The 139,918-nt window shown below is 38.0% G+C and overlaps 2 protein-coding genes across 5 annotated transcripts; one reads left to right on the forward strand and one right to left on the reverse strand.

The window, feature by feature from the left end:
- Window positions 1-11,160: 11,160 nt before the first annotated feature.
- On the reverse strand, window positions 11,161-43,846 carry ncoa5 (nuclear receptor coactivator 5). 2 transcript variants are annotated; one of them, XM_039735851.1, is made up of 11 exons: window positions 43,679-43,846; window positions 20,365-20,461; window positions 19,595-19,658; window positions 17,664-17,870; window positions 17,216-17,440; window positions 16,868-16,977; window positions 15,869-15,998; window positions 15,536-15,735; window positions 15,111-15,315; window positions 14,910-15,001; window positions 11,161-12,183 (listed from the first exon to the last, which is right to left on the reverse strand). In XM_039735851.1, exons 2-11 carry the CDS (start codon window positions 20,393-20,395, stop codon window positions 11,543-11,545), a joined length of 1,905 nt encoding a protein of 634 aa, XP_039591785.1. In that variant the 5' UTR covers window positions 20,396-20,461; window positions 43,679-43,846; the 3' UTR covers window positions 11,161-11,542. The 2 variants fall into 2 exon arrangements, with proteins under 2 accessions (XP_039591785.1, XP_039591786.1); XM_039735852.1 differs by lacking the exon at window positions 20,365-20,461.
- Window positions 43,847-48,261: 4,415 nt separating this feature from the next.
- Window positions 48,262-117,880, forward strand: znf335 (zinc finger protein 335). Of its 3 annotated transcripts, none has more exons than XM_039734871.1 (28): window positions 48,262-48,385; window positions 53,085-53,323; window positions 56,099-56,372; window positions 56,754-56,831; window positions 57,520-58,509; window positions 65,133-65,279; window positions 67,921-68,073; window positions 68,551-68,818; window positions 73,451-73,628; window positions 73,895-74,007; window positions 74,442-74,460; window positions 76,569-76,685; window positions 80,963-81,039; window positions 82,680-82,840; window positions 89,407-89,636; window positions 90,249-90,348; window positions 93,243-93,331; window positions 101,114-101,367; window positions 101,642-101,774; window positions 105,024-105,224; window positions 105,833-105,975; window positions 107,096-107,235; window positions 108,849-108,949; window positions 110,491-110,568; window positions 115,458-115,541; window positions 116,816-116,881; window positions 116,986-117,091; window positions 117,557-117,880. In XM_039734871.1, the coding sequence occupies exons 2-28, from the start codon at window positions 53,132-53,134 to the stop codon at window positions 117,679-117,681; spliced, it is 4,617 nt and encodes a 1,538-aa protein (XP_039590805.1). In that variant the 5' UTR covers window positions 48,262-48,385; window positions 53,085-53,131; the 3' UTR covers window positions 117,682-117,880. The 3 variants fall into 3 exon arrangements, with proteins under 3 accessions (XP_039590805.1, XP_039590807.1, XP_039590806.1); XM_039734873.1 differs by having other exon boundaries at window positions 117,560-117,880; XM_039734872.1 differs by having other exon boundaries at window positions 53,090-53,323.
- Window positions 117,881-139,918: the final 22,038 nt, after the last annotated feature.

Raw genomic sequence — 139,918 nt, forward strand, 5'->3', positions numbered from 1 at the left:
ACTGGTCACGTCTAACTTATTAGGCAACACGGAAGTACAACTTCACATTTTATTTACTGATGAGTTCCTGAAGATCAGAGGGGTCGTTTTCACTCTCCACATTGTAAGATATCTATTGTAGCCAATACTTTAATATTACTTTAATATTACCACAGGAAGCTGCTGCATGTCTGGCCTGCAGGTCATGTACTGTGACTTGGCACCAGATTTTTAGCATCTGTGTTTGTTTGCCTGTTTTTCATTAAAGAAAGTACAAATGCTTGTAAATACAGTTCAAAGAAAGAAGGTTAAAATATTTAGAAGGAATATTTTGAATTAAAAAAATATGAATATTTAGACAGCAAGAAGATGGCACTGTGTCTGTTCCAATCGGTGCAGTACTTGTTAGTGTGTGTCTCAGAATTGCAATATCTAAACACAGTGACTCCAAAAAATACAAAAAAACTGTGAAGTAGCTAACTTTTGTAAGATAGTAAATTACTAGTATTATTCTTTTCTTAAATCTAATAGACACACACACACATATATATATATTATTTTTTTTTTTTTTAAATACAAGACTTTCAATGCTCAGAGAGCCCCAGACAGAAAGTTATAGGTGCAGGTGAGCAGCAGGTTGGCATTTGGTCATGTCCACTTTTAAGTCCATCACGTGGTCGTCCATCAAGTAATTTTGTTCCGTCCCTGATGGGGGATGTTTTTGTTCTGTCCGCATTGTAGGTTCTAGGGGAGGGGGGCATTAAGTGGGCTTATGTGTGCTTTTTTATTTTACTTATTTATTTTTAAGAAGAAGAAGGTATTGCACAGATTGAAGACTACCTGGGGCAGAGCAGAAATAACAGGAGAAAGTTTGAGCAAAGGGGAACAGGACCATATTTGTCTGCTACATCCATGAAGAACGTAAGCCCCTTTGACGGATGAGCCTGCTTGGGACGGTAGAACGGAAATGTTGGAGAGGCCCCAGCCACCCCAACACTGGACACAGCTGGTGAAAGACTAGCCAGCTGACAGTAGAGACATGCTACTTTGGCAAGTGCATTTTCAGATTGGTGAGCTTGGAGACAAAACTAGGCCAGTGGTTTACACTCTGGCTTCATTTTGACTTTTGAAACACAAAAAGTCTTGATTCTGTAAGTTCTGATCTTTCCTTTTATGATTACTGTTTGTTTAATTGCCATCACACGGTGATTTTTACATGATTCATACATTTCATGGTTCATTAGGTGAATGTACTGTACGTCTTTACACATATGAAGCATGTTCCACTTGATTGCAATTTTTTGATTCTCGGTTTAGTTTTAAAGAGCCCAGACTGGGATGAAATCAGTTGAATTAAACAAAGCATACCTTAGTTATTGAGGTAATGTTAGGATAAGAAAGTTTCCAAATAAATGCTGCGAACGAAAGGCGTTGACTTCAACCCATTTTAAAAGTACAGATAATAAGCAAGCAGGTGGAGGCCTTCAGTCGACGTGGGTTAAAATTCATAAGAGCAGTTGATGAAGAAGGGCTTACATTGACAAACGAGTAATTGTTGTTTTTTTGATCAGTGTTCTGTGTTCATCGTTCACCTAAATCCCACTGCTTTTTTAATAAAGCAAGAAATAAGGAAATGACGCCGGTTAAGTTCAGTATTTGTACCCTTTCCAGAAAGTCCTTTTTGTGCTATGCATGAATTGGCAGCAATAGATGATGGGAAACTGATAACAGACCTCCCATCACCTACACTAAATATGGCAAGCAGATCTAAAATGAATCTGCATCTTGAAATGTTGCACTTATGTTTCCAAAGGGTCTACTAACATGCTCCAGATCAAGGAAATGATAGTTGCTTCTGATGGTTGGTTAGAAGAGAGCATCAGCCAAAAAGATGAAAGAATGAACATGCAGCTCTCTACGGTATTGACAGCAACTGTGTAAAGCACTGTGATTTGCTGCCCCTGAGCCATGTATTTAAGCTATGAAAGCACTTTGACATCACCCTTGTGCCATTCCACTGGAAAGTTATGGATGATAGGTTCTGACATACAGTAGACAAATGTTCTGATCATACGTAGCTTGCCTGACAGTGATAGAAGACTAGGAACCAATAGTAATACACCATGTTTTTCAAGCAGTGTGCCACAGCACAGAGGTGTACCCTCAAAGCTACCCAGGTGAGCCATGGAGATTATAGTGTGTGCACCTGGGTCTAAACCTGAGAGGGTCAAGCTCCTCAGGTGCTCGAGACCTGTCTGAAGAGGATAGGACAACCTGGAGAAGCTGGCATAAAAGCAGCTCCACAATCGCCATGTTAGAGCACTTCAGACATTCCTCAGGGCTGTGTGGTCGCCTGCAAGTTGAGCCGGGCTGGTGGATAGTGGGCATATGAGAGAGTGGCGGTCAAACAGACAAAGCAGCTGGGGATGAGCCTAAAGTGCTCAGTAAGTGTTGTGTCTGCAAATGCTGATCTGGCAGCTCTTTTTTTCAACTGGCTTCTCTGCTACCCTTGCCCCTTTGGACAGTTGAGCAAGTATATGAGATATACTGTATATGTGTTTGTGGTTAGTACAATAGTGTTGTGCCTTGAGATGTTTTTGGTTTCAAAAAAGTGTGCCACTGCAGGAAAAAGGTTGGGAAGCACGAGTATAACATGATATAATGAAACCATCTAGAATCATTCCATGTCATTTGTTGGCTGACCAGGTAGCTTTGCACCAAAGAAATGAAAAAAGACATGTTTACCAAGTCTTGAACTGCTTCATTGCAACAAGTAACCCACAAATTTGGTAAAATTGAGCACTGCTGCTTCAGTGTAGGATAGGGTTCTTCTTTGCTAAACCTCCTCTCAGTGAAAGATGGAGGTATGTAAATACTGCACAAAGCTGAGATCTTCCAGTAGTGGCAAATGTTTAATGATCCTTGTGCAAGGCTTTCCCACGAATGAAGAGAGTACTGCAGGTCTCAGGTCCAAGTCTCAGACTTTACTACTGGTATGATTTACAGTACGTTTGCTGTGACAGGGAAGATATTTGGTTCCTACATATCTTTGTATGTTGAATGGAGTCTGATTCTTAAGACATCAATCTAACGTCTCATGGCTCTAGACACAGCGATGTGAACGAATTTACTGTTTTCTTGTTGTTTGCCAGTTAGAAGCTTTTCATCTTTTTGGGGCAGCAAAGCTATGGATTAAAGAAACTTTCACTGACAGATGACATGGCTGTCCCAAGTGATTTCACCGGACACTCACTAGTGGTTGTTTAAAGCCAGTGGAACCTACAGGGGTTTAGATGAGTGCACCTACCACTCAAAATTTGTATTAAACTCTAAACCGCAAAGGTATGGCAATCAGAATATGAAGGAATGTATAAGGACTAAGTTTGGTACATAAATATATATAAATGGTAATATATGAATGCATGTTGACTCAGTAGGGAGCTGCTCATTCCAGCAGCATCAGGACAAAGCGGGGACCAAACCACGCATGGCAAACAAACCAGTGCACTTAAAAGTCACGTACCGCTGAGTTCAAGTCACAAACTGATCAAACACGCATGTGGACTTGGAGGGAGATGCAGAGTTCACCCAAGCGAGGCCTTGACGTGCTGCCCCATTCAGTTTTGATCATTCAGTATTTAAAACTGAAGTGGACTGTGTAATGCCGTGCAGTTGCAGCTTATCCTAATACGTAATCTCATGGTTTTATTCATCCAACACACAATTAAGAATTGGATAACAAAAAGAAAAATATGACTAATCAAGTGAGAAATGATTTTTTAATGACTATATATGTTCCTGCACAAACATTGGGCTCAGTAGGACAGGAGTCATGCTGATGTCTACGTTGCAAGTGCAGTTTGATTCTTAGACATTAATCTAATTTCTCATGTCAAAGTTTCGTAAGCCATATAAACATTTATTTTTTTTAGACACATTGCATTAAAGTAAAACTCTACTAGGCTCAGAGTAATTTTGCCTTGAGGACAGTCCGTCAGCATGCTCAGAAAAACTGGAAACGACACAAACCTATCCTTTGATATAAAGGCGTGTGAATTCTATAATACGTTTGTATCGTACGAAGAGTGCAAAACACTCCGCTCACTGTGCCGAAGTGAATTCCAAATCGTCTGTGGCCTCCATTCTCTAATACCTGCACACTTTCCTGCTATCGGTTTGTAGCAAAGTATCAATGGGCCATGCTTTCAAAGCGATGGATCCATTTGGGGGAAACGTTCTTCAGGCTCGAAGAAGAAATCCCTTTACGTGTCAGTAACCTGTTGCCAAATAATGAAATATAAATACTCTTCTCTTTGTACAATATAAATAAGAGTTTACAAATGTATTTTAAAAACGAAAGTACTCCTTTTACTGTGTTAAGGTTTCATGTATGCTCTGTAGTTTATTATTTTGATGCATGAAAAGTACTTTTTTATTAAGGTTTGAGCCTCAAAATTTATTATAAAAGTTGTAGAGGAACTTGTGTTTGAAAGAGTAGAAATTTATTATATTGAAGATCTCATCTGCTGCCAAAAATACAAAGCAATCAAATGTAAGTAAACCAGCGCAAATTGTAGTGATCACCGATTCAGTGCAATATTCCCTTCATGCATTTCGATCAAGAGATTTAATTCTGGAAAGAGATCAGAGTGCAAGACCTGGTGGAATTTGGAGGTGTTCTCTTTGAGTCTCACTGGAGAAGTGTTCGCTTTTTTTAAGAATTATCTTCTGGATTGTGTGGTTTGGCAGTTTAAAATGAAGAGCTTTTTTTTTTCTAAAAGAAAAAATAATATTGTTTGTAGAGCAGGTAATAGATGTGTTATCTATGTTTTTAACTCTATGTAAAACAAATATTGTTGCATATGACACAAAAGAGAATTTTTAAACTTTTTGAGTTGAGAATGCTGCTAATCTATATAGATTTGTTTGTATTGTATTTTCAAATGTACTATATATATATATATAGATATATAAAAATATATACACATATAAGAAAGAGACTAAGCATACAAAAGAAAATGAGAAAAGGGACTTCTGCACTATGTATCACTTGAGGGGAATCGACTCGGACACTGCAGTCTGAAAGTGAGGGGTGTGTGTGAAGAGATGATGCCCTCAACACCTAATCGCGCAGCAATCCTCTGTTAGCATTGCTAATGGCTACCTAGCGGAAATCCCGGGCACAGCCGTCGGAGATCTGTGACTGTGCACACAGCGATCCACAACAGCTTGGGGGCTTCGCATACACAAGACTGCCATTTGTTTGGCTTTGTCATGTGGAGCGAGAGATCAATGAATCCTTCACCAAATGTACGATGATTCTGTTACACAGCGGTAGGACCCAATTATTTTCTGGGATGGGTGGTCTGTCTTGTTCTGCTTCTGCTACCCCTTAGCTTATTAATGATATCTTTGTCAATTACTCTCCCTAAAGCATTAAGTACACTGCCTGGACAAAAAAAACAAAACTTTTCTTATTGGACCATCAAGATGTGATTACAGCACACGTTTGTCATAGTTTTATTTTGACAAGCTCACCCAGATTTGTCTTCATTCTTCTGTTCAATCACTCCATAAAGTTTTCTCCATCCTATCCCAAAGACTTTCAAAAGGGTTAAGGCTCATCTTCAAAATCATTCTTCATGTTCCTTGAAACGCTCAGTTGGGTTTTGTTGTCAATGAAGATAACCTGATCAGGAGATTCAGATACTCGACTGACTTCATTTTACTGTTGAACAACTGAAGCAGCCCCTCATCAATACACCACCACTGGGGGGGCTTGTACTCAGACGGTTCCACCGCTTTGTGCGAGTCCCTCCTTACTCTGATGCACCCACCGTTCCAGAATAGGTCAAATTGGAACTCGTCACACCACAACCTTTCTCCAGTGCTCCACAGTCCAACCTTCATGCCCCCTGGTAATTGGAAGTTGTGTCATCTAATTAGCCCCAATGACAAGGGGTCTTCCTGGGGCCTCAAACAGGTTTAGTCCCCATCCTCATCACATTGTGTGTGGAAACGCTCTTCACTATTAAACATAGCTGGGAGGCTCCTGTCAGGTTTTCATGATACGACTTCCCCAAACACTTTAGTGATCTCCGCTTATGGTCATGTAAGATGACAGTTTCACCACTGCCCTTCCAGGTTTTTAATGATGTGTGGGACAGTTCCTAAGACAATTCCATTAATTTCCACAATCTCTTTAGTGGTTTTCTTTGCTTGATGCAGGCCAATAATTTGCCTCTTCTGAAACGCAGTAACATCTTTTCCATAGCCACGGGAAATGTCTGTTGACATTAACCCAGCTGAATTCTACGTAAATATGGTTAACCCCAAATTCTCCTCAGCGTTAACCAATTTTGATATTATATGGAGCATTAAGACCAAATATCATGCAGGACAGTATTCTGATGAATTTTTCTATGCATTCTGCGGTAACTCATCAATATTTTTGAGTAGGGTGGAGGCTTCGACCAAAACATAATGGTATGCAAACAAGCTGTAAAGCCGGTTTTATTACCAACTAGAACTGAACCATTAGGTGAGGCGAGCAATAGTGACAGTAATATGAACTGGTCATCAAAAGCTGACGTGACCATTGAGACGGAGGCATATGGTGTTACACAATCGAACTGGCGTGATATGCTTGGCGAGTTTAATCCTGTGAACGTTCAGCAATTAGTTTCATGGCAAAATCATTGCAGTCATATAGAAGGACCAGACAGAAGTACTGTTCTTAATACAGCAAATTCTGATTTTCACTTTAGGGGAAATGGTTGTGCTGTGGTAGCCTACAGTGGACATGTCCATCACGTTGACATTCTAGCCACTCGTGCATAAGCAACAGAAAAAACTATTAGAAGAAGAGTGCGCCACAGGAACACACATCTACTGTCCGATTACAACAGTGAACACTATGCATACCTCTCCTGCTGTATTTATAAGATATCTTAGTGCTTACATATTTCTATTACACATAATAAACTTTTTCCTTGCAGATAAAAAAAAATATATATATATCAATATACCATAAAACTAACTGGGCTATGAAATGAGAAGCTACAAACTGCACTAGTTAAAGAAATTATTGGCAGCCAAAAGGCCCGAGTGTTAATCACTGCAGTAACAGTTCAGTCATACGGATTTTTGGCCTGGCAGTGTTCACAGCTGAAGGGAAAAAGATTTGTGGGCATCTTGTGTCACTTTACAGAGGGCTTCTGTGAAGGTGATACGTGGAGTAAAAACACTAGCACTGAATTGACTGAGGTGGTAATAGGAAGCGGATATTACAAGACTCCAGGAATGTCAGGCTATTTATTCATTTATGTTTTCATTTTTTTTATTAAACTGGCGTCCCGCACAACCTTTCTTTATTCTCTGTCCAGTGTTTAACTGGAAAGCCACTGAGCAAAGTGCACCACTATGCAGCAAGAAGGCGATGAGGTTGAAAGTCACTATATATTTTATTTTGTTAAGTTTAATAAGGCACACATCATTCTCCATGCTCCGAATCGTGGTAGTTTTAAAACGCAGGCAATTTCTAATCAAGGGCTCAGAGTAGATTGCTGTGACTTGCCGATGTTCACCTACCCATCCCAGAAACAGCAGTCCTTTGAAATTTCACTTTTTGATAATCGGGATGAGTGTTTTAAAACACACAGGACTAGCAAACAAGAGAAGGTGTCAGATTCACATTTTGTACTTACTGTATATGCTGCATGATACAACAATTCATTGTAGCAAAAAGAGGGCATTTATTAGGGAGAAAAAGTGCAATATTGATGGGGTGCAGATGGCTGCCCCCATGCCTATCAGAAGACTGCATCTGCGGTGTTTGTCTATTACTCTGCATTATTAAAAAAAACAAAAAAAACCTGTAATCAAGTGGAAAGCAGCAGGATGCCCTGTTTTAGTCCACTTGCCACCGTCTCAGGCCTGCCACTGTATTGTTGTTCTCAATGCAGTATTGAGTTTGTATTTACAGCAATGCAAACGACAAAACTGCGGCCTTGAAAAGCAGCGAGTCATTGTAACAGGAAGGAAACAGAGGAAAAGCAAAACAGAACACACAAAACAAAACCAAACCAAACCCCACCATCCACCAGAGCAGAACCCAAGGCAGTTTTGAAGTGCACAATAAAAAGTACTCAACTACTTGACAACTTCAACACTCCAGTTTTTTTTTTAATTCAAACCTTCCGCCTGGAAGCTCCCATTTTAAATGCTTCAAGTCACTCTGTTTTACACGTTAAAAGATTTTGTAAGCAGCACTATTATGTGGAGTGCTAATAATCTTGATTTGCTGTTGGCTTGCAGCATACAAGAAACTGGTTCTGTGCACAACTATGCAACTTTTAACCCTCATTTTGGCCGAGGCTGCTTTTTTGGCCGTAATTTACTCCTTTGAAATGGCAGTGACAGGCGCTGCTCCCCAGACACCTCAGCATTCCTAAATGAGAGCTCCTGAGGTTTAGTGCTTCCATGGCTGGCTTTGGGTGTCAATCCCATCCAGCACCCCATTCACACTCATCACAGACCCCCCCAACAACACAGGGTCCCTCCTAGGTGTTCCCGGAGGACACTGTACACCTAACAAGCTCGGTCGAGGGGTTTCTCCCAAGTTCCAAGTTTCTTTTCTGTGGCCCTTTAACTTGCCAAAGTCGATGGAGCTTATTACTGCAAACATTTGGGAAGAAACTGAGGTGTTGTACAACTTGGCATACTGTGACCAAACCCTTTTTTTAAATGCAAGTTCACTTAGATGTATAAAAACTAAATGAAACTAGCTGTGCAGACTCTAGTGTGTATTATAAGAACCCCACCCATTTTACCTTTTAATGCCGATTTCCAAGTAGATGCGTCAATGCATCTGGGAGGAGGTGTGTGAATGTTTCAGACGAGTTCCAGAGAATATCCAACATGACTCGCAGTCCTTTCGACCCAACTGCATGCAATTTGTTGTGTTAATGTTACAAGATTATTTACTATTAACCATTTATTTGTGCTTTAGATGGCTGTAAAAATTTAATTTAGGCAGACACATTTTAGTACACCTGAGGGAGCAGACTAACACAGTGGTTGTCAAATTCTGGCTTTTGTACCAACCAAATTCGGTTTTTAATTGAACTCCTGGCCTAACTAAGCAAGCCATTGGGGTCAAGGTAGAAATTACGAAAGTGTTGGGGATTTTTATACCAAGCATTTATTTCTGTTCCATTCTAATTACACACAATTAGTGTTTTTTTTTCTTTTTTTAAACTTGATTTGTAATATTTTCATCATAATTATGCACTTTACCCACTGTTCAGTTTACTGAAGCAACTATTTCTAATCAGCATGTTAATGGGGCCAATGTTGAAGCAGTTGCAGCCCTCCACCATTCAGCCTTGTCTGGCCAGTTGTCTATTCTGCTTGTTGTTGTCACTACTAAAATTCAATGAAAACAACACAGAAAAACACATCATAGGAAAACAAAAAGGTATGGACATATAGCTATACTTCCTATAGCTTTACATGCTTATTTGTAAAAGTAAAAACCACTTTTCTGAATGCAGAATGAGAGAGGGAAAAACAAACTAATCAGGTTGCTTAAAATACAACTTATTTATGAATCTGGTTGGAGCAAAAACCAGCAGCCACAATGGGTTCCCCATGACAATTTGAGAACTGTTGGGACTACCGAATGCAGTTTGGCAGTTTACCTCAAACCACTACCATATCTGTATAAATAAATAAATACACACACAGAATTACAGGGCTTACATGAGGTGTACACAAGTTAAAGAAACATTAATTGATGGTCAAAAGTAAAACTGACTACAGGTCGTGCAATAGCCTCTGCACTTTTTTTTTTTAATATTTTGTTAAAAACAGACAATACGCAGACCCTTTCAAAAATATACCACACATTTACATAAAACGAACAGAATGAACCATTTGCTTTCCTGGTATTTATGAATGTGAAGAGAAGCAGCAGTTCTAAGCAATACTCTGCCAAAGCTGCCTCCTAGAACTCCAGTATGAATACAAGTGCTGCTCACACTCACTCTCTCTATCGCTCACTCTCTCTAGTGACTTTACAATTAGTGTCATGCTTCATGAAACGAACCCTGCCCTGCTACTCCCAGACAGACAGGGCCAGGGAAATGGGGGGGGGCGGGGGAGGCTTCTCAAAACTTAAACTACTACTTTAAAATTTGAAACTTAACACTACTTCTAGTTAACTAAGCCTTTTGTCCCCCCCATCTTAAAACAAACCACTCGGCCCTTTTGTATGACTTTCACAGTAGTCTTAAAAAATGGATCAAAATGCCTAGAAGCAGCTCTTTCAGTGGACTATTTTCTGTTATCCCAGGTAGACACAGTAACTCTGTAGAATCTGTAGTGTGTTTTTGTGTTTTCAGCTGTGTGCAATACACAGAATAGGAAGAGGTGGGAGTGGGAAACATGTAAATAAACATTTGTGCTTAGCAGTTTATTTTTGTGTGTCTGTGACTTGAATATATCACAAGAAAGCTGTATTCTCTATTGTGTTCATTGATATTAAAAGTAGTTTTATCTTTCATGTCAAAAGCTTCTATAATAATTGCTTCTGGTTTTCCTGTATCATTTTATAGATTTGTCTGCACAAAATGCAATAAAAAATCATTTTATTATAGTACAGACTATGCACTTTATTAGTGGTTATCAAGTTTGGATAAGGAGACATCACCCTGAGTGCTTATCCTCAAAAGCAGAAATGACTCAGAAGTACTGAACAATAAAAATAACGCATAAACATTGTTATATACTTTTGGCTACAAGTATTGATGAATTACAAATGGTATGAACATAATTGAGAGAAACAATACTTCCTCATCACGTTGGTGCTATGGATTCAATATACTTTAAAGCAACAGGGTAGCAGCTGTGGATACTGAACCTTGAAAACTTGCATTTTCCAATTCCCTACCATTTCCAATAACCCTAAAGCTAAAACCAAGGGCTTAAACAACTCAATTCCAGAATGCATTTCAAAAAAAGATGAGAAGGCCTAGCTGACTGTGCTGGCAAAAATGACCTAATTAGCCAACACATTTTACCAAATGGTGAGATCATAAGCAAAACAGTTTATCACGCCACTGAACCCAGCAAAACAACAAAGTATTCCAGAGACACAGTAAAGAAGGCAGGAAACCAGAATATTAAACACTAACTTTTAATGAGTTGTTAAACAACAAGATGGATCAAGTTCAAGGAGCTTAGGAATACAATGTGGATTCAAAGAACAGTATTAAACTCTAGACTGTGCATTTAAATATAAAAACAAAAACTACATAATGGAATATTCAAAGCCACTGAGAATCAAATTACCAGCAAGGATGGAAAGTATTAAAACAAAAACACCAAGACTAAAAAAAAAATATTTACAGTGTTGATAACAATGGTGTTTGCTGCCTGTCCCCACCTACTGTTAATTTCATAAAAAAAAAAAAATCAACCATCTTTCCAAAACCTAGAAGTACCAGATAATATTTTAACCAAATATGTTCCAGTTTTCAGGTGGGGCTGAATCAATGGACATTTAATAATGGCGAGGATAATGGCCCATGCCAGTTGGCTGTCCCATATTCTGCCCGGGCCTAGGTCCAGCAGTGTTACCAGGGTTGACAATGTGATTTAGTGCTGGCCCACTTTGAATTAAAGTGTCCAGGGCTTTCTGAACACTTGGGTTATCAAAATTAATCCCAGATCCTATGGCTGCAGGTCTCTGGCCACCAGCACCAACAGCTGGACCAGCCATTCGCCCTGCAGGCTGATTATATAAAGGAGGAACACCTGGAGTGATCGCAGGAGGCCTTAGTGTTGCCCTCGGGTTCATGGTTTGCCCCATCATAGTAGGAACTTGAGGAGCAGCAGTTGGCATTTTTGTTATAGTAGGTGGAGGAACACCTTGTGTAGGTACTGGATTTGGATTGGTCAAAGTAGAACCATAGCCTTGGGTTTGAGTAGGTGGAACCACAGCTACCCCAGCAGAAGTGCCAGAGCCACTATTGAAAAGACTTAATATCTTTGCCTGTAGTTCCTGCTGATGCTGATGGTTGGCAGGGTTTGGAGGGTTAGTGTTTTGGGTCGAGGGCAGATGAGAAGTATTGGTCATGTTCTGAGATGGAGGTGGTGGCTCCAATACTCCCATTGAAGTAGATGAAGGAGGAGGACGAGATACTAAAAAGGAGAAAAAAAAAAAAAGTTTAAGAACCATCAACTCTTCGAAGGAAAAACAACATCTTTTGCTAAATTATTGAAGAAACATGGCTGCCATAAATGTTAACTCTGCACACCTGCAATTCTTTCCTGATACTTACATTTCAAAAGACTGGCGATTGCAACGTGTCTCTCAACTCCTCCCTAACCAATGCCTTTTTACTCTTAAATTTTAGATATGTACATTTTTGGTTAAAATGTTGAACACTAAAATGTACAAATTGCAGTGTTAGAAATTTCTAAAAGATTTGGCAGTAGTTTAAAGGGAAAATATCACAAACCCAAACACAGAAATGTAAGGTTGCCAGTCCTACAAAAGTTATAGAACATTTGCTTTTTTAAATTTTACAGCAGAAACCTCCCTCTTGCAAATTACATTTTTACAGTTAAAAATGCCAGTAAGGGTAATATTCAAAATATTTTTCTTCAAAAGGGACAATTCAGCACTTAAAAGTAAACCGATAGTACATGACAATGGACTAATAGACATGCAGTAACCCAGATCACTACACTTTAAGAAAACCAGATTTCAGCAGGATGCGAGTGTTACAAACAGAACGTCACACTCACACGTGGGGGGAGCTTGGGAGAGGAGCCACAAAGCTAAATGAGTGCCGACAAAGACAATCAAGGTCTTTCTGCAGGTATGCATAAGCAAAGAGGCATGTGATGTAAAGGTGAATGAATGCAGGGAGTTTTAAAACACAGATAGACATTGGTTACAATTCTAAAGGGGTATAAAGTTGGTAGGAGGGGAGAGTTCTTCATGAAGATCTTAGAAGCTTGCTGTCACAAGGACAGACAAAATAAATTCTAAAATTGTTTAGTGTTCTGATTCAAACATTGCAATCTGCACATCAAGATTTTACTTAAGGTGTTTTGGAATAAATATGTTAAAAGACGCCATATTATACAGATGATGGAAGACCTCTAATTGACAGAGGAGTTATTAGGCCTTTCAAGACTGTAAGGCATTAAGTACTTATTCAGACCTATGGTGCAGAATTTAAGAACAAGATAATGGAAGACAAATGTGGTAAAATGTTTAAAATAAGCCATCTTTTGTTGCCTTCTGAATTGTAACTATTCATTTATTAAGGACTAGAGTACAAATAGAAGCGGGTAAAATTGATACATGTTTTAGACAATTTGAAGATCCAGGGTGAAAGTTACCTGGTTAATAGTACACACGAAGTCTGTTGTGTTGAGGCAACGTAAACAGAAGAGTATTTTTTCCTTTAACACTGTTACAAACTTGTATCATGAATGATCAGGATAGTCAGTTATAGTTTGTGTGTCAAATAAGCAGTCAAGACACAAACTGTGCTCTGGTTTGAGGCTGCTAAAATGATTATTGCGGACATTGAGGAGGGCTACTTTTAAAATGAGTTGCTAAACACAAAACACAGCAAAATTACATTTTATTATGATTAATGGGGAAAAAATGTTTTACCATAAATTGGCAATATGTTGGGCACTTGAGGTTCAAGATCCTTATATATCAGAGCAAGAGCAAAATAATGCCTTTTAATCTACTTCCATACTTTTCTAGATCTTTATTAAAAAATGCACGTTGGTCTTCATTTTTGACTTTAGTCCACACAAATTCTCAAAGAACGAACAAAACAATCCAGCACACCAGCAAACCCACAGTGTCGTGATACATAATACTTCTATCTGGAAAAAATGCAACACTGCACATTAATATTTCAGCAGGTATATCCCTACCCAATGAAGACAAGGAAGAAATGAAAACTCCTGATCTTGTATACACTATCTGCTTTAAGACTAGTGTTCAAGATACTATTAACGCAAACATTTTTTTATCGATATATTTCGATAGAAACCCTGTTTGATTTCATTGTACTCGAGTTATTCTCCCATATATTGGAGAAAAACACAGTCCACCATCTGAAACAGTGCGCAAGGAGTGTTTTAAACTCATCAATTTAAGAAATGTGTGATAAACTATATAAACATAAAAACTATTTTCAAATTATCTCCTAACTCTTCTGGCAAAATCTTGAGAGAGCAAAGTTCAGTCTATAAATGTGCAAGCATTTACTCTCCTCACTATTCAATTCCAATTTTGTCTTTCCTTGCTACTCTGCCTTAGTGAACAATAAAAGCTGTGTAGTTCTCCTTTATGGCATGTGTCCCTTACGTCACAATTTTCAGGTTTACCTTACATTAAAGATCTGAAACCTTACAAGAGAACCAAAAAATCATACCATATTGCCAACTGATTGAAAAACAATCAATTTAGGACATTTTTTGCTAAATGTCTTCAGGGTGAGGTTAAAGATTAAATAAACTTAAGACACACTGTAATTGATCTAATGCTACTCTGAATGTTAATTAAGGAAAAGCTTTCAATTCAAATGGTTAACATGCAAGACACCACATTGCTATAAAGTAAATGACAAATGAGCAGGGTGACAGAATAATAGACATTACAAGCTGAAAGTTCTACTCTATGCCTTCTTAAATCTCACATACTCCTTAGCTATTTAAGAGTTAGGAACCATCTCCCACTTTTAGCAAAAGAGGACAACGAAAATCCTTCCAACAATTAAAACCTCTTAACAATGCTGGTGCACAGACACAACAGGAGCAGTGTGGCTGGATTACAAACACTTTGTCAAAAAGTTCTTTGGAACTGGTGGAAAACAATTATATGTAATTACCTTGGTGAGGCTCACCACTGGTCCGCATAAGCCTCTCCCTCTTATCTCTCAGATAATCAATAAGCCGATCCAACTCCTCCAGATTAAGAAATCTACAAAAAACAAATGCTTAAAATAAAGACACTTCGATAATATCCTATCAAGACTCCCGAATAGATGGTAAATGTAAAAGGTGCAACACTTCCCACACCACAAACTAACCTGCCCTCTGAAAGTAAATTTATAATAGGCTGCACAGAAATGGGATGGCTCTCACGCTCATGCTCTCGCATCAATACATCATCGGCCATTTTCGCTGCTTTTCTGGCGATCTCATCACGTTCTTTATCACGATTCTCTGCTTTGAAAATTTCATAGTTGTGTGCCACCAACATCATGGCATCCTGCATAGGCATGTTACGATGTTCTGCAAATGACCAAAAAAAATTAATAACCCTGAGATGGTACAAGTAACATATAATAAATTCACATTTTATATAGTCGGTATTTAATAGTTTTCAAACATTGCTTATGACACAAAGCAACTTTCTAGTGCAGGTAAAACAAACTTACTGTACAACTTCAATACAAAATTTCAGTTAAAAGTTGAATATGCTTTCTTCAATTCTAGAATTAAGCAAACTCACCCTGAGGTGTCCCAAACAAAATATTTACTGTGCAAGACCGATGGACCTGATGCTGTTGCGTGATGATTATTGCAAATGGGGTGCGTGCCCGGCCAACATCCTCCAAGGCTTGAGTCAAAGAAACCTCAGTGTTGAGAAATATCAAATCAACTACCATACCCAAATCTCTTACTTTTCGACCTACGGTCTCTGCATAATCCCTGCAAAAATGTGATTAACAGGAATAAGACAACACTAACAAAGCAAAAGTTTTAGATAAATGTCTAAAAGCAAAATTAACTCAAACCCGCCCCCCCAAAAAAAACCAAAGTAAAAATTAGAAAAATGACTAACTTTTGCTGTTTGTTAACCACAATAACAGAACAGTCAACAGGACGCTCCGAATCATAGCGCCTCTGCAGTTCTTCATAATACTGTCGGTACAGCATGTCTCGTCTTCGCTCCTCTGGTCTCACTCTATCATCTAAAAAGAGACGTAGTCATCATTAAAATGATCACTAGAGATGGGGGTGCCATGCACTACAATTTGCAACTATCAAGTTGGCACAAGTTCACTAGCAAGGCACTGAGAGGCAAGTTATTAGTGGCACTCTCTCTCACCTCCAATAGACAAAAATTCAATTTTCTTAGTTTGCCAATAATTAAATTAGGATAAGTGTTTTATTCTAAGGGTTGTCTGAAACTTTGATTAGTTAAGAGTGGGTATGTGTGATTTAGTATAACGAGTGTCATATTCATTTATAAAAGATGAAGTTGTGAATATAGAAATAAATAGGCCCTAGCTCAAAAAAGTGGATTTATTATGTCTAAAACATCAAAGAGTTTGCTCTGGAGAGAAAATGACCTTTGGAGATCTAAGTGGTCAGAGAAAGGCTTCTTCCAAGTTAAAGGATAACAGACATACCAAGAGCTGCAGGTGGAAGACAGGTGTTATCTAGTACTGGTAAGAAGTATTAATCGAATATGCCAATACCTGCTGTAAACCTGTACTTTACCTACGAATATAAAAATTGCACAAAATAACCCACCACAAGTTAAGTACGAGTTACTCAAAATGAATGCATGCAACAACTGACTTTCACACTCTGCATGAACCATGAGCTAATTTTAAAATAAACTGGCCATTTCTCTGGAGAGAAAGTTACTGAACTCTATGCCTGGGAAGAAGCCACTACATATACTGGATTTAAAGTGTTAAAAAAATAAATAATTTTGAAGTGGCTTAGACCAAGAGCATATTATAAGAGTTCCACTGGTAGATCACTGCAAACACTGGTAAAACATTGTGGGAGAAGGAAAAAAGTACAAATCCAGGAATCTGGGACAAGTTACCTTCAGGTTCTCTTCTGCCATTCCAAGGATCCCTATAGCGGTCAAAAAAGGGTTCATCTTTCCTACGGTAATAGTCATCTACTCTGTAGTACCGATCATAGCCTTCATCTCTGTGGGAAGGGAATGGGGGTTGGGGTGGAGAAGAAACCAGAGTGATCAGACTGAATGGATTCATTAATCGTAAATTTTATTCTAACATGATTCCACTAGCAATTTCTGATTGCCAAATCGGTACTCAATGGACTCTTGGCCACTCAACACGTATACGAACACTGAACTAAATGCACACATTTATAAAGGAATGTGACATTCAATCACTTTGACTCAAACCACAACCCTCTAATATACCTGAATGTGGAATCTCTGGCTTCTCCTCTGTGTTCTTTATCTCTGCTGTCACCCCTAAATCGATCATAATGAGCATCGCGAGGATCACTTTCCCGAGGGTGTCCACCCCTGGGTTCACGGCCACCATCTCTGGGCTCACGGACATCCCTGGGCTCCCTGCCTCTTACAGGCGAACGCGAGCGAGGGCGCACATCCCGTTCATCTCCATACCCTGCATAAGGGTCTCTTTGGGGGGAGAGAAAAAAAAAAATAAATGAAAAAACACACAGGCAGAGTGAATACATGTTTAATAGTGTATAAACAAATCAAAATCCGAAAAAGCAGTGCTGCCTGGAGAACAGTTAAACTTTTTCAATAAATAAACCGCACTTAAACCAATGAAGATTGGAAATTCCAAATTTTAGGTTTAATGACAAACAAGTATTTAAAATGTGACAAGTTTTTATACCTGTAGGCAGGGTCCCTAGCATCTCCTCTGTGTTCTTTGTCTCTGCTGTCACCTCTGTATCTGTTATAATGAGGATCACGTGGATCACCTTCCCGCGGATGTCCAGCACGTGGCTCACGGCCAGCATCTCTAGGCTCTCTGCCTCTAACAGGTGAACGTGAGCGGGGCCTAACATCCCTCTCATCTCCAAAACCTCCATATGGGTCCCTAAAGGATGAAGCATGGAGGAACCAATAAAAAAAGGGCATTTCAGAAATTTGGTAGATGTAAATGATCAAGGTAATAAACTCTGAAGACACAAAATGAAAATCTATAAATAAGACTAGATTACTGCTTATTTGCAAATGCATATCAAAATTAAACATTGAATTCTGAAACATTAACAATAAAGTCTAGTGTATTCAAACAAGATTTAATAAACGAAAAAGTTTAACTGAATTTTCTCCCACCCACTGACGCAGTGTTAGGAACGCATCAAAACTGAAGTATCTGAGAAGCAGCTCTTCCTCATATAGTAAGGAAGAAATGGCAACTCCTATGAACACTTTCCAATGCTTTGCAACTGCAGGTGGCTAACGAAGAACAAAAAAAGTTTACATATAAAACGCTGTAAAAAACAAATGCCCACAGTCCAATATTTTGATCTTGTTTTTTAGATGAAGAATCTTAAGGTACAGCAGTGCTAGAAATGCAGACTGGTTGTGAAACGAAGAGGAAGAAAAATGTCATTGACTTAAGTCCATGTTAATTTGCTTCAAAGAAGCTGAAACTGGTGTGGCAACAAATCAGCAAGTGAAAAATGAAAGGGTGCCAGATAAACACAATGCAGTAATGCCACATGGCATAGAACTGGCAAGAAAGAAAACTAAAAATTGTGGTTTTATACAAAACCCATGCAGAGAGGAAAGAATGTCATAAAAAGGTAATTTAAAAATAAAATAACCCCAACACCAACTTTACAAAATGGACTTGCTAACCTTTGTATCTCGATAAAAAGAAGAAAAGTTGGGGGGGCTGGGGGCGGGAAATGCGCTTAAACCAGATTGGGTACATAATTCTGGACTTTTATAGGTGATTGAAAGGAAGGTGACAGCTTTTAAAAAGGGGCATTACAGCACACATTAAAATGTTAACATTTTTCTATACCCTGATGGAAATCGCAGAATTGCTGTAGGGCACACAATTTTAGACGACGCACAAAGATGTGCACAGTAAACACAATTTAAACATGTACTGAATTAGTCATGGACCATCAATTCAAATTTACCCAAATATTAAGCAGTATGTAGTTGAATTGCACAAAAAGATATGATCATTCTTTTCAGTGTTGCAGGCTGGCACACAAGGCTGGCAAGATGAAGACAATTAGGTTGTTAAGGCTCCATGTTGTTTCCATGCTGAATTTGAAGATCCAAAGATTCAGAAGATGATCATAAAGTAGGCAGAGATTGAGTTTTTGGCTAGGTAGCCATATTTTATGAACTGACCGTACACGAGGTTAGGCTTCACTTTTTTCTGTGACCGTCCATCTAAACGCATAATTACTGAAAACTTAACATTGTGAAGTGCTTCTTTAAAGTTGAACACATGGATTCATAAGCAGCAATAAGCCTTTTATTGATTTTTTTTTTATGCAACGAGAAAAGGTAATAACGCATTTAACAGACGAGTGTTCCACATAGGCTTCTCAGTTGAACACATGGTCACGCCTACTGTTTGAACAAATGTGGCTGTATACCACACCAGAGTAATTGCGCATATTCGGCGTCTTTGCCCCACCCCTTAATTAAAGCACTTTTAACAAATGTTTGAAAATGCTTCGTAAATCACAAAATGCGCGTTTACCAGAAAGACAAGGTTTTTGGTTTGTTTTTGTTTTTTTTGACTCCTCTCCACTCCCAGATTAAATGCAGCGCTTGACGTTACATTACCTTCGTGGAGGACTCTGTCGGGACTGAGCTTTATGTTGTCTTCGCTCCACTGCCATATTAATATCTGAAAATAAACCAATCCACACATTCAACATACCAATAACAACTGTTAAAAATTAGTAAACCAAGCTGGAAAGGACCAGACAAAAACAGCTGAAAAGTATTTTATTAAAAATAAATAATTGGAGAAATTCTATTTTTTCCCAAAGTGTGGATAAACATTGATAAACTGTTCACATCACAAAATAAACTAACTCAAAAGAATGGATTTCCCTCTTTGAGGGTATGGAGGAGGGAGAACACAAAAAAAAACACATCTGAGCACGAGATGTCAGTTGAAGTTGAGCAATATTAAAAAAAGTTAATGTTAAATCCCTTTTCCACTGGCTCGCCTACTGATTACAATGCATCTCGAGTTCTGTGGCAAATATCACAAAAACTATTTCTGCTTCCAATGTAAATCACGTTTAGAGATGACCTATGTATTGCAGCAATACTTTTTTTCAAATAATTCAGGCATTTTTTTTTTTTTTTGATCTTCACTTCAGAATTTAAACATTCAGTAACAAAAAAAAATCAAATCATACACAAAAAAATGAAAAATTAAGTACTTCTGTTATAACCACAGGTAGGTGATTAAGTGTCTTCTATGTTCAAATAATGCACTGATACGGAACAAATACCTAAAGACATATTTTAAGGGAGAAGTTCAACATAAGGGTTATGGGGTGGAGGGGAAAAAGGTAGTTTTGAGCCATACCACACCGTACCTGTGCCAGCAGGAGAAGCCCAGTTTTCCATGGTTGGTTGCTGTTAGTTTTGACACAGCAGGTTGGAGTAGTCAGACAGCATCTGTGGCCAGCCTTGCTGTAACCAGAATAAGGGCAGAGATTTCTTCTACATAATCAAATTGGTACAGAGAAGGGAAGTTTCTCAAAAAACACAACTGCACATGGCTTAAAAGCAGCAGAGAAGTTTTTTGGGGGATTTCGTTTTAATGATTCATGCATTCAGTGATTACAGCAAAAGCATCTTGCTCTCGCTCAACATTTACCACAAACAAACAGAGAACAGCAAGATTTGTGAACATGACACCACCAGGGTGATGTCGTTTTAAAAGCTCGTAATTATTTATGTGTTGCTCTATGTCTGAAAATTCAGTTTACAAATGTACTTTCTTGCATATTTTGGTCAAACAGGCAAGCTAAAGGAATCTTTCAAACATACAAACACCTGTTTGAGCAATTCAACACTTAACTAAATTCGCCCATTACAATCAAAGACAAATGTATCTGCTTTATGCTTAAGACTTTAAAAACAACTTATGGCCATACATCCTGGACATGACAAAGGTACTAAATTTTAAGGGAGGCCCAAAGATCTTGGATGTTTAGTTGGGAAGATAGATCACTGCAGACGAGACAACGGACTGTTGGAATAGGAAAATGTTTCAGGGATGGAAAGAAATTGATGAAATTTTCAAAGCAGCAAATTAAAATTCTAGTTCAGTATCTTTTTATGCAAGTGTCTGATTCTTTATGCAGTTTAACTACACAAGCTCAAAACTGTGCAGATTCTATACTAAAAACTGTAGAAATGAAATTGAATTGTAAACTAGTTAGACTAGTTCTAAAAGGTTATACACTTCTTTCTACCACTCAGGAACCCATTTTATAAACCTTGGCTGTAACCACTTTTAAAATTGGAAAGGTTGCAGATAGAAGATTAATTATGAGGGAAAGCCTCAAAAAAAGCAGGAAAAACAATTTTAGTTAGAGAGTGTATTTAGTCTAAGCAAGCATGCCTGTCAGGATTGATCTTCCTAACGCTACAAATTAAACCAAAAGAAAGAATTTCTTAACCCAAACTTTTTAAAAGATCGCAAGACTATACAGAAATTTTGAAACCAAGAACCCTAGACGGCCAGTGAAAAAGGGATATTCGATACATACCTTTTCAATAGGAAAGTATTTTGTACACCATTGCAATTTTATGAAAAAATTTTACACGGCTAAAGGTCAATACTCAAGGAACACACAACAGAGCAATTAAGCATTGCAAACAAGGCTAAAGACTGAAAAATCTACATAACAAATGGCAGAATATATGAACTAACAGTTTTCCGACAGGACCCTTAGTCTGCAAATGCTTCATAGCAACAAGTTGTTTATGCCCTTGAAATCTACTTTAAACGTTTTTTTATCAGGGGAAAAACTGCTGCAGTAAGCAATGAAAAGACCAAATCCGATTTTTTTTTTTTTTAAACCATGACTTGATAGAATTTTAAAATGTTTATATTTAACATTAGAATCTGCCTGGAGTAATGGAGGAAACAATAAATAGAAAGCAGACAACAAGAGCTTTAAGGAGATTTATTTAGTTGCTTAGACAATTATGCAACATTTTTTTAGTAAATGTTAACTAGTATATTGGTCTTATATACTATTCTAAACAGTTGGCATGTAGACTTAACATCATGTTTAATTTAAAGATAGTATACAAGGGTTTAAAAAAATAATCTGATGCCTAGCATATGAATGATAGACTTAAAAATTCAAATCGTCAGTACTTAACACCCATCACGTGGCCATCACACGCAATGTCTACAGAACATCACAAGGCAATATGTGTTATTCCTTTATAATTTTTATAAGCCCAATGATTTGCCCCAGTTTTTACAGTCTTGGGCTTCTTAAACTGGGGAGAGGGAAGAAAAAAAAACCAAAAAAAAAAAAAAACACAACACACACCACCACATGTGTTACTACCCCTAGAACATGTAACATTCTGAATTGGTGTATCCCTTTTGCTCATGGCCTCATTTACCCTGAAAATAGACATGTGCACATACACAAAATGTATCCATTGTAAAACTATAAAAAAGCTAAAACAAAATAAAAGGTTTGGCTTAACCTCCTTGTTTATCCTGGGAAAAAAATGAGCCAAAAACATTTGTTTATTTCAACAAGGTAAAAATGTGTGTGCAACACATACATGTAAATACTAAAATGTCAACATAAATACAGTTAAAGGTCTATCTTGTGTCCACGGCTGTACTTGCACAAATTTGGCACGTCCTTCATGCGATGGGTTTTGAAACAATCACCAGGATACAGCCCAACGTCGAAATAGAGACAGTAGAAGCGTGTTTCTTTGTCTACTTCAATTATATTTTTTCTTTGGGTATGACAGGGTAGAATATCAGTCAGTGCCTGATCCACACAATGGACATGTCCATTATGTTAATGAAGCTTACCAGAACACAGGGCTTAGATACTTTCATATTTCTCCTGGCACAAACACTGACAGGTGCTGTATTTTAAACAGTGGCTAACGTCTTTCTTGGTCTTTCCAAATAGTCACAATCATTTTGCCTTTTTGAAAGAATAAAATGAATGAATAACTGATGAGGTACCATACAGTGGCATATAGAAGGTTATAGAATACTGGCCCGAGCGTCACATAAGACTCAATGTAAAGGGTTAAGCCTAACAACTGAACCAGAGAGACACTCAGGGTTTTTACATAGAATACCGATACCAATAGACAATTTGGGTTAAAACTAAGGAGATTAATTACAATGTATAAACTGAATACAATAAAATGTTCAGATGCTTTACCAAAGAGGTACAACGCAAACAGGGTTAACACTTCCAAAACCTAGTTTGGCTCTTAAGTTGACAAGACTATTTCTTTTTAAGGAGAAAGTGCAGATTTCCTTTTTCAACAGGAGCACCTGTGCATTCGTAACAGTATCTGGTCCTCTAATTTAAATTACTGCTATACGTTAAGTAACATAAGCCTGCTCCTCAACCACATTCAAGTTAAAACGGTGTGAACTTATCAAAGCAACTGAACTTTTAGCGTCTCTGTAGCATATCATCCCGTTCCTCGAGGTACAGATGCACAAAATATTACACTAACTTTCTCTCTCTCTCCATACACAGGAATACTTCTCAGATTTGTGTCAGCATGAAAGAGACTAACCAAAAATGCACACATCCACAGCACTCCCATTAAATAAAAAAAAAATTGTGGGATCACAAATTTGACAAAAATATCTCTAGATTACATGAGGTCATTGGCATTTGTAGTGTGGATACTTTCCTCTGCAACTACTACACCTGTGGGACACTATTCCATTTCTGTAAAAGAATGGCCATCCAAACACATTAACAAGGCTACTGCTAACCATACTGTGTTTGTAAACGTATTCTTTGTTATATTTGCACCTGCTGATGTCCAGTTATTGCTCTGGATGAATGCTTGCATATTATATTGGTAACATCTTTGGAGGTCAAGATATTAAGCAATAGCCAATGTACTTGGAAAAATGTTTTTCTTTCAGAAAAAAAAGGAAAGATTAACCGTTTAATTATTTCAGTAAAGAATATTTATACAAAATAGAAGATAAAAAGCAAAATTTAAGAACTATACATACTGGTTTCCCTTTGACTTTGCAATAATCAACCAGTGGGAAATGGTTGGTGGTTTTATAAAACGACACCAACAGTGATCTGCAGCACATGCTTTTTTTTATAAAAAAAAAAAAAAAAAAACTAAGCATTAAAAGAAACTAAAGTGCCATTTGTGAATTAACAAGGAGCTTGTTCATCTAATTTCATCTGGACGAGGCATTCGAAGTTTAACCAAATGCTCCCTTGGTTAGATTTTTGGAAACCGTGCTTAGTTTTTAGGAACTTCCATGCTTTCTCAAATCAAAGAGAAGCTTCCTAGCTTCCAAGGTTTGTGCTCGATTGCAAAAGAAAAAAACATCCCTACCCCCAATATTTGCAATAAACACAACTTAAAAGGATACCTGTCTAAATCTAACTATTATCTGAATGCCTGATATAATGCAGTCATTTAGTTATTGCTTGTTCATTTACACGGTTCTGAAATTTTTATACAGTATTCTGAATAGACATACTTCTTGGAGAGAACCTGTGCAGCATGAACATTTAATCAGCACTGTCCAAAACGTGCTTAACACCACCAAAAAAAAAAAAAAATCTGAATAATTATTAATGTTCAACAAATATTAACATCTTAACATAACACCTTCGTTTTGGACTTGTGTCCAAAAGGAAAAAGGTGGTCAGTATCACATATGATGCATGTAACATACAAAAAAGTAAAGCTGAAACTACTTTTTCAGTTAACAGTGCTTAAAATTCAGCATGACTGTAGTCTTTCAAATGGGCATAACTACACACCTTTTATCTGAGCACTATGAAGCACTTTTGAACTTCCGTGGAGCTGTTAGTGTGCTCCATACTGCCCCTTTAACACTGCAGTTTAGCAAAGCCATTGCAGCTTTTGTCATGACCATCACACACGGTTGTCGACACTACAAAGGTAGCACCCCCTGCTCGTCTGAGGAAAGGCTTTGGTGAACTTTGGAGCAAGCACGTGCGATTATTTATATATATATATAAAAAAATTAAGCTCAAGGACTGCAGCTAAACTCAACTTATCCAATAAGCATTTATTTACAACTAGGCCAATGATAAAATTACTGTGTCCACCTACCAAAAATTGGTGATTCTGCAATACTTTGACAGTGTAAGATCTGGATGAAACAAGAGTAATCTTTCACCCCTTCCGATTCAGAGTTGTACAGTTGGAGACAAATCCAAGGGAAGAAGATTCAGAAACTGCAGTTACTATCCAATTACAACTAAATTTAAGGAGATTATTAAAAAAAGCCATCCGTTTAATTTTTCCAGAGCAAGCTGCACATTGGTATGACATGGTAGCCGAGGATATCAGACCACATGACTTGGGGTTACAAAATCATCCATGAGTGCCACAGCCTTGCTAGGATTATATAAGTAAAGGCTATAACAGAAAATTGCTGAAAAAGCCGAGTACTGCGTCAGAGGCTTAATGGTTTCTTTACCTCCATTTGTCCTTTATTGGTGTAACAAAATATGCCATTTCTGAAGATTCCATGTAATAAGGAATTTTAAAAGCAAAGAACGTTTTTTTTTTCCCGAAGTGCTAAAATGGATTTAAAAAAAACAACATTTTTGTGAAACCAAAAAACTCAAAAATGTAGTTTATTGAATGAAACAACCTACATTCAATAGATTTACCTATGATACAGGTCTTTTTGTACCCAGCACATTTTAGGATTGAAAGCAAGTAGAATCCTAGGTTTTCACGGTCAGTATAGTTTAGATCTTAAAAAAAATAAAAAACACGCCCCAACACCCCAAATCAGACTCGCCTAGTAACAGGGCTTATGGCAATTTAGATATATGTAGCATAGTGCCAAGCTTTTTTGTATAAACATACAGTAAGGCAGTGTGACCAATGCTGCAGCAAATGTTTGACCTTTGCAATAAAAAAAAACAAAACAACACAAAACAAAACAGGCAGACAGTCTGGACATACGCGGGTCATTCCAGGTAAAAAGTAGGTCATTTTACAATCCGCTACATTGTTATTTTCTGTATCCATATAATGTAAGAAATCCACAATACCTCAGTAATATCAGCTACATTCTATGGTTCTTATCCCAAACCTCCAAGTCATTTAAATTAAAAAGAAAGAATAAAGACCAACGTGACAAGTGTCTTCGATTACTATAATGATAGAGCTATTAATAGTTACTGATTAATTTATTTCATTAAGTGTTTAGGTCGGTAGAAATAAGGTTTAATTTCTGCACAGCAAACCGTTAGTGCTGTTTTGTTCCTCACACCAGGGAAAGGGTGTTAATATTGTAACAAAAAGAACTTGATGAGCTTTGCTTCTCTTACGAATGAGCTTGTAAAATTGAGCACATTAAACTGGTTGTGTGGAATAAGGCTTGAATATGAAAGATCAGCTGTTCAAATTCAAAAAAACTGCAGGGCTGCTGATAATTCATTAATCACATTTGTTGAATGATTAAATTTCTGCAATTAAATTTTTAAACACGATGTCTAAATGTATTAAAGTGGGTAAATTTGACTGTGTTTCACACAGTGTTAATGAAGGACCTGTAGGTGAATCCAAGTCTATTAACAGCACTGGCGACAGTGTTTCATCGTTTCCTATTGTTTCTTTATATTGATCCTCAATGATCACCAAACGAACTATCCCAAAAAGAAAATGTGAATGCAAGAACTACAATCACACTCCAAAGATGAGGCACGAAATCCTCACTCATACAGTCATGGCCGAAATTATCGGCACCACTGGAATTTTCCCAGAAAATGCACCATTTCTCCCAGAAAACTGTTGCATTTACAAATGTTTTGGTATACACGTTTATTTCTTTTATGTGCATTGGAACAACACAAAAAACAGAAAAAAAGCCAAATCTGACATGTCACACAGAACTCCAAAAATGGGCCGGCCAAAATTGGCACCTTTTCAAAATTGTGGGTAAAATCGTTTTATTTCAAGCGTATGATGCTCGTTTGAACTCACCTGTGGCAAGAAACAGGTGCTGGCAATATAGCAATGACACCTGAAGTCAGTTTAAAATAGAGAAAAGTTGACTCAACCTCTCTGTTGTGTGTCTGAGTGTGAAACACTAAGCATGGAGAACAGAAAGAGCAGCAGAGAATTGTCGGAGGACTTGAGAACAGAAATTGTGGAAAAACAACAATCTCAAGGCTACAGGTTCATCTCCAGAGATTTTCATGTTCCTTTGTCCACTGTGCGCAACAATTGATAAAAGACTGCAATGAAGGATAGTCCGAATGATGGATAAACACCCCCAATCAACCTGTTCAAGCTGTTCTGCAGACTCAGGGTGTAACAGTGTCAGCTCGAACTACCCGTCAACATCTGAACAAAACGCTATGGCAGGAGAGCCAGGAGGACCCCACTGCTGACACAGAAACATAAAAAACCAGACTGGAGTTTGCCAAAATGTACATGAGGAAGCCAAAATCCTCCTGGGCGAACGTCTTGGGAACAGATGAGAAGAAGGTAGAGCTCTTTGGTAAAGCTCATCATTCTACTGTATACGGAAAACAGAATGAGGCCTACGAAGAACACAGTACCTACAGTCAAACATGATGGAGGTTCTAAGATGTTTTGGGGATGACCCCAAACATACCTCTAAAAGCACCCAGAAATGGCTGAAGACAAAGCGCTGGAGAATTTTGAAGTGGCCAGCAATGAGTCTGGATCTAAATTCAATTTAACACTTATGGAGAGATCTCAAAATTGCTGTTGGGGGAAGGCGCCCTTCAAATCTAAGAGACCTTTTGCAAAAGGAGAGGTCAGAAATTGCAGCTGAGAGGTGTAACAAGCTTGTTGATGGTTATAGGAATCACTCGATTTCAGTTATTTTGTCCAAAGGGCATACAACCAAATATTAAGTTGAGGGTGCCAATAATTTTGTCCAGCCCAATTTGAGTATTGTGTGAAATGTCAGATTTGCCTTTTTTTCTGTTTTTTTGTGTTTTTCCAATCCACAAAGGAAATAAATGTGTATACCAAACAATTTGTAATTGCAACAATTTTCTGGGAAAATTCCAGGGGTGCCGATAATTTCAGCCATGACTGTATTCCACGAAATCAGACGTTGAGTGATACAGACCTGAGCACCAAGTGGACATTGACTTGGTCCATTACAGTGGTAGAAGTTAGATGATAAACACACAGCTCTGGTCAAGTTAGCTCAAAAATATCAAATCCGTGGCCACTACTGTCCTTAGCAGTGTTGGGGAAGTATGTGCATTAGGCAGTCATATTACATTTCAATGTAAAGAGTAAAATAATGCAATACTTACTGTATTGAAGGAAAAAAATACCAGCATGGGAGTGGGGAAATCCATTACGCAGAAGTTTACTCCCACCAGTCAAAAATCCTGCACGTGCGGAGGGGAAAATTTAATGCGCCCAGTTTAGGGTTGTAGGAAGGCAGTGATCACTGTATCAAGCACAGAAAGAAGCACACACGTTCAGAGCTCAATCCAATCAGAATAGTGTGGTCCACGAAATCCAGCAACAGGAACCTATTTAATAGTCGGTTTTGGTCAATGTAACAACATAGTACAGAAGTCTCCACTGAAAGATTTAAACATCTTCTCATTGACAGTATATACATCTTTTGCATTTCTTATTTTTCTGCTTGAAAAATTACAACCTACTCGCTGTTTTTACTCAATTGTTGGAAGTGATTTACGTTAATTTTGTTAACAGTATATTTAAAATATTTTATCAGTTTAATTTTTTTCATAACACTCAGCCCTAATCACCAGTGAACTTTACTAGGTAATGTAGAGTCACAAAGCCACAAATTATGCAACACTCACCTAAAACATACACACATGGGCCAATTTAGTGTGTCGCATTAGTCTAGAACAGCAGGTTTGGCATACTCAGAAAAAGTGTTATGATAGTTGAGGCAACATATCTTTTTTCTGCAGCAAACCTCCTGTAGTATAAACAAAATGCAGCAAGTCAAGGACTGTTTCACCAGAAAGCAAAAGCCTTTGTTTAAAAGTGGAGTAATAAATTGAAAAATGAGAATCTAAAAAAAGATGTCCTGTGTAATTAGACAATCTAAAAGAAAAGCTACTTTAATTCACACCTTTCTAATTTGTCCATTAATTAAAAAGGACACTATACGAGTTTGGACAGCGAACTTGTCTTAAGTGCAGAAACTGACATTTTTAATTGGAAAACATTAAGAATTTCAAAATTGCTGGTTAGTAAATAATATGAAAAATGTTTCTTACTTATAAATCTATTAAATATGTTAGCCTTGTGTCTTCTTGATAAACAACTCAGGAACATTTGATACATTTGCAGCCGCTTAATGATTTGTACAGAGTTTGTTTGTGCATAGTACAGTATACATTGATAAGAGACTAGAAATGGTAATCCATATTTATAACACCACCAAGAACTAGCTAGTTGAGACACTGAAGAAAACATCTGTAGGAATACAAGAAATGCAGTATTGACTATAAAAATTTCTGTAGTGCAATTAACGATTAAAACCTACAACAGCATATGTAGTTAAGTTCAAGCAATTTTAAAATCCGAATATCAATTCATTGCACAAGAATATATTTTCTGTTACAGAAATGGTGCAAACATTTCTAAATTAAGCTCTGTTTCAGGCAAGTACATTATAGAAACAAATTAAAAAATGACAGCTTGAAGAAGCATTTTGGTGTAAATTTTATTATAAAGTATGTTTTTAAAGAATTTTGTTATTTTATTGTTATTGTGGTCAATAAACAATAAGCCTACAGAATTTTATTTTGTTATTAACATTTAATACCGTGGTCTATAGATTAAATATAAAAATACCAAAGTTAAGTCTTTAATATAGGACCTAAGGCTTCAAGGAGTCTGGTTATACAGGAGCTTAGTGTAAAAAGATTTTTTAAAGGGATAAAGAAAAAGAAAATCTGAATCGTTAGCAGAATCAGATGATCCAGCAACATGAAACTGGTGATCGGTAAAATTAAGTTACAGCTAATGTCAGCAAAATCAAGACGACTTTGCCTCAGAAGTGGAAGTTAGACTGGAACAAATGCAGTGGACAGGTAAGCAACTTTAAATTGTACAGTCCCTACACATTTACAGAAACCGGGTTGCTAAAATGATATGCAAACCCTTATTCCAATTAGAAAAACAAGGCTACTGGCCTCCGAGAAACCTGGTTAACAAAGATAAGACTTCTCTGCAAATAATCCTATTATGTGGCCATGAAAAAACATTAACTGTGCTACTGTTAGGGATTGTATAGCCTGCACATGCATTTTCTTGGCAAACACTTTCACAGCAGCCATAGGTAGAAGCACTTCTACCCATAAAATTTAAATTTCCAGAGGCAAAATGTTTGGGCGAATGTATTTTTGCTTTTCTTGGCTGAAACTCTGTCTCATTATTTCAGATAAATCTAAAATATTGATGAGCTGAACATACAGTGCTAAAAACAGCAGCACACTCGAGTGCAGTAGCTTAACATGTTGAAAGTAATGCGTTACATTTATATATATATATATAAAAAAAAAAAAAAAGTAAAGTAAAGTAGCAAGAAACCTACCTCAATACTTAAAAGTAAAAATACTTGCATTATTATTCCAGCAGTATTGGGTGTAAGGCAAGAAGCACACATACTGCGTCTGTTGGCGAGGTGCAATCACATTGCCAAACAGAAGAGTGCACTGATTGAAATCCAGTAACAGAAACCTATAAAGCGTCAGACTAAACAGATTTACTAAACAAAAGAAAATGCACAGACATAATGCTTATTTTCAGATTCATGTTGGCTAACAATGATGTTTAACTTTTTTTTTTTGTGCAGTTTAACGAAGTTAAAAGCATTTTGATAAACTCCACAGGATTACTTACCCATGTAAAAGTGGAATTTTAAAACTCCCGGGACCTCATGTATAAACAGTGCTTACATACAAAAATGTTGCGTACGCCCGTTTCCATGCTCACATTGCGATATATAAAAACTAAACTTGCCGTAAAGCCGCACACACTCTCACGACAGGTCAAACGATAGCGTACGCAAATTCTTCTCTCAGTTTTGCAAACTGGCGGCACCCAGCGTCAAAGCAGTGCTACTGATCCTGGGTGGCTTCCTTTTAATTTTAGATTCATATCCCTGATGCAGCTTTATCAAATACACCGATATTAAACTCATATCGTTTTTTTAGTTTAAGGTATCGGATTGTAATCAGCCTGTAACCATATAATGGGTGCACGGAATGGCCAAACTATCCCAAAGACCATCGCTGATTTAGCAGTGTCTCTCAGTGCACCAATGACTATTTTAACCCATTGTATCGGAGTGTGGAATCACAGCTATACAGCAGCTGATCAGAAAGCTCTACCGCAGATTGTGTCAGGACCCAGAATTATCAGGGTACAGCTTCAGGTACACACTGCCTCAGCCATGCACTGAGTCTGTTTGAACGCTTCACAGCCTTTCCTGCACGAACCTCGCAGTTCAGAAAGTTTCATCCCACGAGATATAAACACAATCAATCCATCAATTGCTCCCAGTAAAATAGTTTGTACTTATAGGTGCAATTACCTCACTGTAAACTTGCATTACAGTTGAAATATTGCACAACCTGAGCCACTTGCTTTCATAGTGTACATTCTTCATTGTTTATTGTATAACTAGGCTGACCCGCATTTTAAGGCGACCGACTTTTAAGTTGACCACTTCTTAAGGCAATTCAATATGTAGATCAATTTGATAATTTTATACAAACTCATTAATTTGGTTATATTGCATTTGAGCGGTATTACTTTAACACTCGTAGTTTCTGTTATTTTTGTGATGAAATTTAAACTTTTTTTCTATATTGAGGTCGCCCTTTTGAACCTCCCTGATATTTACTACGTGGTGAGGCATTTGTACTCCATCAACATTAATTATTTCCAGAGACATAATTTTGTCTATTTCTCCAGCGCATTGCACACAAAAGCAAGGGAACGATGGGAGCACCAGAACTCTGCTCACATCATGTCGCTTCGTACCGCAAGCTGCAAGTAGTAAGTCTGTGATAAGCGGAATACCGCTATGGAAGGACAATCCCGACCGCTTTTATATAGTAAGAAAGCAGAAGAAGATAAGATAATCACACAGTCCGGAGTAGAAAATCTTTCACCTGGAAAAACGAAAACTACAAATCCCATCCTGCATCACAAAATGGACGGGGTGTGTGTGAAACTCCATGCCTGCGTAGCACTCACGGGACAGAAAGACAATCCCGACCGCTTTTATACAGAAGGATTATTATTGTTGTTGCTATTTTACAATTTTATATGAAAACAAATTTATGCAGAATCTGCATATTGATTCTTATTGTACCATACAATAAGAATAAAAGAATTCAATTCAATAGAAGAGAGCGCGTATTTATAGATGAGGACTACTGGATTATAAGTCAACTTAGATTTCCAGACACAATCTTCTTGGAGCTCTTGATATTTTTTCAGATGAAATGCATTGAAGTATACATGTGTTTGTATTATATACATACATACCACATATACATATACACACACACACACACACATTATGCAGGCAAGTACGGTGGACAGCGGTAGCGACAAGCTGGCGCACCCTGTTCAGGGATTGTTCCTGCCTCTCAATGTATGCTTGCTGGGACTGGGGAGACCCTGGATGGATAGATGTAGTACATGTTTTAATTATTCCAAAGTTATTTCAGTGTTCCTTAAAAGTTTTGAAGAATCCGCGTTCTAAGCTTACAGATGGCTTGACATTTAAGAAAGACCTGATTGTGTGGCGAATGGTTACTTGGCAAAAGAAAAGGAAGGACAGGAATTGGGGGTTATTATGTTTGAAAGAGAGAGTACTGCTGCAATAAGTTTTTTCATTGAGGGTCACGCAGAAAGCATCTTGCGTGAGGCAGGAACAATTGCCACTGTGGCCTTATGTTTAATACATGCTTTAGTTCATTGATATCATGATATCAAGTATACATCTTAGTATTTAAAAATTGTTCAGAGAGCTGTAATATCATGAATGCAATGTATTCTGTGTCCTGTCGGTGTAAGAGAAAGCTCGTTTAAGCAGCAAGTACTGATTCACACACAGAGCACACTGAAGAACACACAGAATACGTTAACTGCTAACGTGCTACTTTAATTACGATGGAATTTGAGAAACTAGTAAAAGATTTAAAGATTAAGTTTATGATGTTCTACTTTAATGAAAAAATAAACTAAGTAATAAAAGTGGAAATTACGAGATTAAAGTTGACATTTCAAGCTTTTTTTTACCCCTACTGTTTCCATATTTTTTTCTTTTCTCTGCACCCTTATATGCTTCCATATGACACTCAGACAGTGGCCTTAAACTCGCTTTTTCCCGGTGACTTTGATATCCGACTTTTTTTTTTTTTTTTTATTATTGTTATTTCGGGCACTATGACTTTCTGAACTTCAATGTTCGATCTACTTCCTTTTGTTGTTTCTACAACTGCTTAAACCAACAAAATGTTTTTTCCTTGCATCCACTTGGCATTCGCTGATAATCATTTCACAGAACACTGAAATTAAAGGAATATTTATATTGACTCGCATATTCAAAGAGTCGTAATTATGGGAAGAGTCTGGGAGGGGTGACAGGCGTGTGCATGAGTGTCACATTTCACACAGACCGGGATTTATGTAGCGGAAGTGTGTGGAAGTTGGCTTATGCAAGGTTTTCTAAAATCTGAATTTTTTTGTGCGTACACACATTTAGACTTTTGTCCATAGCCCATGTTTTAGTGTAAACACTACGCATGGCATTATGCATGAGGCCCCTGGTTTCTACCTTAACTGAGGTATTCAGCTTACTTCTGTTAGAAGCGCGCATTTACATGCATTTCACAGGCAACCTGAACTGAGCACAACACATCTCAGCCTTTATCATGGGAGTTTACCAGTTTTACTTCCTTCAAATGTTTAAGGATTACCAAGATCCCATTCATAAAAACAGACAAACATGGAGAATTGTGGAATATGGATATTTCAAAAATGTATCATTAAATATTAAAGTTTTATTTTTTACCATGCAACAATGTGGGAATTAATCTTTTACAAACAATTTTTTCAAAAATCCTATCAAACTTGTCTTTTTTTACATACACAAATATCAAAATGTGCAGGACCACCTAGCACATGATCATCAGGCAAAATGTGTGGGACAACTACAGTGTATGGGACTAATGGTGGAAGGCTAAAGGAGGAAGTGTCAAGAGGATTACAATAATTTATCCCAATACAGTGCCCTAAGAAACACAATCGATCGCAAAGCTCATGGGGCAAAATATCCCAGTGATTTGGATGAACTGGGGTGACATTCTCTACAGTGCATATGAACTGTGCCTCAAACCAGGATCCCTCACGTTCCGTGGCAGTTGCGGATTAATGGAAGACTACAATGATTTTTCTTAAAGGCTGCTGAGATAGCAATGTGCTACATATATGAAAGGAGACACTGACTCTAGTGAGGACTGTCTTGTCACAAAATATTCATCTAACTATTCACTCAATTCTCTAATCATCCCTGTTCCCCAAATTTCCACCCCATCATCCTATGTTATGCTGTACAATTTGAACAGGCCAGAGAGCAGTTGCACCACATTCTGTTGAGAAATGTTCCTCCAAATGTCAAAAAGTCTCCCCCAAAAGAGCATTTCACTAGGAAACTCAAAAAATGGATGCGGTGGGCTGGCGCACTACCTGGGGGATTGTTCTTGCCTTGTGCTGGCTAGGACTGTGTGTTAGGATATAGCGGGTTGGAAAATGACTGACAGACTAAAAAAAAAAAAAAGTTTGTTCACACACTGAAGTTGCAATTAAAACTGGCTAAAAAATGTTTATTGTTATGAACACATTTAAACAAGAGGAATAATAAAGTATGCTGTGGCCTTTCAGAATGAAGCACAAAACTGTAGCAGAACTGGAAGTTCCAAACAAAATATTACAAAACATGTATTACATGATGGCTCCAAAAACATATAGTTACTTTGGTTTTAGCTTTGTCTGTTCCCTTAAAGAGAAAGGTGTGCACCCTTTAATATACTTTCAGTTAGTGTCATGTATATTTTACAAACATTATGAATCTGCTTTATCTATACTAATAAAAGGCAAAGCCCTCACTGACTGATTGACTCATTCTAATTCTCCAGCTTCCCGTGTAGGTAGAAGGCTGAAATTTGGCAGGCTCATTCCTTACAGCTTACTTACACAAGTTAAGCAGGTTTCATTTCGAAATTCTATGTGCAACGGTCATAACTGAATCCTACTTATGTACATATATACGGCCATGGCCTGCAGATCGGTCGCCGTGTGAGGTGGAGTTGCGTCCCCCATCACCAAGCCTCCCATGTAGTTGGCTGCCTGCCTATATTGCGTCCCCATACCCACGCCTCCCACGTAATTGAGTGCCTGCCCATATAAGGCCGTCCATCAGCAGCAATCCAATAGACACACTGCCGCTAAATATTCACAGGCAAATCAAAAAGTTAACACCGGGAATGCCTGTTAAATCTTAGATTCACGAGTAGCGATTTGGGTGGTGAGATGTCTATCAAGGTGATCACTGTAATATTTATATGTCATTAAAATGTATTATCAGGTATGGTTTAGGCCAGAGGTTCTCAAACTCGGTCCCGAGGGCCCACTGTGGCTGCAGGTGTTTGTTCCAACCAGCCTCCGTTTTAAATTGGACTCCTGGGCTAATTAAGTGAACTGTTTCCCAGATTCCCTATTTTGGGAACAATATACAAATTAGAAAACTAAGTTTGTTAAAACAAAAAAAGTGTTAAAATGTACTAAGCAGTTATATGTATTTTTTTATTTTTAACAGTATTTTTATCTTGTCATTCTACTTTTCTAGGTGTTCCAATTGTTTAATTAATCTGTTATTTACTACTTTGTGGGGCTGACGCTAAAGTAGTTGCAGCCTTTCACAATTGAGTGTTTGCTTGGGTTTCTGCTCTGCTTGTTTTTAATTGACATTAAGATTCAATGAAGGGAGCAAACTGCACAGAGAAAGGGTGAAATGTAATAAAAGAGAGTTAAGCATTTAAATCCATAGTAAAAACAAAAATTTTTTAATTTCCTATAAGTGTAAAAATCATGATGCTGTGCTTTTTTGAAATGTAGAAAAAAATACTACCAGCTAATTAAATGAGATCAGTGCTATCAAATGCTGTCGCTGATTAGGAAATCTGGTTGGAACAAAAACCTGCAGCCACAGTGGGCCCCCAGGACCAAGTTTGAGGACCCCTGGTTTAGGCATCTATATCATCAGGAAGGCACCAGAAAAAGGGACCTCAAGGTTACTATTATGGAAGTTAATTTAGAGCACAGATACCGTGAATGTAAGAGCTGTAATAAAGTTCCCCTGCATACTTTAAAAGAAAGTCTCGCTATCATTTCATTTTTTACAATTTGTGAAAACAAGACATGGAGTTCCCTCGCCACGAATTAACTGGGATTCTCTTAACCTGCCGGGAGAATGGAAAAAGTTTAGACAGCACGTGGAGCTGATGTTTTCTGGCCCGCTAAACGACAAAGAAAATGAGAAATGCAGCTACCTGCTCCTGTGGACTGGGGGAAAAGGAAGAGACATTTTTAACACATGGACTCTCACCCAGGAGGAAGCCAAGGTACTGAAAACTTATTATGACCGTTCTGAGGCGTTTGTCATGCCTAAGACGAATACGATATTCGCAAGATACAAGTTTAATGAGAAGATGCAGGATATAAACGAGACTTTTGATCACTTTGTAACAGAGTTAAAATTGCTGGTGAACGACTGTGCTTATGCAAACAAAGATGAGACGGTCAGGGATAGAATAGTGTTTGGCACAAACTCAGTGAAAGTGCGACAGAAACTTTTAAGTGCCAGGTCTGAGCTAACAATAAATAAAGCCGTGGAACAAAAACGCATTACACAATTGAGAAGGCAGCAAAAGAATATGAAGCGAGTGACGCATACAAGCATATTCATAAGTGCAGCTACTGCGGAAACAAAGCACACGGTGGAAAAAGTCAATGTCCAGCTAAAGGAAGACAGTGTGAAAATGTGGTAAACTGAACCACTTTGCTAAAGTTTGCAGGACTGGGAAAGGTAAACCCGTGCATGCAGCGTGTGATGTCTCAGATAAAGAGGAATATGAGCTGTTTATTGATGCAATAAGAAAGGAACAACTGAAGCTGAACAAGCCTTTGTAGACATATCAATAGGAAAGCAAGGTGTAAAGCTTAATTTAAACTTAAGTTTATAGACATGCTGACGCTAAATATTCGCAGGCAAATAAACAACTTAATACCAGGAATGCCCGTTAAACATCTTAGATTCAAGTGCCGATTTGGGTAGTGAACACTTCGATGAATGAAACCGGTTATCTTTACAAAACGGAATGGAACTTGAACACAACACATCCTCCAAATACGAACCTGATTCAAAGAAACGATAATCAAATCCTTGATGACAGCAACACTCATAATAGTCACAAAACAATTACATTGACAATCATGTTACGTTATTTTTAAAATGTTTCCTTTTATTTTTCATAATTTCTTTAACACACTACTTCTCCACTGCGAAGCTTGGGTATGTTGCTAGTACCAAATATAAATGTAGCTGATCTAACCCTCTATTTAGTGTAAAAAAAAAATTAATAATAAAATAAAAAAAACTAAGCTATAGTTATATCTATAAATAAGCATTTATGCAATATTAATGGAATAAAAAAAACAAACAAACAAACAAAAAAAAAAAAAAAAACACCCCACTAGATTCTTGGTGTGAATAGGGATGGGTATCAAAAACCAGTATTAAAACTGTTACCGATTCCAGACTGGTCAGTACAAAAACCATCAATAAGCTTAATTAAATCTAACATTGGTGGCATTTTAAAATTCCCACCCATCCCCTTATGATGATGACACTGCATGTATACGTTATGTGACCTCCAGTCATCATGACAGACAAGTATAAACCAGCCCTTAGCCCATTGCTCAAAACACACACGCATCATGGCTTGCCACTTGTTTATTTGAAGCATCCTCAGAAATTAACGTGATGCATGCGCGAGTTGCAATACCAGCAAAAAGTTAGTAAACAGAAACTAATGTTGCGTTCCATCTGCATGTGACAGAAAGCTGCTTTGCGAATCCTACAGGATTGAAATGCGTGCTTTGATGTTTGATGAATGGTTCAATATAGTGAAGCAAAATGCCGACATACAAATGCATTTGTGGTGCTTTTACATTCAAGTGTCGGATATTCCCCCAACGTAATGACATGATACATTTTTAAATTCTCACATACCATCTTCACTTTTTTTTTTGCACTTTTACAACAGCATCAGAATGTACGGCAGTGTATTCGTGGCAGACAGAAAAAAACCAAAATTAAGGACACAGTGAAAAGTTCTATTTTCTTCCACTTTAACCTCGCAGTTATTTTATAATTAGATTAGACCGTCGCAAACATCAACTTACAACTGACCCAGTTAAATCGCTACATGCTTCTGGGGCCTCCTACTGAACCGACAGCAGCAGCAGGCTGCAATTGCCACACAGAACACATTTAATTTACGATATTCCAGCTCTTTGCAAATTTAGAATTCTTAGATTTAAACTTGATATTACTTTCATGATGACATGATGCATGTATGTTACATTTTACACACAAGTCGTTTATTAAAATAATGAACACTTAATTACACGAAGGGACGGCATGCCCGGAGTGTGCATATTTTCTGGTGAATTTCCACAGTGTGCTCCGGTTTCCTTCTAAAGACATGAAGGTTTGAGAATTTGGCAATGCTCAAAGGATGCTAGTGTACATTTGTGTTCACCTTGCGATGAGCTGTTGCAGAGTCCAGGGATTGTTTCAGTCTTGTGTTTGATGCTGGCACATCCCTGGATTGATGGATGTAATTAAACATCCTTTTCAGAGATATTGTGGCAAGGTGTACTTGGAATATAATGGATGTTTTAGGCAATACACAACACAGTGAAGTTGAACATTTTCTCACTGTTTTGATATCTCGCACTGCCACCTGGTAGAATCTTCCACATAAGTATGCATATAGTACGCACACAGATATAAACAGTAAAACACTTGCATAGCAGTAGCATCCACTGGAGTACGCATTGAGTCACGTGAATTAAGTCATAAATTAATCATCAAGACAAAATCAATTATAAAAAAGTCAGTCAGTAGTTATTCATTCAAGACGCACAAAGTGAGCATCGGTTTTAACATGTGTTCAGACAGTGTCAGTCAAGCAGCAGTCCATCGCTAGAAATCCGCGAACCAGCAAAAAATCTGTGATATATATTTAGATATGCTTACATTTAATATCCGCGATAAGAGTGAAGCTGCGAAAGTCGAAGCGCGACATAGCAAGGGAGAGTTCATTGAGAGAGTGTAGAGTATAACAAGGTCATGTTTATTATTTGAAAGGGGGGGGGGCGACAGGCATCCCTTAAAGCCCAGTCACCACCTTCAAGACATTACTACATTGACATCATCTCACCACATTATGGAGATTAGTACTGAAAAAAGTATCAAACTATCTGTATTGATAAATCGTACTGGTATGAATAAAACTGTCATCAGTCAGTCATCCCTAGGAGTGAATATGATCTTGCTCAAATAATTTTAAGTAAATAAGTAATTAAAAAATGTGTTTAAATTAAGACAAAAATACATTGAGCCTTCAAGTAAAATTATAAATATGCCAGTAACACATATCACCTTTGTGTAACAAAACGATCTAGGACTTGTCTTTTGCTTTAATACATAGATTACTCAATAAAAATTAAAGTGCAAATATTCACATGCCTACTTGAATTACCTTGATGAATTAGTTGTTGCATTAAATCAATAATAAATTAATTGCTAGTGGCAGCCCTAATCCTCACAAATGAGTCACTCAGCTAAAAACCATGTGCCCACAATCAAATAATTACTTCAATGGGGATGCGGTCAGAGATGGACAAATCAAAAGAGTACAGCTCCAAGTTAAAACATGCTGCAATGATTAAGGACAATAAAATGTAAGAACTTATTGTGTTGAATGTAGACAATATGTTGGAAATTAAACAGTTACATTAAATACACTTATCTATTCATAAATTGCATTTACAACATTGACTCCTTATTACTGATGGACACTTTTTTTTTTTCTATCGAATGTGCACAAAGTGACAATTAACAAGGATGCTAATGGCTGCTATATTCTTTATTTCCATTAACAAACACAATACCTTAAATTTGGTAAAAACCAAACTACAAAAAAAATCTGGGAAAATTAAGGAGAGGGGAATCATGGGGGGTTTCAGGTTAGAATTATTATGCCATAAAAGCAATGAAGGGTGCAGAGTTTGGTTCGTAATACAGACAAGCCAATTTAGCTTTACAGTATAAAACATTTTTTCAAAAAAGCATATTTACATTAGAATTTCCCTCCTAATTGAAAAGTGAGTGTTTATATTTGACTAATTTCAGCGTTTTAAAAAGAAAGAGATTTTTACAGCAAAATAGATTTATACAGAGACTGTAGTGATACAAAGATAACCAAGCACTTAGTTCTATGAAATTTATCAAAGGTAAAGCAAGAATCAGTTGGGTGAATGGTAGAGCCACACACACACACACACACACACACACACAATTGAGGTGTCAGAGTCTTCAATTCCAATAAGCACAAAGGCAATTTAATTAGCAGCAAAAACTGGTCACTAATTGAGAAATTGGTTAGAATGAAAACCTGCACCTAATGTGTTTAAATTGAAAATTTAAAAAAATCTGGGGAGAAAGAGTAGAACCACACACGCTGAAATGCAGCTGGGAAAAGCTCAGGTTAAGCCTAACCTCAGTAAAATGAGGACTCACAAGTTCAAAACTTAAAAGCACAAAAAATGAAGTATACGCCACATTTTAGAAAGAGCTCAATGTTTCAAACCTTAATGTGCAGTACTATTTCTAGAGCAGCGTTATGGGCAATTACTAGAAGATATGCATTGCTAGACTCTGCTTTAAAGTAATGTGTAGTGTAATGTAATGTTTATTTTACTGAAGTGAATCCACCTGCATATTATCCCAACAGCACTTACATATGGGTCCTTTGCAAGGCTCTATGGCATACTTGAGCTGAAAAGGGTATGTTGCATGCAATTCAGTAACAGAAATCTATAAATAACAGGTCACTATAGTTTTAATCTATAGCAGATAGCTGGATATATTAGTACAGCATTATCCGGTAATGCAGCAGCCAGTATTCATACCAAAAATCTTTGTGGACATGGGTTTAGAATGTAAAAGGATTGTTAATTACTTTACAGCACATAAAGAAATAAAGTATTTATAAAACACATGAAAATGTAACAAGCTTTAAGCTTTTTGCATTCACAGCGGCTGATATTAACATTTAACTCTGTTCTGTAGTTTAATGATTTTGGAGTGTTTTGCTAAAGAAGCACTCCAAACCTGAATACTTGCGCGGGGTAGGTTTTGAAGAAACCTGGCATCCACCTTATCCAGGTAACTCACCTCATCCTGACTTTGTGTGTGCATGTGAATGCACGCAATGCTTCTTTGTATTTCTAATTTACTTGCTTCAAGTACTATGCTTGTTAAAAAAAAAAAAAAAACTATGTAAAAATTTGACGTTTATTAGCTTGAAATGATATCAAAACCATCCCCTAAGCCTAAAATGGGCAAGCTGTTCACGACTTTAACAATCTGTTCTTGGACTTTTTTTTTTAACCACTCACATAAAACACATTGAATACCTTTAGGTCGACTTATTTCATTTAAAAATGAAAATAATGTATATTGTCCCTTACTGGTATAGTTGGTCAACGATGCTTGTTTGTTTATAGAACATTTCAAGTTACTGTGAAACAACTGAAAGGTATTCATTGCATAAGCCATAAAAACCGTAATATAAACTTAAAAAAAAAAAATCAGCCTAAATGTGCAAAAACGTTATGCGAAATACAGGAAACTTTCTTAAAATTACAAAACACGATTTAATGATCCGTACAAAATGACCTGATTGTGGAGGTTACAGGATGATAGGGTCAACTGGAAGACATCGTTTGTTTCTTTTCGTTACCACAGAGACACAGGAATGGCATGATGCAAAGAAGGAATAAAGCCTGGTAAAACCCACTTATGCACACACCAATTGTCACTCAATATAAAGGCATTAATTAATATTACAACCCTCGCATACCGAGGAAGGCACAAAGAACGAACGTGTAAACTTCAGTTTCAACAATCGATATTACGCACTATCAGACGGGAACAATAAAAAGACCTTACACAAGAAAAGACAACCAGGTTCCTATTAGGACGACTTATGCTTCCTTTAAGTTTAAAAGGTCACGCCCACAGAGATCCAGTGAGACGAACTTTAGTCAAGGAGGAAAGCAACCGTAAGAGTTCGTCGGGTCAGCTGGGAACTCCGTCGGCGTATAGGAGACTAGTCGAGCCTCTGACCGCGAGGATCTCTCTTTTACCACATGAGACGTGCTGTATTGTGTATAATATATATATATATATAAAAAATAAATAGAGAAATTAAGCAGTTTTTAAAGCATGAAAAAATCGGACAAAAATGATAAATGAAACCACCTTATGATTTTTTTTTAATGTTATGAATTTAGTCGCTCCTGCAAAAATGAATATGGAGAAAAGGGTAAAGCGATATTTCCATGAAGCAAAGAAAGATTTCATTTCTAAAAATGCAAGGCGCCATACACAACACCGAAAAAGACCGTGTACAACTGGATTCATTCAGAATGTAATCACGACACACCTTCACGCCAGTCTAGTAACTATGTACCTTCTGCAGCAATTTCTTGAAATATTTAGAACGGATAATTACGAAAGCCTGTAAGTGGAGAAAAAAATCCAAATAACGCGATTTACGATAATAGTGTGTATCCGGCGTAAGAGCGCCATGTCTAGGGTTCACACATGCGCATATCGCGTTGAAGGCAAGACGACATTTTACACAACGCCCTTTCAATTGAAATACGCATTTTGCCTTTTAAAGGGTTTTCAATCAAAAGTCAGGTCAGCCCAAATCAAACCGGGCATAAAAACGGCGAAGGAGTCTGACGGGATAAAGTGAAACATCAAGACACTTGCTTAAAGACAGTCCATGCCTCGTCTGCAGTGTCCACCTGCTCTTCAAACGCGCGGCTGGCGCCATTTTGTGGCTTGTGCAGACAATAGTCTCGGCTGAATCGAAACGGACATTTTGACAACAAAATAACCATTTTCTAACACAACCCCACACAATAAATCATTTGAAGAAGGAAAAAAAGAAAATGCAACACATATTGGAAATTGGTCCAACCTGCACAACTTTATTGTGTAATATTACCGTCGTAGAAGTTAAATCAGATACTTAAAACGCATAATGCGCGTAACACCGTACATTGTGAAGAATCAATGCATTTGTTTTCATCATGCACTGTAAAATCACGAACACATCGGTTTACATTTTTCATTTCAGACATATTTCACTAAAAACTGCTATTTTACGCCCGGCTTATATAGCTATATATACATAAAATTAAATTCGATGACTTCTTTCTTACCCGTACGTCCAATCTGTTGCCCCTTCTCCTTAAGATACACGGACAAAAATAACCGATGAATATGGACTCAAAAACTAAAACAGAAAATGACTATATAACAAAATAAACCACTTCAACTAAGCACCTCCGCGCAGCAAATGGCAACTGATATTTTACGGCCGCTAGAAGCACTTTACGTTGCTTCTGTTGCCAGGCGACAGTTCTTGATCACGTGTCAGAAAGGGCGTGCCAAATAAGGAAATGACGAAATTAGAGTCTCCCTGTTTTAATGGTACTACTCTCTGGATAATCTGGCGAATAGATTTTTAAAGAATGAAAAATAATCTGTGGTATCATATGTACAAGAATTACTTATGAATCCTTTGAAATCACCTATGTTTATCCCTCCAGCGCTCCTGAGTCTTCTACATTTGATTCTTTTATGTTTGTCCTAGCTCTCTAATAACTACTCCCAGAAGGCTAACAATGACAAATTTCAGATTTAAGAGCGTGGGGGTATCGTTTTACATTGCAGGGTCAGTGATTACAAATTCATAATTTTTTCTTGACTTTTTTGATTCTTCGCGCAGGGATCTAGCACTCTATGGACCTGTATCGGAGAGTAAAAATGACAAATTGTTATTAAAATGCGAGAATTTTTAGACTTAATACGAGTACATTTAAATGGAAGCACATGAATGAATGGATGGATATTTTAATATTTGATGCAATCTTCTTGTTTATTATGTACTTCTACATCATTAATAAATCATTATGTTTCTTATAAACACATCGCATTATAGCAGTTTACGCTAACTCAGAATTTTCCAAATCAGTGTTTTTTACATCGAATTATAGCGGAATACGCTAATTCAGAATTTTCCAAATCAGTTTCTTTTTTAATATAGGCGGTATATATTTCCTTCAAAAATGTGAATGATTTAAAATGACTGCGTATTAAATATTCACTAACTTAACAAGCCATACTATATTGGAAAATAATCTACAAACATAACTTCAGACCTCACAACTCCTCATTATGAAGTGCCAATACGTGAAGATTAGAAATAAATTTCTGCTTAGTAAGAATTTGTTGGAAAAGAGGATATAGTATGCGATGCACTTTCTAGATCAGAGAGGAAATTTTGTTATATGAATATTTCTGCCTGAAATTTATCACATCAATTATCATAAACAGTTCGGAAAAGTCATGAAAGTAATTCATTACCGATACCGATATGGTATAATGAGTTCCAAAATGCTTTAACTCCTACTCCCTGACTTCCTAAGATTTTCGTGGACGGGCAATACTTCACTGGCCTGAAACTTACAAATACTACAATTTGGAATATTTATATTGATAGATTAATCCCTTTTCAATCAAACTAATTCAGTGTGTCAGATTTTGGAAAAAGCTGACATGAAAAAGTAGGAACAAATTATGTTTCCAGAATTACAGAATGTGAATTAAATCGGGCGGCAGGGTGGCGCAGTGGTTAGCGTTGCTACCTCGCAGTTAGGGCCCAGGTTCGCTTCCCGGGTCCTCCCTGCGAGGAGTTTGCATGTTCTCCCCGTGTCTGCCTGGGTTTTCTCCGGGTACTCCAGTTTCCTCCCACAGTCCAAAGACATGCAGGTTAGGTGCATTGGCGATTCTAAATTGTGCTTGAGGTGTGTGTGCGCCCTGCTCGGGGTTTGTTTCCTGCCTTGCGCCCTGTGTTGGCTGGGATTGGCTCAAGCAGACCCCCGTGACCCTGTAGTTAGGATATAGCGGGTTGGATTATGGATGGGGCGGCACGGTGGCGCAGTGGTAGTGCTGCTGCCTCGCAGTTAGGAGACCCGGGTTCGCTTCCCAGGTCCTCCCTGCGTGGAGTTTGCATGTTCTCCCCGTGTCTGCGTCGGTTTCCTCCGGGCGCTCCGGTTTCCTCCCACAATCCAAAGACATGCAGGTTAGGTGGATTGGTGATTCAAGATTGGCCCTGGTGTGTGGGTGTGTTTGTGTGTGTCCTGCGGTGGGTTGGCACCCTGCCCAGGATTGGTTCCTGCCTTGTGCCCTGTGTTGGCTGGGATTGGCTCCAGCAGACCCCCGTGACCCTGTTCGGATTCAGCGGGTTAGACAATGGATGGATGGATGGATGGATTATGGATGGATGGGTGAATTAAATCAATTACAAAATTAAAAAAGATACATTCTTCCAAATAATTTTAAGACAGAGATTTAGGCTGAATATTAATGTTTGCATCTTTTGTGTTGAAGAAACTGAAACAACAAATGAATGCAAATTTGCTAAAATCTTTTGGAATGACCTATGTTATCGGAGTTTTTCAAAGATTTTTGAATTGAAAAAATTCAGTGGAGAAGATGTCATTTTAGTATTATTATGAAAGATAATAAACCTGAATTAGTCATTAATACAATCGTTATTTTAGGAACATTCTTTTGTACATAAAGTTGGAATTATGGAATTTAAGCCATCTTCATTTTCTTTCATAAGGGACAGTGCTAGTTCCAGAGATTCCTTTCTTCCCAGTGCAAAAAAAAAAAAAAAAATCATAAATGTACCATTTAGGTACAAATGCACTATTAAACTGCAAACCGCTAAGAGATAGTAAATAATCCATCCATCCATCCATTTTCTAACCCGCTCTATTTTTCAAATGATGTAAACATTTTACAGTTCTTGTGTAAGGTTTTTTATTGAAGTTCTCTTTGTTATTGGAGGCAACCAATAAGGCAAGTTTTATGCTTCTTGAGCAAACTTGACTAAATTAAAACCTTAACCCTTAAATTCATGAAGACAAAAAAGGCCAGTAAATTTCTGTTTGGTTAGTGAACCTGAACTATTAAAAAAACCTTAGTGTTGTTTTTTTCTTTCTCTCCCTCTCCTATATTATTTTTCACATTTCTGCATTTCATATTTAATACTAGGTGTTCTATTTTCTCTTTGTAAATAATCTGTGTCTTTATTTTTGTATTGTACTTTGTATTGTTATTGTATCACTTTTTTTGTTTAGCTTGAAAGGAATTTGGTGACTTCATTTTAATTAATTCTTTGTCAGTGTGCTTTTTCACATGGACTAATTTTGTTCCAGAAGCCAAAAAACATGTTTTTTTATGTAAATGCAAAATCAGCATTCAATTGTAGTAAAATCCATAATCTTGGTGGCATAATGGCACAGTGGTTGTGCTGCTGCTTCACAACGAGGCCTGGGTTCAAGTCCTGTTTGCTCCCTATGTGGAGTTTGTATGTTCCCCCCATGTCCACATGGGTTTCCTCTGGTTGCATTGGTTTCCTCCCACAGTCCAAAGATGTGCAGGTTAGTTGAACTGGTCATGTTAAATTGCCTCTTGTGTGTGTTTTCCCTGTGATGAACTGGCACGCTGTCCAGGGATTGTTCCTGTCTTGTTCCTGATGCTTGCTGGAACAGGCTCAAGCTTCCCCACAATCCTGATCAGTATAAAGCAGGTATAGGAAATGTATGGATGGATGAACATATTTCACCAATCCTTCTGTCACTTCATTGTCTCCCTATTCACCTCTGTATTGAATACAAACTTTGTTTGCTCACTCACCAGTGTATCCATGGAATTGCTCCACAATACCTTAAGGAACTTCTTTTATTACAATCTACTACAAGAACCCTTAATTTTGCAAACACCTATCACCTTTGCGATATAGATATTTCTGATATGATGCTGTTGATTAAAACACAGCAAATTACCTGCTTTAAGTTTTGATTTTTCACACATTACAACTGATTGGATATGGGATGAAAATAATGTATATGAAAGGAATTTTATTTATAATTGCATAATATCCATCTACGCTTTTCTGGAATGCTGAATTTTGCCAGATTTAATGGAACAATTCTGCAAATGTTTTGCCTTGCAAAATCGTTGCAAAATCAAGTACATTATTTCTTTAATTAGTCAAAAATATACAATAAACATGACTCTATACATTTAACCAAACAGAAATGGATTTGTGTCTTGAAAATAATAAACCAAGTATTATTTTTCGAAAAACTCATTCTCATCAGACAGATACAACTTAATCTGTAAGACGCTTAAAGCAGATATCACTTTTAACGTTAGTGATATTTTATTATTATAAAATTACTCATATTTTTTTGTTCTTGCTTTATAATAATATATTAGCATGTTTACTTATAGTACGTCTTATTTATAATAACATAGCCTTAAAACTAAACAGACAAATGTGGCCAAATTCTTCAGCATTTTCAAAAAGTGAATCTAGCGTAATTTCGGTTCATTTCACACTTTTAAAATAGTTAAACAAGATAACCTAGTACTACCTGGGGAAAAAAAAACTATAACGTTGTCATTCAATTCAGTAAGAAAAAAAAATCAATCTTCTAATTATACAAATACGCATCATATCGCTCCTTCCGCTGAAAAACATAGACCGAATTTTAACCCAATAATAAGTGTCGGATTTATAAATCACATAATAGATAATTAGCAGACGAGACAAATAAAATTAGTATACGACCTCAGAAAACATTCCACATTATATTTTTAGACGCGTACCAATTTTTAATCGAACGTCTTTAAAACGAAACACTGAAAAAATAGATCCGTCCGACGTCCTCAGAGAAGGGAAAGGCTGATGGCGTCCATGTAGAATGCCAGAGCATTTCGCAGGTTGATTTTTTTCAACAATCGGCCCAGTATCGATCGTCAGGAAAGTATCTGCTAACGACATACAGGTATTACGGAATCATTGTGTTTATTTTTTAAAACTTTTGTTGAACCAACGTTTCATGGGCTGGCCAGCCACGTTCCGAGGCCCTCGGGGGTCCCTCGGTCGTAGATAGTAGCTCGTAGATCGCCTGAATGGAAAAGGAGTGTTAGAGAAGATGGCGGTATGCAGCTGGCTCAGGCATACTGGCGGACAGCTAGCTACGAATTGGAGGCTTTAGGCATTAGATTAATGGCTTCTTAAAAGTTATTTTCATTTATATTTTGTGCTAGATCTGTCCGGTTCCTTCAATGTTGATGTTTATGTGGACAGCTTCTTTAGTCCACGGAGAGCGTTTATCTCTCCTTCAAACCAGAACCGTAATTACAGACACTGTTAAATGTGAATGCCCAGGTGTATACAAACGAATGATTTATGAAAGGGTCATATTTTTAACTTGCGTTGTCTCATTCCGAAGACATATAAAGCTTGCTGTTCGTGGTGAAAACAGATTCCGTAAGAAAACGAAGCTATTTAACCACCTTGGTGTTAACCCTGATGAGGACTTGGCCCGGAATTTAATATTAAACGATTAACTCCGAATAGTGTTATTTTTTTATTTCATATGCATCTTAAAGCATGAATAGTTCTCGTGCGAGTTTTCCCCTGTTACCTCGTGGATGAAATAATGCAAAAAAATTCATGAATTTTCTGTGTGTTGTGCCACTTTATGGTAACTCATCAATATTCATGAGAGGGCGGAACCTTAAAAGTTAAACTGGCAAATAAATGAAAAACTGTAAGGGCAATTTTTGAACAAAATGCAACTGGACCATTAGTTGAATCAAGTGATCGTGATGATACTGTGACTTTGACATCAAACATGGACATGGATCATGGAAATGAAACCTTTTAGATAGATTTGTACCTGTCTGGTCACAGTGATGCTCTCATCTGGTGTTGGGTTGATACCACTTTTGATTATCCACCACCTGTTTGTTCTAAAGGTGTCTGTTGATCATGATTATCCAGACTATTTACAACTGTTTGTTGATGATAGACTGGTGTAGAAAATGGTTGTTGAAACGAACTGCTATACTTAGCAGTATCAGAGAAGTCAAAGTAAACTGTTTGCTTGCCCTAATTGTTGGCTGCCTGTTACTGCAGAAACTGCTGAACGTAGTGGGTAAATCAGTGCAAAGATGGTACTCGTTCATAAACCGGTTGTTGTAGATACCAAGTTTTGGCTAAGTTATAAGTGAGTGTGTGGTTTTTTCACTCATGAGATACCTGCATTTCATGAACTACCACGACTTTGATAATGCTAATCACCAAGCACCAAAATTGTACACACTGTGGGATGTGTATCAGACAATTATCAAAAATATACAGTAAGTGTATGTTCCCTATAGTGAAATAATTATTGAAGAAAGTCTTGTGGTTCACAAGGGAAGCTGTCATGGCTACTGTACATCTTTTCCAAGTGGGCACAATTCAGTGTCAAGTTCTGCATACTATGTGCGTCAAGCTATGGGCACATCTGGAATTTGATACATTACCTTTTGCATGACCAAATTCACTGTATAATGATGAACAATTTCCAAATGTCACCTGAACTTCTTGAAATTTTACTACTAAGAAAAACTGATGCATATGGCACTGTACAACTGAACAGTCATGATATTCCTGGTGACTTTGATTGCATAAAGCTGCAGTGTGGTTCAGTAGGTATGTGACATAAAGGCAAAATGTTTGTGATCAAGTGAAAAGATAATAAATATGTCAGCCTCCTAAGCACTGTTCACATCATAGCAACTGTCAGTGTTCATGTCAGGGGAAATGTCAAGGTCTCTAAGCCTTGTGCAGATCTGCCACTTATCTTATACCCTCACGTGCAAACAGAAAAAATATAAGAAAATCTTGACATCTGCTTGAACAGTGCCTATGGAACACATTTGCCTTATACAACAAGAATGCCGAAAAGGCAAGTCATAAATCACGTAGACCTCACATAGAAGTTGGTTGAAAGTATTGTGAAGAAGCACCAGCATTCAACCTCGTCTGGAATGATGGGTTGTCATAGCATAACATAACGTGATTCCAGGATGCCTGATTGGTCATTATTTCATTTACCACTGCCCACTAACAGCAACAAAGCAGAATCCCACACAAACATGTGTGGTTTGTTGCTCAAAAAGTGATGAGTCAGGCAAGAAAGTGTGCAAAGAATTACATTACTCTTGTCCTGATTGCATGATCGAGCTGAAACTTGGCTTTTGCTTCAAAACGTATCACATAAAGAACATGTACTAAGTCTACATCAGTACACTAGACATACAGTAACTGTCCTACTGTAATTACATTTATTTTTTTTTGTATGGCCTTTTTTCTGTTACATGTAATGGCATTTTTTTCTCATTGTTTTTCCGTGACAAAACGTATCACTAAGGAAATTAATGATAACATTAAAAAGTGCACATTTCATAGTTTTATTGATACATCAGAACAACGAGAGTGATTGAATGGTGCCTTCATTTATTTTTTTTTTGCAAACCCATTTACTTCAATACAGGACTTATGGAAATAGAGCTTTGGTAGGATTGGATACAAGGTTGGAACAAACCCTGAATATGACACCAGTCCATCACAGGTTAATGTCACTCATTCATTCTTGTCCAGTCTAAGATCATTAAAGCTGGACATCTTTGGGATGTGAGAAATAGCCAGTGCACCTGAAGAAAACCTGTCAGGATACAAGCAGAGCTGGGGTTTGAACTCAACAAGCTGAAGCTGTCAGGTTGCAGCACTGTCCATGGTACAACCATGCTGCCCATGAAAGATGCAGTTGTTTGCATTTAAAGCAGTCGGCTCTGGTGACTGAGTATGTATGTTAGGAAAAGAGTCGTGAACCCCTGCTGTAAATAAAAAATGAAAGGTTTGCTGATTGTCCAACTGTACTCTGTGCTTTTACCCCTCTCTTGTTCTTCAGGGGATTCTGTGAAATATATAAAAAAAAAAAATAGACATAATTTAATAATATCTACAAAATCATCAGATATTTATGTTTCTGTTTCATTAAAAGTTATGTTTCTTTTTTTAAATTAAATTTTAATTGTAAAATCAAGCCATTTAATAGGCTTTAACAAGACCACTTGTTTTTTTGTGAAACTAGAAATGCTCTAGTGCTGCAGTATAATGTTACAATAAATAATATTATTGATGGTGGGCTGGCGCCCTGCCCGGGGTTTGTTTCCTGCCTTGCACCATGTGTTGGCTGGGATTGGCTCCAGCAGACCTCCATTAGGATATAGCGGGTTGGGTAATGGATGGATGGATGTTATTGATTTTATTACCATAATAAATTCCTGATGCCGACATTTGTCTCTTTTCCAGAGATTTAGCTGTCATTGCTCACATTTATCAAGGGTGCCCAATTCACTTCTTAGGTCATTATCATCCAAATGTTAAAGAGGGATGCTGAAAGATGTGGAATTTACACACTTCCTTGTTGTCTTAGTAAAATTGTTGTATATTTTATTTTTCCTAGTCATTGCATAAAGACCAGCTTCCATTAGATAATTGGCATGTACCACTTGTTTCATTGCTTCTTTGATGTGTTTTGATTTGTAGTTCTAAGTAGTAGAACAGCAGCCCTTTGAAGTAATCTAGTTATTCTCATTTGGTACCTGATGTAGCTGCAGGTTTTTATTCCATCCAGCTTCTGTTTTTTAGCTGAACTCCCAGCTTAATTTAGCAAGCTGTTATTTCTCAATTTTTATGTTTTGGGGCCAATGTACAAATTACAAAACTAGTTTGGTGAGTATTTATTAAAATGTACCAAGCATTTATGTATGATACATGGAGATAAGTTTAGTGTGTTTTGTGTTTAGGTCTGGTTCTTAAAATTTTCATTATTATTTTTATTCTACTTTTCTAGGTGCCCTGGTTATTTGATCCATTATTTTCTAATGACCACATTAGTGGGTCTGACACCAAAGTATTTCAGCATTCAGTGTCATTTGCTTGGGTGCCTGCTCTGCTCATTGTTAATGGTCATTATTATTATAAAATGAAGGAGGCAAACTACACATTTATAAGGAAAAGTATTAGGAAAACAACCAAAGAAAGTTAAGCATTTAAAGCTGTAACAACAATACAAATATTTCTAGTTGTCTTATACTGTAAATGTAAAAAACATACTTTTGTGCTTATTTCAATGCTGAATAAGAATAAAAAAAATTGTCCAGCTAATTAATTGAGATCAGTTAGAAGTACAGTAGTTCACTGATTGTAAAAATTGGTTGGAATAAAAATGTGTAGCTACTTAGGGTCCATAGGACTGAGTTTGAGGATCACTGAATTAATCTAATTTCCTGCTCTTTTATTTACAGCATGATTATTTAGATTAAATAGAAAAGTAAATTCCTGATTATTAGCTGATACAATCAATAATTTATCATCTAGGTTGGAAACATCACATTAGGGATACTGTAGTTGTTGGACAAGACAAAGTCTGGTCAGCCATGCTCATGTTTAATTAGTTTTCATAAGGACCAATATCCACAGAAACATAATGAATGTGAATGGACCTCTAGGTAATCTCATTTTCATTTTCCTCAGATATTTGTTTAAGAGTAACTGGAAATAAAGATGCTCTACTGTACTGTACTGTGAACTAGTAATCTGTTCTGTAAAAGTTTTCTTTCTCTCTTTCCTCTTTTTTTTAGAGTAGGTTACCTAGGCTTTCAATATCAGTTTGTCATCACCACCAAATATGGATTCAGAGGAGAATGAAGTTGAAAGCAGTAGTGATGCTGGACCTTTGGGTATTGAAGAGCCATCTGAGAGTGGAATTGGTATAGAGTCTTCAGAGGCCATGTCTGCTGATAGCAGTGACACAGCTACCATCACAGTTACTGCATCAGACTCTGACTCACAGGTTGGCCAGAGCTCTGAGGGGATAGTGGTAAGTAAAATGCATAATTAAAATATCTAATGGGTATTTTTGTATTTTTAATGCTGTTTTTGGAGTTGTAATATTTTTTCTTTTTTGTACCCTTGATATTATTTTACTGTTAGTTATGTATTTTTCTATTTTAATGATCAGTCAATATTTACTGCATGACTTGCTGCACAAAACTTGGAGAATGATGAAACTAAGTTAATATTTATTACTTCTGTCTCTTGAACACCCTAAAGATGTCAGTCACCTAAGTGTCAACTCTTACAGACTATCACATTTTCTTAATGTTTGCAAATATTCCCCCAAGGGAAACACAAAGGAAATGCAATGTTATGGTAGCCAAAATAATCTCTACTGTTTTTACATTGAAATATCATTGTTAATATTTATAGCAGTTTACCTATTTGTTTAAAAACAATCAAAATTAAATATGACATACAAAATCTTCTTAGTAATATACTGTGATGCTGACTTTCCAGTGATATCTGTACTTCATGTATTACTTGTAATGCAGAATTGTCTCTGTCGGTGATATTTTGAATTACTAAGAAATACAAAAAAAAGTTCTCTAGACAGGAAAAAATAAATAAAGTGGATCTGGGCAGGTAGCTTTATTTTTCAATAGAATAAGTTACTCCATCTGGGGTATTGAGTAAGTTAACCCTTGGTGAAGTTTTAACATTTGAGAACTGTTGGTAGGTTCTTCCTTTGTTAGTGGTATCAACAGAATGTTGTGAATCTGTGGTTGCTAACACATCAAGGAGGAAAATGATATATTATGTTTTAAATATATGTTTAACTTATGACAATAGGAAACAGAATAATTGATATATACGATAAAAATTCTATAGAAGATTAATTTTTGTTTACTGCTTCACTCTTTCTGGTTTCTTTAGGTAAAGTCTTAGTTTCAATAAGCATTTGTAACTAGCCATTTAAGCAATTACAAAAAAAGATCATATATGCTTAGCTTCATAAGAACAAAAGAAGTTTAACAAATGAAAGGATTTGGGTAAGCTAATTGCTAAACTGTAACATTTTCTCGTCCAGTTGATATTTAAATGTTACTAAGGCTTCCACTTCAGCTACATGAACTGGCAAATTGTTGCAGGTTCTCATGACTGTTTTTATAAAGAAGTGCTTAATTAATTTTGTCTGTAGTTTCATTGTAATTTTACACTTTGTAAGTGTCCTCAAATAAGTTATTCAATGTTTAATTTAAAAAACTTAGCTGGATCGACATTATAAATACCTTTGAAAACTTTGCTGACCTGCATTGAAGTCTCCTCTGAGTATACTTTGCTTAAGATTAAAGAGATTTATTTTCAACAAGAGTAACCCAGGGAAAACCTTACATGTTTTTCTCCACATAGCTTCTAATGCAGCTGCATTGTCTTTTTTGTAGCATGGTAACCAATAACAATATTTTGTACTTTTCATTTACTGTATAATCTTTCTAAAATGTATTTCAAAATACAAGTGTCTAATTAAACTTAAAAATTGTACAGATTGGCATAGTGATCCAGTGATTTGATTCAGCATTATTCCCTTGGGTTCAAATGCTGTCTGTGTTCAATTTAGGTTTTCATCTGTAGATTAATCTCCCCCTGTGAAAATTTAAGCTACTTAAGGTGGTGGGAAGATGCTGTTGCTATTTCAAAATGTTTTTGAATTACTATTTACATGTGCTTATTTATAAGAACATAAAAGTTTTAACAAGGTCATTCAACCCAATTTCTGTTCACCTGATGTGTCCCTAATACAAAACTTCATTTAGAATATATTCAAGTTACTACTTTCAAGTACAGTTTAATTTGTTTCATGTATCCATAGTCCTCTGTGAGAAGAAATATTTTGTGATATTTTCATTGAGTTTATATTGGTGTAAATTTCAGATGGCAGTGTGCCGTAATACGTTGCATTGGCAAGTAAAGTAACTAAGGTTTGATATTACCAATAATACAATGATGATTAAAAAAGGATTTAAAACATTTAAAATTACTGACAGTTGTTATTCGTTAAAGTGGGATGATAGGAAAATAGATGTCTTTTTAGGTAATTTGTTGAAAAACTGTGTGTATTTATTTAAATAGCATCCATTGATGACCTTTTATTGGCATCAGAGTGTGAAAACTGTTGTCTCATCAGATGGACCTACAAAAATATCTGCTGTTTAAAAAATTTCGATTTTACAAGTAATGTTATCCATCTATCCATTATCAAGCTCACATAATCCATTTATGTCTCAAAAAGTTTCCTTCATTAAAGCCCCCTTTTACAAGTGTTTACCAATTTTTTTTTTTACAAACCTGTACATAGTACAATGAATTTCCATTTCTTTAACTTTTACAGTAGATTGCACAAGGTAATCCTGGTATCTCTTCCATGCTCTTGAGACTATGCTAGGAGACACAAAAAACCCTTCTTGAGATGGCACATGTGAATGTGCCATCTTGAAGGAGCTAGATTACCTGTGCAGTCCGTATCAGCTGCAGGTACACCCTCATGCTGCCAGTAGTGACAAGGACACTAGCAAAATGGAAAACTAGGAAAAAATCAGTCAGGAAGGCTCCACAATAAAAATGATAGTGACACCATGTTCCAGTGCAGTACACAGAACTCAATATTGTATATGTTTTTAAAATCAGACACCATTCTTGATATGATTCATACTGCTTAAGCCTGATGTGTAGGAGGGTAAATTGAGTGTTTAAAACACAGCTTTCAAATAATTATTTCAATTTTAACTTTGTGTAATTCTTTTGTTTCTTTGTAAAGCAACTGATACCAGAGACCAGCTCCAGTACTGATATCATGGCAGTGATCCATCTCCCAGATTCCTCCTCAGTGGCACAGTCAACAAGTGTGTCTAGTGTCTCTACAGTCACACAGTCTGTTCTTGTCTCAGAGTCTCCTCAGGTTCTGGTACATTCCAGTGCAGTTTGTGAAGGTACCATGATAGTATCTGACTCTACAGCCTCCACATCTACAGACTTGGGTTCTGCAATTGACAAAATCATTGAATCCACTATTGGTCCTGATCTTATAAGTGGTAAGGACCATCTTTTTCTGGTGTTTCATGTAAAGCTAGGTTACTATTTTAAGTCCATTCACAATGAGATCTTTCCAGAATGCCTTCAGAATAAAATGGTTAATGAGCATGCCACAAGACAGGTAATAAAATATATGGAGATAGATATAAAATTTAAAGAGCTACTTGTAGTACCCAACCAAAAATCAGTAATGATTCTTTAAAGGTTTGCAGTTAGGCCTGCTTAGCTCTTATTGTGGAGGCCTTGCTTCAAATGTGAGTGTTTTTTGTACTGACACTTGTGTTGTCAAAGTCACCCTGCATTTTGTTAACACAGATCTCCTCAGAAAAGATGGCATGATGAAAGTATAAGACTGAAATATTATTTAAATTCATCTCTAGGGTGCATTGCTGTGACCAGTGCTGAGGATGGGTCTCCTGAAACTAACCAGTATCTAATTTTGCAGGGTCCAGATGATGGTAAGTCTTTTTTTATTCTTAATTTGATCTGGAGTCAGTTATTTTGAATGTTTACTGAATGACTAGTTGCATGATTTATTAAGTATTGATGGCAGTTTGTTAGAATTTAATACAACTTCATAATGCAAATAAATATTGTTCATATGTAGTATACCTGAGCTGTAAGGTCAATATTAATGTAAAAGAAGGATTAATGAATACTATGTCCACCTGATTATTTAATGTAAACCACAAACTTGTAGTCAAACTAATACAAAAGAGAGAGAGCCAAATCTTGAATAGTCAAATTATATATAGTGTCAAACAGACGTTCACCACTTTCTATTTATGTTCATTGCAGCTCAGTTCAAACAGAGTAAAACACAAACAACTCCATCTGTCATCAGATGAATGTCTTACAAGCAGATTTGCGAGGCAGTCCACCTTAGGTTTAAGAGAATGTTAAGAGAATAATTTCCAGTTGAAGTTTAGCCAAGCTCATCAATACAATATGAGACAATTATCAGGCTCTATATGACAATTACAAGTAAAGGAAGTCTGTAAGGTGTCTTTATTATTATTATTATTATTATTATTATTATTATTATTTTGGAACAAGTACTGCTGTTCCTTTCTTTTGAGACTGGCAAGCTTTTTGTCTGACTCTGTAAATGGTATAAGATTCATTGAACATTCATTTCACTTTCAGGTGCTCCAATTGTTTCACAGATGTCATCAGCTGGACTCTCAAGTCGTATTTCTATAGAGGCTCTGGGTGAAGGCCCTACATCTACATGCCTTGACCAGTCAGAGTTAGGTGAACATCGAGTTCATTCTTTTAGGCTTTCAGATCAAGAAGTCATACATCCAGACCAACCTGACCAACCTGAGAATTCAGGGTACCAGGAACATGAGGAGCACATGGAACACCCAGACCAGACTCAACAGTCTCACTGTGTTGAGTGCAGCGAGGTACTTCCAGACCAGCCTCAACACTCCCAGTATGTTGAGTGCAGTGAAGGACATCCAGATCAACCCCAGCATTCACAATATGTGGAGTGTAGTGGGGACCATCCAGATCAGCCTCAACATTCTCAGTATGTGGAGTGTAGTGGGGACCAACCAGATCAACCCCAGAATTCTCAGTATGTGGAGTGTAGTGGAGATCACCCTGATCAGCCTCAACACTCCCAGTACATAGAGTGCAGTGATGAACACCCAGATCAGCCCCAGCATTCATTATACATAGAGTGCAATGAAGTACATCCAGATCAACCCCAGCACTCCCGATATGTTGACTATAGTGGGCAGCACCCAGATCAGACACAGCATTCCCAATATGTTGAGTGTAGTGGGATACATCCTGATCAACCCCAGGGCTCTTGCTACTTGGGATGTTCTGAAGATGGTCCAGACCAGCCACTGCATTCCAGATATAGCAGCCAAGCAGATATGTCAGAGGATCATCCAAATTCAGATTATTTAGAGCCCGATGAGCCTCGTCAATCTAGATCCCCAGATGTTGGAGAGTCTGACCAGACCAACAACTTACAAAACAGTTCCATGGATCTGGCTAACCTGGAAGAGATGATGGAAGTGGTAGTGGTTCAGCAGTTCAAGTGCAAAATGTGCCCTTATAAGAGTGTCTCCAAGGATACGCTAATTAGACACATGAGAGATCGCCACTTCAGAAACACTGGTATGTAGCATGCGTCAGACATTGTATATTAGGGAGGTATATTCAAGGTGTCATGTTTTCTGATATGCATATTGTAAAGTTGGTAATGAAATTTAAATTTGTCTTCTAAAGTAGGCTCACTAGTGTAGGATTATGGTAAAATTTAAATGCCGTTTATTTTCAGAAAAATTTGATTGCTCCAAAAACTAAGACATATTTGCACAACAGTACAATAAGGTACAGATGTATTAAAATCCTCACAAAGGCAATTTATGAGAGAAAGCTGGAAAGAATCATTTTTGTTTATTTAGGGGTAAAAGTCATTATAAATACCTGAACTGATGGAGATTACTTGAATATCTCTATACTTGTTATGTTACCCATCTAAGATGGGTTGAAATCTAAGCGATCAAAGTAGACCTTAGCATTAATGTTTGCAGTGCACCACGTAATGCATATGTCTCTGTTATATGCCATTTGGTATGGGATTCATAAAAGCAATGTTAATGTTTGTGATGCGTCATCTTTTGGAATTACAGAGATATAGCAATTGGACAGACACATAGACACTTATTCTTTTATTAAGGTGGAACTATCTATGAGGGATAGGCAGATCGATATCACAGTAATCGATACTTAGATTCTCAAATTGTACTTATTTGGAGTTGAGTACCATTAAAAAAATATTGATTACTATTTTTTTCTGAAATATACGGTAGCAAGATTCTTGCAAATGCATAGAATATACTAATGCACTTTCCGCTCTAACTTACTGAAATGAGCAGACTTGCAGTGTGATGTAAGAATGCAATAAACCCCTGCCACTTGTTCAAGCACAGACTGTGTATGACAATTGAAGACTAAAGGCATAGAGTTCTATGCTGCTACCTTTTGCATATAGAAAATAATACAACCGCCCGATGCAATATTTGTGAGAAGAAGGAACAGTACAGTGGCAGAACAACAGCCCATTTGAATATTTACTGTAAAAAGCACACATTCTGACCATCGTTTTTAAAACATCAAAAGATGCAGATCTAAAGTATGGAGATTTAGCTACAATCAGTGCCAGTTCAGGAATGTTACAGCAAGAGAGTTGTCAAAGAGGCACGAGGCATTGTCCAGGTTACTGCTACTAGCAGGTTTACATAGATGGGGGTTTACTGAAGACTTTTTAGATAAATTTAAAATTTAGCTATTTACCACTTATTAATACTTACGAAATGTAAAGCCTGTTAGCATAATGGAGGACACATAATAGTGTAAAGCATCACAGTCAGACCATTTTGTCACAGGTTCTGTCTGTTTTGTTTTTTCTGCTAATTAAAACCAAGGGTACAGTTTAACCATTGTACATAAATAAGAATGTTAAATAGTCTTAACACTATGCCTAATTTGAAGATGAAAACCTTCACTGAAAGTAGTTTTTCTTTCCGAAAAATAAGTGCCAGAGTAAATATTAATAAAAATATCAATTATTTTACAATAATTAGTGGTTTTAAAAGTACTTTAATTGCATTAGTAACAGCATCTAGTGTAATAAAATATACTTTTTCTACTTAATTTTGTATTGTGAAAATCGTCTCCTCCCACAGTCCAAAGACATGCATTTTAGGTGGATTGGCAATGTTAAATTGACCCTTGATATGTGTGTGTGTGTTTTTTCTGCTTGTGATGGGCTCTCACCCTGTCCAGGGATTGTTCCAGCCTTGCACCTGCAGAGGCTAAGTAGGATTAGGCGTAAAAATGTTAACGTTATTTTTTCTAAATACAAATTTAAAACTTTACTAAGTGTGAAAATAATATGACAAAATTTTTCTCGATAAAACAGAAGGGCAGAATATAATAAAAAAGGAAAATGTAGGAATATTATTTTTTTGTAAATGTTAATTTTCTAAGGGCATCGGTTTAAGTTCTTTGGTGAAGTGATTTCCTGTTTTACTGTACATGTATTAAACAAATAAGCAAATCTTTATGAAAACATAAATTCATATTATCTTACATTTGTATGTTCATTCTGGGTAGCATGGTGGTACAGTGGTAATGCTGCTGCCTCACAGTAAGGTGACAGAGGTTTGTGACCCAGATCCTCCCTGATTGGAGTTTGCATGTTTTCCTTGTGTCTACATAAGTTTCTTCCTATAGTTCAAAGACATGCAGGTTAGTTGAACTGGCAAAGCTAAACTGGCCTTGGATTGTGTTTGATGTGTTCGCCCTGCAATGGATGGGCACCTTGTCCAGGGTTTGCTTCTGCCTTGTGCCCTATGGCAGCTGGGATTGACTCCGGCACCCAAAAGCAACCCTGGTCTATAGCAAGTGGGTTAGAAACTGACATGACATGTTCATTCTTTTAATATATATTTTTAATAAATTTGTTATGGTGACTTTGATACTGTGTCATGATATTAGTTTGCTTAAATACAGAGTGGCCCATTAATACTAGAAACTCTAAAACACTATCATTTAAAAACAAATTACTATGCTCTGTGAAAAAAATACTCCGTATCAGTATTGATACTTGAAATCTGACACATAAAATACTTGTATTGGTATCGATTTCAAAAATAGTGATATCTCACATCTGTCTGTCTCTCTGTCTACATTATGACATACACTATTTTGACAAGGTTACTTATATTTCTGGATGCCTGATTGGCAGAATGCTAACCACTAATGTGAAGTTCGGAATAGAATTGTGCATTATTTCACATTTTCTGAATATTGTAATTAAATTCAGCAGAAGTGTGTCAAGAAACACTATTCAGTCTCCTTTATACCTACTGCGATGTTGTCTCTTTTAATATGTCAGTGTCACTATGACTATTATTTTTATCTTTAGCCAAGTCAGAGGTTTTCTTTCATATTTCTGGTATGCATTTTAATTGGGTTATTGTTGTTGTTTGTTATAATATTTGTTTGTTTGATGTATTTATGTATTTATTTATTGAGCTTCTGTAAATAGCTACATTCCCCCATGGGGCAAATAAAGTGTGTGCTATCTCTTTACTTGAATAGAGATTTTTTACAGGTGTTTTTGAAATGCATAGGTTTATTTTCTCCAGTATCTGTGCCAGCTGAAGTTTTGTTTTCCTTTCGTCACAAGGGATTTGAGCATAGTACATATTTTCAGATTGACCATTGACTTTTGCCACTATAACCACTGAAGACTTTATCTTTCTGTTGTAATTTGTCTTCTATTATTTGCACAATAAAGAGTTCTGTATAAAAATGAGTATATAAATGTCATTGGTAAACATTGGTTATTTTTCCCTTTCTTTCCCCTGTGACCTGAGCTTAGACTAGGTTTATCACTTCCCATTGTGTCATAAAAGAAGTTGCAAATATGTTGGTGTGTTCTTTAATACCAACAAAAAAGTAACAAAACATATGGGGTAGATGAACCTATTAAACCCCTCCTGGGACAAAAATAGTTACTTAATGCTGTCAGATGTGATGCATGAGTTTTACGGCAACATAACTGAAAAAATATATTGAAGCAGATGGGATATTTTACTGTATTTTTAGACATTGAAATAATTCAGCAAATATTGTGGTTGAAGATGCAGGTAGCGTGGTGGTGCTGTACTATAGATAGGATTGTCATCAGAGAGATGCAGCATTCTAGGTGTGAGCCTCATGTCTTGTCATTGTCTATGTAGAGTTTGTACAGTCTCCCCATGTACTCTGATTTTCCAGAGTACAGGTTAGGTTAATTGGTAGGTGTGAATTGCCCACTACATTGTAACTGTGAGTGTTCATGTGCACATGTGTGGGTTATCTGATGGGCTGATGATGTTACCTGAGATAGGGTCCAGCTCCCATGATCACCAGTTTCAATTAGGCAGGTTGGAGAATGTTTTTGTATGGTTGAAGATGCTAAAAAGTGTAGATGTATACCGCATACAAAAAGTTAATAGTGTATAGTAGAAGTAGTAAAACATAAAAGATTTTCTGAAAAGGGTGCAGAGATCACTATGATTTTGCTTATGGTAGGAAAAATGAACCAAAGTTATGTATATGATACTTTGAAGATACTCAGTTTGTTCGTGATTTAAGGATTTAAACACTTTGTCTAATAGATTCATAATTTTGCATTGGTGATAAACAAAACATTTCTTTGTAATAGTGTAGGATGTCTAAGTTCTGATGTAGTAAAATTAAGTTCTTTATAAAAAGGGCAGGTTTTTTTGAAAAACTAAGAAAGTTCAGTTATTTTCGGTGATATGTAGAATATTGGTAGAGATGTACACTCAATAATATATAGATGAGCACACTTGATAGTAGTAAGATGTGCCTGGCAGAAGGTCTGCCTCCATTTCTAACTTATACACTAGTCTCTTTGTTCTTGAAGGGAAAAGATTATGCAAAATACATAAACAGTTAATGTTTCTTTTGGCCAATGAAATTGGAATTTAAAGCTGTAAAGCAGAGTATGATGGAAATGAGTTGAAAATTACCATATGAATGTTTAAAGTTACTGTACACTGTGCAACAAGAAAGTAAATGCATAGTTGAAGGAAAATGGAGTGAAAGTCTGTAGCTTTCCATCCTCTATGTAAGGCTGTTTACTGAGTTCATTACATTACTAATTTTTATTCATGCAAGATACAAATTTGTCTTGCACAATGTAATTTGAAGATAGCTTTTCATTGAGACTAATGAACTCTGTGTATGACACACATACAGTATTTGTGAACTTGTTTACAATTTTGAAACTTGGAAAATGCTAGCAAACAGAGAAACCTCTGCTGGAATAATGGCAAAAACCAAACACCACAAGTGTTGACTTATAGTCAGATATCTGTTATGTAGCAAGCCTATTTCAAAAATAATGTTTTAAAAACCATGGGAAGTATTGATTTATTTGGCAAAAAGTACTGGAATATTTGGTAAACCTATGGAATAGTAAATGCAAATGGAGATTATTTAAGACTTTATTTTGTGTGCTTTGAGCATAAAGGTATAATCAAAAATATTGATAGTATTATTATTTTCACAAGATTCAGTTAGATACAATTTATCGCTCACTCGTAAACAGTGCCAATGTAGGATTGCCAATTTAATCTAGCACACAAATCTCTGGCATGTCGATGAAAGGTAAAGTACCTGGAGAATTACCCATGCAGACATAGGAAAGAACATGGAAACTCCACACAGAGAGAAATCAGGCATGACATTCAAACCCAGGGTTCTGGCTACATGATACAAAAACCCTCACCACTGTGCCACCGTTATTGTAATTTTCCATTTACTAATAATACATTTGTTCAACATTCTCATCTATGCCAAATCTAACCTCTTGTCCTGTGCTCCCTTTATTGCCCATGTTTCAGTTCCATACACCATTGCTGGTCTTAACACTGTCTTAAAAACTTTTCCTTTACCCTTCGCCGTAATGCTTTCATCATACAATACTCCTGATACTTTCTTCCAAATGTTCCAATCACACTGTATTCTGGGGGTTATCTCTGCACTTAGTTTTCCATCTCGGGCTATCACTGATCCTAGATAATTAAATGTATCCACTGTTTTTAATAACTGTCCTTGCAGGTTAGCTTCTGAATCCTGAACATCACTAAACCTCATATTCTGACTTTTTCCTGTTTATCTTCAACCCATTATTTTCCAAATGCTTTCTCCATTCTTCCAACTTCCTCTCCGTTTCATCTTTTCTGGTGCTTCACACCATGTCGTCAGAACAAAGCAAGCACTAGGGGGATTGGTCTTTTACCCAATGACTCAATACATCCATAACCAGATCAGAGAGGTAAGGAGTTAAAGAAGATCCATGGTGCAGACCTGTTGTTACCTGGATCTTGTCTGTTATCCCAAAACTGCTTTTAATCCATGTTCTCACTCCCTCATACATATCCTAAACAATCTTCACATACTTTTCTGGCACTCTTTTCTCTCTCTCTTTCTTATATGCACATCCAGACTATTTGACATGGTACTCTATCATAAGCCTGCTCCAAATCAATAAACACCATGCATTATCTTGATGCTTTTCTAGTAGATGTCTCAATGCAAAGACTGCATCAGTTGTTCCTCTCCTTTGCGTAAAGCTGCATTGCTCCTCTCCTCTGGTGGTCTCTCCCTGCACTTTTTCTCTATAGCCCTTCCCCAAGTTTTCATTCTGTGTGACATGAACTTTATCTCTGTTTTTTCTACAATGCTGAATATAACCCTTCTCCTTATAAATGGGTACAATCACTCTGTTCCTCCACTCCTAAATTTACTAAAAACTCATTGTCTACTATAACATGGATTTAAGGGGAAAACTTACAAAGGTAAAGCTTGTAACGGGACATTTAGGTAGATAGATTGATGCTTTATTAATCCCAAGGGGAAATTTGAAATTCACATAATCCAGCAGCAGTATACTGATACAAAAAACAATACTAAATTAAAGAGTAATAATATTTATAATAATCTCTAAACAAGATTTAGTCTTTATACAAATAAAGTATGTTTGTTAGTGTCTGTTCAACAGTGCTTTAATGTGGTGAGTTGATTTTTGACCCATGAGTATATTGTTAGTTTTTCCCTGCATGACACTCCATGAGCTTTTAATGGAAAAAGGAGGTCCAATTAATCAATCGTGTATTGATAAAGTATGCTTTTTCTTTTCCTGCCTTTTGTAGGCACTCCTCCTCCAAAGAAGCGTGGCCGTGGTCGTCCCAGGAGAGAAGAATCCTCTGAGCTAACTCAAGGAGCTGTGAAAGTAGAGGAGCCGGGAGAGGAAGAAGAGGATGATATAGTTGATGCTGGTGCCATAGATGATCCTGACGGTAATCATATATCTGTTTTGACTTGACTGACATGGTGTGTTTAATTTAGTTAGACGTCTACCATTTGAGTAATAACTTTCCTTCTCTTGACACAATGAAATAGCCATGTTACTGTATATTTTGGTAAACCTGTAACATTTTCACATACATGCATAAGCCTGGTAATGACAAGTGATGATTTATTTTGTAATAAGGGCTATATGGCGCCCGACCCAGCACAGACTGACGCAGAGGCACGTGTAAAATCAATACTGTTTTTATTTTTCTCTTCAGCCATGGGGCATGCCTTCCCAGTGTTCCACAGGCCCAACACAGTCCCAAAGCACTTATCCAACTCACAAACACCTTTTTTCCTCTTCACCTTGGCACCACTACTCCTCCCAGGTAACCTCTTCCTCTTCCTCCCGATTCTGGCTAATTAGTGGTGGATGGTGGCCTTTTTTATAGCCCATCCGGAAGTGCTCCTGGTGCTTGATCACCTGTGGCTAATTGCACGTCCGGGTGGGGCTATAGAGGTGTCCATACAGGCTCCGGGATCCAAGCAGTACCCCCTGGCGGCCAGCCCAGATCCCCACAGGGTTGTGGAGAATTCCATCTCCCATGGAGCCCTGTGGGAAACTGAGGCACCCACGTCACCCAGGTAGGCTGCCACCAAGCGTCCCGGGGGAGGTATTGAGGAGTCCATGGCTACTCCCCCAGAAGATATGCAGAAGGGGCGTCCCGGCCGGACATGGGACCTGGTCGCCCGCCACAATCTTATAACCTGTTGTTTTTTGTCTGATTCCTTCCATCATTTTTGGTTGAATTAATATTATTGGACCTTGGGTAGAATTACAATTGATTTTGGATATTAACATATTGAACACAAATATTGCTGTTATTAGTTTCCTACTACAGTCCATAGACATGCAGGTAAGGTGGACTGGCAATGCTAAATTGGCCCAGGTGTATGTGTGTTCACCCTGTGATAGATTGCCTTGTCCAGGTATTGTTCCTACCTTGCTCCCAATGCTTGCTGGTATGGGCTCCAGTAGACCCGTGACCATGGTCAGGATAAAGTGGGTTTAGATGATGGATAGGTTATTGTTATTAACCCCTCTGCTGTATTGTTTTGTAAGAATATTAATAGGATCAATGATTATTAATGAAATGAAGATTTTTATTTGTACTCAAAAATTAAGCTGTCCTTCATTATCGTTGAGAAAAAGGCAGTACTTGCAATGCAAACATCACCCTTCTTTCTGACATTTTAGGCATTTTCATAGATTTTGACTTTGGCAAACTGGTTCTTGGTTCTGTTTGCGAAAGTCTACTGGAATTTAGTATGTGGCAACTTTATCCACTGTACTTGGCACTTTTTGGGACACTTTTATGCTTGTATTTGGTGTGTATTGTAGCTGAATTACAACACAAATACAAACAATGTAAAAAAACAAAAGAATATTCCTCAGAAAATCATGCCTTATTTATGGGTAAACTTGTAGGTTTCCTTAGTTTTGTGCCACAGATACAAGTGAATGATCTCTTCTGTATTCATTTTGCATTATAATGTTTTTTTTTTTAATTTTATAATTCAACTTGGATTTGTTAATATTTTTACATTAGGAATTTCATCATATTTTATTTGTAGAATCTGGTAATTCTTTATCTTTCAGCCCTCCAATCTTTTGTACTTTTATTACTTTTCCCATTTCTTGTCCTGACTATTAGTGGCTTTTTTGCAGGAAAGTATGTTGTCATATGTGGGACAATTTAGAATTTCCTGAGGTTATGGCCATTAGCCTGATAGTAGAAAATATATCATATTAAATGCAGCAAGCACTGGCTCAATTAACTCAGCAGTATAAAAGCATCTACTGTACTAAAGAATGTCTCTAGCACCATGCTCCCTAAGCGGTACTGAGGTCTCAATGTGATGTCTGGGACTGATTTAATCACATGAAATGCCGTGCATTATACACAACATTTTATGTGCTGGGGTAGTCACGCTTAGCATCTGCTTTTAGTAATTGGGGAATCTCATTTATAGCATAATAAGTGGAGGATTAACATGGAGCATTAAAAAATAGGTAAGGTAAAGAAAAAATATATATGCATACGGGTATATAACATAATTTGCTTTAAAAATTTGCATAATTACTTACAGCCTCTCACTCGCTCACAGCATGTTTTTTAAAAAAAAAAAAACAAACAGTAGACAAGAAATGAAGAGCAATGCCTTTTAAGACCGTCGATCAATCATCCAAATTTTATACCATGAATACTGCATGTGTGCAGGTGAGGCATCATCTCATTGCGCACACTGACGTTGACATTTTACTCAATGTTAATCAATCATTCTAAAATAAACATTAATAACACATATTTAAAAGAATTAAGACTGTAAATGTGATTTGAGATTGAGGTTATGTTCATATTTCGCCTACTGAAAAGTATATACACAACATCATACAGGTAAATGAAAATTCCATGATAAGTCTACCATTATAAAACATATACCAAATGCAACCATTTACCTCAAATTAAATACAGTAAAATCAAAAGAAAAATAGAAATCTAAAGGAGAAAAAAGCAAAAAAAACATTCAACCCCATTTTAATTATTTAAAATAATGTATATTTTCTTTTCCAACTCATTTTAGCTGACAGTGACTATAATCCAGCAGAGGATGAGCCACGTGGGAGACAGCCTCCTGTACCTCCTAGCATAACTACCTCTTCAATGCCAAGACCTCGCCGTCGAGTTGTGCGTCCTAGAAAATTTCCTCTTGGAGAGGAGAAGAATCAAAATGAAGGTACTTTTGCAGTATTGTTTTTCTTTAATTCAAATAATCTTTTTAATTACTGGAATCAGACCATGCCTAATGAAATAATTTGCTGCCCATATTTGATGAACAGCACTAAGTGCAACATAAAGAGTAATTTGATGAAGATAATTAAATGTAGTTATGGAAGAAGGCTTTTTATCTTTTTATCTTAACTATAACAATTCTAACAATTTTACTGTTAATTGTAGTTAAAATCAACAAAATAAAACATTCCATCTTATGCCATACTGCTGCATCTCATGATGTATTACAGTTTTTCAGGAAAAACACTGAAATTATCATTATATATTTAGTTTACTGTACCAACATTTTATTTTCAGTTTTAAAAATTGATAGCACAAACTCTGTTACTTTCACTTATTATGGTTGACTCATTTGATTTAGAATAAATAAAAATATTAAATAAAATTAAGCAGAATATATATTTTATATTTATTGAACTAGGAAATGACGGAGAAAGAATACCTGCAACTGGTGATCAAAATATGGATGTAAATATATTGGAGCAAGCCAGCTCTTCTGGGCTAGAAAGTGGGGAGTGTTCCACTGTTAATGCAAATCTCATAGAACATGGCATCAGCCAGTCAGATTCTGAGAATAAGGATCCATCAACTAATATAGAAATGGAAGAAACTGACTGCTTTACCAGAAAACGTGGCCGTCCTTCCAAGCGATTTTTGCGCAGAAAGTATAAAAAATATTTGACACGCAAGTAAGCACCATTTTATCTATTTTATGTTTGTTAGCTTGAAAGTACATTACAGTCTTGGACAGAAAACATTTTAACCCCAATTCATCATCTGTGTTTATACCTGAATTTTGTTACTGCATTATATCTTGAGGGCTGATGTGGAGAGTTTACTGTAGTAGTAGTTGTAGTAGGAGGAGGAGGAGTAAAAACTAGTAAAAGAAGAACTCTGCTTCAATCTTCCTTTGGCATATTGAAGGTTCAAGGTTAATTTTATTTGTCATTCAAAACTACACACAGCAAAACACAGTGGAATGAAATTGTATCACCTAGTCGATTAGGTGCAAGATTACACAACCAAAATTAACAAGAATAACAACTAGAGTAAGAAGATTAAACAAAAGAGAATAACCAACAAATTGTATAGGTAAGTTTTATATATTGGACTGTACAGTATTATCAGACTGATCATTGTTTATAAGCCTAATGACTTGTGCGATAAATGCTTTATAAAATCTGGGATTTCTGAACCATATACTTCAGCACCTGTGTAAATTTTCTCTGTAGACAACAGTTTGCTCCTGCAATCTCAGAGATTTGCCAGTCAGATTAATTGGTAATCCTAAATTGACCTTCTGTTAGTGAATGTATTTTGCAGTGACCTAGCACCCCATCTAAGATTGGATCCTGCCTTGTTTCTGATGCTGTTGGTATATACTCTGGCTATTCATTACATTATTTGAATAAGCAGATGTGCAAAGTAAATAAATAAAAGATGCTTGAGAAGCACATATGTGATTAATCAAGAAAATAGCTTGTATTTATGTCTTGGGACCAAAAGACCTATTAGTTATAGAGAGAGGTAGCCTTCAGTGGTCCATTGTACTCAGATCAGAGATCCCTAGTCTAGAGTACAATAATGTGCTGTGGATGAATTGTTCACAGATTTGATGACTTCTGATTCAGATAACTAGTGTTTTGTATTTAGAAGTGCATTCAGCCATTGAATTTACCTTTTTTCTGTATTTTATGATCAGAAATTAGTGAGGCAGAAAGATTTCACTGTTGAGTGCATATACCTTATAGGCTTAAGAACATACACTTAGTGCAATTTAGCTTTTGAGAAAGTAACAAAGCAGCAACTTCAAAAAATAGTTGTTCAGTGCAAATATGTTCAAAACAGCAAATGATCTTTTGAATTAGAAGTCAGAAATCTCTCATGCATCATGCAGGTCTAGAGTACTGTGACCCTCCCAGCCTTCTGTCTTTTTTATATGTAATAATTTGAAAATGTAAGTATACTACTATCTGTTCTTTGATTTTACATATTAAGACAAATGGATAATAATCTAGTCCTCCCCGAGACACAAAATTACATTAATCTAACCTCTGGTGACAACACACAATGGATTTTATGTTGTCACATTTTATTCAACAAAAAATAGTAGGATATGCAGAAATTACGTTAAAAAAGTGATTACACCCCATAATTCAACACCTTACAGATCCATTTTTTAGCAATAACATGAAGTAATCATTTATTGCGCTGTTTAGTCACTTATATTTTAATTGCAGGATTTTTGTCCCACATCCCTTTAGTGATTTAGTTCCTTTACATTTGAGGACATTTTTTGCACAGCTATTGTGTGGTTCTAAGTTCTAAGTATTTTGGGCAGGCTGAACTTTCAACTTTGACTTGGCTTATCCAAAACCTTAGCTCTTTTCCAGCCATTGAGTTGTAGTTTTTTTTTTTTGCTTGGAATCAATGTCCTAATACATGATCCAGATTCGGAATTAGCTGTTAGAAGAATGGTATCCAATTTTTGTCTAGAATACAGGTGTAAAGTTAACCATGGTTGTAAAATTGACTACAGCTTAAAAAGAACTGTCATGGATGGGAATCTTAAACGTAAATACTTGAGAGAAGATTTTTTATAATGGAGGAATGGTGTGGCATAGGGGGGAAAATGATAGTCCCACAAGTCATTATATTGCAGAAGAGAGGCATGTTGCCTTACTCACTAGCCACACACAACCTAAACCCTCTATATTTATATATAAGATTTCTACAGAGCTGCTGGACCATTTTAATGTAGGTTAGGGATTTAGAACTGCCTGGACCCCCAATGCTGCTAAGTGAATTCTAAAAAGACCACCTCTGGTGCTCTATAGCAGTGGCTTCCAAGTTCAATCCTGGCGAAAGCTCTGTGGCTACAGGATTTTATCTTAACCACATTATTCTTTTAACTTGACTCCTATCTTCATTAAGCAAGGTGCTACCCGGGTTCCTATTTTTAGCCTCTATACATTGATTACAAAACTGAATGTTCTAAAAATGTATTGGAATGTACCAATCATTTCTGTATGTAAAATAAAGATAGTTTTGTTTTATCTTTATTTTTAAGGTTTTTGTTATCATCATGATTTTCATTCCGCTTTTCCAGATATCCTGGCTTCAGCTTTGCACCATTCAGTGTTATTTGTTTTCGTTTTTGCTCTGTTCATCATTATTACTGTACAATTAAGGGCACAGAAAAAGTTTATTAATACGACAAGAATAGATAAAACAGAGGTATTGTGGCTGTGAGTGTAGTCACTTTCATGCACCTGATCCAGTAAGATAGGTATTTAATATATATCGCCTCCCAAATCATCTTATGTACAACGTGGAAAATGCAGATGTGAAGACTACAGTTTCCATCAGTCAGTGCACTGCTCCAGACCTTTTCATCCGCTCACAAAGTTTAAGTAAGAACATTGACAAATCTGGCATATTATCAAAGGTAGCAATTGCTGTGTTTACTTATTTATTTTCTCAACCACTTTGGGATAACAATTTCATTTTCTCACTGGATCATGCATTCACCTTAGAGTACTTTTCTCTGGATCATATTTAGACACATTGCTTTTACAAAAGATACTTTTCCCCTGCTTTTCTTAATCCAGACTCTTTTCTGAGAAATGTGTTGCCAAAACTAGTGTATGCAGTTTTGCCATTCCTTCAAAGAGCTATCTTCCTTTTTTTCTAAACCCTTCACCTAAAAACATAAAAACTCCTGAACCCAAATATCTGTTTATAGTAAATTGTTTTACTGCAAACTCACACATGAAACATTGTGTATTCAAAAGAAAATTCAACTGTTGTGCTTATCATTGCCTATCTACAAAGTGAGATTTGGGCAGCCGGATAGTGGTGGCATAATGCACTTGGTCATACATACCCTTTATTTTACTTTGTTTACCTTATGTGAAAATAAATCTGAGACAAACTGATTACAGTACATTTTTTATCAGTGTCCTCCTGTATATTATCGTTAGTTCCAGATAGAGGTTTAAAAGCTCATTGTTGTAATGGTATTAGCAAGCAAGAAAAGAGGCAAGAAGCAGTGCTTATTCTATAAATCCTTGTGGGTAACAGAACCAGCCATCCCACAGGATAAAGAGCATCACTTTATTATGTAAGGTAGAACTAAAGAGGCATAGGATTTCTCTGTTTTTGATATCATTATTCCTTCATTGTTTACCTACCCTAATAATTATTTTTGTAAGTAAGTCACCCTTTTTTGTCATTCTGGTCAATTTCTGGGCATCCTTATAGGTCAAATTTGGTAAAGGAGGAATTAATAAAGGACTCAATGACTATGAGGAATCTAGGTCTTGTGGCTTCAAAGTAACCGCAGGTCCTTATGCCTTCACCACCTTGGCTAACATTTAGTATGAAGATCCTGAGATGATGTGCTGTTTTTAAGTTTTGGCAAACTAAGTATTCAGCCTTTTTCTGAATGGCAGAATCAATACAGTAACTTAGCAGTTATCATGTTGATAAACACCTGTAGATCTTTGGATATGGCCTTTGGGTTTGTTATCCTTTGTCTGACTTGTGTAGGAGTTGCTAGGATGCCCACTGTTGGGGAGTTTGAAATGTTATCCAATAGAATTCATATTGTATGGAAATTGCCTTATATCCTTTAATAAATTGTTGAACAGCAACAAATGGAATAGCTGTAGCACTTGCAAACAAAAAATTAATCAAGTGCACTTGATTATCAGCACATGTACAGTATCTAATTACCTTCTTTAATCGATATGAAAAAAAAAACTAATTGCAGCCTTAACCTTTTCTCACATTATTTATTATTATGTTATAATAATATAAATTATATTATTTTTAGGTTTTTATGTATGTTTTTTTACCTTATGTTAGATTTAGCTAATAGTAGCTTCCCGGGTCCTCCCTGCATGGAGTCTGCATGTTCTCCCCATGTCTGCGTGGGTTTCCTCCGGGTACTCCGGTTTCCTCCCACTGTCCAAAGACATGCAAGTTAGGTGCATTGGTGATCCTAAATTATCCCTAGTGTGTGCTTGGTGTGTGTGTGTGCCCTGCGGTGGGCTGGCACCCTGCCCGGGCTTTGTTTCCTGCATTGCCCCCTGTGTTGGTTGGGATTGGCTCCAGCAAGCCCCCATGACCCTGTAGTTAGGATATAGCAGAATGGATGGATGGATGGATGGAGAATTTGTTTTGTACTTGTTGATTGTTACTTATGTTTTTTTCACTGTAGAAGTAAACGTGCTTATACATAATATACTTTCTTACATGACTGTTAGCAAGAAGGTTATCTCCAAGGTATCTTAATTTAATTTATTTTTTAATCATAGGTATTATTACAGATCTCAAAAAACACTTCTAAGGCCTTATAACTGTCGGATATGTGGGTCTCGGTTCTTAACTCAGGAAGACTTGTCCTTTCATGTTAACTCCCATGAGGGAAATGAACCAGAGCACTTTAAATGCCTTCAATGCAGCTACAGATGCAAGCGTTGGTCTTCCCTGAAAGTAAGTATTGCAAGCTTTTAATTTGAAATATACTCTCTTCAAGTTTTTTATTGCAAATAGCTGTTAACTTGGAGTCTTTAACGTAAATATTTGCATAAATATACTTTTCGTCATTTAAATTTTCAAGGATTATTGTAAAATCTTTTCAAACTATTATAAGCCACATTCTGAAATAAAAAAAAATAATTTTTTTTTATTGTTTTGTCCTTAAGTGTGTAAATTAAGCATTTCTCTTACAGTGCATTCTCTCCCTACCCCTATTTTAGGAGCACATGTTCAATCACGAGGGCACAAAACCATATAAGTGCGAAGAGTGTGATTACACCAGTGTGTACAAGAAAGATGTAATTCGGCATTCTGCTGTCCACAACAAGGACAAGTAAGCATGTTCAATTTCCTTGGATGAGCTGCTCTCTGTGCCTCAAGACATTTTATTAAGTAGTCCTTAAACTATAAATTATTAAATTATGTGAGGAAAAGTTTAAGGGAAAAATGTAATTACGTTTGAAAGAACTGATGACAGTATTCCAGTTCCTGTAAAATATACAATGAAAGTATGCAGAATGGAGTAAAAATGAGTTTTAGTTGAGGTCAAAAACTTGCTGCCTCCTTGATTTTTCTATGTTTTGGTAAAATTTGTAGTTCAAGACGGCATAGGTATAATTTATTTGTATTTGATATATTTGACTGGTTATCACTTAAAGGCTCGATCTCAGATCTTTTGTAGTACATTTTAAGAAAAAAAGCAAGGCAGGGTAAGTTAAAATATGTTACAAGTTTGGTGTTTCTCATTTGGTTTCATTTTTATTACAGGAAAAAGAAAACAGAAATGGTAAGAAAAAAAAGTCTGGGCCTTGGTCACATTTTAAGTTTTCATTTAAACTTTTTTTATCACTTGAAAATTGCAGTGTTCTTTTGCTTTGATTTTTTTGTCATTTTCTAAAGTTTCAGCTTTTACGACATTGTTCCTTTGCCAGTAAAATGGAGTATGTTTTTTATCCTTTGAGTTATTATATAGACAATGATGTACAGTTAAAAAAAGAAGCAGTTGGATATCACTTATTTAAATACAGTACTTATTTATTTATTGTACCCAAGGTTCAGTCTTGGAAACCTCCCTTGCCTCAGCCACACTTACTCTTTTAGAATTACAGAGGAAGACATTCTCTTTGAAAACTGCTTCCTTTGCTACAGCAGGCTTTCTGCACTGACTAGTCATGTCTCAGGTCATGTAGGTTACATCCACATTACTACATTTTCATTTAAAAATGGCGTTTTCACACCAATTATAGAAGTATCTCCATCCACACTAAAACGACCGAAAACACACATTATGTGGTAACCCTAATTTGAAATGTATAGCTCAGATTCACATAACCTTCTTTATTAGGGCAAACTGTGATTTATTTTGTTTTGTATCATGGAACAGAATGCCAATGACAAGCCTCTTAAACCTTCCAAATTCCTGTCTCCCACAAAAAAAACCCCACTATTAGTCATGTTAGATAATGCATACATCTGCAAAGGTATATTGAAAAATGAAAGAAAGAAAAGGAAAAATCTAAATAGTACAAACATATATGGATTTACCATCACCCCCACTTCTCGTATTCTAACCCCATTTAAAATATAGTTTCTTCCACATTGCTTTCTCCTATACATGCAACCATATATTTATACATAAAAATCAGCTAATAAAAAATAAACACAAAAGTAAATCAGTATTCCAGAGATCGATTGCTAATAGGTTGTCAGTGCTCGTGTAAAAGTTCTGAATAAGATGACTGTGAGAATAACAGTCCTAAAAGCAAACGGACAATTTGATCCTACTGGTTGGTCGGAGTGGCATGACAATCTTCTGGCCTGGACTCGCTTCTGAAAGTATGAAGGTAGTTTTCCTTTTTTAGGTTGGATTGCTATTTAAAACTGCAACCCCTCATTGCCAATATTTCCACCTCACTTTTTGGTACAACAAAACCAAACACTCTGGTAATTCTCCAGTTTCAAAGCACCACAATTTTTCGGGATCCTTCTACCAATCCAGGTTTACTTTGAAGCCCCCAAAGCACCGCATAGGAAACACATTTAAAGGAATCTGAGCAATTAAATGACCATTCACTAAGATTTTCTACCCCACTTTCTGACAAAATATACATAAAACCCAATACAATATAGATATTTACCTACACTAAACATGCGTGCATCAGCAGAAAAATTCTTGAAAGGATGGTAACACCGCCCACCATGGAATTTATCATTAAACTGTAGCATCCATTGAATTATTTCCCTATTGTGTGCAAACATTCAAACTGTACAAAACATAATTTTGATGCATACAGATAAGCAATAAACAAGCACCATGAAAAGCATTTCTTCTATGTCTGCTGTTTGAATATGTTTTCTTTCTGAGTAGAGCATCATTGAAGTGGTCATTGTAATGAGCAGGATCCAATTAGAAAAGGGGAACATAAAGAGCATGAACAAATCAGAGCACAATTAGAGTCTGCTTTTTAGAAAAGCTGTGTTTCCACCTGTCCACACCACAACATTGAGGCTGAATTTACAAAAGTCTTATAGGTGATGCGGTACTGTTGTTGAAAGGAAAAAACAGAGACTAATGTGTGCATGTTTTTAATAAAACATAGTAGTATGGACAGGGCTGTACACTACTTAACATGCTGGATTATGTTTATTGCTTGTCATTAGAGAGAACTCTTATTAGAAAGTAATGGAATATAGTACGTGTTCTAATCTAGTCAAGGTGATATATGGATTAATTATTTTAGAGAGAATTTCTAAGTGATCCAGCTACAAATAAAATGGATTGGAATATTTTAATGAATATTTGTGTTTATGTTTGCTTTTAGGCTGACGTGTTCTTTTGGCTCACATGATGGGGAATTTCAGCATTCTAACTAATTTTGTTTTGTCTCATGACAGCTTCCCAAGCTTACTCAGTACCCATGCCCAGTATGTGATCGTGTATACCCCATGCAGAAAAGGCTTACTCAGCACATGAAGACTCATAGTACAGAAAAACCCCATATGTGTGATAAGGTGTGTCTGCATATGCTATTTGACACTGTTAATAGAAAATGCTTTAACACATTGGAGCTATAATGATTAAAAATAATGCCTTTGACTAACATATTGTTTTTCTAGATTTGTGATTTTTTTTTTTATCTTTTATTGCATTTTTTAAAAACATATATCATTCCATACAATCAAGTCAAAACTTAACAAAACTAAATTCAAATCAACCCCCACCCATAAGAGAGAGAGGAAGACCAACAGCCAGAGTAAAACTATTGAGAGTAAGAGAGAGAAGAGAGAAAGAAGAATCTTTCACTATAAATGTTTATTCTAAAATATTATTGATTAGGTCCTGCCAGGTTTTAAAACAGTTTTGAACAGATCCTGTAAGTGAGAATTAGATTCTTCTAGTTGAGCAAGATAAGTCTATGTGCTAATAGTGAAGTAAAGGTAATTACAGTTCATTTGTCCTTCTCCACTTTAAGCCTGTCTGGGAATCCACCAAACACAGTTGTTAATGGGTTAGGAGTGATTGTGATACCTAGGCTTTCTGATAGGTATTTAAATTTTTTTGTCCAGAAAGATATTGATTTGGTACACACCAAAAACATGTAGCCCAGTGAAGTTGGAGCTCAATTGCAACGTTTGCAGGTTGGATCTTGCCCTGGAAACATTTTGAACAATTTTAAGTGAGATAGATGTGCACGATAAAAGATTTAGAGTTGAATAATTGAATGCTTTGCACATATGGAGCTACAGTGACTTCTGGGAGTGGCTGCCTTCCACTCCATTTCTGAAATGTTAAATAAGAGATCCTTTTCCCACTCTACTCTGGGATCTTTAAAAGGAAGGGAATATTTTATATTATAGAAATGCTGTCTGAGTCCCCAAGACTGATCAATATCTCTTCTGGAACAGAAATAGGTGGGAGGTGAGGAAAATTGGGCAGGTTTTGTTTAGCAAGATAGATAATGGAAATGTGGTGTTGATGGGAGACTAAATTTGGAGTGTAATTATTCATAGGTTGTGAAGACATTATTTATATACAACTAACTCCCTAAATGTTTTAGTCTCATGTGTTTTCCAAACATTAAAAACTATGTGAGTTTGAGAGGGTTGAAAAAGGTGGTTATCATATGGAGGTGCCACAGATAAAATATTCTCTGATTTAAAGTGCTTCCTACATTGATTCCATATTCTGAGTGAATGAAGGACAGTTGGTTGTTAGTATACAGTATTGACGATACATTGTATTTACTGGTGTACAAAGCAAGGAATATCAAGAAGTACTACATGATTTCATTTCTATTGTAGACTAAGCTAGTCTGTGTTCATCTATTTGTGTCAATGTCCAGGTTTTTATCGCTTGTCTGTTTGCCGCCCAGTAATATAATTGAAAATTAGGTACAGTCATGCCGGCTTGTGATTTAAGTCCTTGTGGGGTTGCCTTTTGAATGCATGGGTTTTTCGAATTCTAAGTAAATGAGGTTATGATTGAATTTTTTAAAAACAAGATTTGTTAATGTATATGGGCATGTTTTGAAATAGTCATCTTCCCCCCAGCACTTCCGCCACACCAGGGATATTCAGGCACCGGGGCACTGCCTGGCAGTGGCCACGGGGCCCTACAGGGCTGGGCTTCCAAGCCCTTTACCCGAGGCCCCCAACATAACCAGGGCGGACGCCCCCTCGCGGTCTGGAGAAGGCACAAGCCCTCCTCCAGTCCTCCTGGGTGTCCCGGCTAGGCTCCAGCCCCGGCCGGATGCCACAGTGCCCCACCGCTAGCTAAGACACGTGCGTCCGAGCGGCACTTCCCGAAAGGGCAGCACGTCCCCAGAGAGGGTCCTACTATGTCCCCAGGGTCCAACATGGCACCCTGGGACACCCTACTTCGGCACCCTCTCCGACGCCAACGCGCCCCTCTGGTCTGCGCCGCTCTCGCCTCCACCATCCCCGCCAGCTGGGGCACCATCGGCCTCCCGTCGGGGCTTCGGGCCTGTAAAAAGAGAAAAGGGAGGGCCAGAAGCACTGCCTGGACGCTCACCCCGAGCGTCCGTCGGTCTCTGTACCAGCAGTGCTCACCCCCGCGACTTGCCTGGTTGGCTCCTCCGCCGCAGGTTTCATGCCCGTCCTCTTGGTGTTACCGGGACTGCTCTCGCAGGCGACTCGTCCAGCTGCCCAGGGGTTTCCTTCTGCCTCCGCAGAGGATAGCCCTTCACTGGATGTGCACACCCAGCGACACGTCCCATCCTATCAGAGGAACCGGTATTCACCCCTCGGTTCCTCCTTCTCCTCTTGGACGCCCTGACGGTCTGGGTCTGATCATGGTGAAAGCTTAAGTCCAGCCCCGTCTTTGTCCCTGCAGAGTGATAGGAGACTGCTGCGGGCTTGGAGCGCAGGGTGCTAGGACCCAGGGCACTCAGCAGCCCCTGTCCTGCCAGCCACTGCGTACTCGCTCTCCTCGCTCCGCCGGCAGTCTGTCGACAGCCCGTGGCCCGGCATGCTTCTGCCACGGATGCGGATCCGGATCGTCCCTCCCTGTGGAAAACAAGGTAAGCGCGGCCCCTGCCTCGGTTTGGCCTTCTGTGTCGCCACGCCGGCTGGGCCGTCCTTTGTGACAGCTCGACTCTCGGAGCCCGCTGCACTCTGGTGACGCCCCACGTTAGGCGCCATTGTAGACTTGAACCCGGACACACACAGACGTACATCATTGGCTCCACCACACACTGTTTATTTACAATATATTTACAATTCATGTGCACCACAAACCCCAGTGCTTCTTGCACCATACCCCCAAAGTCCAGGCCTCACAGTCTCAATGCCTCTCTCCTGGCCGCCTCCAGTCCTCTCTCCAGCTCCGTCTCTCTTCCACCCAACTTCCGCTATCGACCCGGAGGCGGCTATAAATAGGAACCGGATGGGCTCCAGCTGCTTCCGGCACTCCTCCACAGACACGCCCCAGTGTGGCGGAAGTGCCGGCTGCGCACCCGGAAGCCGTCCGGGTGTCCCCTGTCGTCTTCCCCAGGACGTGCTGGGCTCCAGGGATATTCAGGCACCTGGGCGTCGCCTGGCGGTGGCCACGGGTCCCTACAGGGCTGGGCTTCCAAGCCCTTTACCCGAGGCCCCCAACATAACCAGGGCAGACGCCCCCTCACGGTCTGGAGGAGGCACAAGCCCTCCTCCGGTCCTCCTGGGCGTCCCGGCCGGGGCTTTAGAAAGTATCTTAACATCATTATTCAGAAGTGAGATTGGCCTGTATGATGCACATTGTAATAAGTCTTTATTTTTCTTAGGAAAAACAGTAATTAATGCTTGGCAAAAAGTTTGAGGTAGATGTTTTGTCTCTGGCTTTTATAAATGTTGCTAATAAGAGGGGAACTTAACTGACTTTTTTTTATAAAAATCAGTAGGCTAGCCATCAGGACCTGGTGCTTTCCCACTTTGAAGTGAGTTTATAGCATCTAGCAATTCTGATTATGTCAGAGGTTTATCCAATTCCTCTGCACATAGAGTATCTAGCTGTGGTATTTGTAATGTATCAAAAAAAAAACATTAAATTGTGTCTTGTGTTCTTTAAACTAAGTAGAATATAAGGACTTATAGTAGTCTCTACATGTGTGCATTATATTTTCATGGCCAATGATTCTATCTCCATCTGTGTTAGTGATTATTGAACAATTTTTGAATTTTTTTTTATATAGTAGCTTTTATGTAGTGCCATGGCATGAATTTAAGGTCAATTAACCACTCACATATGTGTATAGTTTATGTAACAGTCTTTATTGTGTACACTTTCACAGTGCATTTCAAAGTCGAACATGTACCATCCAAAGTCGTTATACAATAAAAAAAAATATTTGAGGAATCTGAACAAAGAATAGTTAGACAATACAAGCTGACAGTATGGATGATTTTGGATGAGTAACGTTAGTACATATGTTAGAAAATATAGTAATGTAAATATATAGTAGGAGAAAAAATATGAAATTTTAAGTATGCATTAAATGTAACTACATATAGCATGATTAAAGGCATTTATACATTATGCTTTAAACTTTATAACACTTTCAAATTTTATTCAAGTATTTAGTTGTATTGCTTCCTGTTATAAATTTGCATTTGAACTCTTTTTAAAATTGAACAATCCATTAACCTACAACACTGGAAGTAATTTTAACACTAAAGGTTTTGGGTCAGGAGGTCATTTGCATACATTGCTGAAAAACAAATTAATCTTATGTCCAAAAGTTATTGTTGCTGTAGATCTTTAAATTGTATTTCTAACTCCTTTTTTTGTGTAGTGTGGGAAGTCATTCAAAAAACGGTACACCTTTAAAATGCACCTTCTCACTCACATTCAGAGCTTTGGAAACAGCAGGTGAGAAAAGCAATATTTTAACATTTTTGGTAAATTAAAACAGCAAATAAACAAAATAAATGAAACTATTTTTAATTTTATTGCTTTGGAAATGTGTTCAAATTTTACAAATGCTGCTGGAGTTCAAATATTTACTCATCTTGTTTTAATATGTAATATATGTGTTGCAAAGAAGAAACCTTTTAAAGATAAGCCAACTTGTATCTTAAAAGGCTGAATAAGCTGCTCATACAAGTTTCAGTACTAGGTAATCTAGTAAATCTAAGTTGTGAGAAATAAAAGAAATTGGACCTATTGTTGCCTTTGCATTTGTCTACCTGTGTACCATTGAAGTCACTATCCCCTTTTGTTTGTTTATAAATTCAGTTTGTTTACATATTATTTTTCACACAGTAAATGTGATGGAAATGTTTGGAAATGAAGACTAAACATTATAGAGAAATCAGTGAAAATATGTTAAAAATGCTTCGGTTAGAAAAAGGATCCAAAACTATCAAAATGTTCACGTTCCCTCTGATCAATGTTGTCTCATAATTAAGAATAATAAAAGCTACTTTAAAGCACCCACACACTGTCTGTAAAATGTATCTATCAAAACTCTGCATTTAAACAAAATGAAGACTTTTGTGAGAAGCCACTGAGAGACCAGAAATTACCCTGTAAGATTTATTGAGCTCAGTGGCAAAGAGTAGAGTAATGGTTCATCAGTCTTTTCTGATGGGGTGACAAAAAGAAAAGAATTACTTAGAAAAAATGTTTCAAGGCTTATTTTGGGCTTATAAGAAAGCAAAAGAGGGAACCAAAGTTTGAGGAAAAGATCTTGTTTTCGTAAAAGATGAAGACTAACTGTACATGTGCAGGATTTTCGTGAGGGCATCATATTTTGAAAATGCCTTAGTGGGAACTGAGCAACTTGCTACACCTGTAGAAAAAAAAATTGAATCTTCAGCAATACAGTGATCACAAGCACAATTTATAAAACAAAGGGAATTTTTGAATTTTGAGTCTGGGAGGCCCTTTGCATGACTGGTCTGGTTTTGCTGTTTACCCTACTACACCATATGATGTATGATAGAAGGAGAAGGAGGAGGTTGGGAGATGTATTGATAAAGAGAAAGAAATTAATATGCAAACACATTCACACACACCTAGATCTGTAAAGGTCAACATGCACAGAAGATTTAGAGAGTCAAGGCTGGGGGGTTGTTTAAGGGAGGACCTGTTAAAGCCCATTGCGGCACTTCTTGTGTGATTTTGGGATATACAAAAAATAAATTGTATTGTATTGTAAATTGTATTTAAGCCTGTACCAATCTATCTATGCAGCTTGTTTACTTCATTTGTCCCAATGTGCTTCATTTTAAATTAAATTTAACTTATTTAACTAATTCAATTTCCTGTTCATTTTACTCTGCATGTATTTTTGCACATATAAGCTAATATACTTCAGTGTTTATTATTGGGGAGTACAGTTGTATTATAATGTAAAATCTCCCTTTCAGTGATTTTCTGTGGTATCACTAAAGTTTAATTTATATGGAAGTGTTGCATGGACCATTCCATGTTGATTTTTCTGGTTGTTTCTGTCATCTTTACACTTTTTGATTCCCTTTTTATTGTATCCATTTCTCTTAATTTAGGTACAAATGTGAATTCTGTGACTATATGTGTGACAATAAAAAGCTACTGCTTAACCACCAGTTATCACATACTACTGATAAACCGTTTCGCTGCGAATATTGCAAATATTCAACCACCAAAGAGGATTTTTTGGTTTCTCACATGGCTATCAAGCACACAGGTAAGGCAAGGCAAACTTGTTGTCTGAGTAAGATGAACTTGACTGTGAACTGATAAATTGTTTACAATATAAAAATATATTACATGTACAGTATTAACTTTGAAAACTGTAACTAGGTAACATAAAATGTCATATGAGTTAATTATCACTTAGTTATTACTGTGTTCAATGTTGCTGAAATATGGTGTGATCCCTCGTTCGACCCTAAATTGTATAAACTGGGTTTAAATATGTTTTCATTGTTGTATGTACTTTTCAGTGTTTTTAATTCAACATGGATTTAATATAAATAGCAACAAAATGGTTTTATTTTTATCCACAACAAAATTGTGCTCTTTCTAGGTTTATTTTTGGTCGGCTATGTGTTTCCTTCAATCATGATATTCAAAGGGACTCCACAATTTCATAGCAGCTTTGAGTGTGTCTCACAACATATAAAACTGAAAAATGAAATGAATTGAGTACAAGACCTTAGATAATTACATTTTTAACTATGCTGACTGCCCAATAGCCTCCACTAGACTCACAAAATTCCTAATGTATTTTTTCAGGTCTGTTAAATATATTTTTTGCTGATTTTAGCTCAACAACATCTCAAGCCAGCAAGGCAATGATGGCTGTAATAAAAGGAGCTTATGAAATTGTGTTACAGCTGTTTCTTTTTATCTACCACATCTTAAGCTAATTCAGCTTTTTTTTTTTTTTTTTTAAGAATTGTGGCATGGTTACGAGAATATTACTAGTGCGTTATCTGTATTATGCCTTCTTCCACTCTGTTTTCCTGTATGGCACATATTGGGTAAGCCTTATATTAAGCAGCCTAGTTCCTTACTCAAATGGCAGGCTTCCCTCTTGCACAGGCCCAAATATGTAGCTAAGACTTTTAAGCAAAAAAAGATGTCCGGACGTGGAGAAGAGTGAAACTATAAACCTCTGACCCATGCCAAACCAAACAAAGTTCCTTTATAATAATATATTTATTCAAAAAAGAATTCAAAAGGAGATTACAAAAAATATACAGGATAAAAATATATGTTTTGTTTAAAATGACAAACCTAATCATAAACAAATCCAATCCAGAAACAATAAACGTTAGAATGAAGACAGATGTCAAAGCCAGAAAATCTTAGAGAAGAAGAAACACAAAAATCTAAAGCCAGAAGTCAAAGCAAAAACGCAATGTCAAAACTTCAGTTCAATCTAAAGCTTCTCCTTTTATAGAGCAAAGGCAGCCCAGTTGCATAATCTGGCGGTGCCACATACCTGGGCTTCACATATAGGAGGAAATGCAAACAACAAGAAACACGAGGACATAGAAACAGAAACATAATACACACTTGGAAAATAATTACCAATCATTACAATATTAAATAAATAAAATGCATACAGAACAAAACTGTGATGGTCTGGGTTGGTTCCATGCTACCTTGTCACTCCCAGGAGCCTCTTCAACCCGTAACTGTCGATAGTCAAGTACTGAGATAAACCAGACAAATGAGGATACACAAATTCAGCAAGGGGTTTCTGCAAAAAGTGTCAGTGCTTTTATTAATACTAATTCAAAAACAAAGTGTAATTGCTTCAAAGCATCCCAATAAATAATCCATAAAATCCGTGAGCTTCCAGTGGAAGTTAAAAACAATAAATATTTCCATAAAACAAGGTTAAAATCCAAGAGTGAACATATTATTTTTAAAAACACAGGGTCAATTCTATGTCTTCGCTAGCAAGGAAGAAGCAGAAAATTAATTAAGAAAGCTGATCCCGGGACTATTCTGATACATAATAGTGAGTCATGGAGGTAAATAATAAAGCTAGCATTAATAATCTACTGTCTGATCTATTCGGTTTAAAATACAGGTTTTTAATCAGCATATATTCTTATTATTACTTAGTATTACTAGGGCGCTATCTGTTTATGTTTTATTGTGCTTAATTACTTTTTCCTCCTCTTTTTTTTTTCTCTTTTTCTTTTCTAATTTTTTAATCTCTACCCTAAACGAGACTGTTCAATATCATACCCTTGGTTTACTGTTATTGCTATTACTGCATTAAGACTTGTTATGCTTATTTTGGACACATCTTTAACACCATCACCCGGGTTTATTATCTGGGTGTATTATCTTAATGCACTAAAATTGCTGAAGACTATATATATATATATTTTAAGTGCAACATTTTTTTTTTTTTTTCTTTTTTAAAGACTATATTGGTAACAGATATCTCTATCTTTTAACCCTAAAGCACCGCTGCATGGGGGCTTGTTGTGCTTTGGACATGCTCTGTCTCTGGGTATGTCAGAGGACTGGGACTGCGTGAAGTGGGTTTTAGCCTCACTTGGGGAGGCAAAATTAAGGGGGGGGGAGAAAGAGAGCAGGCTTGATCTATACCTAATTTATCCTCTTAATCTTTATAATTATAACTATCAACGTAATAATAAGCTGCATGGCAGCAACTCTTGGGGAAATAGGAAATTAAGACCTAAAATCTCACTTCCAGTTAAGACTATAAAATGACATGAAAAACTCAGAATCAGTGTCTCCATGATGAGACAGTTAACTTCATAAGCTGGAATGTTAAAGGCCTGAATCACGAATTAAAGAGAAAGAAAGTACTTTCTCACCTAACAGGTCTAAATGCTAAAATAGTATTTTTACAGGAAACCCACTTACTAAGCAAGGATCAGTTCGGCTGCAAAAGACTGGACTGGTCAAATGTTCCATTCTAGTTTTACGAAGAAAACTAGAGGTGTGGGAATTCTCATACATAGAACAGTACCATTTGTAGGATCAGATGTAGTATTGGATCCTGAAGGGAGATATGTAATGGTCATGGGAGACTTATCTAACTGTAAAATGATTTTGATAAATGTTTATGCACCTAATGTTGATGATAAGGAATTTATACAAAATTTATTTGCATCCATTCCCAATCTGAACACTCATAAAGTTATAATGGCTGGGGACTTTAATTGTGTTTTAAATCCACTTTTAGATAGGACTTCCTTATCAGATCCCTGGAGGTTTTTAAACCCAAATTCAAGAACATATTCTTTCTACTCACCAGTACATCATTGCTACTCAAGGATTGATTACTTCTTTATAGACAACAACTTCTTGCCTAAGATTAAATCTTGCAAATACGATGCTATTGTTATTTCTGACCATGCACCTATGATCTTGGAGCTGAAATTACTAAGCCCCATACACTCACCCGCAGATGGCCTCAACCGCTTCTATTAGCTGGCGAGAATTGTACTGAATTTATATCCAAACAAATCAAATTCTTTCTAGAGACAAATACATCCCTCGAGATCTCTGCAGGAATACTCTGGGAAACTCTAAGGCCTTCTTAACAGGACAGATTATCTCATATCTTTCCCACAGAAATAAATCCGAAGCGAAGAAAGTAGCAGAGATAAAAGCGAAATTACTAAAATAGATGAAGAACATGCCAGACTACCAAGCGAGACTCTACATAGAGGAGGCAGGCTCTACATTCAGAATTAAACCTCTTGACAACTAAAGAAACTGAACAACTAATTTACAAATCCAGACATCATTATATGAACATGGAGAAAGCTAATAAGCTTTTAGCTCAACAAATTCACAAGCAAGAAGTGCATAGCGCAATCTCGGTAATCACTAACACGAACGGAGATAAAATCATCGAACACAAAAATATAATGCACACTTTCAGAGACTACTATAAATCCCTATATACTACTGAGTTTAAAGAAGACAATATACAATCTAATGCATTTCTGGATACATTACAGATACCACAAATAGGCGCTTTTAGTGTGGAGGAACTTGATAAACCTCTGCATTATCAGAATTACTAGATGCTATAAAGTCACTCCAAGGTGGAAAAGCAGCAGGCCCTGATGGCTACCCTGCAGAGTTTTACAAGAAATTCTCCGCTCAGCTAGCTCCCTCCTATTAGCAACATTTACAGAAGCCAGAGATAACCAATCTCTTCCACAAACCTTTACCAAGCACTAATCACTGTCTTTCCAAAACAAAATAAGGACTTATTACAATGTGCATCATACAGACCAATTTCACTTCTGAATAACACGTTAAAATACTCTCTAAAATCATAGCTAGAAGGATGGAGAAAGTGCTCCCTCGTAATATCACAAGACCAAACTGGATTTATTAGGGGCCGACACTTATCTTCAAATCTTGACGCCTGTTTAATGTAATATACTCACCAACTAAATCAAACACCCCAGAAATATTATTATCATTGGATGCAGAAAAAGCATTCACATGATTGAATGGAAATACCTTTTACTACATTGGAGAAGTTTGGGTTTGGCCCGAACATTTGTGCATGGATTAAATTACTGTATACTAACCCAGAAGCTTCAGTTTGCATCAATAACATTTGCTCAGACTACTTTAAACTACAGCGTGGCACTAGACAAGGATGCCCTTGTCACCGCTGCTGTTTGCATTGCCATTGAACCACTGGCAATACATTGTCGAAATACTGATCAGATAAAGGGGATTAGCAGAGAAGGACTGGAACAGAAAATCTCATTATATGCAGATGACATGGTACTGTATATATGGACCCAGAAAATTCTGTGCCTGCAGTCTTAGCAGCACTCACAGAATTTCAAAAGATCTCTGGTCTCAGAATTAATCTGAATAAAAGTGTACTCTTTCCAGTGAATTCTCAAGCATATAATATTAGATTAGACACCCTACCTTTTATCATTGCAGAACAGTTTAAATACCTAGGGGTAAACATCACAAGTAAACATAAAGCTCTTTATCAACAAAATTTAGCGTCTGCATGGAAAAAATTAAACAAGACTTGCATAGATGGTCAACCCTTCATCTCACACTAGCTGGAAGAATTAACACTGTTAAGATGAATATTCTTCCTAAGCTCCTTTTTATTTCAAAACATCCAATATACATTAATAAATCATTCTTTAAGCAATTAGATTCAACAATAACCTCATTTATTTGGAATTCAAAACATCCACGCATCAAAGAGCGACCCTACAAAGACAAAAGGCAGAAGGTGCATGGCTCTACCTAACTTCCAGTTTTATTACTGGGCAGCAAATATACAGGATAAGAACCTGGACACAAATAGAAGAACATACACAGGCTTGGACGCAATAGAAGTAAAATCCTGCAGTACTTCTTTGTATTCCTTGCTCTGTGCTCCAATAAACACACGTTATCGGCAATACACTAATAACCCAATTGTGCTCCACTCACTTAGAATCTGGAACCAATGTAGAAAGCATTTTAAGACGGAGAAGCTTCTATCTATGGCACCCTGCAAGAGAACCACCTCTTTCAACCTTCACAAACATATGCAGTTTTAATATCTGGAAAAATTTGGAATTAACTTGCTTAGAGATCTTTATATAGACAACGTCTTTGCATCCTATGAACAATTACATTCCAAATTTAACATTCCAGCTACACATTTCTTTCACTATCTTCAAATCAGGAACTTTGTTAAACAGAACCTTCCAGATTTTCCTCATCTTGCACCCTCATCCATGCTGGAAAAATATTGCTCAATCTCAAGGATTAGACTCCATCTCTACAATATATAAAATCATTTTACAATCCCTTCCTTTCAAAGATCCAAGAGGACACTGGGAAAAGATCTCTCAATTAATATATCAGAAAAGGAGTGGAAAGTAGCAATGCAGAGAATTCACTCGAGCTCCATATGCAAAGCATACAATTATACAACTCAAAATTATATATCGAGCACATCTGTCTCGACTAAAACTCTCCAAAATGTTTCCAGGGCATGATCCAACCTGTGAACGTTGCAACGAAGCCCCAGCCTCACTGGGTCACATGTTCTGGGCCTGCACCAAATTAACATTATTCTGGACAAAAATTTTTAATTACCTCTCAGACAGCCTTGGACTCACAATCCCTCCTAACCCATTAACAGCTGTGTTTGGGGTTCTTCCAGAGGGCTTAAAGTGGAGAAAGACAAACAAATTGTGATTGCATTCACTACACTCTTGGCACGCAGACTCATTCTGATAAACTGGAAGAACCCAAACTCTCCTCTTTTAAGTCAGTGGGAAACCGATGTGTTATATTATTTGAAATTGGAAAAAATCAAATACTCAGTTAGAGGATCTGTACAGACTTTTTCAAAACATGGCAGGATCTAATCAGTAATATTTTAAAATAAGTTTATAAAGCACAGAGAATTTATTAATTTAGGTATTTTACAAGCCTTAAATTTTACGTTTGGCTTGCTCTCTCTCTCAGGGTGGGGATCGATCTGTTCTTAACTCAATTTTTCTTTTTGTAAAAACTTGATTGCTTCGTATGGATTGTAATAAAATTAATAAAAAAGTTTTACTCCCCCTGACTCTTGCTGCCATTCCCTGTCCTCCCCAGCCTTTCGGGGGAGTCGTGTTGGAATGGATTGGTTGTTCCTGCTACAGTGTTTGATACATGTTAACATCTTTTATACAAACATTTGATAATACGCTACTACCCAGCTTCTTGCTTCATGAAACAAAAATTAAAACATTGTTTTAAAACTTTAATCTTTGTCAGGCGAGAAGCCATTCTCCTGTGATTTTTGCCATTTCATGACAAAGCACAAGAAGAACCTGCGGCTTCATGTGCAGTGTCGTCACACAGAAAACTTTGAGGAGTGGGCAAGAACACATCCGGAGGAACCTCCACGGCGCAGGAGACCTTTGTTTACATTGCAGCAAATTGAAGAGTTGAAGCAGCAACGTGAAAACAACCAAGCCATGCAGGAGAACATCCGAGGGCCAATTGTAAGAATAAATATATTTTTGCATGAGAAGTAATGGATCACAATAGAGTCAAAGTGGTTAGGATTAAGGGACAAATAAGATCTTCCTCACTGCAGCAGGTCTAACGACCCAGAAACTCAGTAATCTAGGAATATTTTACTAGTCATTAATTGCATTGACCTAAATGTAAAAGTGGTTTTAGCTATTTTTGTATTATTTTAAATGCAAAGTTTGTGGAAGAAGGGAAAAGGGTTTATTTTATATTAAATTATGAAATATGTTAAAACCTTTTCATATGTAAAATTACCTCATGGTCCATATTATCACAAGGAAAGTTTTTTATTTCATTCTTGGAGTGCTGTCTCCATGTGCTCTGTTTTTTCAATTGATAAGAACTGAAAGCTTAAAGAATCTTTCCTATATAATCAATAACTGAAAAAAACACAAACACACTGTCAGTGTCAAGGCACCAGCAGTATGACTCAGTGTTTCCAAGAAATGACATTAGTGTATAATGATGACTGAGTTGCTGAAAAATGTCCGTTAACCCTAGAAACACATAGAATGAAATGTGTTCTAATATAGATATATTCCATAGGCATTTATTCTACCTTATCTTAACTTATTTCCCAGGTCTCCATGGATCAGATGACATTTCAAGCAATGCAGGCAGTGGACAATCTGACTGTAACTGAAGATTCTCTAAGCAATGCAACTATTATTTATGAACAAGGTGAGAACCATAAAGATTATTTAATTAGAAACCAAAAGTCTTTAAGTGTACATTATTTATGTGTTTAAGTATTGTGAATTTCAATCAACCGAATATTTTAAGGTAAAAAAAAAGGTTTTTAATTATATTTATATTTATATTTATATATATGTATGTATGGATTGTTTCAACACCACAACATGTTTATTTCTATTTACAGTATTTACATTGTCCACACACAACCCGGTGCCCCTGCACCAAACACCCTCAGTCAGGGCCTTTTCCATTTCCAGCCTTCCTTCTCCACCTCCACTCCTTTCCTCCAAGCTTCATCCTCTTCCACCTGACTCCAGCTGACGAATGGAGGGAGGCAGCCCCTTTTAAGTCCACCCGAACATGCTCCAGGTGCCTCCTGATGAGCCCCCACAGGGTTAAGCCTCCATGCTTGGCTCCTATTGCCCCCATACCCACCAGGGCAGCTGCCCTCTCGTGGTCCGGAGGAGGCATAGTCCCACTCCTGGTCCTTCCAGGTGTCCCGACTGGATACCGCCCCCAGCCACTCGTAACTTTGCCCCACTATCAGCTGAGACCCATAGGGGCCAGCTGCCTGTCCCACGAGGGCAGGTCTCTCACAAAGCGGGTCCTACTCGCACATATCCAGAGTCCGGTCCTGCAACTCACAAAGCAGAGACAGGGGCAGAGACGCTGCCTGGACACCACCACCTGGCATCCCTTCCGTGTTGCACAAAGGCAACGCTCCTCCCTCCAACCGGCACCCTGGCATTTGCCACTTTGACACACCCTCCGAGGCTTCCGTGCCCCCCAGATTGGGACATCAGATGGGACCGCTCGCACCCCCGTCTTCTCAGCCGACTTCGGGACTCCCCTCTGACTCCACACAGGGCGGTCTATCACCAGACGTCAGCTCCCAGCCTCACGTCCTCCTTTATCGGAGGAACCGACTCTCTTCCTTCGGGTCCTCCTCTTTCTCTGGAACGCCTTGACGTTTTGGGTCTCCCTATGGGAAAGGAAAAGACTCCATGCCGTCTGTGTGCCTACAGAGTGGTGTGAGACAACGCTGGCTCGGGGCATAGGGCCCTTGGACACACGGCACACATCAGCCGGTGTCCTGACTGCCCTTTCGCTCTCTCCGCCCTCACCACGCTATTGGCCATCACGGCCGCATTCACTATCGGAACCCCTGCTACTTGATTCCGATCAGAAACATCACGAGTCTTTTCTCTAGGGTCTCCTTTACTTTGTACAGTGCCAGTTTCACTCACCTGCACCGCCGCGCCACTCCGGCCAGAGAATCCAGCATTCCGCCAATTCGTCTACTCACTTAGATTCCTCAGAGACGCGACCGCCTTCCCCTCCAGCTTCTTCAATACGTCACGGAGGACACGCATTACCTGAAAGAGTAATGCCAGCAAGCACAGGACGTCACCTACGTGCTGGCTGCATGCAGTGTGGCCTTCTCCTCAGCCAAATCGGGTTCTTCCCCGGCTCAGGATAGACATTCGTTGGTCCTGCCTGCGACCAACCATCGGCGGGTACACAACACACCCTGTCCAATCCCTAGCTTGGGGAGGGACTTCTGGTTCTCCACCATCTTCACCTTCCTGCCCCTGATGCAGTGGCGAGTTCCTTTGCAGCTCCTCTGCTGCAGCGGCTTTCCGAGCTGCAGCGGTTCCTCCTCCCCAGCTATTTTTGCTGCCACTGTGCTAACAAAGCCCCGTTGACAAAGCATGGATCCGGACAATCCCTGCCTGCAACACACATACAAAGTCCGGCCCCTCAGGGCCAACTGCCGTTGGGCAGGGAACTCACCTCCCGGATCCCGTCTGCCAGAGGAGACATCCTTGGAGTGGCTTTCCCAGACGCAATGCCATCCTGGGCATCCTTAGCAGCGGCGTGCTCATAGGAGTCCGCGGCACTCCTGCTATACCAGGTCTTGCCTTCCCGGATCAGGTGGAGATGGCACATCCATGAACTGTTGGTGGTCTTCGGGTTGAGACACTCCCACGGGGTTGTGTGCGTACTGCTACCCCAGTGCATGTGTGGGTTCTCCTGCTGTGCCGGGCTGTCCACAAAATTATTTTTTGTAACTGGGTCCCTGCCTTGAAACAGGCGGAGAGTCCCACCTGGGATGCCATTGTGGGAACCAGCCTCCACACAGACAGGCAGACATCAATGGTTTCAACACCACAACACGTTTATTTCTATTTACAGTATTTACATTGTCCACGCACAACCCGGTGCCCCTGCACCACACACCCTCAGTCCGGGCCTTTTCCATATCCAGCCTTCCTTCGCCGCCTCCACTCCTCTCCTCCGAGCTTCGTCCTTTTCCACCTGACTCCAGCTGATGAATGGAGGGAGGCGGCCCCTTTTAAGTCTACCTGGATGTGCTCCAGGTGCCTCCTGATGAGCTTCCTGCAGCACTTCCTGGTGTGGTGGAAGTGCCGCACGAGCTGGGTGTCCCTGGTTTTTCTTCCTCCAGCACCTCCGGGTGTAGCAGAAGTGCTGACGTCCAGGGCTGTTCAGGCATTCGGGCGCCCCCTGGCGGTGACCACGAGCCCCCACAGGGTTGAGCCTCCATGCTTCGCTCCCATGGCCCCCATACCAACCAGGACGGCTGCCCTCTTGTGGTCCGGAGGAGGCGTAAACCCTCTCCCGGTCCTTCCAGGAGTCCCGGTTGGGTACTGCCCCCAGCCGCTCGCCACAATATATATAATATACAAGTATCTCTAAATGTCTTTATTTAACTTTCTTATTAATTAAGGGTATTATTAAAGTATACAAGATTATGAAGTCATTTCTTAATAAATTAATCAACATGTAGAATAATAGAATAGCCTAATCTGAGTAAGATAGTAATTTCAAATATAATGTATATATATTTTCAATTGCAGCTGAATCAGCAGAGTTGTCTGCCCAAAATGCCCTTGATTTATTATTAAACATGAGCAACCCTAGAGATCTGATTGGAAGTTCATTGCAGGTATTTACGATTTTTTTATTGGAAAATAATTACTTTTTTAGTATTAATTTTAAACCTACACTTTTTAACTAGTGTTTATTTGCTTTTTTCTTGTTTACTGCTTACAATGTGGTACACAGTGAAAGCACTTGAATGTACTTTTTCAGTTAATACTAGAATTACCAGAGCCTACAAAAAAACTCGTAGATCCGTCTCACCTTAAATTGCTTCTTAAATCCGTTCACACCTCTCCGCCAGTGTCTTTTGTCTGCTAAATGTGCCGATAAAGACAAGCTGCAAGTAGCCGGCTATTCCATCACCCCACTGACTTACAACGTGCACGAACTTCTTCCAGCTCATGCCTTGATTGATTATACAATACAATACAATACAGTTTATTTTTGTATAGCCCAAAATCACACAGGAAGTGCCGCAATGGGCTTTAACAGGCCCTGCCTTTTGACAGCACCCCAGCCTTGACTCTCTGAGAAGACAAGGAAAAACTCCCAAAAAAACCTTGTAGGGAAAAATGGAAGAAACCTCGGGAAAGGCAGTTCAAAGAGACCCCTTTCCAGGTAGGTTGGGCGTGCAGTGGGTGTCAAAAGTAGGGGGTCAATACAATACAATACACAGAACAGAACAATTCCTTAATACAGCATAATAATAAAAATTTTAGAAGTACGGTTTAACAGTAGATGATATGACATAATTAGGTTTGGATATTTTTAGAGTCCTGGAGACCTCATCCATCTAGCTGCCTCCCCATTTGGCCATGCCACGGCTGAAACGTTGCTCCGATGAAAGGACCCCTCTTTCCCATGATTCCTGTGATCCTCCATCAGGGATGACTTTACCATAGGCAGGCAAACAACTTGGCAGGTGGGCGTGGCACCAATGCCACATTTGGGTACCGAGAAAAGAAACAGAATAGGTGAGGGTTAGTATTCAAATATAATTATCATGTTACTTATGTTTTAGTGCTAATGACTAACAACAGAGATGCAGTATGTACAGTTAATCAGCAGCTCTAGTCAGGATATGCTAAACTGAAGTAGTGAGTCTTCAGCCGGGATTTAAAGGCTGAGACTGAAGGGCATCTCTTATGGAAGCAGGAAGACCATTCCACAGTTTAGGGGCCCTGTAACTAAAAGCTCGACCTCCCACTGTTATTTTATTAATCCTTGGAATCCTAAGCAGACCGGCATCTTGAGATCTTAATGTGCGCTCAGGTTTGTAAGTCATGATAAGTTCAGACAAGTAAGCCGGACCTTGGCCATTTAATGCTTTATATGTTAAAAGGAGGATTTTGAAATCTGCCCTAAACTTAACTGGGAGCCAGTGTAAAGATTTAAGAACTGGGGTTATGTGTTCATATTTTCTTGTTCTTGTAATAATTCTTGCAGCGCATTTTGGATTAACTGGAGGCTGTATAGAGAACAGTTTGAACAGCCAGTGAACACCGCATTGCAGTAGTCAATCCTACTAGAGATAAATGCATGAATTAATTTCTCACAATCCTGTTTATTTAGAAAGCGCCTTAATTTCCTAACATTTTTAAGATGGAAAAAACATGTTTTGGACGACTTTGTAATATGCTCTTTAAATGACATGCTAGAGTCAAAGATAACACCTAGATTGCGGGCTGATTCAGTAAAATTAATTGGGATTCCAACTGAGTTAAATGACGACAAAATATTGCTGTGATCAGCGTCATTCCCTCCAACAATTAACATCTCTGTTTTATCTGTATTTAAAGACAAGTAGTTCTCATTCATCCATTCCTTTAATTCACTAACACAACTAATTAAAGACAACATCGGAGAAACTTCATTTGATTTAAATGAAAGGTATAACTGGGTGTCATCTGCATACGAGTGAAAATTAACATTATGTTTCCTAATGAGAGATCCCAGTGGAAGCATGTAAAGTGAAAACAGTAAAGGTCCCAGTACTGAGCCCTGAGGACACCATATTGAACTTCTGTGTATAATGATGGAGTACTGTCTGCACATTTCTGTACATACTGGAATCGATTTGATAAATAAGAACTGAACCAAGCGAGCACGGGCCTGTAAGCCCAACATCGTTTTCTAGCCTGTGCAGTAAAATAGAATGGTCAATGGTGTCAAATGCTGCACTTAAGTCCAACAACATAATTACAGTGGAATTTCCTTCATCAGAGGATATCAGAATGTCATTTACAACCCGTGTTAGTGCCGTTTCTGTACTATGACCAGTCGAAAGCCAGACTGGAATTTCTCAAATAAATTGTAATGCGTAAGGTGTGACTGAAGCTGACTGGCGACTACTTTCTCTAGTATTTTAGAGAGAAATGGTAAATTTGAAATAGGCCTATAGTTATTTAGTATGTGTGGGTCTAGGTCTGACTTTTTAAGTAAAGGTTTAATGACTGACACTTTTAGTGCATCAGGTACAGTGCCATGCAGTAATGAACTATTGATAATGGTTAGAATAGGGCTGCAAGAACATCCATTGCACTTTTTACTAGTTTTGTTGGCACTGGATCTAGGGAACAAGTAGTGGGCTTCATTTTAGTAATTAAAGTTAAGACTTCCTGGTGAGTTACAGGATTAAAATTATTAAAGTGCTGAATGCAATGTGAGCAGGGTCTGCTAAGCTAGTATTTGGTTTGTACTGTGATGCTGAGATCTGGGATCTTATATTTTTAATTTTCTCATTGAAGAAGTTCATAAAGTCTGTACTGCTAATATCTGTTGGTATTTTGCACTGTTGATCTGAATTCCCATTTGTTAATTTAGCCACTGCTCTAAAAAGTACCCTAGGATTTTTATTATTGCTATCTATTAATGTAGAATAGTATTCTGAGCGAGCTTTAAAGAGGGCTTTTTTATATTTATTTACACTCTCTGTCCATGCAATTTGAAAGACATGTAGCTTTGTTGTTCTCCATCTGCGCTCCAGTTTTTGACACTCTAATTTAAGAGCTCGAGTGTTTTCATTAAACCAGGGAGAGTTTCTATGTGCTTTGATCACTTTTGTTTTTAGGGGAGCCACTGTGTCCAGAGCATCTCTCAAGGTCACATTATAATGTGATATTAGCTGATCTAAATTGTTTTCCACGTTTACATTTGATGTTAACTGATCTAAATGGTTTTCCACAATTATCTGGGAGTGAAGTAGAGTTTTAGAGTGGAAATAATAGATTGTTATTTGGAACACTTGCATTTCATGTGTGTTCCATTTCTACAGTAATCTGTGTAAACACATTTTTAAAACAGAAACATTTTTCATATTCTAGTAGTAAATGACAAAATGGAGGCATAAACTATATAATGTGTGAAGCCTGAATTCCAAATATCAAAGAAACGCTTTCACAAAAGGTACATATATAACAGAACAAATGCACATTTATTCAAAAATATAACTGTAGAAAAACAACCCGCGTTTACCTGCGACATTGACATGCATTCATTATCACAGCTTTGTGGGCGTAACGGTATCAGCCAATAACTGGTAATCAAAGCTTCACGGGTTCGATCCCGGGCAAGTCCGTTTTGAGAACTGAGCTGCTCGTATTCTTACTATTTTAGAATAAAAACTTACATTTGATTCCAGTCTGTAACAGTCGGTGTAATTTATGATACTTGTAAAGGTTAGCTTTGTTTTTTTTATTCTGTTACTTTCTCAGCCGCGTTCACAATCCCAACTCCCCATACCCGCATTTGACACTGCTGTTTTCACATAGACGTGCTATAACAGAGGTAAGCTCAAATCATAACGACGATTCTACATTGGATCAAAAATGCACTTTTGCCATCGCTGTACTTTGTATATGTACATGGGAAGCTCTGCACTCGTGACTTTACGGTGTAGATCTGTCTCTTACATACAAAGAACGGTGCATGTGCCCAAAACATTAACATTTATATGTTACTTACATAAAAGCCAGATCTAATGTTATTTACCTATTTACCTTGAGTTATTTACTTACATGACGAGGGTTCAACATCGGATCAAGAATGTACTTTTGCCATCGCTGTACTTTGTATATGTACATGGGAAGCTCTGCACTCGTGACTTTATGCAGTAAATAACATTAGATCTGGCTTGTGGTTATGGGGAGTTGAGATTGTGAATGCAGCTGAGAAAGTCCATCCATCCAAAGTAATAGAATAAAAAAAACAAAGCTAACCTTTACAAGTATCATAAATTACACCGGCTGTTACAGTCTGGAATCAAATGTAAGTTTTTATTCTAAAATAGTAAGAATACGAGCAGCTCGGTTCTCAAAACGGACTTGCCCAGGATCAAACCTGTGAAGCTTTGATTACCAGTCAATAGCTGATACCGTTACACCACTGAAGCTGTGATAACGAATGTGTGTCAATGTCGCAGGTAAACGCGGGTTCTTTTTCTGCAGTTATATCTTTGAATAAAAGTGCATTTATTCTGTTATATTTGTACCTTTTGTGAAAGTGTTTCTTTGATATTTGGAATTCAGGCTTCACACATTATATACTTCATGTCTACATTTTGTCAATTATTACTAACACATTAAAAACGTTTCTGTTTTAATGATGTGTTCACTGTACATAGATTGCTGTAGACATGGAACACACATGAAATGCAAGTGTTCCAAATAACGATATAGTATTTATAAAAGGTGTCATTTTGTTTGACTTCTCACTCTATACAACTCTAAGCAACTGACACGTGTGACGATGCAGGTTCTGGCTCCACACTCCCATTGCTATACAGGAGCACTTGAACCCAACACCGTCGATAATGAAACCGAGTGAGCTAGTCAGTGAAGGCAAATAAACAATTGAGCAAGGGGTGGTGCAAAAAGTGCAACAGTGCTTTTATTTAAAAGACAATCAAAACAGGTGTTTACATAAATAAAGTGCAGTTCATTCAAAAAGAGTTAATAAATAAATAATCCAATAAGACATGTGGAGGTTAAAAATATAGAAAAACCAATCCTTTAAAACGAGAGGTAAAATGTTTAAGGAAGCAGTCTTTAAAAACAACAAGAACAAACCCGGTGCCTTCTTTTAAAACTAGTGTCTCTCCTGCTTCACCCATCAGGGCCACGCAACAAGGGAGACACTCACTCTGCAGCTGACCTTCTCTATGACTCTGTTACTGCCAGTCGCCTTCCCGATCCTTGGCTCCGGTCGGCTCCCACCTGACAGTGACTTGGGAATCCCATAACGGCCAAGGCTCTCACATTAGGGACACTGCATCCCAAGTCCCGACTCCCGCTACCGACTCCGGAGAGTCCTGCACCTTCCCGGTCACTCCCGCCCTGCAACAAACTTCTGCGGGCGTGACCACAACTACTTCTCCCAGGTGTTGGCCAAACACCCAGGCGGCCTTCAGCTGCCTGTGAGCGTTTACTCGCCTCCTTCCTGCCGCACTGATTTGCTTGCGCTCCTTCTCCCCTCTCTCCTTACTGCTCCCAAACTCTGTTTACTTTTCTCTCTTTTCTCGAACTTTTCTTTCTTTTCTCCTATCTCGATCTTTTTATTCCCTATCAACTCGTGCTTCTTTTTAAAACAGCGAGGGGCCACAGCAGCCTATTAGCCACGGGAGCAATCACGGATGTGGGCAGTTTCTCACCTGTGCACTCGGTGAGAAACGCCCACAGCCCCGAGCCTCCCGCGACTCGCTATGGTCCAACGACTCCTCGCTAAGCCGCGAGCGTTGATCATTTATGTAAAAATGGCCTTTGCTCAGTGAGCTGTGGACCCGCTATACCACAACACGCTGGTAAACAGACTTGAGCTGAGACAACTGTGCCGGGTGGAGGGATGTGATAGCAGGCTACTTGCTGCTTGCTGCTTATCAACACATGTAAAGGACAAAAGACGCTGACAGAGAGGTAAGAAGCGTTTTAAGGTGGCACGGATCTACAAGTTTTTTCATAGACTCTGGTAATTCTAGTGTTAAAGCTTTATATACACTCACCGGCCACTTTATTAGATACACCTGTTCAACTGCTTGTTAATGCAAATGTCTAATTAGCCAATCACATAGCAGCAACTCAATGCTTTCAGGTTTGTAGACATTGTCAAGACGACCTGCTGAAGTCCAAATCAAGCATCAGAATGGGGACGAAACATGAATTAAGTTACTTTGAACATGGCATGGTTGTTGGTGCCAGACTGCTGATCTACTGGGATTTTCATGCACAACAATCTGTCAGATTTACAGAGAATGGTCTTAAAAAGGGAAAATATCCAGGTAGTGGTAGTTCTCTGGGTGAAAATGTCTTGTTGATGCCAGAGGTCAGAGGAAGAATGGCTAGACTGGTTTGAGCTGATAGAAAGGCAACAGTAACTCAAATGACCACTTCTTACAATTGAGGTATGCAGAAGAGCATCTCTGAACACACACGTGGAACCTTGAAGTTATGGCCTACAGCAGCAGGAGGCCGTACAAGATGTCACTCCTGTCAGCCAAGAACAGTCAACTGAGGCTACAATTTTCAGGGGCTCACCACAGTTGGACAATAGAAGATTGGAAAAATGTTGCCTGGTCTGATGAATCTTAATTTCTGCTGCAACATTCGGATGGTAGGGTCAAAATTTGGCATCACAACATGAAAGCATGGATTTATCCTACCTTCTATAAACGATTCAGGCCATAGTCAATCCAATAGAGCACCTTTGGAATGTGGTTTGATGGGAGATGCACATTATAGATGTGCAGCTCACAAATCTGCAGCAATGGCGTGAAGGTATCACGATATGGACCAAAATCCCTGTGGAATGTTTACAGCACCTTGTTAATTCTATTCCATAAAGAATTACAGCAGTTCTTAGGTCAAAAGGGGGTCCAACCTGGTATTAGTAAGGTACACCTAATAAATTGACCGGTGAATGCATATCTAACGTGTTGATGTAAGTTTCTTGCATACTCTACATACTATATATGCCACACCACATGTAAATTTAATAACTGGTGCACTGATATACTTGCTGATGTACTTCAGATATAACTGTTCTTGCTATAATAGCAGTTATGGCTAATCTTTTATTTAGTCAAAGACTTGATTGAAGTGGTTTTTAAGCCTCACTTTCAAAATACCTTGCTGGCAGTCTGTCACCATAATTCTTATTTACAGTTCATCTTGAAGGTGAAGTATTATTATTCATCTTCTTTAACATTGTTTTCCAGACCAAATTTGCAAAAGCCTAAGTTCAGAATGTATGCAGGTACTGTGCATCTTACAGTGTTGCACCAGCACACATCCAGATCTAGACTAACCTTGTGCTCCAGAATACTAATGGTGCTAGAATAAAATAATGAGACGCTGTGTCTAGGTTAAAATATATTTTGATACATTTAGAATTTATAGTTTATTGGATATCTTTATTCAATTTGTGATGTTTTTGTGGTGATGAAAGTAGCAGGCACATTGTTGACTAACCTTAACCTTAAGAATTTTTGAATTCTTAAGGTATCATAGATACTCAACACTGAAGTGCATGTTATAGCTGCATTAGTCAGAGGGATTTCTAAAGGTGGGTAATTCAATGGCTGTCCTATAATTACCAAGTATTGAAAAATACTTTTTGTATGGAATACAGAGGGGTTTCATTTTGTTTAAAACACTGAATTAAACTTGACAGCATTGCCAGTTCCATTTCAAGCTTGAATTTATTATTTGCACAACATTATTTGACTTTATGTTTTAGGCCTATAGATTTTATTCACGATATGAAAATTATTATGAAATAATGAAGTTTGTGTGAACTTTTAATGAAGATGGAATGTAAGCTTTTGGCATCATGTATTATATACTGACCTCTACAGGTGGCATTGTTAAAGTCGGATGGCACTCCTACAGACACAGAAGGGAAGGAAGCCAATCTTGGTGAACATCAGTCTTATCAGCACCAAAAAGTGGTGGCATTCCATGTAGCTGAGCCAGCAGTAGAACAGACGGAAGAGACCTTTGAGTCAGGGGTCATTGAGGGTAGTACGGAGATCACCCATGTGACCCTGAATGATTTTAATGTAGTGGAACAAACTGGAGAGGACATCCAAAGTTCTGTTGCTGTCTACAGGTAGGGATTGAAAACCAATCAGACTAGTCACTTCACATAATCTGCTAGAGCTGGTAGTTTTATAATATAGTCAAAATATTTCACATAATATAAAAAGTACACAAGGATGTGCAATACCTTGCTTAATTACACATTCCACTTTTAAAACATTTTGCTTAATAAGCTTCTCTGAATGTTGTGCTTGTGTAAAATGATACATGATACAAAATTGTTTAATTCAGCCTCCCCCCCCCCACCTTCTTTATTTAATATATAAAACCTCTTCCCCCTGTAGTGGTGAGCCTGGATCAGATGGTTCCCAACAGGTTATGGTTAGTGGTGGTATTTTGTCTGGAACCTTAAAGGAACATAAAGGAAAATACTACCTCTCACCTAACTTGAGTGAAGGAACGCTTCAGCAAATTGAGGTAAGTTTGTAGACTTAACGGTTTGGAGCTCCCAATGGGTATTGGACTTAAAGGCACTGCCACAACATGGCAAGTGTAAAATCGGCACGCTAGGGGGTGTAAATGTTAATTTTTAATTTTATGAAGTAAACTGTATACTTATGTTGCTTCTTGGTTGATTATTGTGACTAGAAAAATAAATGTGATTCTTGTGGCCTAATAGTCAGTTAATTGTTTAAATATCCACGCACTGTAACTATCACACAGAAAAAAAGCACTGTACTGTACAGTACATACGTTACTTGAGTAACTTGTACTCTGAGTATGGATGTAATTAGCTAGTTGCATTAATATTCTTGATCAAGCAGGTATTACATATATGTATTTCTTGGTAGTATATACAGTGCATCCGGAAAGTATTCACAGCTCATCACTTTTTCCACATTTTGTTATGTTACAGCCTTATTCCAAAATGGATTAAATTCATTTTTTTCTTAGAATTCTACACACAACACCCCATAATGACAACGTGAAAAAGGTTTACTTGAGATTTTTGCAAATATATTAAAAATAAAAAAATTGAGAAAGCAAAAGTACATAAGTATTCATAGCCTTTGCCATGAAGCTCAAAATTGAGCTCAGGTGCATCCTGTTTCCCTTGATCATCCTTGAGATGTTTCTGCAGCTTAATTGGAGTCCACCTGTCGTAAATTCAGTTGATTGGACATGATTTGGAATGGCACACACCTGTCTATATAAGGTCCCACAGTTGACAGTTCATGTCAGAGCGCAGACCAAGCATGAAGTGAAAGAAATTGTCTGTAGACCTCCGAGACAGGATTGTCTCGAGGCACAAATTTGGGAAAGGTTACAGAAAAATTTCTGCTGCTTTGAAGGTCCCAATGAGCACAGTGGCCTCCATCATCCGTAAGTAGAAGAAGTTCAAAACCACCAGGACTCTTCCCAGAGCTGGCCGGCCATCTAAACTGAGCGATCGGGGAAGGGCCTTAGTCAGGGAGGTGACCAAGAACCCGATGGTCACTCTGTCAGAGCTCCAGAGGTCCTCTGTGGAGAGAGGAGAACCTTCCAGAAGGGCAACCATCTCTGCAGCAATCCACCAATCAGGCCTGTATGGTAGAGTGGCCAGACGGAAGCCACTCCTTAGCAAAAGGCACATGGCAGCCCGCCTGGAGTTTGCCAAAAGGCACCTGAAGGACTCTCAGACCATCAGAAACAAAATTCTCTGGTCTGATGAGACAAAGATTGAACTCTTTGGTGTGAATGCCAGGCGTCACGTTTGGAGGAAACCAGACACAGCTCATCACCAGGCCAATTCCATCCCTGCAGTAAAGCATGGTGGTGGCAGCATCATGCTGTGGGGATGTTTTTCAGCGGCAGGAACTGGGAGACTAGTCAGGATAAAAGGAAAGATGACTGCAGCAATGTACAGAGACATCCTGGATGAAAACCTGCTCCAGAGCGCTCTTGACCTCAGACTGGGGTGACGGTTCATCTTTCAGCAGGACAACAACCCTAAGCACACAGCCAAGATATCAAAGGAGTGGCTTCAGGACAACTCTGTGTATGTCCTTGAGTGGCCCAGCCAGAGCCCAGACTTGAATCCGATTGAACATCTCTGGAGAGATCTTAAAATGGCTGTGCACCGACGCTTCCCATTCAACCTGATGGAGCTTGAGAGGTGCTGCAAAGAGGAATGGACGAAACTGGCCAAGGATAGGTGTGCCAAGCTTGTGGCGTCATATTCAAAAAGACTTGAGCCTGTAATTGCTGCCAAATGTGCATCGACAAAGTATTGAGCAAAGGCTGTGAATACTTATGTACATGTGATTTCTCAGTTGTTTTATTTTTAATAAATTTGCAAAAACCTCAAGTAAACTTTTTTCATGTTGTCATTATGGGGTGTTGTGTGTAGAATTCTGAGGAAAAAAACGAATTTAATCCATTTTGGAATAAGGCTGTAACATCCATTCATCATCCAACCCGCTATATCCAAACTACAGGGTCACGGGGGTCTGCTGGAGCCAATCCCAGTCTACACAGGGTGCAAGGCAGGAAACAAACCCCGGGCAGGGCATCAGCCCACTGCAGGGCGCACACACCCGGCACACACTAAGGACAAGTTAGAATCGCCAGTGCACCTAACCTGCATGTCTTCGGACTGTGGGAGGAAACTGGAGCACCCGGAGGAAACCCACGCAGACATGGGGAGAACATGCAAACTCCATGCAGGGAGGACCCGGAAAGCGAACCCAGGTCTCCTAACTGCGAGGCAGCAGCACTACCCACTGCGCCACTGTGCCACCCGCTGTAACATAACAAAATGTGGAAAAAGTGATGCGCTGTGAATACTTTCTGGATGCACTGTACTATAGACATAGTATAGGAGAGCATGGTGTCATAATGATTAACACCATTGCCTCACAGTTGGGCCAGTTCAATGGTGAGAAGGCAAAGCGGTCCGGAGAACCCATTGAAGGAGTGAGGGGAACAGCACTACAGGGGCAGATTGCCCCCACTGAGCTGAGGAGAAAGAAGGATTGTAGGCTTTGTGGGTCCTGCAGTGACCAGTTGAAGTGACAGGACTTTACAGCCGGACACGGAGTATCCCAGTTGGTACTGCAGGAGGTGACTGAGACAAGTCAGAAGATGCATTATGTTTGCTGCCGTCTTGTTCCTGCTGCGAGACCCAGGAGGATGAGCAGAAAAGATGGTAGAGAGATAAACAGAGTGCACTTGGGAAGACAAAGAAGAGGAGACAATTCTGTCTCAATTTATTGGATGTATTTATTGGTTTTCTCTTCCCTGCACTATTTTTATGAATTATTTGTTAATATCATTTTGCACTGCATTTCAAATACTGTTAGTTTACTATAAAAGCATTGTGCACTTTTGAACCTTAGTTTTTGTTGTGTACCCTGATTTGCCTTAGTTCATCTCAGTATTTGACTATCAGTATCTTGGGAAATGGTTAATGCCAAAGCTGTGGGCAATTGGGGCATCATAATGACTAGGTTTAAATCCCTCACGGCTCCAGGTTTAGACTAAGCATGTTTAGAAAGCAATAAATGGATGTTTGAGTTAATATAGTATTGCATTCAATGTTTATGGGAGAAGAAAATGTAAACATAGCACAGAGATTATTTCTTTTTTTGACCCATTTTAAAATTTCAGGATAGACCTTGTAAATATACAAAAGAATGTTTTGAGCAAAACGACTATGTCTGAAATGGACTTATCTCTTTTACACAGCTAAGCAGTGATGGGACCAGTTCTCCACCTCCAGCTTCTTCCAGTCAGCAGCACAACTCCAAGAAGTTTTCCTGTAAAATTTGCATGGCCACCTTCCATGGCAGAGCAGAGATGGAAAGTCACAAGAGGGCTCACGTGGGACCCCAGACATTTAAGTGCCCTGACTGTAACTACACAGCTACCTCTTGGCCGGATGTCAGGGTGAGAATGTTTGTCTTCCTATGGTTCATGTAATAAATATATAAAAGTTAAGGATGTCATTAATATTTTTGAATTAGTAAGCAATTTAAGGCAATAGCGGGATGATAGCAGAAAGTATCTGGACTGCATACTCAAGAGCTTAAATATCATTGGCTTAATCCTTAAGGCTTCTTGTGTAGTGAAATTGCATTTGTGGGCTGGATTAATGATTGTGCCCGCTTTGAGCACAAGGGGAAGCCTATATAGCAGTACAATGTTATCCAGTGGTTGTTTAAATTCTTGCATTGCGCTTGTGTGCATATCTAAAAGGGCCCAAATATTCATTGATTTTGCTGGAATCGGCTTAGTTAATGGATCATAAAACAGTATGTTACTTTGTTATTTTCAAAGACTGTATTAAACAGAATTGCAGTGACTCTTCATTTGCTAGTATCAAGCTTGACATCTGTTTTTTGCTGTGACTCTGCTCAGTGTCTGCCTTTCCCTAATGAGCTTTTTGTCTAAATTTACAATATTTATTTGTTAGTTCAATTTGTGTATTCTACAAATATGTAAAAACATTTAAGTAAGGAAGTCATTGTTGCAAGATTTTGATCTTCTTTCTCCAGATTCATATGAATCAGCATGCTGACCTTCGTCCTCATAAGTGCGATCACTGCAGCTTTGCTTCTAAGAACAAAAAAGATCTTCGTCGTCATATGATGACTCACACCAATGAAAAGCCATTTTCCTGTGAAATTTGTGGACAAAGGTATGTTACATCTGGATTTTTTACAGTCACGTCTTCTTTTCAGCCTGCAAAATTCTGTCAGCCCTGGGGTGGGGAAATTTTCACTTGAAGCCACTTTTTTTTCTTTTTTATAATTAAATAAGCTGCGGGCCTTGATTTTTAACTCATCAGATGAGTAAATAATAATACAAGAGCTGAGTAGTAACAATAAAAAATTTTTTACAGCCACTAGGTGTCACACTTCCTCTTTTATTTTGTACTTCTTCCTAAAGGAGTAGAATGGGAAAAAACAACCTACATTTATATACTTCAGTTTTAAATTCTAATGGTGATGGTTCTAATGTGTTTTTTTTTGTATATTTACCTTAGTAGGCAAATATTCCTATTTCTGAAAATACCAACTATCAGGCATACATTAAGAAAATTATACATGTTCACAAGCAATAGACATTAATCAATTTTATTATTTACATAAAGTAGTATATCATCAGCTCATTTTTCAAACAGTGGTTGAATTTTCTATAAGATAAGTAGTTTGTTTTTAACCCGTAGTACCATCTGTATGATAAAGTATATCTCATGGATTAAGAATTGTTTTTTCACAAATGATATATTTTAGCATTTTATCATATCAGTTGTATTAACAAAAATTTGTAACAATAAATCATTGTGTAAAAACATATATTGCCTTTTATACCTAAAATCAGTTGCCATTGCATGTGTATCATGCAATAAATGGTTAGCATTGTAATAATGAATGCCATTTTACTTAATTTTCAATCGATAATTAATATAAAATTAACAAATGTTTAACAGTTATTAAGAAACAGTTATTTTTAATGCAGTCTCCTGAAAAGTGGAGATAATTGGTTTATCAGGTGATTAATATAGTGTTTCCTCAACTAAGGCTTTGAAAAAGAATATATATTTTTTAATAAAATAAATGTACATTTAGCATTAATAAGGTTTTCTGTGTTATTTGATATTACTTGCCAATATAATTTTAGTGTTCCGACGTCTACCACACCTTCTAGAAGTACTTCATTTATGGTCCCTGGAAAAACACAACATAGATAATGCTGAAGATATGTCATTGAGCAACAGACATCAGTTTGTTTCTTTTCCTTTCATTTTTTTTCAGGTTCAACAGAAATGGACATCTAAAATTTCACATGGAGAGGTTACACAGCTATGAAACACCATCACGCAAAACACGGCTCACTGCATCTCCACAAGCCATCATCTTGAACAGTGATGAGGAAACCCTGGCCACTCTGCAAAGTATGGAAGAGGGCATGATACACTACAGCAATTCTTTATTCTTATTTCTTTTATATTAGAACATTAACATCAAGTCAAGTTTTGAATGTCTCTGAAATCATACTGCCCACCACACTACTTGGTAATTTGTTCCATGAGTCTGTAGCTTTCTGCGTAAAGAAAAACTTTGTAATGTTTCTGCAAAATTCACCCTTAACAGGATTCCAAATATGCCTTCAGGTCCTTATTGAACTCATTTTTAATTAGCATGGATCCATTGTACTAACTTCTTTCATAATTTTTAAATCTTCAGTCATATCCCCTCTTAATCTTCACTTGCTTAAACTGTCCAAGTTCCTCTGTAATGATTTGGGTGATTCCTAATTCTGTACCATTTTTTCTAGCATATTATCATCTATAAACTTAACCAGTTTCTTGCTTATATTCCTATTGAGATCATGTATATATAATAAAAATAGCAACAATGCAAACACTGAGAGACATCTCTTTTAACATCACCCAATTCTATTATGGTATATCACCCCATAACCATTTTGCTTTCTGTATTTTAACCAATTTTGCACTCGCCTATACACTACATCCTGAACTCACACTTTTTTAGTTTTATTGCTAGTCTCTCATATAGGACCTTATAAAATGCCTTCTGAAAATCAGTATAAATAATATAAATACCTCTGTGTTTGTATCATTTTGTAGCTTCCTCAATGAATTCCAACATATTAGTAAAGCACGACCTCTCAAATCTAAATCTATGTTGACCATTCAGTAAAACTTCAGTTCTTGCCATGTGCTGCTCGGTCTTTTCCTTAATAATTCCTCCCATTATTCTGCCTATGATATACGTTAAGTCTTTGGCTACTTGGCTTTGCCTAATCACCCATTTTACATAATGGGATACTATTTCCTATTTTCCAAATGTTAGAATTTGCCCCAGTTCTGAGTGTTTCTTGTAAAATATGTGCCATGAGTTTATATATAAATGTAGGTTTCAAGAGTCTGTATAACCACTCGATGTGTCAAAGGTTTATATATGCATAAGCATGTATATCTATGAACTGTTGTTAGGGCTGGCTACACCACTACTGTCTCGACCCCCAGTCCGATTAGCTATTTCATAAACAGATTTATACCTGAACAATTCATATAAAAGACAGACATGTTTATAGGAGCATCCACTCCTTCTGTGCACTCTGCTATGGTAACATCATCGCTGGCAACTGTCTGTATAATCAAGATAATGTCCTTGTTCTCATATCAACTTACTGACAAAATGTGAAATATATTTCAATTTGTTTAAATAAGCAGACATTTTCAGCATAATAGTACCAGTAATCAATTTCTGAATTTATGTAACACATTTATGTTTGATCCAAGAAAGCAACTGGTTACTACCAGTGTGCCACTTATATAGCGCAGTAAATTCTTTTATGTAATGCCTATTACGACAAGTAAGATTTATTGATGTTCAATGATTTTCATTATTTACAAAACAAAAAACTGGAAATTAGATCACTGTGTATGATTCTGTAGAATATTTAGATCACATTTACTTTATATGTGTAAAATTATTTGTCCTTGATTTGCATAACTCAAATCACTGTCTCTCTTTCTAGCTGCTTTACAGGCTGGTCAGACGATTACCCCTGAAAGGCTTCAGCAAGCTCTAGGATCAGACCATATTATTGTTGCCCAGGAACAAACACTGTCTGATCAGGTATGAAAATGGTGAACAAGACCTCTGTTCTACAGAATAGATAAATGGAAAATTAGGGAAGATGTTTTGGGGAATGGAAAGTTAATTGCGTTAAACAAGAACATTTATTATTGTGTTGTTCCTTTTTTATTTTGCATATTATCTTCTATAATAAAAATGTGACAAAGTACTTTAAGCCCTAAGTCACATTACAGTGCATTCAAATACTATAAAACAAGTATGCAGGGTGACCCAGATGTAAAATAGTAAAGGAAACAAGCCAATACATTACGATAAAAAGGCTAGAATAACAAGTAAAATTAGTATATGTAAGTTTAGCTGCAAATATAATACTGCAAGGATAATTAGTATTTATTTTATATAGTAAGTGAAAAACAAGAGTATAATACAGGCAGTTCTGTCATGGCAATGGCATAAAAGTTAACAAAAAAAAAGAAACACAGCAATAATAATAAGAATATCAACCATATGAAAAATGTGTACATTTTCATAATGTGACAGCAAGTCATAATAAAAAATACATTAGAATTATGGTGACCAGAAGAGTGAGTTTTAAATTAATCAGATGTAGGAAAAACACATCTAACATGCAAAAGGTAAAGTGTGAGTTTCAGCTATGATATGAGGCGTATTCCTGATGGATCTTGAGTGGTTGGCCTTGGAGAAGAAAAAGTGAAGACAGGAGCATCAAGTATGAATAACCACTCATATGAGAATTGTGTTTTGGAGCTTTATGGTAGCAGCAACAATGGTGCCGTAAAGCTCATTTCATTCCAATTGAGGCATTGGTGAAAAGAGACAGCAGGTATTTTGGTCAGGTGAAGACGATTCTATATTGGATGAGTAGCAAATATTGTCAGGCTAGTTGAAAGGAATATTGTGTTTTGGTCTGATGGCAATGGAGAGATAATGTAGGGTTGACAGCTTGGATGGAGCCGGCCATGTTCCATAGGTAATTAAAGTTGTGCTGCTGTTGAGTGAGGTTTAGTGTTCAGTGGATGACTCCAAGCTTGTGGACATAAGTTGACAAAGTCATAGATTCAGCAAGGAACAGTCAAGACTCTTGAAATGAAAGGATGATCTCACAAAGTTAAGGCAATATGAATGCCCACAGATTATAAACAGCAGTTTAGGAATCCAACAGAGGAAAAGAACACAGCAAGCCTGGTTTTCAATGCTTGAACCCAGAGACCATCACTTACTGATTCTGTTTAATACATTAGTATGAAATGCAATCAGTTACTTTGTAAATTACAAAATATACATTGTAACATTTGCCTATCAATTGAGAAGAATTCAATATAACACTGCTGAGAAAGATATATATATATATATATATATATATATATATATATATATATATATATATATATATATATATATATATATATATATATATATATATATATATATATATATATATATATATATCCTCCTATGCCAGCTCAGAGATGCATTATTGTATAAAAGCAGAAGGATGATTTATAATTGAAAATGCAATATAGATAAAATTAAAAGATAATTTTAAATATATATTTTAGGAAGAGGCAACCTACATTCAACAGATTACCACAGTGGATGGGCAGACTGTGCAACATCTTGTAACAGCTGAAAATCAGGTAAAAATGATCTAAACGGTTAAAATGGCTGCAGATAAAATGACATTATAATGTATCATCTGAAATAGCTAATTTCCTTGTCTTATAATACTCCTCCTCCTTCTTTTTGTTCTGTAGAGTCTAGTCAGTTTAGTCAGATTATCAACTTGTTATTGTGCCATTGTGTGCCAGTAGCAGAAAACCTAATAAACAATATGATTACCATGTTTTTGCATTCAGCCATATACAGAAGTAGCACACTGGAATATTATTGCTTCGTTTTGGTCTTGTGCTCATTCAGTAGCATATATATGGGACTTCTTGAAAGCTGACCTGGCTTCTCTAAAATGCCAGAAAAGGTGACGTTAGCCTCTAAAAATTATCATGGAGGAGGGAAACACAGTAAATTGTTTGTGTGCAGTATGTGAGTGTAGCATCAGCTGTTCTTGAGAGAGATGACAGCCAGCTATGGAAAATGAACATGGGGAGTGAACAAATGTGTAATGCAAGGAATTAACAACATTTATTTATATAGCACATTTTCATACAAAAAAGTAGTTCAAAGTGCTTTACATAATGAAGAAAAATAAAAGACAAAATAAGAAATTAAAATAAGAAAGCATTAGTTAACATAGAAAAAGAGTAAGGTCCGATGGCCAGGGAGGACAGATAAAACAAAAAAAAAAACTCCAGACGGCTAGAGAAAAAAATAAAATCTGCAGGGGTTCCAGGCCATGAGACCGCCCTGTCCCCTCTGGGCATTCTACCTAACATAAATGAAATAGTCCTCTTTGTATTTAGGGTTCTCACAGACAGACTTGATGATGATGGTCATGCAGACTTCTGACGTTTAATCCATCACTGTTGGAACATCACAGTGCTTTGAGCAGGACACTGGAAAAAGAAACAGAAGAGAGAGTAGGGGTTAGTACAGATTTTAGAGCCACCATGAATAGTTATTATAATGAATTGGATATACAGAGTATCAGGATTAAATTACAGTGAAGTTATGAGAAGGCCATGTTAAAATAATGTGTTTTCAGCAGTTTTTTGAAGTGATCCACTGTATTAGTCTGGCGAATTCCTATTGGGAGGCTATTCCAGATTTTAGGTGCATATAACAGCAGAAGGCCACTTCACCACTTCTTTTAAGTTTTGCTCTTGGAATTCTATGGAGACACTCATTTGAGGATCTGAGGTTACGATTTGGAATATAAGATGTCAGACATTCCGATATATAGGAGGGTGCGAGATTATTTAAGGCTTTATAAACCACTAGCAAAATACCCGCGCTTCGCAGCAGAGAAGTAGTGTGTTAAAGAAGTTATGAAAAAGAAAAGGAAACATTTTAAAAATAACGTAACATGATTGTCAATGTAATTGTTTTGTCACTGTTATGAGTGTTGCTGTCATCAAGGATTTGATTATCATTATTTCTTTCAATCAGGTTCGTATTTGGAGGATGTGTTGTGTTCAAGTTATATTCTGTGTTTGTCAACCGTTGTAAAGATACCAGGTTTCATTCATCGAAGTGTTCACTACCCAAATCAGTACTCGTGAATCTAAGATGTTTAACAGGCATTCCCGGTATTAAGTTGTCTATTTGCCTGCGAATATTTAGCGGTAGCGTGTCTATGAACTTAATTTAAACTTAAGCTTTACACCTTGCTTTCCTATTGATATGTCTACAAAGGCTTGTTCAGATTCAGAGGGTTGTTCCTTTCTTACTGCATCAATAAACAGCTTGTCTTCCTCTTTATCTGAGACATCACACACTGCATGCACGGGTTTACCTTTCCCAGTCCTGTAAACTCAGTTCACGTGAGACACTCGAAGGTACATGCATCGAAGCTTCTCAGCTGTGCTTGTTCTATCTCGTGCGATCTCGCGATGTCCACGGCTTTATTTAATGTTAGCTCAGACCCGGCACTTAAATTTCTCTCGCACTTTTGCTGAGTTTGTGCCAAACACTATTCTATCCCTGACCATCTCATCTTCATTTGCATAAGCACAGTCTTTCACCCGCGAATATTTCGCGGCAGCGTGTCTATTGGATAGCTGCTGACGAACGGCCTTATATGGGCAGGCGCTCAATTACTTGGGAGGCGTGACGATGAGGGACGCAACTCCATCTCACTCGGCGACCGAGCTGCAGGCTATGGCCGTATATATGTACGTAAGTAGGTTCCAGTTATGTACGTTATACGTAACCTTTGTAAGTAAGCTGTAAGGAATGAGCCTGTCAAATTTCAGTCTTCTACCTACACGGGAAGTTGGAGAATTAGTGATGAGTCAGTCAGTCAGTCAGTCAGCGAGGGCTTTGCCTTTTATTAGTATAGATAAGCAGAATTTTAAAGTCAATCCTGAATGACGCAGGTAACCAGTGTAGTGACATCAAAACTGAAGAAATGTGCTCTGATTTTTTTTCCTGGTTAGGATTCTAGCAGCTGCATTCTGCAATAGTTGCAAACGATTTATGTCTTTTTTGGGTATTCCTGAGAGGATTGCGTTATAGTAATCTAGTCGACTGAAAACAAACGCGTGAACTAATTTCTCAGCATCTTTCAGTGATGTTAGAGGTCTAACTTTTGCTATGTTTCTTAAGTGAAAAAATTATGTCCTAGTGATCTGATTAATATGCAATTTAAAATTCAGATTACAGTCAACAGTTACCCCTAAGCTTTTTACCTCCGTCTTGACTTTTAATCCTAATGTATCCAGTTTATTTCTAATAGCCTAATTGTATCCGTTATTGCCAATCACTAAGATTTCAGTTTTCTCTTTATTTAGCTTGAGAAAGTTACTATTCATCCATTCAGAAATACAAGTAAAACATTGTGTTAGTGAATCAAGAGAATAAGGGTCATCAGGTGCTATTGATAAATACAGCCGTGTGTCATCAGCATAGCTGTGGTTACTCACATTATGCCCCGAGATAATCTGACCTAACGGAAGCATGTAGATTGAGAAGAGCAGCAGACCCCGGATAGAGTCTTGTGGAACACCATATAGTATATCATGAGTCTTTGAGTTGTAATTCCCACAACTAACAAAGAATTTTCTCCCTGCCAAGTAGGATTCAAACCAATTTAAGACACTGCCAGAGAGGCCCACCTATTGACTAAGGCGATTTCTAAGAATATTATGATCAATGGTGTCAAATGCGGCACTCAGATCTAAGAGGATGAGAACAGATAGATGGCCTCTGTCTGCATTTACCCGCAAGTCATTTACTACTTTAACGAGTGCAGTTTCTGTGCTGTGATTTGTTCTAAAACCTGACTGAAATTTATCAAGAATAGCATGTTTATCGAGGTGGTCATTTAACTGTTTAATGACTGCCTTCTCTAGAATTTTACTTAAGAAAAGCAGGTTAGAGATGGGTCTAAAATTTTCAAAAGCAGAGGGGTCAAGATTATTTTTCTTAAGTAGGGGTTTAACTACAGCAGTCTCAAGACAGTCTGGGAAGACCCCCGTATCTAATGACATTTACTATGTCAAGAATATTATCAATTAGCACGCCCGATACTTCTTTGAAAAATTTTTTTGGATATGTGGGAAAGGACGCAGGTAGAGGATTTCAGTTGAGAAATCTCCATGAATAATAACAGCGAGCTACTCAAAGGACTTGAATTTACCAAAATTGACATCTTTACATTTTAACCGGCTTGAGTAAATGTTTGCTAGTCCGCTGCCTCTCTTTCCTTGGCGATCCACACGAGTAAAACTGTAATCTGGAGGCGCAGATTCGATTAAAACAGCTGCGCCATCTGAGCTAAGCCACGTTTCACTTATAGCGTAACATGATTGTCAATGTAATTGTGTTGTCATTGTCATGAGTGTTGCTGGCATATATATATACTGTATAAAGAAGAAAAGCGGCCTTTCCCATAAAGTTGTTTGTTGATGAATCCTATGTCTTGATTCTTGCAGAAGCCATGCAGCTAGTTGTTTAATCCTAGCAGACAACCGTAGTACTCATTTGATCGTCTTGACGAGAGGTAGGGGACCCGAAATGAAGATCTTTGCCGATGGGGTCCTCTCCTTCGTGTCTATAATTAGTGCTGCGATGTCAGCCTTGAGAATTTCCGACTGTCGGTGACTTATTTTCATGCAGTATACTATATACTGTAGACAATAAAATATACAGATAAAATTGTCATTACACAAACTTTGCTGAGCAGCCACTTCAAAGGGAATATTTTATTAAATTACAACTTGTATCATATATTTCCAGCCATTTCTTATTAATTTGATTTATGTAAAGAAGAGATAAAAGGCGTCATTGTAGGGTACAGGGATGAACCACGTTCCTTTTTCTCTCCATTTAAATACCAAGTTCAAGCTCATGTTAGTGTGCAATCTATGTCTACTTCGTATGCATCAATAATGTTTCAGTATGAATGTAAAACAGCAATAGCATACTGTGTAGTTTTATCAGTTAAAAATCAAGGCAATATTTATGCTTGAAAATTTTGAAATCCTTAATAATTCTTAACTTCTTTCTTATTTCTACTCGCATGAAAAGATTAGAAAAATGTGATTTGTCAAATTGTGACATATTCAATTCCATTTATTTTTGTATAGTGCTCTTTACTGAGTACAGTTGCAGAGCTCCATAAAAAGTTCACAGACAGATACAAAAACAAATTTTACAAATTATTAAACCTGAACCTGAACAATAGAGATACTAACTCAGACTAATACTGACATAAATCATTGTATGATCCCTTTTTAATGGATTTGCAAGGGGCTATTGAAGAATAGTAGTAATCTTGGCTAAGTATGACATTTCGACTGAATGGGAAAGTAATATTTATCAGTGCTAGAGTATGAGTTCTGGAGCACAGTGCCTTTAATATCTTAATCCTTCCATAATTATTTTGGTATACCTCTGTTTGTATTTGCAGGTTCAGTATATTATCTCCCAAGATGGTGTCCAGCACATTCTTCCCCAGGAATATGTTGTTGTGTCAGAAGGAAATCACATTCAGGTAAACAGCTGGAGCTGGCAAGGTCATGCCAAGATTGTGAAAGGAGAAATAGAAAATCATGTTGCACTTTTCCTCTTTCAGCCACTTATTGCGTGCTATAAAATTTCCTTCTCCCTGTTTTAAGTATGATTAACATTTTCATCAGCCAGACTAAAAGCACAAAATAAACATTGATTTTTATTTGTTTTTATCAGACCAAAAAATGTAGTGAAATAATTTATAAAGACCAAATCTTTACGAGACTGCACTATGTTTCTTTACAAAATTGAGAGCAGTTCCTTATTTTTCTTTAACCATTTTTGACTGAGCAAGAATAGTGAAACAAATATCTGAGCAGTATATATTAAAAACACAGTAAATTATCATTTTATTTTTTTATCATTCTGTCCATCCATTTCCCAACTGATCTTCCTTTCCCATTAATAGATCCATTTTTTTTGGCTTATGGGGTCCCACAAACCATTTTTATGTTAGAAAAGGGAAATAATTATCTGTCTCCTCGTTTTATTTTGAGAGGGGGATTTGCATGAGACAACTTAAAATAAAGGCACTAAAGGGTCCACCTAATTTGATGTCTCAGTTTGCTCACCTATAACCTTTTGACCGAAAAAGACAGGATCCCTGCTTCAGGGATCATCCAGATTGCTAACCCTTGGACATGTTATGGACATTTAGGCTACCAAAGATGATTTTTTTTTTTTTTTGCTGGTTGTGCCTGCATTTATTTTTATTTTAATTACAAATAAATGCAATTGTAAATAAAAAATCTATTTGCCTACTTTACTGTGTCATCAAATAGACAATCTATAATTATAAGGTACACGAAACTTGTTACCAAAGCAGTAATATGCAAAAGAACCACACTTCAGTAACATAAAGCTGAATTGAATTCTGTCTTTATATGGTATGATTCTTCAGACACTAGCTGTACAGTATGGACATTTTATGTAGGCAAGTGAAACCAAGCAATGTTGTGACACATAACAAATATGATCTGAGCAAAGTTACAAAGGAATAGGCAAACTTGTGCTTATTACTGGAGCAAGAAGCACTTAAGTAGGTTAAATATGTATTGCTTCTGAGCTCATGAATCTCAGGGTAAGCAGGGTCCCAATATCTAGTATCCAAGCATTGGGTATTGTGTCCTTTGTGGTCTAATATTCCTGTTAAAAATTCATCTGACAATAAGTTTTGGCATATGCACAAAAAGCAGCAGGAAATATTTATAAAGAGGAAGAAGGCTAAATGTGGATTTTTGATTTGTTTAATTCTAGGTGCAAGATGGACAGATTGCCCACATTCAGTATGATCAAGATGGGCAGTTCCTGCAAGAACAGCAAGTAAGTACACTGTCCTGTATTTGCAAATAGATTAAGTTGTCCAAATACACCATTACTAATCTCCAAACTGGAGCTTTGACAGTGTTATTTATTGTGCCCATCAGATTGCCTTGAGCCATGATGGACATATCCAGTATGTTCCCATTAGCTCAGAGCAGCAGATTGTTAGCCAGGAGGATCTGGAAGCAGCAGCGCATTCTGCTGTGACAGGTAAGATGATTCTCTACCCTTCTGCATATAGATATGAAAATCTAAGAGAGCTTTAAAAATTGATCAATTTGATCTTAGCAGTGATGCATTTTACATAGTGTACTGCTGAGAGATTGTAAGTTGTACAGAAAAAGGTCAGGTATACAGACTAATGCCCTTGTCCAAGATAAACTGGTACATGATATAGGCTTACAGATTCATGGCATAATGTGAAACTCTTTGGTAAAAGCTTTGAAAAAAATGAAGCAGGCCTAAATATATCAATGTTGAGTTTAAAAAAGAGACAATAAATGAAAAATGTGTTTTTCCATGTGCTGATCAATAACAATACAAATTACTTACATCATTGATCATTCAGTATTTTTGTACTGCATTTCAATGGTTTGTAAACTGTTCTTGCTAGATTTCAGTAGACTCAGGGTTAAACATTTCATCAGTTCTCATATTGCCTTATTCCCCCAACAGCAGTTGCTGATGCTGTAATGGCACAAGCGCAGACAGTGTATGCCACGGAGGCCACTCCTGAGCAACTGGAACAGATGCAGCAGCAGGGTATTCATTATGATGTCATCACATTCACGGAGGAGTAAAAAGATGGACGATGTTACTGTCACCACCTTCTGTGGACAGAACGTACACTGCACTTTCAGATGCTGTTAAAGTAAAGGGATGGAGGCTGATGCACATAAGCAATGACGTGAAGATCTGCATTGTATAGTATAAGCAAGTAATGGTTCAAGATTGGAAAAGGCCTTAGAATTTTTTTTTTTTTTTTGTATTTTTTTCCATGCACACCATGTGCCATTGTTAGCCACAAAATTATAACATAAAAGAAATATGATTATGTGAGCATCCTACATCAATCAGGTTTGTACATAATCATTTTTAGATGGCCATATTGTGGCTTCTGTATTCTCTGACGGCTGAGTACTTTTAAAAAAAATGTGGTGTGCTCAAATGTGCTTGTCACGATAAGGCTTTTTGGAGCATGGGTGTATGTGGTTTTCTTTTCATATGACACTAATTACTTATCTGCATAAGATGGCTGGGTATTGGAAACACGCAGATTATCGTTGCTTTTGTCATATGGTATCAGGGTCCGCTTTGCAGTAAAAAGTATAAAAATGCAATCAATGAAGTGGAAAAAGTGTGATATTGGCTAGTGCTGGTCTGCCATGGTTGTCAAATTCTGTCTAAAAGTAGGCTGGCAGATGGTGAGGGTGAATTATAAGAAGGTAGACAAATTGTTTCCTCGTCCTTGAGAATGCTTCTTTTTTTATAAAGAAGATGGACAGTATACTGGTATGTTACCAAGCAGCACCTTCTCAATCTAAAGGCTAAATTCTTGATCAAATAACAGGTCAGAGCTAAAATGTTGCATGATATAATCTATGAAAAAAATTGTTTTTCTGGAGCAATTAAATTATTTATTTTTGTGGATGGTAAATTTCTTTGGAAGGTTTTTACCATCTTCCAAGTAAAATATGTTATATATGCCTTATTGTATTTTTTTATTGAAATTCATGTTTAATTTGTGAAACCTAGACCAACAAGATTATTTCAAATAGACAAAAAATCCAAAAACTTTGGATATCCCAAAGAGAATGTACAAGATGACTCTCATAAAATCAAAACAGATTAGTAAAGACATCTCATTTAATAAAATGCTGGACTTTTGTCAAAAATGACTTTTTCTGTCCTGTCTATTAAATTTGAATCAATTTGCTATGCAGAGAGTTAGGATTTTTAGGCACATTCTCTTTACAAAGTGTTGATTATTTCCTTGTTTTGGGACCCAACGCCTATCCAAGCACCATTCAGCACAAGGCAGGGGAAAAGCCCTTGGTGTGGTGCCACTCTGTTACAGGTAGGTATTGATATTTAATTGTTTGCTGTGCAGGTTGTCAAATAGATTAATGTTTCCCTAAACACACACACACAGATTTTTAATTATCTTAATGTAAATGATTTTTCTATGATAACACATATCCCACATATCCATTGTGCCATCTGGCTGTTTGCCTATTATCCACTCATCTTCCTTTCACTTTTTATGTGTTTAAACTTTACTTTACACCCATTATTCTATACAGATCAAGTCCAGGTTAATACAAAAATCAGCTATACTGAACATGTTGACAGTAATACATTTTAGATTATATTCTGTTTGATATTGCTCAGACAGGTATGAAACCACTGAAAACTTTTATTTCCTGCTGTGGAGCTGGAATGTGTATTTACAGGTGATTATATCAGCTAATCTCTGGATTACAGCATGTTGACTCCACACAAACCTCTAATCTGTAAAATAGAGGGGCACGGTGCTCTGGGATTCTCCTGTAAAGCTGATCCGATGTGGCAGATGATAAGCACAGCTGGCCCTGTTAGATTTAATGTTGTAATCTGGCAGTTTTAAAAATTTTTATTATTCTTTAGTGCTGATACTCTGGACTTTAATTATAAAAATGCAGCTTTTAGAATTATCAGTAAAGTAATTACAAAATCCTAATTCGATTATCTTTGCTGAGAAGTGAAAGAGCTTCCTCCCACATTCATGAATGTTGTCCTCTGTTTTTCCCATGGGCATTGCAGCATATTTTTTGTGACACATTTCAGTAAAATAAACAGTTATTAAGTGGTATATTGGATTAATTCTGGTGTGTGTATGTGTTAGTATGTGCATGTGGGTGTGTGTATGTGTATATGTAAGTATATGTATATATATATGTATATGTATGTATGGGGGTGTGTACACATATATGTACAGTATAAAAACTATTTAATGCTGCATATACATAGTTCTTACTGGTTATTATATGTTGGAAGATCAATTACCATTACTATTTATTCAGAGAAAATATTAATTGCAAAGTAATAAAAAGCAACCACTCTACAACTGTAGTGTTTCTACAGTTTGAATTAGATTACTTAGTTACTTTTTAGATACAGAATATGTTTTTAATATATTTTTATACAGTGCCACTGTTATTGAACTTTTTACAATTGTCATATTAAACCAACTTATGCTTGTTACAAGAATGTAGTACTAGACGAAGTAGCATTAGCATGTGTAAAGAGTACACTGAAAGAATGTTGATTTAATGAAAAGAAAGCAAACTATTAAAAGAAATAAGTACTAAATTTACCAATACATTAATCTTCTATGCAATCTGCAAGGAAAACATTTGCGAGAGTTGGCTGACAAAAACCTGCCAGCTGAGTTAAAGGAAAAAGTTTGAATTTAAAAGAGAATGATCTAAGTTACCCTGCCAAAGCAACACTGCACTAGCTAAAAATGAAAGTGATATGCATGAGAATCCCAGACAACACCTCAAAGTCCTGGGCTCTTAGACACTTAAATACATTTAAAGTGTTGAGGGCTGCATGTATTTTTAAGTCATCTTGTTAATAAAATTTACGATACATTTTTAAAATATTGTCATCTTGTTAATAAAATTTATGATACATTTTTAAAATATTAAAGGCTCATAAGATAAGTTGGATATGTAGTCAGAATATAAGTTTAGTATGTCACTGTGCTCTGTGCAAATATTTTAAATCTGCTTTTCTTTTCCTCTCACATCTACAGCTAACACAAAGCCAGATTTAGTACAGGGGCTCAGCATTTAGAATTGCTAGGCAAGCATCTTAAGACAAGACAAGTTAAGGACAACTATGAAATGGGCAACATGCAGTATTTCTGTGCGTTAGAGTCAGCATGATATTGGATCTTCTTTTCCTTGTTTGGAATGGCATGATTTACCTAAGTGGGAGCCTGCACATGGAGAAAGAGTAAAAAGCCTTGGAACATTGCCCGGCACACCTTTGAAGCTGATGGACGGATGGGAGATACCGTCATCCGATCTGGAAAATCCTTTCAACACAGTGACGAAAAGGGCAGGCTCTACACAAGGGCTTGTCATGGCTTCCTCGTCTGTTATGCTGCGTAAACTCATTAAAGAAAGCTAAGGTATTTCTCTTATGTGATTTCTTACCGCCATATCACTAAGGGAGGGGTATCGCCTTTTTATATTATATCTGTATCGCTTCGGGCTATGTAACATGCCGCAATTACAAAAAAACGTATTCTAAAACCGGAAGCTACCGCCCCCTGCAGGATAGAGGATAGTGAACAGGAATATAGAAAGTTAAGTTGCTGCAAAAATTAAGGTTCGCTTCCTGGGTCCTCCCTGTGTGGAGTTTGCATGTTCTCCCCATGTCTGCATGGGTTTCCTCCAGGTGCTCCGGTTTCCTCTCACAGTCCAAAGACATGCAGGTTCGGTGCATTGGCGTTTCTAAATTGTCCCTAGTGTGTTCTTGGTGTGTGTGTGTGTGCATGCCCTGTGGTGGGCTAGCGCCCTGCCCAGGGTTTGTTTCCTGCTTTGCGCCCTGTGTTGGCTGGGATTGGCTCCTGCAGACCCCTGTGACCCTGTAGTTAGGATATAGTGGGTTGGATAATGGATGGATGGAATATGTTGCAGGTTTGATAAAGTCTGTGTTTGGTTGCTCATGGTCCTTGGGAAATGCATAATTTGGCACCACGTGCACCAAAAAATTCAGTTTAATCAACAGTCCTGTCAAATGAGCCCCAATTTCTGTGCAGTCTGATGGGATCCTCTGTTACTGGTATGCAGGAAATAAGTGGTTAAAGTACACTGGCAAGAAAAAATGAAGGAGTTAATAACAAATTATCACTATGTTAGCCTCAATTATATTCTACAAAAAAATACAAAGACTGGTAATTTTATGCCGTGTCATTTATGCCTCTGCCAGGTGTTACTGGAAAAAAATGATCAGAATGAGATCTAATAAATATATTTAGAGTGTATTAATGTAAAGAAAACAAGGAGAAAATCTGACCTAAAGGACAGGTTCTCCCTTAGCTACATTTAAAACAAAAATTGACAGCAGCAGATTATATTTTATAATAACTCACAAAATATTGAGTAACAGTATTAAAATAAGAACAAAAAATACATTTAGAATATGCTGTATATGAAAGTGAAGTCATTTTCAAAAAGTCTGTAACAGCTTCTAGTGGCAGCAACTGGTCATGTGTCATTTTCGCCTGTACTCATAAATGTAATAAAGTTTTTGAGATAAAGATGTGTAAACAAAAAACACCTGAGTATAATTCTTGAGTAAGAGAAATTAATAATGTAGTCTGTTTAATTCATAGTGCATATCCTATTGACAAGCTCGATTCCTGTATAATTTTATGTTTACAGGTAACATTCCATAAAACACAAAACAGGTGGGTCTTGGGTTACAGTGATCGTGAGTTAAGGCAATTCCACAGATATGAACAAGCATATAAGTCCCCCAATTTTTTTCTTTTCAGCTAAATTTTAAATAATTTTAATCTGCCAAGTTGTGTTTTTTTCCTTACAATTAAAGGTAATTAGGATTCAAGCAGATGAATACATAGCAGCTGTCACTAACTGTAAGGAATATTCCTGCACAGTACAGACGTTGTCAACATTTGCATCGTAAGCTCAGTCACAGGTGAGCAGCTCAATCAACAACTGGTCATGGTAAAAACCAATGCTTGCAGTTCCCAGTGTTCTAAATATGCATCCTAGGGATCACACGGTAAAGAATGTGCATCTGTGCTTAGGGATTGATCACTGTTCCTTTTCCTGCTCTCTGTTTCATTATCAAAAACTGTAGGATATTTCATCAGAAGGTACCTACGGTTTGTTTTAGTTGAAATTATTTGTGTTTTGTGATGTAAAGTACAGTAATATTGACTCATTGTTATTTTATAAATAAGTTTCAAATTCTTTCCTGTAACATAAGTAATTAATTGTTATGCGTTTTCTCTGATATTTCCATTAACGAACATTTTTCAAGTCAGTGTCATATAAAATCGGGTTTAAAAACATCAGCAGGACCAGAACTCATTCTTAATAGGCTGCCTTATACTGGAGATGCATTTGCAGGTCTAATGACTGTTGTGGCCCCTGTTTCTTAAAACTGAAGGAGCTCCTCTGATTTTGGTTCAAATTTCAGGCTGAAGAAGACAGAAATCTTTGCCAAAGGTGTCATAAATTTTCTGTTTAATTCTTCCTTTTTATAATTTCCTGCCTACTTTTTCAAGCAGAGTGCTGACTAGGTAAGTGACATTTGTTTGAAGGTTAATCACTTTCTTCTTCTTCCTCTTCCTCTTCCTCTTCTCCTCCTCCTCCTCCGGCTGCACCCGTTAGGGGTTGTCTCAGTGGATCATCCAAAATTGTTGTATGCATATTGGATTTGGCAATATTTTTCACCGGGTACCCTTCCTGATGTAACCCTCTCCATTCATTAAAGGAAAGTTTTTTTACACATATGGTATATATGGATTTGCCACACAAAATTGTGTTCTAAAGTTAACTAATTTTTTATAAATTTTTATAAATATCTTGCCTGCCCTGCCTCCATTTTATAATAGAGGATATGGAGCCAAGAGCACTACTTGTAAGTGAATGTTTAAAAACTTATTTACAAGCTAAAAAAGTTATCAGGGCATTGATCCACATCTTAAGATCACACACACTTTGTAAAGCAACTTATGCCTGCCATTTTCAAACAAACAAGATTCAGCCATTTTTAAAAATGACAAGCTGCATGCACTCCTTCAGCACTTGTCGTCTTCTGCAATAACCTTTCTTCCCGAGCGGTGTGGTTTTCCCTCAAAAGAACAAATCACAGTAAATTATTCTTACGACATGCTTAGTGTCATGTTGATTTACTTCCTTTTTTACTGTATGTCAAAACTCCTTCCACAAAGGCCACTGCTATCACACAAGCAAACAAAACAACAGCCTTACCTCAAGAAAAATGGTACTAGGGACATGCAATAAAATGAAACACTGATAACTTTGATAAACTATTAATGACACTAAAAGGAATTGCAAACTACAGAGAAGAAACAAAATGAGAAAAATTTCATAACAGCACAATTTCTAAAAACAAGGAATGTGAAAAGCTACACCAGCAGTTCAAACAGGTGTTATGGTGCCATTAGATGATGGGGCTGAATACAGAGAACAATGGGGGAACTTATATCTGCAGGTAGGACTTTATACAGTTTGGAGATCTTGTAGCTAAATATATTGCCTTTTACATATACTCCATGCCTTCCTGAATTTGTAAACTGGCTATTTAATATTATCATAATAAAAGCTCTGGAATACAGGCATTAGTAGTAGCAGTCTGTTCCTCACCAGTACCAAACACGTTTGTTACTGCTGCCAAGAAGATACAAATAAACAAAACTGTGTTCATAAGAATTACTTGCAAACATTTTGAAATCACTGTGGTGGGTTGGCACCCTGCCCAGGATTGGTTCCTGCCTTGTGCCCTGTGTTGGCTGGGATTGGCTCCAGCAGCCCCCGTGACCCTGTATTCGGATTCAGCGGGTTAGAAAATGGATGGATGGATGGATTTTGAAATCACTTATGTTTTGTAATTTTTTTTCTGATGCTTCCTGACACTCCAGCATGAGAAAAAATCCCAAATGAGATACAGCATTCACTGCGTCTTGATGTCTAGTTATGCAACACATTGAGCTCTTTCAGCCATTTGTAGACCATTTTGGGCCATATTTTAATCGGGCAATAACACCCTTATGGTAAAGAGTAAAGTAATAGGTGTCTTCAGCAAAAATGTTTAGAAACACTTGAAGTATTGCATGGTACATCAACCGACTCCAGGGCTTCACCCCTTAATGGAATATGATGTGTCAAAGTTACCCCTTTTAACAAGAACAATGGTGATCAGTAATATAGGAATGTGGATGGTCATTTCTTGCTATTTTGAGTTTGCTCAGCATGTGAATATGATGATATTTTTCATACTTGATTTTTTTATCAGTGGTTCTAGCCCTCTAAGAGCCAAAAACATAAGCATATGGTGTATCGTTTTAGACTATTTCAAGGTCAGTGATTACAAATATGTTATTTTTGATGCTTTACAAAGGATCTAGCCCTCTATGGACCTCTATCAGAGGGTGACAAATTTCCACTACTAACAAAACTATTTAGACTTTAAACGTTTACATTGATGCAAAACTGCGGTGGGCTGGCACCCTGCCCGGGGTTTGTTTCCTGCCTTGCGCCCTGTGTTGGCTGGGATTGGCTCCAGCAGACTCCCGTGACCCTAGGATATAGCGGGTTGGATGATGGATGGATGGATTGATGCAAACATAATATTTCAAATCTTTGGCACAACAATTCTTGCATATTTCATACTTCTACCTCATGAAGTAAATCATTACATTTCTTATGAACACCCTGAATTTGGGTGGCTTACGCTAATTCAAACTTTTTTTTCTTTTGTTATGACAGTTTTTAAAGTATATAAGAAAAATGTGCAATAAATCAAAAGCAAAAAAACAAAAAACGAATTCAATCCTACATCACTTCAGAATACCACTGCACAATTAACTGTGGGGCTTCAGTCACTTCTTCTAGAGCCATTCATTGTAAGATATAGTCATGAACTGAAAAGCCAACACAAGATGAAATGGAACCGCACATTAACTCTAACCTGGTCCCCCTGTAAGCACTGCACTACATGCAATCTCTATTAGGTCATCAAAAGGACTTTCAAAATGTTTAAATGTAACAAAAATCATCATTTTTAGAAAATCTCAAAATTGAATGCCATCGGTTTCAATGTGTAGCAATGCACAAACCCCAAACAGAACTCCATTTCACATCTTGTATTAACTGGAATACAATGTATGTACGAATTCTACTTTCTGTATAGGTGTTTTCATTGATGTAAATGCTGAAAGCAAGAAAAATAATGTAAGCCTTCTTTCACCTTTTAATAAAATCTTGTAAACAGCAATATTTAAGCAAAACAAATTAATCATTTTTAGGAATGAAAACTGGGCCAGTGGACGTACGTCACATAGACTTTAACTTGCCTTTTCCTAAGGAAACTAGACCATAAGATGTTCTCTTTTCTCAGATCTGTTTAGAAAATGTTTTGGTTTTCATTGTCTGCTCAGTTAAAAGTACTTTTCATTATCATTTCCTTCACTAATAATAGACAAAAAAAGAAATTTAACCAATTTGCATTTTGTTCACCATTTGGGTAGCACAGTGGTGAATTTTACCAATTGCTGCTACAATATTCATTTTAATGCTAGCAATGTTTTGCATTGACCTTGTATATCATTTTATATGCTTAAAGTAGGTAGGGAAGTAGGTACACTTTATTATCTACAGGCAGAAATGTGCCATTTATAATTATGTATGTTGTAGATTGTAATGTAAAGATAGTTATTAGTTTGCCTTCATCTTAGAATTGTGTGAAAGTTATGTGTGTAAATCTTGAAATAATAAAGGAATAAAATCTTTCTGATCACGTTAATGAAAACATTATGACACAATTCATAAGTGCAAACAACTGAAATTGGGGTGGATCTCCAGACGTACTTACATATAAATATTTTACTGAAAAATCATGAAATCTGTGATAGCTCCTAAAGCAATGCACTATGTGAAAAATGGACTATTATTAAAAAAGGTCAGTGTGATAAAGCATGCTGGGGTCTGTGGCAATGTGCTACTGCAGTTTTTAAGTAAAAACAGTACGACCTTTTGAGTTTAGGAGTGGCTTTGGAGTTGGGCTGCTGCCAGGTGTTTGGTGTGCAGGCATGCCAATTGTGTAATTGGTCTGCTGTCCCATATTGACACTCCACACCTACGGGACGATAAAAACTAAGTCTGAGCAGGATAGACCTATAGAGTAAGAAAAAAACAAAGGAAACAATAGATTGGAGGTTCAGAAGGAAGAAAGAAGAAAGATTAGAGCGGTGCAATAGTGCAGAGGCAAGCGGTTGGGAAGTGGCCCTCAAAGGAGTAAGTGTACAGCATTCAGGAACATTCAGGAGCAGGAGTAACCAAAGGGCTATGAGGATCATCCAGCGGACGGAGCCAAGCTTGGGGTGCCCCAGCAGTAAGTGGGTGAGGTGACTGGGGTGCAAGCCGATTTGAGAGATTTGGGCATCTCTGCTGTCTAAGCAAACCTTGTCGAGTGAGCAGCAGAGACATGGTTTTTATGGAGGCATTGAGATCAGTGTCAGTTTAAGGAAGATGATCCTCACTGAGCTGATTTTTAACCTGTCAGAATGATATGTTTATGATTTAAACCTCCACAATGATCACTGCTTTTTATGGAATATTGATCAATTTATTATTGAAGACTATACTGCAGTGTTCGTACTGTATTTGGAATCAAGACACTATGGACTTTGCATCAACCCTTGCCTGTTATGTCTCCTCTTTGCCCAGTCCATCCTTGGGACATGACTATCGATGCCCTGGGTTCAAGGGAGTAGGCCCGCTGACGGCAACACAAATATTACAGTCACATCCAGTATCCATCCATCCATTATCCAACCCACTATATCCTAACTACAGGGTCACAGGGGTCTGCTGGAGCTAAGCTCAGCCAACACAGGGTGCAAGGTAGGAAATAAACCCTGGGCAGGGCGCCAGCCCACCGCGGAGATCCAGTATTCAGATAAGATTTTCAAGCAAATTTCAGTACACATAGACAACATAACCGAACATACACGTAAGTGCAAATAATTAAGTCACAGGGTGTATTTCCAGACACACCCAAAGATAAAACATTTCAAATAATAACCACAGAGTTGTGATAACTTCCAGAACAGTGCTGTATGTGAAAAGTAATGACAATTTAAAACAAAGGGAAAATATAATATTCATACATAAAATTATTATTTGAGATATACGAGAAACTAGTGTTCATGAATCTTTATATTTTTTGATAAAAAGAAGTTGAATACAATTTCCATGAATAGGAAAAAAGATTAATTTTATGCAATATGCCTAAATGAAGAGGTAGAACACTTTAAGGGGTTCTAGAGTACACTCTGGCTGTAGACTGTAGACTTAAAGCATTCTTAAAAAACAGAATGCAAGGTGCCACAATTTAAATTATACCTTGGTAAATGTTTACAGATTGTGTACAGTCTTATTAGAACGTTTACTTAACAACTTTCATTGCAGTATGGCAGAGTAGCCACTGAAGACGCGATTTTTCTTGTTTAAACAAGTGGGCTGTTTATGTCCAAGTGGGCTAATATGTCGAATAGGAATGATAACTTAGAAGCAGAGGTAGGGTTAATATACGCCCCTAAGATCATTTTTTATCATTACTGTTTCACATACTTCACTGCTTCAGGAGCAGTCACAACTCATTCTCTTGGAGTGTCTGGAAAGGCTTCCTTTGTCTCAGTTGTTTTCACTTTCCTAACTCTGTGAATGGCAATATGCTATTCTAGCATGCATATAGTATGCTTAGTTGCTTGGTTAGATACAAGGATATGCAGTTGAATAAACTAACCCCTTTACTTACTGTATATCAGCGCCTAGGTAATGCAGCATAGAATATGACATTCTCAAACCCATTCCAGTTCAGGGGCATGGAGGACTGGAGTCTATCATGGTGGCATCGAGGAACCAGATGAGACATTAATATGCCGCAGGCTCACTTACACACATATACACACACACAAACTCACACCAACACAGTATCAACTTAGAATAATCAGCCTACCACATGTGTGGGCAAAAACGCATGCAGACATAGAGAGTGTTGTGAAAACAACTCACAAAATGCCAAAAGGCTGTAAGGCCTACTAAAATCACAAAAGACTAATGCCAAGACCTTCACCAAAATGCCCAGATATGGCCTTACCCCAGACAGCCCTTAACTACTACCTGCAGCCTTCGGCCTACAAGTGTCAAAGAATGAGGAGCTGTCTTTAAAAGTTCAAAATGCACTAAAGGGCTTAGGATATACCAAAAAGGGAGAGGATAACCCAAGCAAAGTATCTTTATAAATGAAAATGTTATGCCAGCACCCATACCACGTGCATCACAGAAGTGGTCATCCACCTGAAGCTATGTTCAGGCCCAGCCAGTACTTGGTTGGGAGACAATCCAGGAAAAAGCTTGGGTTGCTGCTGGAAGAGGTATTGCTGGCACCAGCAGGGGGCACTTATCCTGTAGTATGTGAGTGGATCCCAATACTCCAGCATAGTACTTTCCTGCAAAAACAGTGCCATCCTTTGGATGAGACGTAAACCAGGGTTCTGGCTTTCTGTGGTTATAAAAAATCGCTGTCCAAGCTAAATTGTCCATCACTGCCTGGTCATTCTGGCCTCCTAATAATCCCCTGTGTCTAATTGGCTAACTACCTTTTGCCCCTTAACCACCTAACAGCTAATTTGTGGTAAGCATAGTGGTGCATAAAAGGCTACCATTGCATCATCCAGGTGGATGCTACGCATTGGTAGTAGCTGAAGTGGCTCTCCTCTCTCTCTATGTAAAGTGCTTTGAGTGTCTTGAAAAGCACTACATAATTGCAGTGTCTTCTTATTCTATTCAGAAAACAATAAAAAATAGACAAAAGGCAAAAAATAGAAGATGAAAATAACCTGCCAAAAAGTAGTCCAAAGTAAAGATGGTCCAATACATCTTCCAAACTTACATATCCAATAACTGGAATAAAAATTCCACAAAACCAGACAATCTAAAGAAGACAACACTCTCAATTCAAGAACATCAACAAACTCAATTAGTCTCTCCTGGGGCCCTCTCTCTCACCTCAATATAAAGGCAGAGGGAGATTTTAAAAGTAGGGTAGCCTCCAAAATGTAGCACATGAATTTCACTAGGCAGTTAATACTCATACTCTTGCAATGCATGTGATAGTAAAGGTTTCTGTCTAACTCTCTTAGGGTTCCACTCACAAAACACAAGGAATGTAATAGCATTTAAAGAATCAGGACCTAAATATCCATCCATCCATCCTGTTCCGCTAATCCGAGGTCGGGTCGCGGGGCAGCAGCTTGAGCAGAGATGCCCAGACTTCCCTCTCCCCGGCCACCACTTCTACCTCTTCTGGGGGAATCACTAGGCGTTCCCAGGCCAGCCGGGAGACATAGTCCCTCCAGCATGTCCTGGGTCTTCCCCGGGGCCTCCTCCTGCTTGGACGTGCCCAGAATACCTCGTCAGGGAGGCGTCCAGGAGGCATCCTGATTAGATGCCCGAGCCACCTCATCTGACTCCTCTCGATGTGGAGGAGCAGCGGCTCTACTCTGAGCCCCTCCCGGATGACTGAGCTTCTCACCCTATCTTTAAAGGAAAGCCCAGACACCCTGCAGAGGAAACTCATTTCAGCCGCTTGTATTTGCGATCTCACTCTTTTGGTCACTACCCATAGCTCATGACCATAGGTGAGGGTAGGAACATAGATCGACCAGTAAATTGAGAGCTTTGCCTTATGGCTCAGCTCCTTTTTCACCACGACAGACCAATGCAGAGCCCTCATCACTGCGGACACCGCACCAATCGCACCGCACCAAAGCCTGTCGATCTCACACTCCATTCTTCCCTCACTCGTGAACAAGACCCCGAGATACTTGAACTTATCCACTTGGGGCAGGATCTTCCTCCAAACCCTGAGAGGGCACTCCACCCTTTTCCGGCTGAGGACCATGGTCTCGGATTTGGAGGTGCTGATTCTCATCCCAGCCGCTTCACACTCAGCTGCGAACCGATTCAGAGAGAGCTGAAGATCACGGCCTGATGAAGCAAACAGGACAACATCATCTGCAAAAAGCAGTGACCCAATCCTGAGTCCACCAAACCGACCCCCTCAACACCCTAGCTGCGCCTAGAAATTCTGTCCATAAAAGTTAGGAACAAAATCGTTGACAAAGGGCAGCCCTGGCGGAGTCCAGCTCTCACTGGAAATGGGTTCGACTTCCTGCCAGCAATGCAGACCAAGCTCTGACACCAGTTGTACAGGTACCGAACAGCCCTTATTAGGGGGTCCAGTACCCCATACTTCCGGAGCACTCCCACAGGATTCCCCGAGGGACACGGTCGAACGCCTTTTCCAAGTCCACAAAACACATGTAGACTGGTTGGGCAAACTCCCATGCACCCTCCAGGACCCTGCTAAGGGTGTAGAGCTGGTCCACTGTTCCGCGACCAGGACGAAAACCACACTGTTCCTCCTGAATCCAAGGTTCAACTATCCAATGGACCCTCCTCTCCAGAACCCCGAATAGACTTTTCCAGGGAGGCTAAGGAGTGTGATCCCTCTGTAGTTGTAACACACCCTCCGGTCCCCTTTCTTAAAGAGGGGACCACCACCCGGTCTGCCAATCCAGGGGCACTGTCCCCGATGTCCATGCGATGTTGCAGAGACGTGTCAGCCAAGACAGTCCTACAACATCCAGAGCCTTGAGGAACTCCGGGAGTATCTCATCCACCCTCAGGGCCCTGCCACCAAGGAGTTTTTTAACCACCTCGGTGATCTCAGTCCCAGAGATGGAGGAGCCCACCTCCAAGTCCCCAGGCTCTGCTTCCTCATTGGAAGGCATGTTAGTGGGATTGAGGAGGTCTTCGAAGTACTCCCCCCACCGACCCCCAATGTCCCGAGTCGAGGTCAGCAGCGCACCATTCCCACCATATACAGTGTTGATACTGCACTGCTTCCCCGTCCTAAGACGTCAGACGGTGGACCAGAATCTCCTCGAAGCTGTCCGAAAGTCGTTCTCCATGGCCTCCACAAACTCCTCCTATGCTCAAGTTTTTGCCTCAGCAACCATTCCACTTGGCCTGCCGGTACCTATCAGCTGCCTCGAGAGTCCCACAGGACAAAAGGGTCCGGTAGGACTCATTCTTCAACTTGACGGTATCCCTCACCGCCAGTGTCCACGAATGGGTTCGGGGATTGCCACCACGACAGGCACCGACCACCTTACATCCCCAGCTCTAGTCAGCTTCCTCAACAATAGAGGCATGGAACATGGCCCATTCGGACTCCATGTTCCCCACCTCCCTCGGGAAGTGTTCGAAGTTCTGCCCGAGGTGTGAGTTGAAGCTGCTTCTGACAGGGGACTCTGCCAGACATTCCCAGCAGACTCTCACAACATGTTTGGGCCTACCAGGCCTGACCGGCATCCTCCACCACCATCGAAGCCTACTAACCACCAGGAGGTGATCAGTTGACAGCTCCGCCCCTCTCTTCACCCAAGTGTCCAAGACATGTAGCTGCAAGTCCAACGACACGACCACAAAGTCGATCGTCGAACTGAGGTGCCAAGTGCACATATGAACACCCCTATGCTTGAACATGGTGTTCGGTATGGACAATCCGTGACGAGCACTGAAGTCCAATAACAAAACACAGATTGGGTCAGATCGGGGGGGCTATTCCTCCCAATCACACCCTTCCAGGTCTCACTGTCATTGCCCACGTGAGCATTGAAGTCTCCAAACAGTACAAGGGAATCCCCAGAAGGTATGCCCTCTAGCACCCCTCTAGGGACTCCAAATAGGGTGAGTACTCCAAACTGCCATTCGGCGCATACACACAAACAACAGGACACGTTCCCCCACCCAAAGGCTGAGGGAGGCTACCCTCTCGTCCACCGGGGTAAACCCCAATGAACAGGCTCCAAGTCAGAGGTCAATAAGTATGCCCACACCTGCTCGGCGCCTCTCATCGGGGGCAACTCCAGAGTGGTAGAGAGTCCAGCCCCTCTCAAGGAGATTGGTTACAGAGTCCAAGCTGTGCATCGAGGTGATCCCGACTATATCTAGCCGGAACCTCTTGACCTCGCGCACTAGCTCAGGCTCCATCCCCTTCAGAGAGGTGACATTCCACGTCCCAAGAGCCAGCTTCTGTAGCTGAGGATCGGACCGCCAAGGTCCCCGCCTTCGACCACCACCCAACTCACACTACACCGACCTCCTTGGCCCCTCCTACAGGTGGTGAGCCCATGGGAAGGGGGACTCATGTTGTCTCTTCGGGCTGTGCCCAGCAGAGCCCCATGGGTGCAGGCCCAGCCACCAGACACTCACCATCGAGCCCCACCTTGAGGCCTAGCTCCAGAGGGGGGCCCCAGTGACCCGCATCCGGGCAAGGGAAAACGCCGTCCAAGGTTTTTGTTCTTCATAGGAGGTTTGGTTGATAAATATGAAATAAATAAATATTAATAAAAAATACATAACAACATGAAAAAACACAACAATAAAAAGGAATATAAACAAACACAAACCAGAGAATAAGCCCTGGCTATATCACAACAGGGAAACTCCAAATCAACAACAAGCAGGTGCAAGAACCAAAACCAAGATGCCAGATTTGTGAAGCAACAATGCTAACAAGGGCTTGATCTGGATCAGGATCCAGGCCTTTAATGAGCTGATGAGCACAGCCATCGGCAGTGTGTCTGTTTGTAGACAAAATGTCGGCCTAGTCAAGAGGTTTACTTATCTTGGCAGCGACATCCATGTCTCCAGTGACTCTTCCTATGAAGTCAGTAGTTGGATTAGGAGAGCATGGTGGGTCATGAGGTTGCTGGAAAGGGGTATGTGGCACTCCTGATATCTCAGCAAAAAGACAAAAGTTCAAGTCTTTAGAGTCCTGGTGCTTCCTGTTTTTCTATATGGTTGTGAGACATGGATGCTATCCAGTGGCCTGAGACTAAGACTGAACTACTTCAGTACTGTGTCTCTTCAGAGAATCCTTGCATAGGTTTGACTTTGTGCTGAATGAACATTTGCTCATGGAGTCCCAAATGGCACACATTACCTGTATTGTGAGAGATCGTCAATTACGGCACTAAAGATATGTGGTGTGATTCCGAGAGGGTGATCCGGCTCACAGGATCCTCATTGCTGAGGAACAGAGAGGCTGGATCAGGCCAAGGGGACACCCATATAACACCTGACTGCGGTAGATAGAGGGTAATTTCTGGAAGGTGGGACTGAGCCTCATGTTTAACTGGGGGGTTGCAAAGCAGGATCCAGAGCTGTTTCCTCGCATGGTGGGTGCAGCAACATTGTGTGCAAGTGCATGCCCCCCAACCTGACCTGAATACTAACAACTGGGCCCAGCCTCAAAGTATTTACGGTATACACAACTTTCCACAATGCACAACTTATTCAAAAAGCAATATTCTTTTTTTCTGGTGTTATTTAGTGGCTGCCTACATCATCTAGGAATAAACTTATCGTAGGTTTTCATACCATTTCAGTCCTACTTTTAGATAAACCTGTGCCTTGGTTAAACATGGTGATTTTCTATCTCTAGAGATAGATAGATAGATAGATAGATAGATAGATAGATAGATAGATAGATAGATAGATAGATAGATAGATGCTTTATTTCTGTCAATCCAGAAATGTCAAGTATGGTTTGTTTGCTTTTTTTTTTAGGAATTTAGAAAGTATTTTTGTTTCACACATAGAGATAAGCATGTTTTCCTAATCTCTCCTGTTAAGATTTTGCCTTCCTACTTCTTCTGTAACATTTGGGTTTAGATGTTGTTTGCCAATGACCATTCAGGCAAGAAGGACACTGAAGTAGCTGCTTCTCTTTAGTATTCATTTTCAACAATTGAGTATACTCTACTGATTATTGTCCTCATTTGTATACAACGAAGGAATCAAACTTTACAGACAAAGAGTATTAATACAAAAGGAGAATACTCTATGCAAGTATCAAATGTTATAACAAAAGAATATACTCCTTTGTATATTTTTCACAAAAGCAAATTACACACTGCCTGCTTTTTATTTTAAATGAGGGAATGATGGAGGGAAATAGACAGCCAAATAAAGAAGGAGTTGAAATGAAAGCAGGAGTGAGTTGCTAATTATGACATTGACTGTAATGTAAAAGTCTAGATGCAGGGTTTCTGAAGTCCAAGTCTGAGAACCTCTTATGTTGTGCATTAGAATACCTGTTGTCTTCACTAGCATGTGCCTGTATAGAACAGATGGCACTTTCTTTTTACGTTTGGTTGTTACACAAATAACAATAACACAAAGCAATATATTGCATTTCTTCTGAGTTGGTGGTACTGATTTTCACCAGTATAATGGCTTTTACCTGCTCTATTATTTTTTTGAAAAATGGTGAATATATTTTTGGTGTTTTAAAGGGGATATCAATGAAAACTCATCATGCCTTGTTGGCCTTTGAGTCTCATCACGTTCTCAAACTTGCAAATACCAGTAACAGCGCCTGCAAGCTAGTCATACTTTTAAATTAAAATGGTGTCATTCACTTTGGTTGTCATGAGGATAGTGACATGGCAAACTAGTTACCTTACACTGCAGACATGAGATGGCTTGTGTTGGCAAAGGGGCATGAGGATAGAAAGGGTTAACCACCCTTCCCGTGGCAGATGTCAAAATATCCTGAATCAATTTAGATTAACACAAAGGCACTTTGCAAATCCTGATTATATGAGCACTTTCTCTTATTAAACTCAGAGAACTGCTGTATTCTGAGAGCCAGGATTTTAATCAGGTAGGTACCATTGTCAGCACAAGCAATCCCTCTAAGCCTGGCTGCCCTGCTTTTTTTTTTTCTCTCTCTCTCTTTTTTTTGCCAGGACCTGCCATTATGCTGGGCTAACACCACTCTGACTGCCATTTTAATCGTGATGATCCCAACAAAGGTTAGGTGATTGGATTTAGGACACGTACTAAAACGAAATAATAAATATATAAAACATGTTTACAAGAAATTTTCTGTGAAAATTGTACTGTGGCTTGCCAGGACATATGGACCAGATCACAAAGCCAACAGCTGGATGGCTGTCCCCTTTCCTGTAGACAGTGGTGATTGACCTTCATGCAGATAGTGGTATGGTGCTATTACAACATCTGGCCTCATTAAAAAAAAAAAATATATATATATATATATATATATATATATATATATATATATATATCATCTGGGTTTAAGTGTTCACTTAAAGTAAATGTCTGAAATTAAATGAGCTCTTCACACAGACTATTAGAACTATTAGTAAGTAGAAAAAGGACACGCTGTGTGTGTGTGTTTGCGTGTGTGTGTGTGTGTTGGGAGCACAAGCAGACCAACCTATATATGCTTTAGATTGTACTTCATACTTGTAACTTGTATAGGACAGATCATGTCATGAAAAACATCCGTAAATGCTATTTCATAACTATCGCTAAGTGGATGATTAGCACTTAAGAAATATAATAAGCTTCACTCTGACGCATACTGTGCCTTCTTTGGCTTTGCAAAATTAAACACTTCCGCAGTTTAAGAGAAACTTTGGAGCACTATAACAAAAGGAAAATGGATGCTCCAATAATAACGTGTGAATATGGACTTCCACCATTAGTAGTGGACTATACACTATTCATTGGAAGTGGACTATCTTTCTCCAGGATTTAACTAAGTGTCCAGCAGTTCCTTCAAGTCTGATTCTTTCCTACTGCATTATGAAATTGTTTACCTATTTATTTATCAAGGCTTATCTCAATGAGATTATAAATCTTCATTTCAAAGGAGACTGACAGGGATAATGGCAGTTACAAAGTGATGAAAAGCATTTTGACATTTACTAATCTGACTCAACTCAAATTATGCTCATTTATTTTTACAAATCTAAAAGCTGATACTTTGGGTATGAGGCAGCTTGTATATGTTCATACCTACGTCAAAATGTGAACATTGGAAGTGTTCCTGAAACTGGATATACAAACAACAATGACAATTCTGTATCACTCAAACTGAAACCCAATTTCCAATTCATACAGACGTATACTGCTTTCAGTGGTGATTGTGATGTAAAACATAATGTGGGGACTTTTCTTCTCAATGTGTCATAATTATATGCTAGAAGGAAAAATAGCAAGATATCTTATGTATGTACCATGTAATGGACAACACTAGTGACCCTCATTGCTCATTTCTCTTAACTGTCTGGGACGCCAATACAATGGAAAGATTGAGGGAGGCTCCCTATCAAGACTGTATGCTCCCCTGACCAGATGGATGGCAGCATCCCTGGGCTTCGATACCCATTTGGACACCTGCAAGGAATAACAGGAACAGTAATCCACTGGGGCTGCCCTTTTGGGATCTGTGGGTGCCACTATGGGAGGCTGCAAGGAGTTACACTCCCTACTCTATGGGACTTCCGTATGAACCAGAAGTGCTTCCAATGGGCAATGTCCTGACACAGGAAGTACTAATGGTGACCAACCACGCTGCCTTATCCAGGTGAGTTGGAGCTGGGAGAGAAGACAGGTTATACACATTCAGGAGGAGTAGAGGAATAAAGAAAGAAGAAGAAAACAGTATATTGCTGTGCAGAGGTATTTTGTCTAATAAAACTTTTAAACCACGACTGTGTTGGTTTGTGTTTGGGGTTTGGGGTTCGGGGTTCGGTAAAGCTGCCTCTTGGTCACAACTGCAAATAAGGACATTTCTGAAAATGGTGTTTATTTTGGGGAGTTTGATGCCTGTACTTAATAAACATCAGGAACTCTGCTAATAATGAGTAAAAATGGTAGAGTTTAACCTAATTTTACAATGCACACAAAAAAATTGCCAGTGCTACTATCCGTTTTAATACACGCACTTACCATTCTCTACTGGAGTTTAATGCACTGGTTGACTTCACAAAGTGATGTACTTCATAGCAAAGATAAGGAAGAAAGGAAGAATTCCATTATTTTTTTTCTTACATAACAAATTACTTTGCCGTATGTTGCATCTTGCATATGTGCTTTATTAATTCAGGTTTAATTACATTTTGGCAAATATGATAATGAATGTTTACACTTATAAAAAGTCCAGAGTGGGCAATCCTAGGGCTAGACTAAGCAATGGGTGTGACAGGTTTAAAGACCCGAGAGACAACACAGTAATGCGGCTACATAATAAGTGTATTCATCATCCGTTTACATTACAATAATGCTGCCAGCATCATCAGCTATTTAATAGTAAAAATTATTTGGAATTGGGAAATTCATAACAATGCATTCTTTGAACGACTATGTCGTAAAATACAACCTTTCATACACACATTGCCTTTTGTGACCACCAGGTGGCATATCAGCTCCCCAAATCCGACGCAGATGGACACCAGGCTCAAGTCCAGCAACACATATGTTTCATTTTCCGCTGTGAAAACCTTTTACTTTGTTCCCCAGCACACAGCACCGTATAAAGCACCAATAAACAACACAGTACAGTAGTTTCTCTTCTTCCTCTCTCCATCTTCCTCTTCCACTCCTCCTCCAGCAAGCTTTGTCCCTCATCCTCCTGACACTGGCTTTACGAATGAAGTGAGGCGGTCCTTTTTATCCTGCACCTGGGAGCACTTCAGGTGGCCCATCAACATTATCTGGAAGTCCAATATAGGGCTCTGCCAGCCCCTACAGAACCCAAAAGGGCTGTGCCAAACTCCAACTCTTATGGAGCCCTGCAGGAATCCAAGGCGCTGCTGCAACCCAATGGGGGTACCATCTAGCACTCCAGTGGAGGCAGTGCCCTGTGAACTCCTACTCCCACAGTCCTTCATTTATGACAGCCTCCCGACCAGGAAAGAACCCCAGCCATCCTTCACTCTTTGTTATTTTACAAGTTGGAGCCATTGCTAAAAGAGCCCTAGCCAGCTTTTCTAACTGTCCCTGAGTATCTGTTGTACCATAGAGCAGTGAAGAAGGCACAGGTAGCATCTCCAAACTTTACTAGTTTTGTCAAAAGAGTGCACCACTAGATAATATAAGGCACCATTGGGAACAAGACGTTTCAATCAGAATTTCAGACAATGAATGGAAGTCAGCTACCAATAAAATATTTTCCTCATCCATTTGTGAAATATATGGTATAATTTCACTTAATATTGTACATTGCACACATTTCTTTTAACTCAGACTTTCCAAAATTTTATTGGTCAAGAGTCTAGTTACAAAGTCTACCTTCAGACACCTGCCTCACTGGATCACATATTTTGGAAATATTAGATTCTTAAAATTTTGTTATTTATCAGTAGTTTGCTTTCACAATAATCTCTAATTCTCTAACCCCACTATTTCCAGTAATACCCAAAAAGATTTCACAGATTTATAAAAACTCTATTGTGGCAGCTTACACTACATTGCTGACATGCCTCCTTATCTTAGTTGGGAAACTTCTAAGTCACCTAGCGTAACAAAATGAAAAAGGATGGCTAATTTACTTAAAACCAGATAATTAAAATTCACTATATGAGAAACTATTTAAAACTTGTTTTTAGAATTTTACAAACAAATTTTATTAATGCCCTTAATTAATTAAGCATAATAATCTCTTCTAAAGTAAACACCATATACTGTATGTTGCTAAGAGGTATAGTAAATATAGAGTACTGCTACTGTAATTTCTCAATAAGTTACTTCCTAAGTATATTGGGAGTTTTTTGCACAAGGCTACCAGACCTGAGAATGTCACTGAACAAGTGGAACAGAAAAGGCGGTAAGGAGTGGATTAGGTAAACTAATTTGTGTTTTATACTAAACTAGCCAACCCGCGGCGTAACATACACCGCATAATCAGGCCAGTTTTTTAATGATTTTTAAGCACAGGGAGAAAATTAACATTTGAAAAATAAGTAATGTAATAAATCAGCAAGAAAAGCAAAATTGTAACAAACCAACACACAATCGTCCGTGACTGAAAACTGGTCGACCGCAATTGCGCCTTCTCTTGCCGGACGGAGGGATGGGGGTGCACGGCGCGGAGTGTGGAACGGGAGGAGAGGAGAAGGACATCCATTCAGCTCCCTCCGTCATGCTAGTCTCCTGAATTCTCGTTCAGTATGTACTGCCCGCTCATGTGCCCACCTCCAACTCGTCACTTGAGTCGTTGGCTGCTTTTCTAAATATAATCCACCAAGACACAAAGGGTAGGGACGCAAGCAGTGGGAGCGTATGAGTCGCACTTAGTGGGAATTCCACGGTTTGC

This window comes from Polypterus senegalus, chromosome 14 (assembly GCF_016835505.1).
Source record: "Polypterus senegalus isolate Bchr_013 chromosome 14, ASM1683550v1, whole genome shotgun sequence".
Lineage (NCBI taxonomy): Eukaryota > Metazoa > Chordata > Cladistia > Polypteriformes > Polypteridae > Polypterus > Polypterus senegalus.

Bases quoted from the DNA above. Each gene is read 5' to 3' on its own strand.
- ncoa5 (XM_039735851.1), bottom strand. From the start codon at position 20,395: ATGGAAAACTGGGCTTCTCCTGCTGGCACAG. The intron at 17,871-19,594 runs GTAATGTAACGT...TTCATCCTTTAG, and splicing joins CGACAGAGTCCTCCACGAAG to GGACCCATATGGAGGTTTTG. The intron at 15,736-15,868 runs GTTAGTCATTTT...ACATTTTTGCAG, and splicing joins GTGGTTAACAAACAGCAAAA to GGATTATGCAGAGACCGTAG.
- znf335 (XM_039734871.1), top strand. From the start codon at position 53,132: ATGGATTCAGAGGAGAATGAAGTTGAAAGCAGTAGTGATGCTGGACCT. The intron at 65,280-67,920 runs GTAATCATATAT...AACTCATTTTAG, and splicing joins TGCCATAGATGATCCTGACG to CTGACAGTGACTATAATCCA. The intron at 110,569-115,457 runs GTAAAAATGATC...TTGTATTTGCAG, and splicing joins TTGTAACAGCTGAAAATCAG to GTTCAGTATATTATCTCCCA.